General features: G+C 42.4%; 2 protein-coding genes across 2 annotated transcripts; one reads left to right on the plus strand and one right to left on the minus strand.

The window, feature by feature from the left end:
* Positions 1-1,210: 1,210 nt before the first annotated feature.
* glra4a (glycine receptor, alpha 4a) lies at positions 1,211-80,711 on the minus strand (the record flags this gene model as incomplete). Its single annotated transcript, XM_080745453.1, has 9 exons — positions 1,211-1,504; positions 6,609-6,758; positions 12,255-12,469; positions 14,206-14,343; positions 21,970-22,052; positions 25,263-25,486; positions 28,159-28,226; positions 30,182-30,312; positions 80,638-80,711. The coding sequence occupies 9 exons, from the start codon at positions 80,709-80,711 to the stop codon at positions 1,211-1,213; spliced, it is 1,377 nt and encodes a 458-aa protein (XP_080601579.1).
* A 27,224-nt stretch (positions 80,712-107,935) lies between these two features.
* On the plus strand, positions 107,936-108,376 carry LOC308302516 (optic atrophy 3 protein homolog; the record flags this gene model as incomplete). The annotated part of the gene is made up of 1 exon (XM_080746772.1): positions 107,936-108,376. The coding sequence occupies one exon, from the start codon at positions 107,936-107,938 to the stop codon at positions 108,374-108,376; it is 441 nt and encodes a 146-aa protein (XP_080602898.1).
* Positions 108,377-130,835: the final 22,459 nt, after the last annotated feature.

Here is a 130,835-nt window from a genome sequence, read left to right on the forward strand (position 1 = left end):
CCTCCCTCGCTGGTGATGCCCTCTCCCTCTCTCGGCGTCTCCACACCTTCACAGCTACTCAGGGGGGACTGGAAAACAAATGGGGTCTTTTGTCCAATTTTCTCAGGGACTTGGCTGGTGATTCCTCTGAAGAGCTGTCGCCTCAATTTGTGTCCCCTAAATTTACACTCGCAGCTCTTTAAGAAAAAGACCAAGAAAAGAGGAAGAACTGCTGATGTGAGCTGAGTACCTATTTAGCATTCGCTGGGATTCAAACATTACACAATTTGAAATGCAGCTTTCATTTAATGTTTTCCTCCATCCCTAATGGGATCTGGAGATGACAGGGTCTAATAGAGAACGGCAATATAAATGCAATTGTGTACATGATGCTGTAAATCTGTGTGTGGAGAATAATAAGTTCTCTGCAGAATCCCTCTCCTCCTCTAAGCATGCCCTGTAGTCTTCTCCCAAGGGAGGCCATTAATAAATATCATGGAGAAGGTTTTAGGTAAAGATGACCAAAAGCAGCTGTCATTTCCTGGCAGAATAACAATTTATTTAAATTTAGACAAAAGGAAATACATTTTTGTGCTCTGTGCAATCAATGAACAGCTTTATGTACAGTTTATACACTGTTTTATATATAATCTCTTGTCATAAGTAGTTAAAATGAATTATCACCACCCATTAAATACTCATAAATATCAAAGACTCTGTGCCCCCCACCCCAACATCCCCATTTGTTTGGCAATCTAAAGGTGTAAAAAAGCCATTATCTTCAATTTTCAAAAACATTCATTCAAAGATGCGCAGTGTCAAAATTCAAGTTACTATGTTTTATCCAGGCCAGGGCCAACATGGGCGTCTCTCCACTATTAGCCATCATCTCATAACAAATGTCATGAGCTCAAAAGGACCGGACGTGTTTTTGTCTTTGTTGTAATCCAGGCAAATCAAAACAAAGATAGATACACGAAATGCAATCACAAACGGCGATTCCAGCCTGAATCCACGCAGTTTCACTTTATTGACTTAAACACTCTCTTTTGAGATCCTGAGGACGCACCTGAGTTTATAGCATCGACAGCAACGGCTTGCGGAGCAGGTATGCCTCTGACACGCTCCAATCTTCATTCCTAATGTAGATCTGACAGGCAGTTTTCGGTCCGGAGAAAAAGAATTAAAAGAGAAACTGAAATGTAGCGATTATCAGGTGGAGGCAGAGCTATTACAAGTTTGCATGGATGTCCTCGTGGCGCAGCACTTTGTAGGTAATCCAGTAGAAGATGTTGAATATGAGGAAGCTGAGGGGAAAGACGGCTCTGGATATGGTGTCGATGCGTTTGGCCTGGTCCACGAAGCGCTTGCGTAGAGCCTCACTGTCGTAGATGGTCACCGGGGGCGGGGGGGTGAAGACGGTGCTGGACCCCTCCACGGCCGTGCCGTCCTTGTTCTGGAGGCAGTGACCTAGTCCGTAACCCCGGAAGTAGAACCCGCGGCTCTCCCTGACCAGTTCCTCTTCCTGTGGATCGAAGCACAAGGGGAAAAAAAAGATTGGACTCTCACTGTCATCTGGCATTAGCTCATTCTTGTCATGACATTTCCTCTCGGTGGCTGTTTACCAAATTCGTTTTTTTGGATCTAGAACCAAAGGGTGACAACGTCCAAACTATCCACAAAAACATGAACTAAACTTCAGGGACAGAGCTATTTTTAAACTCAATAACTTTGTGAGTGATGGCATTTAATCTAGCCAGTAGCCTCAGATCTAATTTACTTAATCTCATTGAGGTTTCCAAGACACAGACAGGGCAGCTATGCGGACATCTCCATCACAACAAAATGGGACATTCTAATTATGAAAGCTGGTCAAAAAATTAACCTTCATTTCTCTTTTGTAGTTTATTAAGGACACATGCTCTTTTGTCTCCCATCATCTTGCATAACAGACCTGTCATTGTGTCTCAACACAAAAACTTGCAGTAGGCATTACCCTTTGATGGATGGCAGGGCAGCTTTTTTCCACGGTGAGTGAGACCCTATTCTCTCCTCTCCCTCTGAAGAGAATATTAATAGACATGTGGCTTAAGTCTGACAGTCCACTGACACTTTGAGAGATTCGCTTTGGCAGGGGAAAGATCTAAATTGGGTGATTAGTAGTCGGTGTGAGGTGCCCTGGGTGCATTGACCCCCATATCCCAGCCCCTCTCCCTCCCTGACCCTGGAAGTTGTCTGGGCGCTGCCTATCTTTGCATAACAGCGCTGTGCAGACTTGGCAGGGGATCGCTACAGTTTCCAGTCAAAGACACATTGTTTCGACTGTTGTGAGCAGCGGGTAGGCGTGCATGACAAGTATGTACATACCGTAGGTAGTGTTTAGAGTGCTCAATGGGCCTGTAAATTCAAACAAAACAACTCAACCGGACCGAATGAGCTGAAGCCCAAGATTATTACAATACTGAGCCCAAGACCGAGCAAACTAAAAAACAAAAACAATTTGCTTATTGCCAAATAAAAGGCGCAATTTACGCAGGCAGCATTTCAAATCTGTAGTTTCAGAATCAGAATCCAGCCCTACTCTCTAGCTGAAACTCTTGAGAACTGTAATGCACTGCTTGTCTCACCTTCTGTAATGCTCACGACAATGTCTTGACTTAAACTGTAGTGTTCGTGTCTTTTCATGTATTTATTTTTTGAAAAGTAAGTGATCTGCTTCCCATCTTTAATTACCTACATGTCTTCTTTATGTCTCTTTTTCTTGAGGAAGGTCAGCTCTGAGTGGAACTTTGTGGCGACTAATCGTTTATCTGTTGCTCCGATGACAAATGGTGCCATACCACAGGGGTATGAGGAGCAGTAGCTCTTCCAGCACAGCCTAATTATCCCCTACACTCCTACCTAAACGATACAGTACATCATGTGCTAAAGTCTAATGATGCGTTTCTCTAAAGATAATAGGCACTCATCGTCTCCTGTCCCTTCCTCGTGGTTCATGTGAGGTATCCGTGCTACCAGGGCACTTTGGGATTTGTTGGGGGGAAGTTCCGCTTCTGCGGTACCTCTGTAATCATCATCATCACAGTGTGCTCTGGCACACAGAGGAAATGATTTAGCTCTCACTGAGAGATCAGTGGTTATCTGTGGGTTATGGCAGGCTATGACAAACATAGCCATATTTAGTAGAGTATTGCTGAGAAGATTTAAAAAATACAAGACAGGTGTAATAAAAAGCTTGACGAATGCTGCTTTGTGCTTGGCACGTAGGCCAGCATTTCCTCTGACAGAATTATTTATTTTATTTCATTATTTTATTCTTTGACAAAACCTTTTAAAAACACATTTGATCAGAAAGGAATGACGGTTGAAAACGCAACACTGGAGTTGTCTACTGAAGATGTGGCGTACGACGTGGATTTCTATACAGAGGACAAAAGTCTGTCAACGCAAATTGCTGCGTTCTAGTTCAGGAGAGGAAGGAGAGAAGTTGGCAATTTCTCCTGAATGCTGCTTTCGGTATATGGCATGGAAAGGGGGGGGGGGGGGGGGGGGGGGGGGGCGTTTGCATTTCTTTCGCCATGGCAAATGCTGCATTCATGGTCTGAAGAGGGCAGTTATTTACTGATGGATAAAAGGGCACGTATGTGTGCACATGCCTGGTCAGGAGGGCTGGTGAAGATGTGGTTGCGGGTTCAAGAGGTGTCGTGGATACATTCAAGGTTGAGGGGAAACTGGGGAGAGCCACATGACACAATCATTTTTGGGGGGTCGGAGGCAAAGGAAAATTGGGTTTGAAGGTCAGGGTTGACACACGGTATGAGTTTTACCCTGGCACACGCACTGCACTGCTGATTCAGGCTCCCATAGGCTGAGTTGTTACCGGGGATATCATTCACTTTCCGCAGTGTCACGACGCTCCCAGGCTGACTGGCAAAGACCTCCGTCAGAAAAGAGGGTAGACAAATTTAAATGACAGTTACTGCTTTTTTTCTCTCTCTCTCTCTTTCTCTCTCTCTCCCCGTTTCGTCGTCCGGTTGTACAGCAACAACAAAAGTCTGACGTGATGGCTCCTGTAAGAGAGGCTTGTTAGTGTTTAATTGGATTAGTCTTGGACATCTGCCTCCTGCTTCTTTTTTGCTGAGAGCAAGAAGTCCCCTCGGCCTCGCTTCATTCTAATTCAGCAAACTACCTGGTCCAGGCCAAAGATAAGATGATTAAAGATGCAGGCAAATTCATAAGAAACATGTCAGGGTGCAGAACTTTCCAGAAAAGACAAGTCATATGCCACCGAATCATGCTTCAGAGTTAATGAGACACTTGAGGAAAACGTTGTGAGAGTGAGGTGTAAAATTCTGTAGTTCTGAAAGCATCGTGGACAGAATGTTAGTGGTCTGGGATTGTATGCATAAGTTCTCTAGTGAAGCTGGGAATTTGTATTGATTCATTAAACACTTAACCACTTAAACCCCAGCATCTGCATTGTGGAGAAAGATAGCAGAAGATAGCAGATCGACAATCTTCTGCTATTTTCAGCTAAAGCTTTCCCCACAATAACGATAAATACAGCACGTACTGTAATTGACTGGGATCTGCCAGGGATCCATTCTAGGTGCGCTCCTTTTTATCCTCAACACACCAAATCTCTTCACCGAAAAAAGCAACATTGCGACCGCTTTGTGAGCTTGTAGATCAGCTTTCTGTATTCGCCGAATGTTTTCCCCCAGAATATATTGGGGACGTTAGGGGCTGCGCCTGCGAGTGATCGAACCTGGACAGACGTGGTAGATTCCATCAGACTCTCCACATGTTTCTTGTCCAACACATCAAGGCATGCGTCAGTACCTCTCAGATGGATTGTTGGCAGGCCAAATTCCTCAATGGGAGTAATGGACAACGGGAGTCCTTCCCTCTCCAGACCATCATTTTCACTCTGCTTATTGATTCGGCCCCAGCTCAGACAGTCCAGTAACTGCTGTATTCATCTGCTTGGATGGTGGGCATTTTGCCACAAGCCAGGGGAGGATGCCCAGGGATACTTTAATGGCATAGACAGTTGTCTTTCCTCGTCTTTAAGAGTAAATACTTCTTCCACAATGAATGCTTTTGCATGTAACAGCTACAGGCAGTTTGGCTGGATAATGGTACAACAAATTGCTTCCCAATAGTTTAGTTTAGTTTAGTTCGGTCCTTTTTAGACAAACATTACATACAGTAGTCGGTAAGCACTTAAAATATTGTCCAAAAAAGTGTAGGTTGAAGCCGAAGCTTATATTGCCTACCCCATTTAAATAATATCAAATATCAGAACGGATCAATCAGACCAGTGCTTTTTTATAAATCAGAAATGACAACAGAAGGTACAGGTACGACATGGTAGCGGCTTGGTCCGAGGAACAACTTCAATTATGTGCAGAGGAATGAGTGCTTTTGCTTCTTGAGGTGCCCACGTCAATCTAAGCACGACCGTTCTCTGAACATGGAAACTTTCTCAAGCACTGCGTGCCCTCGGATCTTTTATTACTCTTGGCGAGTCCGCTGGATGCTGCGATCAGGGGCGTCACAAGGGGGGGAAAAGTGGGACTGAGTTACTAGGGCCCAAGGTGGAAGGGCCTTAATTATTTTATACTTTAGCTATTGAGAAATAGCAGATATACAAGCTCACAGTGCAGCACAGAGTGCCGCGCTGCGAGCTTGTAGATCTGCTATTTTTTAAAAGTCTTAAATCAACATTTGTAACTAAAATTTTGCTTCTGGGGGTCCCTGGAACTAAATATTTTCAGATGGGGGTCTGTGGCCAAATACTTATCTTTTTGGGGGTCCTTCACATGAAAAAGTTTGAGCACCACTGACATAGAAACATCTTTTTTTCAAAAAACCTTAGAAGGATTTGAAATATTCAAAGAAAAAAAAGCACAAAATAATGCGTAATAATGCGTTCCCAGTCTAAATGGGTTAAACCCCCTCCCTCTATGAAGAACATTCATAGAGGGCCCGCAGTGAATCCTTGTACCCGGGGCCCAGAATTCGGTGCGACGCCCCTGGCCGCGATGCAGGGGGAGGATCACGCAGCGGGCTCCGCACAGGTCAGTGCTCACCATGGAAACGAGCTGAACTGGAGTGAGTGGATGTCTGGCTCATGCAATGTGACAGCCAGCTGTAGCGTGCACGCAAATGTCGTCGGTCGCTCCTGAATGTACAGCGGGCCGCAATAACAAGAGGCGTACATCAACGTTTATAGGGACTGACAATGCCTTGTGTGTGAGCGCCTGTGTGTGTGTGCACGCTCTTTACATCTTAGAATGTCTGCTTCGGTGTGTGCCTCTATGGTTCTGAATTGGTGCACATATCGTCTCTCTGTCGGCAGCAAATCCACAAGCTCAAAACACGTCGCTTCGTTTCTGCGCTTCCAGTTTGCGAATCTGCTACTTTTGATGCTTTCGTGTGACTAGTATGATCAAGGGTGGTATTTATTTTAAGAATTTTAAGTATTTAAGAAAAAACACAAAAAGTTAGAGTATAAACGGTCTCTGCACAACAGCAACAATATAGAGTATGCATGTGTCAAGTGTGTGTGTGTGTGTGTGTGTGTACTTGTGTAAATATGTGAGTGTGTGCGCACGTACACTCACTATTCTCTGCCGTCGCTGCTTCTTCCGCAGACGGATGAACTCCTTGTGTTGCCTGGAGACAAAGTTGACGGCGGCGTACTCCAGCAGCGCTGCGAACACAAACAGCAGACACACCGCCATCCAGATGTCAATGGCCTTGACGTAGGACACCTGGGGATGCAGGAGAGACAGGCAACACAACACGGTCACTGTTGTTTCTCCATCCATAGGCGATCAATGTAGCCCAGGGGTCCCCTAAAGTACTTTCAGGTCGAGGCCCAAAAGAGAGATTAGACGTTTGCCCGGGACCCAAACGAGGGAAAATAGCAGATCTACAAGCGCGCAAAGCAGATTACGTGTCGGGTGCAAATATTTCCAAAACTGCCCACTTTTCATGATTCAAATTCAAAAATGGAAAAGGAAGCAAATCCACAAGCTCAAAACTGAACTTTCTTTTTACATTAACCACTTGAACCCTTGAATTGAGGGTTTTAAGTGGTTAACTGTCCGATAATACATATTTAACATGAATCCAACACAACGCTACACGTTGACACAGTGCTGTCAAAACAAGTCTATGGAATTATCTTTGAAATCTATGAAAAGGTTTAATTTGCAATTTTATACAACGTGTATGAGGGGAGGTCCAGCGCTCTCAGCTAAAGGGTCCTTGACCTGAAAACACATTGAAAACTACCCCTGATGGTGAATATTAATGCGAGGGGTGTTGTTGCTCATCCTCCGCCTGCTTGCTTCAGCGCCTATAGCATGTGACCATGATGACCCATATCGGTTGGGGAGAGAGGCCTGGCATTCACATGAGTCCAGTGGTGGAAAGTAACTAAGTAGGCCTAGCACTCAAGTACTGTACTTAACCACTTAAAGGAGTAGTTCACTAATTACTTATTTTCTATCAATTACACATCATGAAGGTTTGAATTCACAGAGATTAATTCACGGAAATCTTTCTGTTTTTGCCGCATTACTGAGCCAATAATTTTCATCGGTCAGTAGGAGACTCAGGAGACTCAAAGAATCTCTGCCAAACCCTATATGTTTGACTGGCGTCCCTCAGGGCTCCATGCTAGTGTATTTTCTGTTTTCTGTCGCGGGGAAAGCTTTCACTGAAAACAGCAGATCGACAAGCTCCCAACACGTCGCAGCTGTGTAGATCTACATTTGTCATGTATCAAAAATGTGAGTCCTTTTACTTTGGTAATTGGTAGGTACTGGATATTGTCATGGTATTGATACTTTTACTTGGGTAAAAAACAGAACAAACGGAGTAATCCACCGCTGAATGAGTCAGTGGGATGCGGGCGGTTGACACATAGCCCAGAGAGAGGTCACAGCAAGAGGTCACAGAGTCCGGACCCAGGGAGCGCCCTCTGCTGGAGCTTCATGGAGAGGAGACGGTCACAGCATATCGTCACTGTCGGGCATAAACCTTGTATCTCCAAGTTTCAAATTTATAATCTTTTTCGCAAAGTAAAGCCCTGCTTCACCATACAAGGCCGTTGCACAAATGTAGTGAAAACAGCAGATCTACAAGCACTACAAGTGAACGGTTTTGGACATAAAAGGTTTCCACCCGACAACGACAATGTTGTGTTGCTGTCGGACCGAAAAACGTCCTATCTTTAGCTTTTTGTGTTTTCTCATAAATTAATCCCCTATACATGCTACAGCGTCACACAAACGTATCAAAAATAGCAAATGTACAAGCTCGAAACGTGGTGCTTGTCTGCTATTTTTGATACGTTAGAATTGAGTGCATCTCTCCATTCCGACATGTCTCCTTTCCGACATGTCTCCTTTCTGACACTAACCCTATTTCTTACCCTAACCCTAACCTCTATGGAAGTGTTGCCACTCGGACAATAAGAAGTCACTGTCGAAGTGACGACATGTCGGAATGGAGAGCGCCCCCCGTTAGAATTGTAATCCTGAAAAGCAACAGTTTTGGACATTATGAGGTTTCCACCCGACAGTGAAAAGCCTGCGGAGTGAGCAACGCGTGGCAGCTGCACAATATAGTGGTTTGCTGACGGCTACAGATGCAGAGAAGAGAAGGACAAAGCGGGGGGAGCTTTCACAGTACAAATGGTGTCTATTCAAAGTATACTACAGCATCACACTAAAGTATCAAAAATAGCAGATCCACAAGCTCGAAACGCGGCCCAAAGCAACACGTTTTGAGGTTGTAGATCTGCTACTTTTGCTGCTTTTGAAAAAGTTTCTGTGACGAATCGCGTGAGCTTGTAGATGGGTATTTCCAGTACGCGACACAACACCGACAAACAATCGGGATTCAAATGGTTTTGTCTCATGGCGGACCTTTGGTCTGAACTAGGCTTAAAGCAAATGTGAACATCTATTTGTGTTAACCTTTGATGATGTCTCTGTTGGCAGTAAGCATAATGTATAATGCATGAAGGTATGGCTGATAGCATATCTAGTTCTTTCATAAGCTAGGCCCTCATCTTGCATTTATTATTTAAGACGTATGAAGTATAGATTATGAATACACTAGTATACTACCAACTAACCCTTTTGGTTGTCCATTGGAATATTGACCATGTGCTGGTGGAAGACATAATTAATGTATGGATTTCACAGGCCAACAAAGCACACTAAATGTAATTGGGTTTAATTGTGTGGAATAACTACAGTACATCCTTGCTTGCACACTGCATGTGGAGCAGTATATCGGTGGTCATCAACCTTTTCAGGGAGCCACCCCCCAAAATAATCACCCCCCCACCCTGACAAGCACTTGGAATTGTAGTTTGACTCAGTTCCACAGATAAATATTGCCTCACACCAGCTATGTTCACAATTTTTTCTTTCTTCTATTATTTGACAATTTGGCCTATGTTTGAACCCTTATTGTAGGATAGAGAGCAAGCGCATTTTCCGGCAGCGGAAATTTTCATGTCCTCTTCAGCGTCTAAAAACTAATTCCATGCAAAACTAATGAAAAAAGTGTGGAAGCTTGAGTCAGTACAGCGATACATTATTGATCACGATTATAATATCATATATGACTGCAATAGGCAGTGAACTTTGCCCTCAGGTAGATTCTGGGCACAATGCATATTAAAACACAGAGTAAATTCTGGCTAGTTTGCATGAGCGATGATGATATGCATCACAGCGGCACTGAATCCCAGCACAAATGGCTGAGTAAATCCAGCCTAAAGAGCAGAGTTTCTTAAAGCGCATGCCGTCCAGGGGTGCCGCAGAATACTTAAATCATATTTTGACAAAAGAGTTACCAGGCAGCGTGATTTTAAGGAAAAATGTGTAGGAGTAGTGTCCAAAAATGTGTTTGAAGAAATCGGCCTGATGGTGGCGCTATATGGGACAGATCCATGTTGATGAGATGAGCGTAGACATACTGTGTACCGGTTTGCGTGATTTTAGGGCAAAATGTGTAGGAGCAGTGTCCAAAAATGTGTTTTAAAAAATCGGCCTGGAGGTGGCGCTAAATGGGATAGATCCACGTTGATGACATGAGTGTAGACATGGTGGCCCTCATTTATCAACGTGGTGCAGATCAAAATTTGGGCGTACACCGAAATTTAGGGAAGTCTCGACATTTATCATTTCAACGTGACTTTGACGTTGGTGTAGGGTAGGATGAAATCTCACGTCAGGTTCTGAGGTGGTGTAGGATTGATCTTACATCTCTTATTCCATTGTAGACATGCGAGGCAGCATTATGTCTAACTAGTTGACTCATGTATCCACTCCAAAATGTATAACATACTTATAAATAATCCCTGTGAAAACATAACATTTTATAAAAGCTTATAGCCGGCTCTCACTATCATAGACATGCACAGCGATTTTATTTCCAAGTTACAATGACAAGCAATTAAAATCTAGCGATATGGAAGCAAGTTAGGCCTATACTGTTAAGTGCTTTAACAGTCTAAATCTTAAGATTGCAGATCTGGCTCAGAACAAGCACATATACGAACGCATGCCAGAGCAGTGATCTTATACATTTTCGTGGACCGCGAGGCGAGCCTCCAATTAATACAGCGACGTGAGTCCTTTTAAATATGGATAAATCCCGAAGGTCCAAACCTGGCTGTGCCCAGCCCAGCGCACGCACGCTGCCGATATTTGGGCGTCCACGGCCCGCCGGGGAGAAGACCAGCCCGTGCGGGAACGGTACATGATTGCTAATTTAAGCACTCAAACGCGCATTGCGCTCGTCGCCGAAATTGGGTTAAATTAATATCCAAAACGTAACCGTGGGGTCTCTCAATTTATACAGTAGCTACTGTACACTATGCTGGAGTAAATGATGAAACCCGGCGTGGCGAGAGCGCGTGAGTTCATGGCCATGGGATGCTTGTAACCAAATGAACGCGCTCTGTCTGTGCACGGCAAGGCACGTATAGGCTATGGTTTAAATTAATATTCAAAAGTATTCATGGCAGTGACTTGTAATTGTATGTACTATGTATTCGGGTTGTTCTGGTCGTAAAATCGGGGCGTTTCAAGAATAATTAAGGGCGTGTTATTTAAATTTCAGCCTGCGCATTTATCAACGCTGGGATCAAACAGACACACAGGTGTGTCTGTTTAGGACGTGTTCGTAAATGCCACGCAAACGTTGCCCTACGCAAAATTTGGTGAAAAAAATAGACCGTTTTTTACACTCCATTGATAAATGAGGGCCACTGTGTACCGATTTGCATGATTTTAGGGCAAAAATTGTAGGAGCTGTGTCCAAAAATGTGTTTTGCAAGAATCAGCCTCATGGTGGCGCTAGAAGAGGGTCATATGTGAATTGATGGGTTGTGGTTGGTACTGGATATTTTCATGGTATTGATACTTTTACTTGGGTAAAAAGGTTGTGGTTTGGCAGGCAAGGAGTGTGTACAAAATTTGGCATGGATCGGGGCAACGGTTGCGGAGATATGAGCAGGGCAAAAGTGTGACGTGTGACAGACGGTCGCAATGAATTTCATTCATAATGAGCACTTTTACTTTTAAGTATATTTTAGCATTAAGTATATTTTTGATGCCAACACTTTTGCACTTTTACTCAAGTAAATTTTGCGACTGAATGTCGCAGTTTAGTATGAGAAACGGCACAACATGTCTTCGTACAGACGTCTGTCCGTGTACGCTTTCTTACAGTCTGGGGGTTTGCCGCTCTGACATCACGCTCTGACATCACTTTGATGTCAGGGGAACCACACTAACAGAATCCCTTTTATGCCCATATATGGAGATCCCTGATGTCATCAATATTAAATAAGCCCATATCTAAGAGGACTTCATATGGGAATGCCCATATATGGAGGGCACATTGGCCACATACCACACTAACAGAATCCATATATGGCCAAGACAGCCCATAGCTGTGTGGCTGGTTCTACAGACAGGGATATAATAATATGGGCATAAAAGGGATTGTATGTATGATGTCAGATGTCATAGACGTCATAGGACTTTCACATAACGAATACCTGAGTAAGTACATGGATCTCCATATATGGGTACCAGGGGTCTCCATATAGGGGTAACTGGTCCGATATACATCACTGGCCAGACGGCCAAGACATGACGCGGGTTGAGGTCACTTGTCGCCCTTAGGCGTCTTACTAGTGATACTGATAACATGTGAGTACTTAGCACCCGTACCTTGGGCAGCGAGGCTCTGGAGCCGGAGCTCTGGGTGGTCATGGTGAGCACGGTGGTGATGCCCAGGCCCACGCGGGCCGGCGCTGCGTCCATGTTGATCCAGAAGGACACCCAGGACAGGATGACGATGAGCAGGGAGGGGATGTACATCTGGATCAGGTAGTATCCCATCTGACGCTCCAGGTGGAACTTCACCTCGATGCACGTGAACTTTCCTGATAAACAGCAGTGGTGTGGACAAAGTACTCAAAAACACACCACACAGTTGAGCCAAAGTGTGGATACTCCTGGTCTTAATGTTCACTCACAAGCAGTGGTGTAAAGTAACTGTACTTAAAGGAGCTATAGTCAACTTTTTCTTGAAAAAAGGATGCTAAAATAAAAATGTTTCGAAAATATTTTATAAAAAAAATAAGCTTCATATATGTGTTTCTATTCAAAAATGACCACAAAAAGCATAAAAGAATGATAAAATAATCATTTTGGCCATTGTCAGACCGACACTTTGTTTAAATTCTAGTCTATAGACTAGGATGTAAACAAGTGTCGGCCCTACAATGAAAAAGTTGACTATAGCTCCTTTAAGTACAATTTTGAGGTAGGCTATTTGTACTTGAGTATTTCCAATTTCCAATACTTTTACTCCTACTCCACTACACCTGGGATCCAAATATTGTTCTTTTACTCCACTACATTTATTTGAAAACTTTAGTTACTAGTTATACTCTGCAGATATAAATTACAATATTATAAGACATACATTAACCACTGGTAGCCCAATTTTATATGTAGGAATTTTGAAAATAGCCGCTACAAGCGATGCGACGCGTTGTGGGCTTGTAGATCAACAATTTTCAAACATGTTGTACTTTTAATTCCGTTCTTCTACTTGTAAAAGAATATTTCTACATTGCAGTATTAATACTTTTACTTAAGTAGTACACCACTGGGAGTAAAGTGAAATAAAATTAATCTCACCACTGAAAATGTTTGTATGGCCTAATAAGTCCTAATAAAGTGCGATTTTATGTGGGGTCCGCTCATAATTTCCAACATCCATTATTCCGACCATTAGGTTATGTGAGGATAGGGTTAGGGGTATGGTTAGTTATAATAGGCCCCAGTCGGCACCAATTTGTGAAAACTATGAAAGGAGCATATTTCCAACCAGGTGAATACATCACAGACTGAGGCTTCAACCTTTGCTTTCATGTGAAATACCCAGGACTATTAAGATTTCATGGAAGATGTTTCTGAACATATTGTTTGGCCACTTCAAATGCTCTAATTTTAAAATAATCTATCTACAAGCTGTCAATGCGCTTGTAGAGCTTGTAGATCGGCTATTTTCACTGCACAATGGAATCCAAATGAAGTGAAAGCTGCTCAGAAAAATTTGCGCTCGAGTTAAACATACTGGAGTACTGTGAGCGCATTGTGAGCTTGTAGATATGCTATTTTTAAACGACTTTTATACATTTTAAATCTTGGAAAAGTTGTGAAATGTGACACCCTGCTTAGTGAGTACTTTTTGTACTTTAAGTACATTTTGCTACCAATACTTTTGTACTTTTACTTTTACATTTTGAATTCTGGACTTTTACTTGTATTTCTACACTGCTGTATTGCTACTTTTACTTAAAGGCCCGCTGACACGCCCCGAAATTATGATACAGTAGGTCACGTGGTCTCTCTGAAAACGGTCTGAAATGGTCTGAAACTCATGTCACAGTGTAATCTTCCCCTCGCCCCCAGTACAGCTGACCAGTACAGTAAGTAGTCGAAGTACAGTCAATTAATTCGATTGGCTTATAATTGCGCATTCCCACAATGACATCATAAAAATATTAACTCATATTTTAAGATGACTTTTGAAAGTGACAGTGCCCCTTTATGTGACAGTACCCCTTTAAGTAAAACAACTTTTCCCACGCCTGGACGTACACGGTACCTGTGTTGTAGTACTTGGTGCAGTAGCCCTGGTCCATCTCATCCTTCAGCACAAACTGGGGGAGCGTGAGGTCATCGGCCACCTGGACAGGGTTCTCGGACAGCCACTCAAAGATCAAGTCATTCATGGTGTATCCAACTGTGAGGAGAGACAGAGGACGATGGAAATTAGATGGAGGGAGTGAAGGGGCTATTATAAAACGACAGGAAGGGAAAGTGTTTCAGATAGAGACGGGGGGGGGGGGGAGGTGGTATGTGGATGGGGGGGAGAAGAATAGATGTACAGGGAGTTGAATACAGAGATATGTAGGTGATGTACTGTAAGAGATCTATATATCTCTTACAAGGAATATAATTGCCGGAAACCTTGAATCTCCATTTGTCTAAATTAAAATGAATGTCCTGTTTTATACTACTAAATTATCCTTTTTTTAATCATGTTTTAATACATTTAGAGCTATTTTTGATTAAAGATTGTTGAAATTCGTTACAATTTAGGCATTTAGCAGACTCTTATCCAAGGACGACTTACAAATGCGTGAGTGGAATAAGCATGAACTCACGTCAAACAACACTGCAAGTGGAGTTTCATGAATATTCAACCAAAGAAAAGTGTTAACAAGAGCTTGTTGCGACCGTAGGTCGCATTTACTATCAAAAGCTCCACCGGCTGTCCGTGCGTCAGTCACACGTCACACTTTTGCCCTGCTCATATCTCCGCAACCGTTGCCCCGATCCATGCCAGATTTTGCACACACACTCCTCCTTGCCTGCCAAACTACAACCTCCAAGGACCCCCGGAGCTCCAGGGACCCCCAGGTCCCTGGGGGACCCCCAGGTGTAAAAAATGACCAAATGTGCAAAAATGACCAAATGACCACCCCAACGGGGCTGCTCACGGGGAATTCCCGGGGACCACCGACTCCTGGTGCTCCAGAACGGATGCAAAAGTGGTGGCGCCCCCAGTGGAGGACCCCCTGCCACTGCAGCGCACATAAAATGCCGTAACTTGGGCTAGGAGCGACCGGGAGAGCCGGGGCCGGTACCTATTCGTCCGCCTCGGCGGCGCGGAGACCCCACCCCTCATTTCTCACATGGCCCTCTTCTAGCGCCACCATGAGGCCGATTCTTGCAAAACACATTTTTGGACACTGCTCCTACAATTTTGCCCCTAAAATCACTCAAATCGGTACACAGTATGCCTACACTCATGTCATCAACATGGATCTGTCCCATATAGCGCCACCTTCAGGCCAATTTTTGAAAGCACATTTTTGGACACTGCTCCTCCAATTTCTCCCCTATTATCACGAAACTCGCTACACAGTATGTCTACACTCATGTCATCAACATGGATCCCTCCACATTTTTTGGGGACACTGCTCCCTACTCTTTGTGTATACATGTGACCTACGGTCGCTTATCTCCCGATTAGGGAGTCTTACTGGTTATTAGTCATAAGCTCTTGGATCTAGCCTCGCGTCACACTAAACGTTTAGTAAACGGGTCGTTTGATCCGGTCTAGACCGGATGGCATCCTAGACTGGATGGCAGAAGCGGCTTCACTTTGTTTTGGTTCCTCGTTTGTTTCCCCAATCCCCATTTAAATGCTAGAGGACTGTAGTCTTGCCAGTCGCTGCGAGTTGGACTAAAAGATGGATATACCAAACAAACTTTTCAAAAAATAAGCAAAACTACGCCACGTCAAGGGTTTTATTGGGTAGGAATTAAAATTATGTCATTGAGCGCGGGGAATTGTTTTGGGTTAAAACTGATTCCGATTTGGTATTTCCGGCCAAAGTGTAGTCCGTTTTGACTACAAAAAGACGTAGGAGGCCATCCGACCGGATCAAAAGCCTGAAATTGGAAGCCATCCCAGGCTACATTTGATCCAATAGAACAGCTTTACACCTGATATAGGCCTACAAATGAAAATTCTAAGTAGCCTACTGTAGCACATAATGCTAAAACATAGACAATGTTAAAAACTGGAGGAACAACTGTCAATTTGTGGGCTGGTTTGAAGGTCTTTAGCATAAAATCAGTGTAAAAAATCTAAATGAAATGGGGGTGGGGGGGTGGGGGGGGGGTGGACAACAATAGTGATGTAATGTCCGTCTGTCCACCTGCCACCTCCCTGGCCGTCTGTCCCAATAAAAGGTCACCCACGCCACAAGCTTCAGAAGTGGCGTTGCGGTAAGCTGAAGGTTGTATGATAAGGGCACACGTGATGAGCATGTATCCGTGCCCATGACAGCGGGAGCGGAATGTTTGCGCCCACGTTGTGACGGTGACTTATTGGATAGGAGTTTGCCCTTGCGCGCCGCACTGCCTCTCACGTGTCTGCACCGCTAGAGACAGCGCAAACATTGTTGTCTGGGCAAGGTTGCGTACAAACAGTCAACAGCTCAGTCAAGCGGACGGACACTAGTGCTTAGGAGGAGGCTGTTAATTACCTACCGCGCTCTCACACACACAGCCACACGAGCCACAGAGTCCCTATTGAGGGATCTACAAGCTCACAACATGCCACGTTGTGACGCGTCGTTGTGAACTTGTCGATCAGCTATTTTTGGTGAAGATATTTTTGGTGTAGAGGGGAAAAGGGGCAGAGCTAGTATATAGCCGTACAAATGGAAGCAAATGGACACTTATGGGTCTATTTGGTTCCATGTGTATACTCTCAGAGTTATGGGGGTCTCCTTAATGATACCGTATCCAGTCTCCTCGTTCATTCGCCGCACCACTCCAAACCCCCGTCTTTGATTCTAACTCGCTTTTCTGTTCCCCCGTCTATTCCAGTTCCCTTTTACCAGCCGCCTGATTACAGGTGCATTAAAAATGCATCCATATGCAATAAGAATGCAGAATTCTTGACACATCTGAATAATGCTGATGTCGGCCGGGGGCCCCTTGGGGCCAGAATTACAACGCCCATCAATTATTCAAGATATTATCCTCTTTCCTCTTACTACCCTCCCGCCTGAAAGATGACACCACTGAAACACACTTATCTCGCTCCTGAGGAGAGCTCCGCCCGCCGACGTCCATGCATCCTTCTCTAACAAGTGAGGGGAATACCAATGTTTTTTTTTTACTAAACTAATGAAACGGTCCCAAATCGCCTTCCGTCCTGCCACAGCTTGGAGGAGTAAAAAAACATAATCCACACAATGCTAGGGTTGAGATCCAGAACCGGAGGAACCGGATCCAGCATTGAGGAACCAGGAATCGGTTCCATCGCATTTGGAACCGTTTCTGGAACCAGGTTTTATCACACTGTCAGAGCTGGCACGTGGACTTCACGTCTGCTATATAATTACAATATATACTGGTGGTTCGCACACTTTTACATTTCAAAGACCACCATAACTCTGAGAGTGTACAAATGGAATCAGACCGTTAAGAGGGAATCGTTAAGGAACTGGAATCATAAATCCTCAAGGATCCCAACCCTACGCAGTACTCGTGGTATACAATTTATAATAATTTGGCTCGATTAGGACAATGACTTGAAGTGGTTTTGAATGCCTTTTTGTGTGTTTAAAAGCTGTTCACAAGATGAATGTTATACCATCTGAAACATGGCCGTATAGTTGTCGCACTTGCCGTCTTCTTTCTAGTGTATATTCACTTATTATAAAGTCAAGTTATAAAGCGGGATTTGGGTCAAGCGAACACTGATGGCTCAAAGTCAACGTGAAGTGGGATAAACTGCACTATACAGTTGCTTTGATGTGTCACAATGATGCAAAAATCCGCTGGTTAGGTCTATTTATATCCATATAAGCCCATGGCATAATAGGCTGGAAAAGAACATTGTCCTTGACTCTTGCAGACCCCAAAGACCTCAGCCCCCCAACCCTCTGTAGCCATCCTCTCTCTGCTTTTCCTCACATTGAGTGGACAGTGTTGTTGGCACTGATACAGCATTAGCTGTAAAATCTATAAAGTGCTCGTAATGTCCACACACACACACACACACACACACACACAGCCAAGGTGATCCCACCCTTGGGTGGTGTTGCTAACCCTCGTCAAAACGGGGTCAGGTAGCTCCACTGCACTGGTCCTTTAATCGGAAATGATTGGGTTTACTTTTAATAGCGGTGTCAGATAGTAAACTAATCCCTTCCTCTTCGCTACCTTTATAAGCACACCTCTGGTTGCCACGTGTCTCCTCTTCCTCTCATAACCATTAACCACGTGAACCCTACGACGTGAACCCTACAGCATCACTATTCTAGGCGAACGTTTGGCGAGAAATAGGTGAACGTTCGGGTAAAGTAGCCGGGCTTTAAGCTCAAAGTAAGGCTCTTTGCGATGTGAGCTTGTAAATTGGCTGTTTTCAGAGATGTGGTGTAGAGCAGGGGTTCCCAAAGATTTTGTCTCTGGGAACCCCATAAATATTGTTTTAGTCCGAGGCACCCCTACATTATAATTTTCACTCCCAGCACCTTATATTTATAGCATATCGTCGTTGTCGGGTGGAAACCTTGTATGTCCAAAATCGTTCGTTTTGTATTTTTCATCTATAAAATGTACTAAACTAGTGAAAACAGCAGATCTACAAGCACACAACGCCTCGCATCGCGAGGTCTTGTGTGCTTGTAGATCGTCTGTTTTCACTAGTTTTGTGCGACAGTTTTGTATGATGAAGCAGGGCTTTGCTTTTCCAAAAGACGTACACATTTGAAACAATATTTTAGTGATTATGTTGCGTGGAAAACGTTGAGATAATAGCCATTTTGGTTAGAACTGACTGAAAATAACTTTGTACTTCAAGTTTAAAATGATACAAAATAATATTTTTTCAAGTGTCCAAATAAATTCCAAATATTATCAAATGATCTCGCAGCACCCCTGGACTGCTGTTGCGGCACCCCATGGTGCCCCGTCACCCACTTTGAAAACCCCTGGTGTAGAGGGAAAAAGGAGGGGACCAAGTACTGACCCCTTGGGGTATACAGTAGGGTAATTAGTAACATTTCCGACTGTGAGGAAGTGCATAAGATTTGCTAGACCAAAGTGCCATACAGTGTGTCATGTGTTTCTGTAGTGGCATAAGTATATCGCCACTATCCGTCGGAAACCTTGTATGTTCAAAACTGTTACTTTTCAGGAAAAAAGCATTAGGCGACCTGTATTCCAATCCAACCAATGTAGTTATTATTTAGTCCAACAAGCTAACACTTTTCATTGTTATACAGGCCTATATACATAGCATTCATTGTTATTTATAAAACCCATAGACAGACTTAAGCACTTTCAACCTTTGCGACCCTATTATGGGACATGTCATTATGGGTGAGCACTATTCAAAACTATTCAAAGCTTTTCTAGATTTCTCAAAAAGAGAAAACGGCAGACTTACAAGCCCACAACACATTGTGTTGCACAGTGCTGCAAGTTTAAAGATCTGTTGTTTTCACTATTTTTGCATATAGACAAAGTGATTTATAATATAGGGAATGCAAACCATTTCTGCCCGTTCTGCTATCAACATGTCACTGTGACAATTTACAAAAAAGAAAATGTGTTTCCAAACTTCAGAGATGGCTCTACAGTACACAATGCTTCCTGTTATGAAAACAGACAATGCTGCCGGTATTATGTTCTCTAATAGAGCAGGGGTCTCCAACAGGGGGGGTCCCGGATCTTTGTGTGATAGGATCTTTCCTTTTTTATATTAACCTCTTGAACCCTAGCACCCCTATTCTGAGGTTTGGTGTGTAGAGGGGAAAATAGAGCAGACCAAGTACAGTCATGTTTACTTATCAAGGTTTGAGTTTTTAAAATGTCTGAAAATACACATTAACATTAATATTACACACATATTAATAAAAAAAAACATAAATTTAGACACCGCCGATGATAGTGCTGTCCAACAAGTCTATGAAGCTATCTATGAAATCTATAAAAAAGTTGAATCTGCAACATCCTTGTTTCATCTCTCTCTCAGCTAATATAAAGGGTCCTTGGTCTGGAAAAAACGTTGGAAGACCCCTGCCATAGAGTGAATGCTCCATCAGGTTCCCCCGTTTGCTACGCTTGAAGTTCTTTTGTATCCATGAGGTGAAATGAAGTCACCTTAAGGCTCCACGGAGCGGGTCACATAATAAAAGGGACACAAAATGAAAGTTTTAATATTTATGTCCTGGAAATTGGATCCATGAGGGCAGTTGTTATCCACGCTAAAGGCAAGGGGGTTGAATGGACTCCTTAAAATGTTTTTTTTCCCCTCTCCCATAACATTTTATTGATGTAATAAGCAAGAACGTGTTAGGAAGGCTTCAGAGTGCAGAACTTTGTGTCTCCATCCATAGAGTACCGAAGTCCTGACGTCACTCGTCCAACTCCAGGGTCACCGAAGTATCATATAAGAATGTGGTCCAAAAATAAACAAATTGTCAGGGATTGTGGTGCTGTATCGTTTACAATAGTCAGTCACTCATATCAGCAGAAGGATATAGCTGACCTGTTCTGACATCACAATGATGTTTCAAATGAATTATGTCCTGACATCATAGACCTATGATGTCTGACATCATACCATCCCTTTTATGCCCATATATGGAGATCCCTGATATATGTCCCATATGTGGACATATTGTGTCAGTCTCATGTGGTCTATGATGTCAAACATCTACGTATGATGTCAGACGTCAGTCATCTCCATATTTGGAAAAATATGGACACATTTTGGCCACCTTAAACAACCAACCAAGTATGAGCAATTTTGTGTGCACACGCCCATGTGCGTAACCTAGGTCGCTTCTCGTCGTTCTTAGGGCGTCTTACTGGTATTGTATTAATTCAATGGGGTAACATTAGCGTTTGTCCCCGTTACAATGCGCTAGCCCCCTGGGAGATGGATTGCTGCCTGAGGTGGAGCGCCACACCTACCATCAGCTCCCAATACTTGCCGCACAACTTGCCGCACCCAAGCCGTGCTACTCATACGCTGAGTTTGCAGTACCCAGAATCGAACCCATGACCTTGTGGTCCAAAGGTGAGAGCTCTACCGACTGAGCTACCTGGACACCAAACATTAGTGCTGGTACTTATGTGGGCTACTGGCAGTGTACATAAGAAATGTGTCACTGATCGGTCCAGTGGTTTGCTAGATTAGCTCCAGACAAACAAACATAGCAATAGCCGATCTAAAAGCTCACTAAGTCTATGTTCCTCCCAGAATAGGGATGCGAGCGTGGTTATTGTAAAAATAAACAAGGTGACCGCAAAGCAGCCAAAAGGCACGCACATCTAAAGCCACAGTTGGTGGGTGCTAGACTAAAGCAGTGCATACAGGTAGAACAATAAAAGTCTGCACACCAATTTATGCTCGCATAAACTTAAAGTTTACTTGTGGTTACTTTTCTATTGTAAAAATAATAACATAAGTCCCTATCACACAAAGATTTGGCGGCCCCCCTGCAGTATCTCTGATGGAGACTCCTGGATTAGACACACAAGACAGTCAGACACACAGACAAGACGGAACCTCTTATGGTGTAGACTAGACAGCTAGACTCCAGCAGAGCCACGGCGTAAAAATAGAAAACCTCTTATGTTTCTAATTATAAACCCAACCGTGTCACAACTTCATGGCAGTTCAACTTCACGTAGCTCTAGGAATGAATTATGGCAGAGTTAGCAAATATGGACCCTAGAGAGAGAAAGGAGGATGGGGGGGGGGGGATGAAAGGAGATGAAAATAAGATCAAGAGACAGGTGGGAAGGAAAAAGAAGAAAAAGGACTCACAGCTTTCAAGCTGCATTGTACAGGTCTGAATGTCCATGGGGAAATTCTTCAAGTCCATAGGGCAGGACAGGATGAGAGTCAGCCTGAGGTAGACAGAATGAAAGACAGAAGGGCAGCCATAGGTGAAGGGAGAAAAAGGCCACAAGGCAGGTTGAGGTAAGCAACGAAACACGGGGGGAAATTAAAATAGAGGCCAACGGGACACAGATGGAATTAACAACAACAGAGGGAATTTGCAGAGCAGAGATGTCCTTTTGTGACGTGCTTTAAAGGAGCTGTAAGTGTAAAATAAAAAGCAAGTTCTATGTTCTGCTATAATAAAGTGTTTGTTCAGTAACAGGGGTCTCCCCATATCTCCAGCTCTACATCATAAACAGAATTATACGTGATATTAATTTTATCCACTTAACCAGGAGAGAGATTTCCATAAAGACAATATCAGATTCAATTTTAAAGTGTTCCACTTTTAGAAGTCGGCCGATGCACACCTCAAAGGTTGGTGATGGTGCAAATGTTCAGAAGGGGATCTCTGAAGAAAGAAAAAGGTTTAGCTCTTTATTAAGCCGACGTTTTGGTTGTTAGACATTCATTCCTGACGACACTACAAAGTGTTCCACTTCCAGTTTTGTCTGCTCTTTATAATTCTTTTGTTTCATCGTGTCTAATTTCAGTTGAGTTGAGATCTTTCTCCTGCCTGGATAGAATTGGTGTCCTCTTGACCTGAAAATGGATTTTCTGTAGTTTACTAAAGAGCTGGAAAGAGACAAAGACCCCCTGACCACCAAACAAACAAAAAGAGTTATTTAACACTTATTTTAGGAAACAAATATCACTTACACCCCTTTTTAATATATTCAATTTCACATTGTACAGTGCAATAAAGTTGGAAAAGCGTCAAGCGGGGATTGAGTTATCCTCTTTTATATTAACTCATTGAATGCCCTTTTCAAGATGGCCGCCAAGTACCAGGATGCCACGTTCCTAAATTTCTAGTGCACGGATCAATTTTTAGTGCACGGATCGTGCACGCCCATGCCTAGATCATGCACCATATGTGTAGTACTTTTTAACAGCTTTCAAACAAAAAAATCCGCTTGGAAATCCGTTCAGGCATTCATGAGATACAAGCCTTCAAAGTCAGACAAAACAGCCATTTTTGACATTTTGAAAGATGTGTTTGTTATGGGGCTAAACATGCAATTTCGCAATTGCGATCATGCCTAATACATTTGAGGCATTTTTAGAAATTTTTTTATAAAAAAAAAATTTGATTTTTTTTTTTTTTTCAAAATGGCTTCCAACTCGGGAAACTCGGGCTGTGGCAGCCTGGGAGTACTGTAATAACTCGTGAAACTCGTGCCTTGGCAGTCAATGAGTTAAAAAAAAAGAAAACGAGCACAGGTCTCCACCAGGCCACACAAATCGGCCTGTTATAGCGCCACCATGAGGCTGATTTAAAAAATGTGGGGCAGAGGTTCTGAATTAGCATCCAGGGAGTGTGTGTGCTCAGTTTGGCAGCGATCGGGCCAACGGCGCCGGAGATTAGCTGGTAACAAGCAGGCCACACAAATCGGCCTGTTATAGCGCCACCATGAGGCTGATTTGAAAAATGTGGGGCAAAGGTTCTAGATTGGCATCCAGGGAGTGTGTGTGCTCAGTTTGGCAGCGATCGGGCCAACGGTGACTGAGATTAGCTGTTCACAAACTGCGAGGACGCACGGACGCACGCACGGACGGACACACGGACGCACGGACGGACGGACGGACGGACGGAGGGGAAAACATACTCTCCCTCAGCCTTCGGCTGGTGGAGACAATAAATATAAATAGAAAAGAAATATAAGATTGGGAGGTATACAGAGAGTTATATATGTGCCATTTTGGTTACACAGCTCCACGGTAATGGCAAACTAATTGGTGGAGACATCCCTCCTTTTATTTATTGCAGGGCCAACGCATTAAGCCTTCAAGCGGCCTCGGGGAAGAGAGGCAGCTATTACGCAGTTTGGGTAGAAGAAAGCTACGTAATTACCTGCTGTAATGCATCACCCACAGGCGACGCAAGAGCCATCAGTGCTATACTCTATAGTGGTGTAAAGTAAATGTACTCAAGTGGTGTAAAATAACATAAATTACAGTACATACTGTAAGTACTTAAGTACAATTGTTTAAGTATTTTTTTCCCGACTTTTACTCCACTACATCTCAGAGGAAAATATTTTACTTTTACTCCAGACTACAAGCTTGTCGATCTGCTATTTTCTGCGAAAGCTTTTAATATGTGGTTAATTCCCTATTTTATACGTCATCGTATATCGTGTTGATCAAAACTATAGCGAAAACAACAACAATCTACAAGCTCACAAAAACATATAATTTTGGGGGTCCTTCACTTTAAAAAGTTTTAGAAAACCACTGCTGAACAGAAAATGCATTTTCAGGTTGGGATACCAATTTTATCCAATCAGGAGACGGAACTCATACACGATACAGGATAAACAAGTGGAATTGGAAATTATGAACGAGCAGACACAATTGGAACTTTGGACACTACAATTGAAGCGCATGCTTCCTTCTATGTATGCTTCTGCTTCTTTTACTTTTGATACTTTATGTACATTTTGATGCCACTACTTTTGTACTTTTATTCAAGTCAATTTAGAATTCCGGATTTTTAGTATTGATACTTTTACTTTTGAGTACTTTTTCCACCACTGCAAATACACCAGTGAATAAATCACAAGAAATGACTAAAGTGCTCCAATGTGTAACACAGGATTACATAGACCTATACTGTATACATACAGTATGAGCCCACGTAAGATCATAGTTACAACAGGGAAAGACGAGGGGAAAAAATGCTTTGTTGCAGATTATGTCATCGCTTTGATCAAAGCAGAACTTGAAACGCGTGCCCCCTGTACTCATGCACCCCTAAAGCCCTTAGAGCTGCAACATCTCTGACGTGCATGAACATCAGTCTTGTCTTCATCCCTTACCGGCAAGAATCCTCTCATCGCTATCTTCATTATTACTTCACCATTTCGTACCTAAGTGGTTCCCAAACGTTTTAGCCCAAGACCCAAAAGTGAAATGAAACGTTTTCCCCGGGACCAAAAGTAGTCAAAATGGCAAATCTACAAAGTTATTTTTATTTATGAAAAACTTTTGAAAATGTTCAGATTATTACTATTTTTTAACCTATAAAAATATCGTCTGTGAAGATGGGTCCCGATGACCCACTGTTTTGGGGAAACAGCGCACTATGTACTGTATATATACAGTATATATACCTGATGCTGTACAGGACGCTGCCATCTTGGAAGATTCGTAGCAGCTTGTTGTCGGTGGTGACTTCGTGGAAGTTGGCGCCTTTCTCGTTGGCGAAGAACAGATCGGGTTTCCAGATGGAGTCCAACATGGAGGGATCCAGGTCCAGAGAGTCGTCCGGGTATTCGCTGTACGCTAGGCGGGGGTCGTTCCAGTTTTGCCGTAGAAACACATTGAGCCTGTAGTCCTGCGTGAATTAAAATGGAAAGAATCAGTGGTGGTAAAAGTATACTCACGTTTCCTACTTACATGAAAGTATCAAATCAATACTCCAATGTAGAAATAATACTCTGTTACAACAAGTAAAATAAGCCAAACCTGATCCACCCCTACACCCCCACCCGTTCACTTAGATCAGCCAACACAGGGATGCTGACAGAACCCTCGCTAAAAGCCCCAGGACAAAAATCCACTCGACCGAGACAGTTTGCCCTCCTGGCCCCCAAGCTGTGGAATAATCTCCCTGTCGCACTTATAACAACGGACTCACTCGCTAGCTTTCGCCGTGGACTGAAGACTCACCTTTTCAGACTCCACCTAAACCCATAGCACTACTGAAACACTCAATGACCGTACATGAAGCTAGTTAGCGTTTGTTTTTAGGTTTTTTAGAATCCTTTTTTCTTTACTGATTATATTGGTTCTTTAGATTGATATTCATATGCATTTGTTATATTGTTGTTGATGTTCTGACATGTTATCTTGTTTATTATAGTGATGTATTATCTGCTTATTGTAAGTCGCTTTGGATTAAAAGCGTCTGCTAAATGCCTAAACTGTAAACTGTAAATCCGGAATTTAGCATTTACTTGAGTAAAAGTACAAAAGTAAATAGAAAGTACTCTTTAAGCAGAATGTCCCATTTCAAGTTTTCAAACGTATAAAGATCTTTTGAAAATAGACGATTTACAAGCTCACAATGCGTTGTAGACTGGATATTTTGCCCAAAATGTATACAGGGCTGAACCAGTGTCAGATGATGGAAGCATGCGCTGTAGCGTCCTAAATGCGGAAGTCTTGCAATGCCAGATTTGGCCACCAGACTTCTATGGCTTCAATAAGCCTCTGCGGTTCTGAATAGTTTTGCTAATTAAAAGTCCACACGGTTATAGTGAGCTGCTTTCTCTCTATTTATTTTATTTATTCTTAGCTTTCATAGTGTTGTTTTTCTCTTGTATGCTTCTAAACAACAACAACTCAGAGGTGGTATACACTGGTCTCATCATTGTAAATGTAACTAAACAAGGTTATGAATATCAACGATGACAATACCACTCCATTGCATGCCATGCATTTTGCTCCAGTTATAAATGAGTCACAATGAGTCATTTTTGGAGTCGTTATAGTTAAGGGTGCGTGACTTGAATCCCTCGGGGCTTGTCCACCACATTTATCACAATAAAAAGCATGGTTCATTAGTGTCACCTGAGTCCAGGCTGATCTGACCGGAGGTCCGGCCCTGCGGGTCTCGTCACCACAACCTTTAGCTGCTCTCTGCGGCGGTGTGCTGACCCGGCAGCAACAACCCCCAAAAGCCACACTTCACACACGGCAGCCATTTTCACCCCTCTCCCCGACCCGCCCCATCCACTCTTTGCCTCCCTGCCTTCTCTCATTTCATTCATTTTCTCATGGTCTTCATTTTAATTGCAGAGTGGACAGTTCATTATGAGCACGTCAGTGACCCGTTGGGTCTCCGAAGGTTGTTCTAATACGCTCCAGACAGAGGAAAGAAACCGCTTCATTACTGAACCGAGGGAATTAACAAGGAAGTGGGCAGGAGAGGTGATGCCGGGGGTGTCTGGGAACCTTCATTTATAAGTAATGTGAAAAATGTGGGGGGGGGGGGGGGGGGGGGGGGGATCTATAATGATGTACTGTCAGGAAAAGAAAGTATCATCTTAAAAGCAAGTGCACTCGGGTGGCGCAGTGCTAAGAACCCTCCCTGCCCAACACCAGGGGGGTTGTGCGTATAGCCTTTATCATAGTCCAAGGTGAAGCTAGCTTTCACCTCACTGCGGTGTAGTTTTCTAAAAATGTATAACAAAGCCTAGGTGATAGCTACACCACGGTGAGGTGATAGCTCTTCACCTTGGACTATGACAGAGGCTTTAGAATCCACCGTGGTGGCCTGGACCGCTAGCGCAGCGGTTCGGGAACCTAGGCTCAGTGCAGCCTGACTCGAGTCCCGATCCCGACGGCCTTTGCTGCATGTCACTCCCCATCAGGGGTGTCGCACCAAATTTCTGGGCCCTGGCCCTGGGTACTTTAGCTATTGAAAAATAGCAGATATACAAGCTCACACCACGCCGTGACCTGCTATTTTTTTTTAATCGTGAACATTTTTGCAAGGTTTTTTGAAAATCCTACGTTTCTATGTCAGTGGTGCTCAAACCTTTTCATGTGAAGGACCCCCAAAATGATATGTATTTGGCCACAGACCCCCATCTAAAAACATGTAGGCCTAGTTCCAGGGACCCCCCAGAAGCAAAATTTTAGTTACAAATTGTTCGCTTAAAAAATACATATATTCAAAGATTTGCACACATTTTCACTACTTTTCAAAAAATAGCAGATCTACAGGCTCACATCGCGGCACTCTGTGCTGTTTGGTGGGCGTCCTTGCGAACACAATTGGCCCTTGTTCGGGGGAGGGAAGCCGGGCGGGGAGGGTCATATTGGTCATTGCATGTAATCCTATGGGTTGGGCGGCACCTGTTAGCAGGGAGTGCTGGGCGGGAGGAGTCGGATTGAAGGCTCTACTTCCTCCCAGTGGGGGCTCCTCACTGGCAGACGAGTAAGTAGGATACAACATCAGTAACACACATTCTATCAGAATTTCCAGGCAGTTCTTCTTACCATGGTTGTTTCTGTGATAGATCCAAAGCTGTTGATGAAGATGTTGCAAGTGACATTCACAGGTGGACCTGTTGGGTTGAACAAACAGTCAATGAAAAGGACACACACTACCCATCACTTAAAGATGGACATACATATGTAGGATGTTCTTTGGAATTGCACTGATTCTTAGTAGTAGAAAAGTGCTACAGGAAGTAAAGTGCTCTTTACATTCAGTTAACACATCATAAGCAAGAGCATTATTTATATAGACGTGTGTATATGTTACAGTTTGTTTGAGGTACCCGTAAGATTGGGACCGAAGTGCTTGTTTTACTTCACTTTATGGGCAGTCCCTGGAAGAAGCCGATGTCATTGGGGAGCTAATCTCTCAAGACAGCCTCAGAGTCAAAGGAAGAGAGACAGGCCGAGTGGGCGTCGCCCTTTCTTTGATGATGTGGTTCCCAGATTGTTGGGGAGCTGCTCAGTGGTAGAGCATTTGACTGCATTGTTCCTCCATTGTTCCCATTAATCCTAAACCTAACCCTAATCCTAACCTCAGTAAAACTATGCCTAAATTTAACCCTAATCCTAACCCTAACCTCAGTAAAACTATGCCTAAACCTAAACTGGTGAATGCTAACCAGGTGCATGTTAACCTGGTGAATGATAACCCTAACGTCAGTAAAACTATTACTAAATCTATAACCCTGTAGGACTACTTATGGGTAGTTCCCCGAAGGAGGCACCGCTTGCTCTACCTTGTGCCCAAAAACGAGCGCTCCTGGTCTCAATCTTACTGAATCTCAAAAAGACTGTGACATATATATATATATATATATATATACACACACACACACACACACACACACACACACACACACACACAGGGAATTTCTGTTTCGAAGGGAGGGAGAGAGAGAGAGAGCCTATTTCACCGATGCAATAACCCGGGCAGTGTGCTGGGTACCGGAACCTGAACGTGCTGCGAAGCAACTTGTCAATGCAATAATACCTGCAATGCCAGTTAAGCTGATAATGTGGCCTTTCGCACTGCATTTTCTGCTTGTACAGTATATACATATATTGGATGTCTTGAGAAAGGCCTTTGGGATCTAAACATAAGCCGTTTTTAATAAATCAACAGAGGTGCATGTGTGGCTTAATGGGAATTGACTTGTTTTCTTTTGGATCTTTGGGAATTTGATTCCCTGCTCCACAGAAGAGACAAAACAAGGTGTGTGTGTGTGTGTGTGTGTGTGTGTGTGTGTGTGTGTGTGTGTGTGTGTGTGTGTGTGTGTGTGTGTGTGTGTGTGTGTGTGTGTGTGTGTGTGTGTGTGTGTGTGTGTGTGTGTGTGTGTGTGTGTGTGTGTGTGTGTGTGTGTGTGTGTGTGTGTGTGTGTGTGTGTGTGTGTGTGTTTCTACTTCTCAAAGAAGTTGTTTATCCAAATCTCTGACAAAATAACTGCCTCAAACTCTTACGTTTTAAGAGCTTCACCCAAGACGTTTTATTTAGCCTTTTTTGGATCCAAGTACTTGTACAAAACAGACAGCACTGAGAAGCCAGACAGGATGAAAACAAAGCAAACTAGAAGCAGTGCTCTTCCGAGCACAGGTCTCCACCAGGCCACACAAATCGGCCTGTTATAGCGCCACCATGAGGCTGATTTGAAAAATGTGGGGCAGAGGTTCTAGATTGGCATCCAGGGAGTGTGTGTGCTCAGTTTGGCAGCGATCGGGCCAACGGTGACTGAGATTAGCTGTTCACAAACTGCACGCACGGACGCACGGACGCACGGACGCACGGACGGACGGACGGAGGGGAAAACATACTCTCCCTCAGCCTTCGGCTGGTGGAGACAATGAAAACACTTGTAGAAATGTGATGGGTTGCGTGCATTCATACACAATAGATTCCTCAGTATGGGTCGGTTTTTGCTTAAATTTTCTACTCTGAGCCCAATCGAGAGGATTTTTATTTGTGTGTGTATCAAAAGCACTCAATGTGATTTTCTACAGGCCTTCTCCTTGATGGATAGCATACCTTTGAAGTTGGGTCTGATTCGAGCATCATATCCAGACGTTCTTCCCATGAGCTTGTCCAGGAAATCAGAAGGAGACAGCTGTGGGCCAGCCCTACCGGGGGGCTTTACCTCCTCTTTACAGGAGCTCAGTCTGAGAGACAGAGACAAACAGAGAGACAGAGAAGGAGAGAGGGAGAGAGTGAAATACATAAAATGTATATAGAGCTTTTCTAGATCAGGGTTTCTCAAAGCAGCTGCCATGATGCAAGTCCAGGGGCGCCGAAAGGAAACTTTGATAATATTTTGAGTTTATCAATATCACTTTGGTTTAACCACCTGCCAACACCAACCTTATTAATTGCACTGTACTTGGTGTGTTCTTTTTCAATCTACACCAAATCTCTTCGCCCCAAAATAGCCGAACTACAAGCTCAGAACGTGTCGAAACGTTCCTCCCAGAATAGGGATGCTGGCGGGTTCAAGTGGTTAAACGTCAAGTATAGTCAGTGAACAAATCTAAGCCGGGCCGGTAGGCAGAACACATGAACGGGCCCAACCGAAATATTTACATTATTTACGTACTGTAATATGGCATAAACGTAAGGCAGAACACATGAACGGGCCCAACCGAAATATTTACATTTACGTACTGTAATATGGCATAAATGTAAGGTGCTGTAAAGTAACAACGTAATTCAGGGGTGCCATGGATGAAAATGTTATTTACAGGGGTGCCCTGAGCCAACAATCTTTGAGAACCTCTGTTCTAGATACTCAAAGTTTCTTTACAGAAAACAATATAAAGGGAAAGGGAGAAAGGATTGAAGAAAACAGCAGAAGATTGTACACTAGATTAGTGACGGAGATGGAGAGCGTATGGGTGAGAGAGATAGAGAGATCTTTTTGCCTCAGCTGGCAACTAAAAGCTCATCTATTCCCCATCACGCCATGAGAGACATATTGTGCTTGTTACAGGGCTCCGGCTTCAGAGTACGTGGCAGGCACGGGAGGCAAAGGTACTGTATGTATCTGTCCCTTTCCTTCCTCCGTCTGTCCCGCCCACTGGCTGCTGCTAGCTGGCTTAGTGGGGAGAAAAGCTTGACAGATTGATGGCTCAATTGAAATGCTATGAATGTCACACCAGAGAGAAAGAGAGAGAGACAGAGAGAGGGAGAGGGAGAGGGAGAGAGGAAGGGAGGGTGTTGTTGAGACCGGCTTGGGAAGACATTGACAGGCATGACCAGCAGGCCATGGAGAGAGACAGAGAGAGAGAGACACTGACAGAGAGCGATAGCGGAGTGCGTGCGTGTGTGCGTGCGAGAGAACCGAGAACAGAGAGAGAGAGAGAAAAAGGGAGAGAGAGACAGTCTGAAAGAATATGAAAGTAATGCATGGATTCCATGCAGCCTGGCTTGGTTGTGCCTGCATGGTGATTGATCTCCTCTCTGACTGGCCCCCACAGTGGCACAGCCGGATTGCGCCGCATGCTTTTCCACGCGACTGTTAATGGCTTGCGATCCGTCATGACCCAGAACTCTGTGAAGTGCAGACGAGACACCCCGGGTCCAATCCTCTCGCCCCGGGGCAAAGCAGCTACTGAAGCCCATGCGTTCTCCTATAAGCCTTGAGACACAGATATGCGCCCATCATTGGAGAGGGTCTCTGAGATTTATCTTAGCCGGAGGACGATTCTACAAAATGCCTACTAAATCGATGGTTCGCACTTTCAAGATTTATTTTTATTTTTATTTTTTTTCGAAAGTAGCAGATGTACAAGCTCACAGCACAGCATGAAGTGACGTGCCGTGCCGTGAGCTTGTATATCTATGTTTTTTTTATAGCCAACGCACAAATATAAAGCTTTTTAGATGCTTTGTATGATGAAACGGGGCTTTGCGAAAAAATGTATACATTTGTAACTTGGAGATACAAGGTTTCTGCCCGACAGTGACGATTTACTTTGTTGGCCGCCCAGCCCCCAAAATGGAACGAAGGCCGACATTTTATTTTTAATTTTTTCCTAGTGGCCGGCCTGGACCGGCCGGGAATGAACCAGCCTTTCGGGAGTTGTCCCGCTTTTCCCAATGGCCAGCATGTCCCTGGACGCTGGTGACCCTCCCGTAGTCAAAGTAATAACACCTAGAAATTGCGAGATTTCACCGGGCAAAAGTGCAAAAGTATTGCTATCCAAATGTACTGAAAGTATCAAAAGTAGAAAGTACTAATTATGCAGAATGTCCCATTTCACAAGTTAAAAATGTATAAAATGCATAACAAGTTAAAATGTAATACAAAATGTATCTAGGGCTGAAGTGGTCAATGCATATTTTGTAATAATCTTTTGTAATAATAATCTAAAAGCACAATATTTGCCATGAAGATGTACACTAGTGCAGTAGAAGTAAAGGATTGAAAATTTGAAATACTCCAGTAAAGTATAAAAGATCTCAAAATTAAGTTTAGTTACTTTACACTGCCTCGCACTCACTAGAAGTTTTATGGTGTCAGTGACACCTCCTAAAGATGTTCTTTCCAACATTCTCTGCTTTAACAGTGGGTAGAGAGACAGAAAAGGCAGAGGAGAGAGAGGGACATGACATGCTGCAACGGGCCTCTGGTCAGAAGTGGAAAAAGTAGCTACTTGTATTTTTAGCTTAAGTAAAAGTATCAATACTGCAATATAGAAATACTCTGTTAGGGTACAGTGACTGTCACACCAAGGTATGATTGCCAGCTGATAAGCAGATTCTGCCAATGCATTTCAATAGGAATGGAGCGGATTTGGAGAAATCCGCAAATTGCTGATTTCTCAAAAAACCCACTCCATTCTTATAACTAGTTACTAAAGTTTTCAAATTATTGTAGAGGAGCAAAAGTACAATATTTGCCTCTGAGATGTAGTGGAGTAGAAGTAAAAGTATAGAAAAATTGGAAATACTGAAGAGAAAATTGGCTACCTAAAAATGACACTGACAGTACTTAGTACAGTACTTGAGTAGCCTATACTGTACTTGGTTACTTTCCACCACTGCTGGATGGTCAACCCTTGCCAGCTGTTTGACAGACTTACAGTATATCTGATTCATTCTTTGTTGCAACTTGCACACCATGTCACAATCCAGAAAATAGCAGATCAACAAGCTCACAGTGCATCCCAGCACGACACAATGTGAGCTTGTATTTTTGGTGTGCGACACACCCATGTGCAACTAAGTAAGTGCTATACAGTAGGTCGGAGGAGAGGCTTATTGTCGGTATCAGACGACAGTAAGCCAACTAAGTACAAATCAGGACTTAGCCTTCATGCCCCGTGGCCATGCTTCCAGGCTAAAATAACTTTCATGAATTTTCACTTCCCGTTCGATTATGCATGGCAGGATATACTGTAGCAACCATGCCATGTGAGCACATGAATGTTTTCAACTTTCCTGTTGGATATCCTGGTGTCCTCTCCAGGGACGAATCCCAAAGCACTGTACTGTAACAACTGAAGGACTGGAAGATGCAATATTTCCCTTTTCTGGGTTGAACATGAACAATATTCAACTCATGCAATATTTAAGTGCGTGTGTGTGCGTGTGCGTGTGTGTCGCCTCCTAAAGACATAGGAAATACTTTTTTTTTTTTACGGTTACATCACCATCGTGTCAGGATGACGTCCAGGCAAACCCCAGAAATAAGTGTTGACCCATAGGCTAGCGAACAGCGCCATCGGAAAAAAACATAGCTTGGGAAACTCTGGTTTGACGGTGTGGAACATTCGTCAGACAATGAGTTTTTGAGCGGTGGTCACACCGTCTCCTATACGTGGCCGTGTGTGTGTCCGGCCGTCCGGCCGGCCGTCCGTCCGTGTCTGTATGTAGCCTCAAGGCTGCAGTACCTTTTCTGACCACACATGTTAAGGGAGGGGCGCTGTTGTTCTCTCTCACACACACACACACACACACACACACACACACACACACACACACACACACACACACACACACACACACACACACACACACACACACACACACAGGGGGGAAGGGTGGGTCAGCATGTGTGGTCAAGTATTATTATTATTAACAAACTGAATGTTTTAGGGTCAAATAAATTAGAGTGTGTGAAGAAACTACAGCATTGTAAAGCACACTAACCCCGCTGCACCCACCCAGTAGTGCTGTTGCACAGCCTCCACGACCACCGCTCAGTTCACACGGGTGTGATTTTTAAGTTAAGTCTGATGAAGGTCTATAACCGAAAAATAATGAGATTTTGCATAGTTTTGAGTGACTGAGGCTGATGGTGTTCAGTAAAACGTAAAACACTATATTATTCATGACCAATATCAGAAGAAAAAAATCTGAGCAGTCCTACTAGTACTGTAACCCTGCTGTAAAGAGTATATGAGTGTCTGAGGAACACCCATAAAGTGTCAACTAAATGGGTTGAAGAAGGTAGCTTGAGATTGGGTCAAAGCATGTAAATAAACTACAGATTCCCAAAACTGCAGATTTTACACTGGGACTCCATTCATTAATGTAGATTTGAAAGGTTTGCAATCAAGTCAGAAAAAGACTCCACCAAAGAGGAATGTCATATTTGGGTTACAGTGATGTCATTGCGACAGTGGTGGAAAGTAACTAAGTACATTTACTCAAGTACTGTTGTACAGTTTTGAGGTATTTATACTTTACTGGAGTATTTCCAATTTCTGTACATTTGCTTCTACTCCACTACATCTCAGAGGCAACTATTGTACTAGTTACTTAGATTTAGATTATTACAAAACATGCTTTACCCACTTCAGCCCTATATACAGTACATTTCGGCCATTCGAAAATACCAGATCTACAAGCTCACAATGTGTCGTGCTATGACGCATTGTTAGCTTGTAGATCTGCTCATTTCAAAAGATTTGTATACATTTTTTATACATTTGAAAAGTTGAAATGGGACATTCTGCAGAATGAGTTCTTCAACTTTTGGTACTTAGTACATTTTGATAACAATACATTTTTTTTAAATCCCGGACTTTTACTTTATTTCTATATCGCAGTATTGATACTTTTACTTAAGTAAAACATTTGAGTACTTTTCCCACAAATGACCCATTTTGAATGCAGTACATGGGACAGCTACTAAACAATACATGGGCAACTGGTGGCCCGGAGGCCACATGCGGCCCCCACATTCACTTAATCCGGCCTGCAGGTTGGAATTCTGAAATATTATTGATTTCAGCTGTTCCAATTCCAAACTGCAAACATTACCCGCTTGAATTACTTCAGTCTATATTAGTAGTTTAATGACTGATATTAAAATTATATCGTATTTTTTATGTCCAAAATATTTGCACTAAAGTTCATGAAGTTAACATACTGTAAGTAAAACTAAATGCATTAGCCGGTCTACAGTTTTTTTTTCTTTTTTTCTTTTTCTCGCTTGTAGTCCGGCTATTTATTGGGTTTTCTTTTTGCTAGACAGTATAATGATGGATTGGAACATTCCTTTACGAAATAAGTTACATTAAGATATGGAGATAAAGGTATGGCAACATGACTGGTGTCTTGCACGGGGCACAAAAAGATTAATCCAATGACGCTGCCAATGGCCATACCCAATTGTGTGTGCCAGCGGCTACGTCATTGTAGTCCTTAGCGGCCATTTCTTGGGTCAAAACACAGGTGTTTCAATTGTTTGATTGCATAGAACTAATGCTATAGTCTATTCATAACACCTGTGTAAGGCTGTGTTTACCCAAGAAATGGCCGCTCTTAGAACTACATTTGGCACACCCTATAGACGCCTCTGGTCGTTGCTGGTTGATATTGATGAAAGAATTGCTACGTGTATCAGGGGCTTAAGAGGCTTCTGTCAACAGCAACAATATGCAATGTGGCCCCCTGGAGTGAATGTGGAAATACAGTGGCTCTCTCCATCATTAAAGTTGCCCACTCCTGTACTAAACATAAACAAAGGGACTAAGATCCTAGATCCTACTGTACATAACAATCCCCAGAACCTCTGTGAGCCAAGTCTGCAACTTGAGAGCTGCTGGAACAATTTATTCACTAAACCACAGGGGAATCTTTTTATCCCTGGAGTTCACTCATACTGTATAGATGGCCCAATCTGGCCGCGCTCCAGCACTGAACAGATCTAAATTACATCCAATTAAGACGGTGCACATTATTCTACAAACATATCGTCTCTGTCGGGTGGAAAAACAGTTACTCTTCAGGATTCAAATGTAAAAAGTAGCAGATCTACAAGCTCAAAGCACTTTGCGCCGCGCTTCGAGTTTGTGGATTTGCTACTTTTCATGGTTTTGTGTGACACAGTGGTAAGATCAAGTAGGGCAGTAATTCACGAAAAAACACAAAAATGTTTAATATGGAGATAGGTTAGGTTTCTACCCGACAGCAACGATACGCAGCAGTTAATTTTCTTTCATTAAGGAGCTGGTGAACAAAAGAACATAATCAGCTGGGAATGTGTCTATTCCTCTGATGCCTACATGGGCGCAGGAGGAAATCGTAGCCATCAGACATGAAAATCCCAGTTTCTGTTGGTCCATCAACATTAGATGGAGGCCAGTGTTAATTCCGTTGACTAATACTATGGCACAAAATGTTCATCAGCTATCTTTTTTCACTGACAAAAACTAAATTAAAACTAAGCTATGGTGACTAAGACTAAATATTTTGACGATTTTGTCATCGAATAAAAACAAGACATTTTAGGGAGGGATTATTGGAGAAGAGATCCAGTGGAACTAAAAGACAAGTAATTTAATGCTCGGTTGCATGCTGAAAATAGCACTACGCATTGTGAGCTGTAGATTGGCTATTTTCTGCATGTGACCAAGTCTAAAATCTGTAAAACGCCAACACAGCCCGCCAAAATATATTTTTGACAACAAAATCATCTCTATATTATTTTAGTCGACTAAAACTAGACTAAAACTATCACATTTCAGATGACTAAAATATTACCAAAACGAAATGAAATTTTATTCAAAAGACCATGACTGAAACTAAATCAAGAAGAGACTGAATGAAAGTATGTGTGTGTTTCCCCCCATTTTCTGCCAGTTGAAACACACCACTCTAATTTCACACCAGTAAAATTGTCCTCTCTCGGGGAAGGATCTCTGAAGTTGAACACTGCTGTTGACATCATTTTCCATCAGTGACCAACCAACCAGCCCACACAAATTGAACCATTACACTGACTGCCTTTCTGTTTTAATCAAAGTACATCCATCCTCAATGAGTTATATGGAAATGCACTGACATGCCATTTTTTTGTTGGCTTAAATGACCTGTGTTGACCTCATCTTCATTCTACTGTACAGTAGGCTATATGAAGGCCTATGGCAGTCTCCTTTTTGATCAATAGCATCATGGGGGAATGGGATTTGGAGCACAATGCAATTTACCCGTGTACATTTGTCTTCAGTGATGTGACCACTGCCACTCCTGTATACATTGGTGGAAAAAGTACTAAAATGTTTTACTTAAGTAGAAGAACCAATACTGCACTGTATAAATACTCTGTTACAAGTAAAAGTCTGGAATTCAACGTTTACTCGAGTAAAAGACCAAAAGTAAAAAAAGAAAAAGTAAGCGACAGACGGACAGGGGGAAAAACATCGGCCTGGCGGAGACAAAAAAGACAGAAATGGAAAAACAAAAACAAAACAATACACCAGACAAAATAGTAAAGCCCTGCTTCATCAGACAAGGCCGTCGCCTCGCGGTGCGAGGCGTTGTGTGCTTGTAGATCGGCTGTTTTCACTAGTTTAGTTCATTTTTTTAAATGATAAAAACAAACGGTTTTGGACATACAAGGTTTCCACCTTACAACGACGATATGTGATACGCGTTAGTCCAATATATTATACATAGAGAAAATACACAGAGAATGCTTATCCCAGACTGTTCCCAAGCACTTGAGGGGCCACCTCTAACACAAGCTCTGTCACAGGACTCAGGAGACCGACCACCTATCCAACGGCTGCCATATTTTCAGGAAGACGTGATCTTTTTTGTTGACTGCATGCCAAATTCTCTCCATGTGTAGCACATTGCCAAGCCACTGCAGGAACTAGAGGGCTAGGTTCTGATTCCCATTTTTGCAAGATTAAACGTTTGGCCAGCAGTGTGCACGAGCAATTGCCATGGCTCTTCACACGCACACTTCAAGACACACCACACCGTCTTAATGCTCTCAAACAGGGATTTGCAGAGAATGTTAGAGAGGCAGGAGCTGAAACTTCTAAAAGGGCCTTTTGGTGATAATATCGAAAATAGCAGACCTCCAAGCTTACAACGTTGTGAGCTTGGAGGTCAGCTATTTTCGGTGCTTGATACAACACTGGTGTACGGCATGGATTCCTACACCGAGAGGGCAATTCTTTCAACATAAAATGCTGCATTCAAGTTCAGAGAGTTTGGACAAGGCAGTTCTCTTGAATGCTTGCTTCAGGTATGGCATGGAAAGGAGGCATTTGCATTTCTTTCACCATAGTAAGAAGAACTGCATTCATGGTCTTCAGAGGGCACTTTTTACAGACGGATAAAAGGGCAGGGGCTCAAGTCCCCTTTGATGTCTATGTGTGCACGTGTCTGCTCCCAAAATATTTATTCATTTAATGCTCCCAAAATGTGTTTCGTTTAAGCTGTAAAAATAAAAAATAAAAAATTAATAGCTGGGGCCTTCACACTGCCCTCTCTCACCTGGTTGGGGTGTGAATAACAACACACGGTGTATGTGTGTTGCTGTTCACCACATCAGTGGTGGAAAAAGTACTTGTTTTACTTAGGTAAAAGTATCAATACTCTGGGTGCCCGCTGGCCTACCGGTCCGGGCGCATCCAACTTAGGCTCTGATGCCTGACAGCGTGTCGCGAGTTTGAGTCCCGATCCCGATGACCTTTGCTTCATGTCACTCCCCATCTCTCTCCCCATTTCCTGTCAGTCTACTGTCCTATCAATAAAGGCATAAAAGCCCCAAAAACAAATCTTAAAAAAAAGAAAAGAAAAGAAAGTATCAATATTCTAATGTAGAAATACTCACAAGTAGAAGTCCGGAATTCTAAATTTACTTGAGTAAAAGTACAAAAGTAATGGAATCAAAATGTACTTAAAGTACCAAAAGTACTCATTATGCAGAATGTCCCATTTCAGGTTTTCAAATGCGTGCATTGTTAGCTGTATACTGTATATACAGGGCTGAAGTGGTTAATGTATGTTTTGTAATGATAATCAAACTCTATTAAATAGTAACACAAGCTTTAAAATAATTGTGTTGGAGTAAAAGTACAATATTTGCTATAGGCTATAATATTTGAGATGTAGTGGAGTAGAAGTAAAAGTACTGAGAATTGGAAGTACTCCAGTGAAGTAAAAATACCTCCGAAATTGTACTGACAGTAAGTACTGTACTTGAGTACTTTACACCACTGCACCAGCTGTTGCCTCATCCCTTATGTACTGTATCTATCATGCACCTTATCTATTTCATTCACAGGGAATCCTAGAGTGCTACATAGTTATAACCTATTTAACGCCATGATTATATCTGATCTGTTTTTCTGTTTCTTTCGTTCTCTATCTTGTCCACGTTTCTTGCAAATGCAACGATGGAGCTTGTACGATAAAGCATTTCACTCACTTCTCTACACCTGTAAACCTGTGATGACATGACGACGAGGTGAAGTTGAACCCAAAGCAGAAAGGCCAGAACAGGAGTGTTTCGTGCAATCAGTGAATTGGTATTATTGATACATTATAACCACAAACCGCTTTGGATAGATTGGATTATATGGATGACAGCTTAATAGAATTCTACCCACTTTTGTTGGAATTTGCTGTTGTTTATTGGCTTGCTTTCCATTTACCCCTTCGGTGCCTGAACTATTCCCTTCAGTGTTTAGCTGTAATACTTTTTTCCTTTCTTTTTTTTGTAAAGAATAATTAGCTTAGCCACAAGCCCAACGCTAATGGCGGAATGTGCTTCATGGGAATGTACATTTAGCTGTCAGATTGCGAGCCCTGGGGTTTAATGATTTAGACTAATCCATGCTAACGCACAAAGTCAATTGCCGCTTCCAACTCCGCGCAGCTGCTCATGCGTTCTAATTTGTAATGCAATCTTTAATCTTGTGGGAGTGAGGCTTGACATCTCTAGAGGACCCGGCAGAAATGATGTTACCACGCTACCATGCCAGCTCTGCTGACAGGAGCACAATGGGCGCTCCACTCTGATGGCACATTTACTACGTTCACCATGGCCCCATTTCTACCAACTCCCAGTCCTACTGTACCAGCACTAGGGTGGGGATCCTTTAACAGGGGGTCCGGGCCCCTATAGGGGGTCCTCAGAGCCCCTAGAGCTCACAGCCAAATCTTTGTGTGATAGGGTTAGGGTTACTAGGGTTAGAAACCTAGTATCCCTATTCTGAGTGGAACAAAAACATAGCAGATCTACAAGAAAAAGAAAAATAGCAGATCTACAAGCTTACAACGCCTCGCGCTGCGAGGCGTTGTAAGCTTGTAGATCGGCTATTTTTGGCAGAGGTTTGTAGAGGGAAAAGAAGAGCAGACTAAGTATTTGACGGTTCAAGTGGTTAAATGTCTGAAAATACACATTACTCCAACACGAAAGCCTTCGCTAACATAGGCTGATTTTGGTCTAGAGGGGGCGGATTCACCGCCTGGATTCACCGCCTGAAAACTATTGAGTAGTAGGGGCGTTAATTTACAAAAAATAAATAAAAAAAGTTGCGTATTGTGTGTGTTTTTTTTTTTTTTTTATCTCAGCCCACACCACCACCACCTTCTTCTTCGTCACCCCCACAGGGGCATCGTCGAGGCATCAATAACAGGTTTCTTGGTCCTGGGTAGCACAGTGTGCCTGCCTGTCACCACCAGTTATTTTATTCCCTGACAACCTGGGGATCATCACTGTGCTGTCTGCACCAGGTGTGTTCTCTGTGTGCAAGCAGCATAGGGACGTGTCCTGAAATCTTCCTGAGTACATGCAGTACATCAGTCTTGATTTCGCCGACTAAAACTATGACGAGAAATGTTCGTCGACTACCTTTTCTCACTGGCGAAAACTAAATAAAAAGAACTAAACTAAAAGACGAGTCATTTTACGTTTGGTTGCGCTCGGGTGTTGAGCTCTGCGAATAGTAGATCTACTAGCTCACAACGCGTGGTGAGCTTGTAGATCGGCTATTTTCAGCATGCAACCAAGTGTAAAATCAGCCAATACGATGCCATCAAGGCCTTAAATCTTAGATTTAGTCGACTAAAACTAAAACATTTCAGATGACTAACACATGACTTAAACAAAATGACATATTTGTATTCAAAAGAAGACTAGACTAAATCAAAATTTGCTGCCAAAAATGTACACTGCACTACATGCCCATGAAGTGCAAAACATGTTTGATTTACACAATCAGAGCAAAATGTTACTTATCGTCATTGTCGGGCAGAAACCTCCTATGGTCTCCGTATTTTAAACTTTGTGTTTTTTCATGAATGAAAATGTACAGTTTTGGACATACAGTATGAGGTTTTCACCCGACAGAGGCTTTATATACAGTATGGTAAAGCTCTTGATTTAATTGTGAAATCATCGCCATTGGGCAGACATCTCCATATTCCATCTCTGAATGTATTTATTTTATTTTTTATTAAATGAATGCCCTATTTTACAGTCAGTTCTATGACCGTGTCACACAAAAGTAGCAAAATATAACCAATCTACAAGTAATCTGCAAGCTCAGAATGCTTGGCCTACTTGGCAACCAACCCTAAAATATTAGGACTTCATGTTGTGTGTCAACACACACACACGCACGCACGCACGCACGCACACGCACACACCTCTGAATACATTTTGAATTAATACAAGAATGCAACTGGGTGTGCATCAGTGTATGTGAATTGTGACAGTGGAACTCTCAGTTATAAACCAGTGGAATTGAGCCCCCCCCCCCTCCTATAGGAACATGAATCCATATGGATCACAGTCAGCGTGGACTACCCATCCTCCTGGGCACTACCGTCTCCTATAGCCTCTCTGTATTCAGCCCCCTATCCCCGATGTGTCGGATCTGATATCAGCACGGATTGCCTCCTGTCAGTCTCTGTGAAACACGGCTATAGCAGGAATATCTGATAGCGAGAGGGATTGCACTGGCAGTGAACTGTGGCATTGATGTGTCTGTTAAGGGCTTGACAGACTGCAGCGTCACTGAGGAGGACACTCCCTCACGTACAGAGTATATTATACAGTAGGCCTCCAGCAGTGATCTTTTAAATCACTGCCTTGTGTTCTGATGGATTACAGTCATGGTGAAATGCAATGAGAGTTGCGCAAATACACAACACAATCTTGTGAGTTTATGAAGCTACAGCCCATCACAACAGGCATATGTACCAGTGTTGATTTCGTTGACTGAAACTATGACGAAGACATTTCGTCGGCTACCGTTTTTCACTGACGAAGACTAAAAAACTAGGCTGGCTAAGACTAAATGTACTGACAATTCCTACAGCAAATAAAAACAAGACTAAAGTGTTAGGGAGGGACTAGTGGAGAAGAGATCCAGTAGAACTAAAAGAAAAGTAATTTTATGTTTGGTTGCGCTTGGGTGTTGTGCTCTGAAAATAGATATACCTGTACAAGCTGTTGTGAGCTTGTAGATTGACTATTTACAGCATGCAACCAAACGTAAAATCAGGCATTACGGGGTGCCCGCTGGCCTACTGGTCCAGGCGCATACCACTTAGACATTGACACACAGGCATGGATGCCTGGCGGCGGCGGCGGTTCGATTCCCGATCCGGACAACCTTTGCCGCGTGTCACTCCCCATCTCTCCACCAATTTCCTGTTGGTCTGTAACTGTCCTATCAATAAAGGCATAAAAAGCCCCCCCAAAAAAACAAGGTCTGCCAAAATACGTTATAGTCGACAAAATCGACTATAGATATTATTTTTAGTTTTTTAGTTTTAAATTAGTCAGATGACTAAAATATGACTAAAACTAAATTAGATTTGATTCAAAAGACAATGACTAAAAACAAATAAATATTTGCTGTCAAAATGAACACACAAATGAACACTCACGACATGTGGGAGTGCTCTTCACTGACCTTGCTGTAAGCTGCTAAAGGATTGTGTTCAGAGTGGGGACATAAACTCCATGATCAAGGCAGGGTGTTTTTTCGTCTCATCTTCTCCTCCAAATCGTCAAGGTAATGAAATGCAACGATTAGGAGATTGGATTTTGTCTGAGACTGAGCTGGAATGGTAATTGTGTGACATAATGAAGCGCTCATTGAAACAGGGAATTTATCCAGTGGTGGAAAAAAACACTGGTACTGTTTTAAGTAAACGTCTGTAGAAAATACTCATTATGCAGAATGTCCCCTTTCACCAGTTTTCAAATGTATAAAAGAATATATATGATAATCACAATGAGTTGCGATGCGAGTGCGATGCATTTTGGGCTTGTAGATCGGCTATTTTCAAATGGACGAAATGCGTAGGCCTATGTGTTCAGCTATATTATGGCTGAAGTGGTTTTATGTATGTTTGGTAATAATAATCTAAATCTACAAAGTAGCTAGTAATCAAAGTTTTCAAATAATTATAGTGGATTAAAAGTACAATGTTTGCCTCTGAGATATAGTGGAGTAGATGTAAAAGTACAGAGAATAAGAAATACTCCGGAGCAATTAAGAGCTCTGGCCGAGCTCCCCCTGACAAAAATGTCCCTCCACTGTTTCTGTTGACATTTAACACATTGACCGCCATTTTAACATACCTCCGTACTCCCACCTGCCATTCGTCTCCATAGACTTCCATGTAATTGGGTGTGCACGGATCATGCACACCCATGCCTAGATAATGCACCACGTGTGTCCACATTGCTCACAGCTTTCAAACAAAAAAATCCGAATGGAAATCCGTTCAGGCATTCATGAGATAACAGCCACTATGTTTAACAAAGATGGCTGCCAAAATGGCTGCCATGCTTGAAAGATGGGGTTGCTATGGGGGTTAAACATGCAATTTCGCGATTGCTATCATGCCTACTCCATTTTTTGGGGTCCAACATTTTTTTGGAATTTTTTTTTTTTTTTTTTTTTTTTTAATTCTCGGGACTATCGGGCCTGGCGGGGAAAGACATTGGAATAATCTCGGGACTATCGGGCCTGGCAGGGAATGAGTTAATGTCAACATAAAGAGTGGAACAGAACAGAAATACAGACGGGATGTGACACCCCAGCACAATAATATAGTTACTGGTGAAGGGAAATGACTGCTAAAAATGTATATAAATATACATTTTTAATAGTCTTAAAGTTACATATAATTCCTTTAAGTACAGTACTTGAGTAAATGTACTTAGTTGCTTTACACCAGTGAGTTTATCAGCTGTGGGCTGCTCCACATCATCAGCTCCACCCTCCACCTCCCCCACATCCTTATCCCTTTTCAAAGCCATAGGGGAATCTCTGCCACCGACACAGACATAGACACGATAGTACAGTGTATCCACAGTAAACTCATAATTAGAAGCTTCTACAGCAGGGGTCTTCAACGTTTTCAGGCCGAGGACCCCTTAGTTGAGAGAGAGATGAAGCAGGGACCTTTTCATAGATTCCATATACTGTAGTTTCATCGTTCATATAGTTTCAGCAAATCATGTCAATTTGTGTTTTCAGATATTCAACCACTTGAACCGTCGATACTTAATAAACTTGACCTTTCACTCTGTACTTAGTCTGCTCTTTCCCCCCTCTACACCAAAGCTCTTTGCCGAAAATAGCCGATCTACAAGCTCACTGCTATTTTTGGCTAAAGTTCTCCCAATATGGATGCTAGGGTTAATATAAAAAAGGAGAAAAAAATAGTTTCTGTCACACAAAGATTTGGAGGACCCCCTATAGTAACTCTGAGGACCCCCTAGGGGTCCCGGATCCCCTGTTGAAAACCCCTGTCCTAGAGTATAAAGTCTGCACGAGTGATGAATGTGTTCCATTTGCATGCCTGCACTGTACCTGTATGAATATGGATCCAAGTGTCGCTCTGAGCATAAATCACATGGTCTGATGATGGCGTCATCGTTTTGGTTCTTTTGTGGCCCTTTGACTTTTTGCTATAGCTCAGGGTGGCCATATATTCAGCCCCCTCAAAACAGGACCCTTAAATCAATGTGCACATCCATTGTGCATGTGTGCACCCCTTCACAGGGACGTGCAGAGAATATTAGATAGGCAGGGGCTGACATTTCTGAAAGGGCCTTTTGGTGAAAACATCAAAAATAGCAGACTTCCAAGCTCACAACGTGTCACACTGCAACGTGTTGTGAGATTGGAGGTCGGCTATTTTTGATAGCCTATATTCACCAAAAGGCCCTTTTAGACTCACTGAACTAAGCATAATCAATTGATTTGTATTTCTTTCACCACAGTAAAAACTACATTCATGGCTCAAGGCCCCTTTGATGTCTGTGTGCGCACGTGCCTGCCCCTTCATGCACGTTACATATGCATACGCACCATTGCCTGTTTCATACAGGCAACGACTAGTTCACTAAAGTCCACCTCGGCGTTGGATTCAGACAAGCAATGCATTTGTTCGTGTTTTCTGGTTGGCTAGGTGAGCATGTTCACACGAAAAGAACACGATAAAACGCCTATGCAGCCACAGAAAACTATTATTATTTTAATTCTGGCGAAACCCTACGCTCTATAGCTGCACTTCGCCTTTTACTGTACTTCCCACCTGCTGCTTTCCTTTTGACAGATGCTCGTAGCCCTTAGTTGGTCTTTTGCAGCTGAAGCTTTTCTCCTTTTGATTATTCCCCCTGTTCAGTCACATGGTTGTTATAGGCCCTGAGGATTGCTGCTTGAAGGCCCCAGAGCAGGGACGTGCTGGACCCTGATTCAGACCGGGAAAAAGAGTTGGAGAGGCCCTCATTGCGCGCTATAGAGAGAGATCTCTCTATAGCGCTGCTGCTACTCAAAGATTTGCCATTTCAGATCATGACAAGTGACACTGACAAGCCAGTGGGCCAATTACTGTACAACTGTCGTTGTCGGATGGAAACCTTGAATGTCCAAAACATACAACATTGTATGTTTGTATTTATCATTTTAAAAATGATTTAAACTTGTGAAAACAGCCGATCTACAAGCACACAACGCCTCGCACCGCGAGGCGTTGTGTGCTTGTAGATCTGCTGTTTTCACTACTTTTGTGCAACGGCCTTGTATGATGAAGCAGGGCTTTGCTTTGCGAAAAAATGTATAAATTTGAAACTTGGAGATACTGCCCGACAGTGACGATTTACTTTGTTGGCCGCCCAGCCCTCAAAATGGAACGAAGGCCGACATTTTATTTTTATTTTTTTCCTAATGGCCGGCCTGGACCGGCCGGGAATGAACCGGCCGTTCGGGAGTTGTCCCGCTTTTCCCAATGGCCAGCACGTCCCTGCCCCAGAGGTCTGGTGGTGGCCCTCTCATTGTGCTCCAGGGCTCCACAGCAGCAGAACTATACGTATGGCACTGTAAAGAGGGACATGAGAAAGCCGACCGCCAGCGGGTGACTTAGCCTGTGCTTGGCCCCAATTACGGTCCACCTGTGCCTGAAATTGAAGAGTGTACAAGCAGTTTGCCTGCCACTCTCTGGGGACCAGAGGCTTCAGTCCACGCAAGCCAACGTGAACAAGAGAGATGCGCGTGCAGTCGCACGCATACGCACAGGCACAGGCACAGGCACACAGTGGTGGAAAAACTACTCACATTTAAAAGTATCAGTAACGCAATGAAGAAAGGCTCTGTTACAAGTAAAATTCCGGAATTCAAAATGTACTTGAGTAAAAGTACACAAGTATTTTAGTATCAAAATGTGCTTAAAAGTACCAAAAGTAGAAAGTACTCAATATGCATCCGCATTTCACTAGTTTTCAAATATAAAATGCATAAAAATCATAGCCGAAATGTATATACTGTATATGGGCTGATGTGGTTAATGTATGTTTTGTATTAGGCTAATAATAATCACAATCTATAAAGTAACTAGTAGCTTAAGTTTTCAAATAATTGTAGTTGAGTAAAAGTACAATATTTGCCTCTAAGATGTAGTGGAATAGAAGTAAAAGTGCTGACATACTCCAGGAAAGTAAAAGTAACTCAAAAGTACAGTATTTGAGTAAATGTTCTTAGTTCCTTTACACACACACGCACACGCACACACACACACACACACACACACACACACACACACACACACACACACACACACACACACACACACACACACACACACACACACACACACACACAGAGAGAGAGAGAGAGAAATGCACTCTGTTTGACCCATATTTGGCCATGACGGTGAGAGTTAAAGAAAGCTATAGGCATGATGGCCTCTGGGCTTGTTTCACTAAATCAGAGTGCTGGCTGGAACCAAAGGAGTCAAGTAAAAGCCACCATGAAGCTGATTTTTACTGGGAAATTTCTCAGTTGCAGCCATGAAGGAGAGCTGCCTTTTCATCCTCATTTGACTGATGCAATTAATAAACAGAATTTCACCATCTAAAGCAGGGGTTCTCAGTGGTCCTTGAGTGGGTTCCAGTTGGTCCCCAGCTTGAGAGTTGGTAACCAAATGGACCCTTATAGATCTTTAACTCTTGGGAGTCATTTTACACTCTCAAGAGTTAAATTATTGTATCTCCTGCATGGCTTAATTAGTTAATTTACAAGTCTGCATAGAATTGTTATTTAGGTCAACTTTTGCCTGTTATCTCTCCTATGGTATACCAACATCAATACAGCATGGAATTGTGGCCAAATTCGTACCCAATGACAACAACATATTCAAAGTTTTGCGTCTGAGAGGCAAAATCTCACTAAATGGTGGTCCGTGGCTCAAATGCTGTTTAAATAATGGACCTTGATATGAAAAGGGTTGAAAACCACTGATCTAAAGAGTCTGCATGTGTCCGCCCTCTATAGATACTTGAAACATGATCTGGAGGAGGAGGTTCATGCAGAGGGCAGGAAGCGTTTTTGGAATTTTGATAGTTAAATTAATCGTTAAAAATCGTTTTTGAAAAGAATCCTTTCAAATCAAAAGAGCAGATCACTTGCCCACTTTTAGACACTGCCAAGTAGCCTTACAGACCAAGAATAATGTCATCAGCATCAGAGTAATGTTTGTTGTTCTTCACTCTATAGAGAATGTTTCCTGTTCCTCCCTGTGAAAGTGCTGAATGTGCATTTTTGAAAGATCGTTTTACATTTCTAATTAATGCTATTAATTATTGAGGTCCAGATCTAATAAAGTCACACGTCTGTGTCTATACTTGGCTTGCTGACTAAACTTAAACAAGGAAGAATCCACTGACTCATTTAAACATATTAAATATTACATTTTGAGGTCTTCGTATTAGAAATTGCTATTACACAAGGATCAAATCTAGTGAGATACCCAGTTATGATGCAACTGATCAAAGTAAATCAGACTTAATTCACTTGCTAAATCATAATGAACCCCTTTTTATGTTTAATGTCAATTGTGATAGCCATCATTTGAAAAACTTCAGCTTCTCTGACAAAATGGGCACTGACTTGAATGGAAAACCCGTTACTGAACGTTATTTAAGTTAGATATACCAGTAAGACTCCCTAATCGGGAGATAAGCGACCGTCAGGTCGCAGCGTGATTTTAGGGCAAAATGTGTAGGAGCAGTGTCCAAAAATGTGGTTGAAAAAGATCGGCCTGATGGTGGTGCTGAGTGTAGACATAGTGTGTACCGATTTGTGTGATTTTAGGGCAAAATCTGTAGGAGCAGTGTCCAAAAATGTGTTTTAAAAAGTCGGCCTGAAGGTGGCGCTATATGGGACAGATCCATGTTGATGACATGAGTGTAGACATACTGTGTACCGATTTGAGTGATTTTAGGGCAGAAATTGTAGGAGCAGTGTCCAAAAATGTGTTTTGCAAGAATCCGCCACATGGTGATGCTAGAAGAGGGCCATGTGAGAAATGCGGGGTGGGGTCTCCGCGCCGCCGAGGCGGACAAATAGGTACCGGCCCCGGCTCTCCCGGTCGCCCCTAGCCCGAGTTACGGCATTTTATGTGCGCTGCAGTGGCAGGGGGTCCTCCACTGGGGGCGCCACCACTTTTGCATCCGTTCTGGAGCACCAGGAGTCGGTGGTCCCCGGGAATTCCCCGTGAGCAGCCCCGTTGGGGTGGTCATTTGGTCATTTTTGCACATTTGGTCATTTTCTACATCTGGGGGTCCCCCAGGGACCTGGGGGTCCCTGGACCTCCGGGGGTCCTTGGAGGTTGTAGTTTGGCAGGCAAGGAGTGTGTGTGCAAAATCTGGCATGGATCGGGGCAACGGTTGCGGAGATATGAGCAGGGCAAAAGTGTGACATGTGACGTGTGACAGACTGACTGACGGACGGACGGACGGACGGACGGACGGACGGACGGACGGACGGACGGACGGACGGACGGACTGACTGACTGACTGACTGACTGACGGACTCACAGTTTGTGCAGGTTTTGATAGTAACTGCGACCTGACGGTCGCAATTATCGAAACTATGTCTTTTCGGAGTCATGAATCAACAGGAATATTTTCCATTGCGTTTTTGAATGAACTTTCCAAAATTTGAACCCTAGCGACTGTATCCCGATATGACATTGTATTAAAGCTGCACTACTGTAAGTAGCTTTCTTCTTCTACCCCAGATTTGAAACTGGTTTCCTGCGCAAGAGAAGAATTATTTACTATTGTGCTAATGCCCTGCTTGCTCAGGGGATAAACTGAATCTCGACCATCAGGTCAAAATTCGTGTCAGATCCTGAGTCTAGGTGAGACCTGACCTTTGACACAATCTGAATCTCTCAATAGAAGAGCAGGGAGACAAAATACAACCACTCCAATTGTATACGTTATATTGTATGCATACAGATTCACGTTGTATTAGTAGTTCATGCAGACAGGGCCTGTAAAATATAGTTGGCAAATCATTTATTACCAGTAAGGCTCCCTAATCGGGAGATAAGCGACCGTAGGTCACTTATCTCCACAAATAGGGCAAAAATGTGTTTTGCCAAAATCTTCCTGGTCCATGTTGATGACATGAGTGTAGACATACTGTGTAGTGATTTTCGTGATTTTAGGGCAAAATCTGTAGGAGCAGTGTCCAAAAATGTGTTTTGCAAGAATCGGCCTCATGGTGGCGCTATATGGGACAGATTCATGTTGATGGGATGAGTGTAGACATACTGTGTACCGATTTGCGTGATTTTAGGGCGAAAATTGTAGGAGCAGTGTCCAAAAATGTGTTTTGCAAGAATCGGCCTCATGGTGGCGCTAGAAGAGGGCCATGTGAGAAATGAGGGGTGGGGTCTCCGCGCCGGCAAGGCGGACGAATAGGTACCGGCCCCGGCTGTCCCGGTCGCTCCTAGCCGGAGTTACGGCATTTTATGTGAGCTGCAGTGTAGGGGGTCCTCCACTGGGGGCGCCACCACTTTTGCATCCGTTCTGGAGCACCAGGAGTCGGTGGTCCCCGGGAATTCCCCGGGAATTCCCTGTGAGCAGCCCCGTTGGGGTGGTCATTTGGTCATGTTTGCGCATTTGGTCATTTTTTACATCTGCGGGTCCCCCAGGGACTCCTGGAGCTCCGGGGGTCCTTGGAGGTTGTAGTTTGGCAGCCAAGGAACGTGTGTGCAAAATTTGGCATGGATCGGGGCAACGGTTGCGGAGATATAAGCAGGGAAAAAGTGTGACGTGTGAGGTGTGACAGACAGACAGACTGACGGACGGACTGACGGACTCACTCACAGTTTGTGCAGGTTTTGATAGTAAATGCGACCTACGGTCGCAATAATTCTGATTACAGGGAATGAATGAAATGGGACAGGGCCGTGACACCAAACCATGCTTATATAGGCTATCTATGCTCAGTTATGCCCAATACAAATATATTCTAAATTTAATCCAAGAGTTGTCTGACTGAACTGATTTTAGAAGGCTTATTTGTAGAATCGGCCTCATGAGTGCAATATTTCTTCCCCTTTGGGGAAACTTAACGTTTCCCATTTATTAAAAGCACAAGTTTATCTCAAACATAAGAGCCCCTGTCTGCAAGCGGCCTGAGGTTGCTATACCTAACCTCACACCAGGCACATGCACACATAGACATCAAAGGGGGCTTGAGCCCCTGCCCTTTTATCAGGCTGTAAAAAAGTGCCCTCTCCAGGCCATGAATGCAGTTTTTACTATGGTGAAAGAAACATTAAAGAGAATTGCCTTGTCCAAACTCTCCTGAACTTGAATGCAGCCTCTTATGTTGAAAGAATTGTCCTCTCTGTGGATTATTTAGTTCAGTTCAGTATCACCCACCGAAATAGACGACCTCCAAGCTCACAACGCGTTGCAGCGCAACGCGTTGTGAGCTTGGAGGTCTGCTATTTTCAACATTTTCACCAACATTTTAGATAGTTCAGCCCCTGCCTCTCAAACATTCTCTGCACGTCCCTGTCTCACACTGATATTTCTAGACACGTGGTTCTCAGCACGCCCCGCCGCCTACAGACAGCTCTTGCAAACCCACCCACTAATTGGAGTATCCGCCAATGCAACGCTTGCAACAAAACGCTAGGGGGGATTTAAGTAACTGCAGTCTTAGTGATAACAAAATCTGTTATTTTGGTTTCTTGTTTAGGAGATTTCACTCCACATACGGCAGATTGTGTATTGATGATGTAAAATGGAAGTAATCTGGTTCTGCTGAAGTAAGTGTGCCTTTCCTGAAAACTCATGTGAGCCAAGTATTGAAACTGTCCATGGCATATTCTCTACAAGAGTGATTCTCAAAGTGAGGTTCAAGTGGTCCCCAGCAAAATGAACAGTTTAATGTCACTATTACTAGAGACAATGTATAAGAAACATACAAGTCATATACTGATATGTTTCATTCTCTCCACTTTAACCTCCTCATAAAGACAGTAATTCTGCACAAAATCTAATCTAACAATAAAACTCTTTTATGGATAAAAAAAAGGTCCGCTTCCTAATACGTATTTGAGGTTCCTTGAAATGCGATGAGAACTAGAAGATGCAATTCTGGGAAATTGGAAGTGTGGTTGCCGTGACGTGAGTCACGAGGAATCCGCTGGGGAATGAATTCCGTATCGTCACTGTCAGGCAGAAACCTCCTATCTCCAAGTTTCAAATTTGTATGTTTTTTTCGTAAAGTAAAGCCCTGCTTCACCATTGAAGACTGCTGCACAAAAGTAGTGAAAATAGCTGATCTACAAGCACACGTTGTGTGCTTGTAGATCTGCTATTTTCACTATTTTAAATCATTTTTAAAATGATGAATACAAAAAAACGATTTTGGACATACAAGGTTTCCACCCGACAACGCCGATATATTGTGATATCAAGTGAAGCATGAACAAACGCTTCACGTTTCTGTTGTGCAGGCGCCGCCCAACCCGAACACAGGTTCACTTTGCTGGGAAAATAAATCTCGGTCAGAATACAATAGCAACCACACTAACAACTGCTCTAGAACAGAGGTCTTCAACGTTTTTCAACCCAAGGACCCCTTAGCTGAGAGAGAGATGAAGCAGGGACCCCCACTACATATTGTATATTAAAACTGTGTTGCAGATTGAACCGTTTTATATATTTCATAGATAGTTGGATTCATGCTAATGTGTATCTTCAGAGTTAACCTTTTAACCCCTCGATTCAACTTGACCATTATCTCTGTACTAGGTCTGCTCTTTTTTCCCCCTACACCAACTATCCAAAAATAGCCTTTTTCTTTGGTAATGTTCCCCATCACACAAAGACACAAAGATTTGGCGGACCCCCTGTAGTAACTCTGAGGACCCTCTAGAAGACCTCTGCTCTAGAAAACAACTGCCTCATTGGCTTTGTGTCTAGAGACTCTTTTCCTCGAGTGATGTCTTATTCAGTGTGCTGGACACACAGCATTGCAGTGCACGGCAAGCGGTTTGTGAAGAGAACAAAGGCATTCAGAAAAAGGCTAATCCTTTAGCCCCGTTGAAGAAAAACCAACTTCACACTGACTAGGAACTTAATCCTGTTTGACACAAATGGTTTTGCCTTCCCCATGACCTGTTGTCAGGTGGGCGTAAAGCACCCATGGGAGTCAATCGACTTGCATGACTATAAAGGCCAATTCATATTCCAGACGTATACTGTACTAAATAGAATACATGGCCCGTAATCCACTGGGGTCCCCATGAGTGGTGGAAGAAGTACTCAGATGTTTTATTTAAGTAAAAGTAGCAATACCACAATATAAAAATACTCTGTTAGGGTGCCCTCAGACCAAAATACCTATGAGAGTGGAATCCGCGTTCCGCCAATGCATTTCAATGAGAAGGGGGCGGTTTCATGTCAGTGGAGGATATCTGCGCTCCGCGCAGACCTTGCGTTTATGCTGCAGCAAAGAAATTCTCCACGCAGATTCTGGTTTCCCCAATCGGGTGAGTCGAAGGCGTAACATTCTGAGAATCAGGAAGGGACTGGGAGATGTTTTGTTTTGAAGAGTCTCATGTACCCAAACTCTTCTCTTTTTAGCTTGTTGCATCTCCCCTTCCAATAAAGCAAGGGCGTGTACCCTTCGCCTGTCCATTATAGAGTTGACACATAAAAGATGATGATAATAAAGCCTATTAAATTGATAACCTGGCAAGTCGCAACGTAACCTGGCTAACTTACCTCTGCAGACAAAGGATTGCTACGCTAGTCTACAGGCTACAGGGAGGGAGGGCGGTACGGGAAGTGAGTGACAGGCGCGTCACTGGCTTTGGGACGGAATACGCTCTCTGCGTTTTTAGCCAGCTGCGCACCAGAAGAGTTTATCCACTGCTGACCATATTTTGGTCTGAGGGCACCCTTACAAGTAAAAGGCCCATGTCCAAAATGTTACTTGAGTAAAAGTACAAAAGTATTTGCATCAAAATATCGTTGAAGTACCAAAAGTAAAAGTAAAAAAAAATGTACTACGATCTACAAGCTAACGAGCTTGTAGATCGGCTTTTTTCAAATAGCCTAAATAGGGCTAAAGTGGTTAATGTATGTTCTATACTATAACAATTTGTCTGCAAAGTAAATACTACAGTAAAGTAAAAGTACCTAAAATTACAAAATTGACTTAAGTACAGTAAGTAAATGTTCTCATTTAAGCTAAATTGTTGTGGACGCCAGTGTTGCCATGTCTGCTTATGACAAGCGACTTTTGGGCTTGTTTTTCTGTGAAGTCACTTGTAAATATTGGTAGATTAATTATTCTTTAAACCAGTGGTTCTCAGATATTTTCATGTCAAGGACCCCCAAATGAATGTGTATTTGTCCCTCAATGTTCTGTTGCCAGGGAGCCCCGTATGAGATTTGAGGTGTTAAAATGTTTAAAAAAATAATATGTATATATATATATATATATATATATATATATATATAATTTATTTTAGATCTGTTATTTTCAAATAGCCGATGTGTATGTATATAGGTTTAAAGTGCTCTAGTTGCTGCTTTTGGGCATAGGCCCGCGGTTGCTTATTTCTCTTGGTTCCCAATTTTCTTTGGCTCATTTCACCCCTGTAAATAACCTTTTCATCCACAGCACCCCTGAATGACATTCTTACTTTACAGTATCTTACATTTATGTCAAATGTGTACATCTTTCCCCCTAAGATACAGTATGTCACAAGGAAAACCATTTTCCATTAGGACAGATTGAAAATAACTTTTATACTTGGTGTTTAACCACGTAAACCCCAGCATCCATATTCTAGGGAAAACCCTCAAAAATAGCCGATCTACAAGTTCACAATGTGATGCGTTGTGAGGTTGTAGATATCTTTGGTGAAGAGACTTGGTATACTGTAGGGCAGGCTGAAAAAGACAGATGCAACTCAGGTCCGTTTTACTAAGTAGGCTACCCATTCCCTGCGAACTTAAAATATGGATGTGCGCTAAAACTGCCGGGAAATAGCTATATTTTATCAACATGATAGGGTATAATTTCATTGTTTTCAAAGCCATGATGATAACCCACCACAAAAAGACCACTAGAGTGCGCCATCGTAACACTAAAACCTTCAGAAGAAACCATGTTTAAATCATGTTTCAAGGATGGGAAAGTGACGTCGCTCCATTGATTCAAAATGGGAGATCAGCGGCCCGCCATCTGTGCTCAATCCTGTTCAATTCGTGCTTGATCGTCTAAAACCACCATCGGTCTGGGCATCGGATCGTATACAGACGCCACACACAAAATTTCCGAATCAAAATCCGACCTAGTGAAGCTGCGTAAGGGTCGGATGGTTTGCATTGAGCCTAACGGCTAGCAGATGCTATTGTAAACAGGAAGGCTTGGTTTAGCGGTGACATCATAATCGTATCCTTTTTTTTCACGGTCTCGTGTTATTACCAGCTGAAGGTAAGGAAACCGATTTGCGCCGTCTATTAACCCAAATAAAAGCTTAAACAATGCTTTTATATAAAAGTCGATTAAAGTCGATCGGCAGGGACGTCCATAATAACATAGTCGATGATAGGTATTTTGTTATGGTTCATATCATCTTTTTATCAATACATATTGATGACCACCTGAAGTTGAAGGCACAGTGACTGTGTCATAAAATGTCATGTACAGTACAACACAAGGTCTCCGTCTGGTTGGAATCAGACCTTATCAACTGCCTGGAGCCTGTACCGAAAACAATGAGAATTGTTTTGGTTTATAAGGCTCAGTCATCCAGACACGAGCAAGGACATCTCTCCTCCCAGGAACCCTGTATATGGACTCTTTGTCTTGTGTTGAAACGTCATCCATTGACTGATGAAATGACCATACTTATACTCATGTCAAAACATAATTTGTCAGAGAGAGCACGAACCATTGATTATTCTGTTGTACCTGTCTTGAATACTCTCTCTCCATAGTAAACATACCATTCTCACTCTGATCACTCTCCTGTCTTATTTCTGTGTGATGGATTATTGTATCTCATATGGGAATAAGAAGGTGTTGTTGTTTAATAATAATATATCGATCAAAATGGTCCTACGTCGCCGCATACAGATGTAATCTTGGCCGACCGATGGATGGACAAGTGACCGTGGGTGCACTTTCTCTCCCCCGGTGGGTCGGTTTTACAACACGTATAAAAGAACCAGCTGTGAGTTTGGAAGTTTACTGTGTTTTCAGACAAGGTTATTATTTTGACAACAGTACAATTTATTTTATAACATTCCCTGCTTGGACATCCGCCACTGGACCGCTGGACACATGGTTTTCTGATTGCATGCTCCACGGTCCGAGGACGGATCTTTATGCACCACTGGTGACCGGAATAATATCTTAAGATAAGTATACTGTTTTCTTCAGTTATCTGTGCGCGATGAGTCGCTTCTCAGTTTGAATTATTGTTTTGATTTTTGATATTTCAGGGAGTCGGACAAGGCTAAATAATGTTTTAGTATCGCTCAGTCTATTTTACCTTCACTTGTTTTAACACATAAATTGCTCGGACACATCCTATCATAGGCTATTGTCTGTGCCAGCCCAACATAGGGGAAATACAGTAGGACCAGATTTATAACATTCTTTTAAATTATAACATTTACGTGTCGTGTCTTTGAATTTTGAATTAATAATGAATTATTGTTCTCCCCGTCGGAGTCAGATAACTCCTAATTATGTTTTGGTTTGACACGCGTCGTAAATTAACCCTTATCTGCGTTTGGATAACAGTAGATGGTCATTTTATCGGTCGTTATTTCTGTGATTTTCAAACATTATTATTTTATTTTTTTCGGTACCTTTTTGTTGCACATTGTTTACCAGAATCAGAGGGTTTGCCTGGTTCTGAAGAATTTGGACATAGCCGCCGGTGGTCACGGTCCACAGAATCAGATGTTGTTCCTGTTTCTAAAAAAAAAGGGTAAAAGACAGAGGTTTTTCCTGTCTTTGGAGGATTCCCAGTACAGAGGTTTTGCCTGTATCGGATGGAAATCTTTTGACCGGTGGACTTATTTTGACCCAGACAGAGGTTTTTCCTGTCTTTGGAGGATTCCCAGTACAGAGGTTTTGCCTGTATCGGATGGAAATCTTTTGACCGGTGTTATTTAAACCAACAACGGCTGATTCCAGCAACTTAATCATGAGAAAAGTTGTGGTTATTTTATCAATAATGTCCAGTATTATTTTGTTATCTGTCTGTTTTGGTACCGAATTCGCTCCGTTTACTCTGCGCCTCTCACCCCCTCGCATGCCGTCGCGAAGCAGAGTGAGGCAGTCAGAAGCTATATGTTATTTTTTAGACCGTATTTTGACCATTTCTGTTCTGGTAAAATAACTGGCATGAAGGCCTCTAATAATATTCAAATGTTTATAATCTGACAAGTAAAGTTAAGACAGAACTAAAATGTCTCCTTCTCCACTTTCTCAAGGAGTGGACCGATTGGACGATTGGACCTGCTGTCGGTGGAACCCCCAGGATTTTTTTTTCTCCCCACCATGGAGCTCACTGTTTTATCATACATGTCACTCAAATTGGCAAAGGGGCAAGCCGACAGCAGAGCCAACAAGAGTCACCACCCAGGTACCCTAATACAACTCACACACTGCTCAGAGACAAAAACTTGTATAAATGTTGAATTTATACAATTCAACATTTATACTCTTCTCTTTCTCTAATATGCTCTCTGTCTCTCAATTAACCTAAAATAAATCAATATTGTTACTTCCTGTCTTTCTCTATCTCCCTCTCTCTCGCCATGTGAAAGAAAATAGCAGCTCTACAAGCTCATATAATGTAGTCTCAAAGTCTAATAATTTAGTGGAAATAACAGCCGGTGAACTATACTAGATTATTATACATTATTGATTATCACAATAATAAAGACACTAAATCAATTTACAAGGAACCCCAATTCACACACTTTGTCTAGAATATTTTCAAAATAATCCAACTTGCTACAGAACAGATTGCCTTGAGTAGCCTGAATCTATCTCTTATCAGTCTCTCTGCTCTCACTACTACTACAGGCCTTTGTCCACTAAAGAAAACCTGTATGTCTCTCATTACACTCATAACCCTTCCTTCGATAGTTATGAGACAAAAACTTGCTTAAGTTGTTATAAATCGTATTTTTTATCCATGATTTAACCTTGTCCATGAGGCCCCTGTGTCCTAAATAATGTGTTCCAAATTCCGTTGTTTCGTCGTTCCGGTTTGCCTTACAAATTACTTTTTATCTGCGGCCCTGTTAAAAACAGACATTAAATCGGTCGCGTTATTCTTCTTAAGTCTTTGAAGTTGGTTTTGTACACCTTAACTTTCTAAATCTATTTCTCAGTTTTCATTGTAGGCTATTCATGCCTTTTTGGACTGTAAATCACAGAGGTGTCCAGTGCTTAAAGATTTTTACCTGCTGTCTTAACACAGCTGCGTTTTTAATGTTTAATGTTTTGTAGTCTATTGTTTTATCGCTTTTCGTTGCACGTTTGAGTAACAGAATAGGGACTGCGGTTTCCTGTTCTGAGGACATAGCAGACTGTTGGTCACAGATTCATGCTTGTCCATATTATTAGTTGGTGTTATTTAGCACGAGACTCCAGTTTAGTGTTGCCAGGACGAAAGTTATTTCTGTCCTGAAGGAAATCTTTACAAGATTTCGTTTAGTGTACCCAGAACAAAAGCAATTGTTCTGAAGGGAGAATCTCTTGGCCAGTGCATAACCCAGCCACTTAATCACATAACAAATCGCGTGGTTATTTTATTAATAATAGCTGTTTCCAGCTACTTAATCACATAAGAAATAGCGTGGTTATTTTAATTGGTAGATTTCCTTTATGTTCCAGAACAGAACGTTCTGACGGAAATCTTCATGCTTTATGCTTACATGTCTTTGTTTTAGTCTTATTATTATTTTTAATTCCATCTCAGGCCAGCTGAGGTGTTGAGAACTAAGAAGCCCCCTTCTGAATGATGACCTCTAAACTGACTGACCCATGTGTGTAAATGTATGAGAAATTGTCTACATGGATACATGTACTGTATGTATGTGTGTTTTAATCCTATTTTTCTCCCCTGGTGATAACCTTGTGAAAGAAAAGGGAAAAATCAAACCCAGTATGAACATGAGCAGTGGTGCATGTGTGTTTGTCCGGCCGTGCAGTACTGTACGGTATGTGTGAGTCGCTGGCTCGCATTTAGGCTTGCTGCTTAACGCTTGCTGCTTGCGCTAGCTCTGCCTATGTTTTATTTTATTTGGAGAAACTGTGGGGATCGTTATAAACTTCAAGTGACTTGTTACATACTGTTTCTCTCAAAATGGGTCTTATTGTGTGAATCTGTTTCTATGTGTTTCTCCTAAAAGGGATGTTTGCCACTCTATGTTCCTTAATAACACATCCTGGTATTCTAACATTGTGATTCCGACAGCCTTGACACTGCAACAAGTGTCTGATATTTCACTGGTAAACCATATTTCAGTAAACAATCTTTATCCTCATGGGGTGACGGCAAGAGCTGTCAACAACAAGATTCACCATCATGTCAACAACTCAGTTGTGTTCTGTCCACTGATTAAGGTCAACCCAGCCCATGAGGTGACCACTTGACATGATATTACATCATGTCTTACAGTAACTATATAAATTCATGTCAACTGTTCATTTAATTTTGTTTTGTTTTTCCAGGTTTATGACAGGTTTATTTATTTTGGTTGGACTGGACGGATTTGACCTCATGTTTTATTTACATTTGATTTTGTCCGTTTTTCTCTGTCCTCCTGTCTTGTTGAGAAAGGGGCACCATGTCCGGTGGAGCCGTTCATTTTGTTTTTTGCTTCCCTAGGGGCTGGTGTCCATTTAATTATATTTTATTTATTTTGTTATTATTATCTTTTATTTGTATTTAAACCTTCTGTCTGTGTTCTGATGTCAAAGGGGCCCTGTTCATACAGTGCCTATGTTACAGAAGAGGCTCGGACACTTTACTCCCTCTCTGCCTCTGCGTGCGTGAGCGTGCGTGTGACTGTGTGCCATGGCCATGGCGGGTATGTGTGAGAAAGTGTTAGATATGTTTTGTCTTCCTTTCTACTGATTTCATCAACATTCTGATTGTGGAACTTCCTGTTCCCAGGTCCTCTTTGGGTGACTTACTGGTAGGCCTATTAAGAAACATTTGACACTGATTTAACTATTTTATGATTTTAAGTCATTTTTAATTTGTTTTGAAAGTTTTGAATAATTGAAGAACTGTGAACAGATTATAAATCTGTGGTCTGAAAATGTATTTTTATTTTTATTATTTTAACCATTTAGCCCCAAACATCAACAACATCATTTTTGCCACACCTTGTGTCAAGAGGGGGGAGTATGGCTTGATTGTTTGGATTAGGCTTTGATTTTCATTGTTTAACGTTTAATTTTGATTTTGAAACTTTTGATTTTAAAACTTACGTTTAATTTTGATTTTGAAACTTTTGATTTTAAAACTTTGTATGTTTTGAGTATGTTTGTGTTGTGTGCATTAATCCTTCTGCCCAACACAAACAGACTATCAGAACGGCTTACAGCCACTCAACACCTATAAGGGCTAACCATGACAACACCACAGCGGAGGAAAAAATACAGAGGGCGGAGAGTGAAAAGGGGCACCACCAACAGACGATGGGTCACCAGTGCACGAGCCAATCAACCGCAGGACCAGAGCTATGCTCTGGTTGTCGGTGGGTAACGGAAATGCACTGTGAAGAAAAACATTTAGGTGGAGAAATTATGATTGTAAATTGTTGAAATACAAGTGATCTGCCGCCAAGCACTGTCATCCTCTAGGCCCGATGGACGCCAGGCGGTGCCAAGGAACCACCAGAGGCCAGAGGGCAGTGCGAACGCGCCATCATCACAGCGGGGGGCTATTGCAGCCTCCCGGGCCTGTGAGTATTCTGAAATCGCACTGTCGAAGAATTAAGCCGCTATAATTATGACTGAAGAATCCATTGTATCGATATTAGTGAACTGCCGCAAGCTTCTGTCCATAGGAGCTGTCTGAAACCCACCTAAAGAACCCTCTTCCACTCTTCGACCCGTCTCCGCCCATCTCCGACCCGTCTCCGCCCTTCTACAACCCATCTCCGACCCGTCTCCGCCCATCTACAACCCATCTCCAACAAAACCTCAACTCGATCCCTGGACTTTGCTCTGTCTCTAGCCCTCATCATATCGAGGACTTATGGACTTATGGACCCCTTTTTATTTTTATTCTGTCCTGACAGGTTGCAGGGGAAGACTGATCAACTAATCTTGACGTATCAATCTGATTACAAGGGGTTATTTCATTTATGTGTAAACATGATAACATTTTTGTCATTAATGTCATGTCAACTCTAACCCTAACGATAATTACAGTCCTTTTACTATTGAAGAAATGTTTTAACCCTAACCCTAACCCTAACCATTTTTCATCCCACTGTGTGCCTATTTTGTTTTCTTTTGTTGATCTATTTGATAAAAAGATCAATATTAACCAGCCGGTGGAATTGATAGGTATTTTGTTATGGTTCATATCATCTTTTTATCAATACATATTGATGACCACCTGAAGTTGAAGGCACAGTGACTGTGTCATAAAATGTCATGTACAGTACAACACAAGGTCTCCGTCTGGTTGGAATCAGACCTTATCAACTGCCTGGAGCCTGTACCGAAAACAATGAGAATTGTTTTGGTTTATAAGGCTCAGTCATCCAGACAAGAGCAAGGACATCTCTCCTCCCAGGAACCCTGTATATGGACTCTTTGTCTTGTGTTGAAACGTCATCCATTGACTGATGAAATGACCATACTTATACTCATGTCAAAACATAATTTGTCAGAGAGAGCACGAACCATTGATTATTCTGTTGTACCTGTCTTGAATACTCTCTCTCCATAGTAAACATACCATTCTCACTCTGATCACTCTCCTGTCTTATTTCTGTGTGATGGATTATTGTATCTCATATGGGAATAAGAAGGTGTTGTTGTTTAATAATAATATATCGATCAGTCGATCTAGGAGTCGACCGGCGCTAAGTGAGTTAACGTCACTGTCGGGCAGAAACCTCGTTACTCCAAGTTTAATATTTGTCAATTTTTTCGCAAAGTAAAGCACTGCTTCATCACACAAGGCCGTTGCACAAAAGTAGTGAAAACAGCTGATCTACAAGCACACAATGCCTCGCACCGATCGGCTGTTTTCACTAGTTTAAATCATTTTAAAATGATAAATACAAAACAAACGGTTTTGGACATACAAGGTTTCCACCCGACAACGACGATAAGTGGTTAAATAATTGATATTGATAAATTCTTTCGTCATGGCACCCACTTTGAGAAACCCTGACCTTAGCTGGTGTTCACGTTCCAGGCTTATGGGCTCCACTGCTATGAGGGCTGCTGGGGAAACTGGACAACAGGGGCATTTCTGCCTAATAGACCCCATGGACAGTCATTTGGGATCAATACAAGGAGGAAAATGAGCCTAGGTGTTATTTAGTGCGGAGTTGTCCTTTAAGTCTCTGTATTAGACATTGCTATTGCACGAGAATCAAATTGATTGAGTCAACCAGTCATGTGACTGACATATTCACTTGTTAAATATCACAAATAATAGGCCTATCATTCATCATTAATTACAGTTCTCACATTTTACATTTCTTTTCAATTGTGACAACAGTCATTTGAAAGACGCGTCAGCTTCTCTGACAAGATTGATGCTAACGTGAATGGAAAGCTCTAGTGAATGGTATTTAAGTTAAATATATTGAGCCCATATTTAAACTGGATCTTTTCAGAACTAACTGTCCGCAAAGAAATAACAAAAAACTGTAATATTTTAGGGTGAAATAGCTCCATTCAATAAAAGCTTCCAATTTGCAATATAATTTATCCCCTTTAGCGATACTTCCCATTTCTGAAAGAACTACTGTATCTCAACCAACATACTGTCTGGCATTACTCAATGCATTTGTCAACAATCTATGGAAAATAGTGGTTTTACAAATGGCCAAAGGAAACCGATGGAGACCGTGTTGAAACATCCATACGACTGGACGACTACAGCTTGTGTCCATCCCTGGTCCATCTGCAAAGTACAGCAGTGTTTCCCAAGCACCCAATTGTGGGGTAAATATCTCGCGAGTAAATATCTTATTTCAAAAGAATTTAAAAAAAAAAGTTTAAACAAAGAAATCACAACTTTCCATCAATTAAAAATAATTCCAACATTTCTCAAAAGTATATTTCATGTTTGTGATGCCCCACATAGTATAGTCTGGGTGAGCAAGGTGGGGCCTCATTGGCTGTTGGTCTGATGGGCTCCTGGAGAGCACCTGGGCCCGGTGCCTCCAGGAGGCTATAAAAGCCTCCCGCTCTCCAGTCTACAGTTGTCACCCAGAGGAAGCAGACCTGTTGGGACCAGCTCTGTCCTGCTCACCATGCCCTTTCTGTTTAGTTATGTTCAGTTTTACTTTCCATGCAACACCTTGCACCACGCCATGTTCCACTCATCCACAATACTGATTACTGACTCCACATCTCATAGGATCCTGATTCCTCCTTATACAGTACATTATGATTAGTTGAGCTGTTTTCAAAGTATTCTTTAGTCATCGTCCCAGGCCTTTCGTTTGTCATGGCCTGAGCCAGCCGTGACACAAATAAAATCGGAACATTTTCGAATAATGACAGCCATATGAATCCATGCACATTGAAGATGTGTGGATTTGTTATGAGGTGCCTGTAAACAAATGGAGGGAGTCTTAAAGGGATATTACACTTTCAAAAAACATTTTGTCATTGTATGGTCTAATCAGGCTTGTATGAACACCCTGAACAGTTTTTAATTTTCTTCATTCAGTATTTAGATATTTGATGTAAAAGTTATCTGGCCCTCCAGGCCCAGGGCCTCTCCCCACACACACTCATTGTAACTTCAAACTCCATTTTAACCATGATAGATTCATTAAAAATACCCATTATTTTTTCTGGTGACTCAAACTACCCTCCTAATACGTGAGCAGGCCGTGTTTTTTCCATAACGTTTTTCATGTATTTTTAATAATTCTTTGTGAAAATGGAAAAAATTAAATACAATAAAAATATATAAAAAAGACATGAAAAACGTTATGGAAAAAACACGGCCTGCTCACGTACTAGGAGGGTATTATGAGTCACCAGAAAAAATAATGGGTATTTTTAATGAATCTATCATGGTTAAAATGGAGTTTGAAGTTACAATGAGTGTGTGTGGGGAGAGGCATGGGCGTGTCGGGCCTGGTAACTTTTACATCAAATATCTAAATACTGAATCAAGCTAATTGAAAACTGTTCAGGGTGTTCATACAAGCCTGATTAGACCATACAATGACAAAAAGTGTTTTTGAAAGTGGAATATCCCTTTAAGTGGTCAGGCATCAAGGTGAGAGAAGACAAGGACAAAGAGTAGCTATAGACCCAAACGCTGTCTGTTCAGGCTGATAAAGAGATGTGTAGCAGCCATGTTATGGATGAGGAGGAAGCTCTGGCTCTAGTGTGTGGGCTGAGATAAACGTGCACACAGCATGGACAAGCATGCCTAATGGAGTCTGAGGACCCAAAGAGAACATGTAGAATAGATGCCGTCTTTTGCTGTCTGTCCTTTACAGGTCAGGATCCAACTGATTTACATAGCAGTGCACTGTATGCCTCACTACACTGTTACAGGGGGCGATATTTCTTTGTTAAAATAAGTGTTAAATACAGTAGATCTATATTCTGATATTTTCTATAAATATATCAGTGGGGACAAAATCTTGTCTCCCAGTGATCATGCATCACAATTCAAGCGGTGGTGTACTTGTCCTTGAGAGAGTCTCTTCCCCCCATATAAAACATTATCACCTGTAGGTATGTTCTTAATGGCCAGAATCCACCAACATCACAACGCCTTGGAGAATAGACATCCAACAACCACCAGCCAATCAATATAACTCCCATCGCTATGGAGACCGATTATTATTGGAGCCTTGATTTGCTCCCTTGCTGTATATAGAGGATGGGGCAGAATGTCAATACGGTAAACCTTTAATAGTGCAGCTAGCCACACTGCCTTTCAGTAGCTGCGTGGCCCATGGAGGTCAGTCAGTGCACAAGTCAGGTCTTTCTTTCTACTTAGTAGTGGTGAATCTAGTATTTAGTGCTATTGGATTTAATTTGCCGCCTCCTCTCCTGTAGTGGGCGTGAGTCAAGGCAAGGGGTTGCCCCTGGCACCAGACCAAGCCCCAAAGGAATCTCCATTGGAATTGAAGCTCACTTCAGTGTTCTCTTTCAGCCTGATGTTCCTATCAATGGCCCAGCAGATGTCGCTGTTTCACCTTCTACCAGTCGCAATACATTATAAACTCAATACAAGTCTTTTGGGGAGTAGAACTTTACACTTGATGTTATTACCGTGGTAAGCCTTTTCATAAACGCTTTGTTTTCCGTCGCTAGTTTGAAGTCTTTTTTTAAATCATCATCATATGCGTATAAAAGGAATGAAAAAGTAAGTTTTGTTTCTAGGCTTTCTACTGGTTCTACAGAGTCCCGCCCTCGCTGTGGTTTGCAGCCAATAGCATTCATCACCGGTAGCACTTTCGGAATTAGAAAGATGGGCGGAATTGGAATCGCTGAAAAAATAGGCTTCAAAACGGATCTGTAGAAATCAATGGCGTCACTTTGTCCATTCTTTTTTTACGGTCTATGCACCACACAGACACTAATTTATTCAGCACGTGGAGGAGGAATGAACACAGGCGCCCGCGTCGCTCGTATCCCAGCATGGCTTGCTCTCATTTCACGCTGTCGGAGAGGCAGCGGCGCTGCCATTGTGTTATCTGACGAGCGCAGTTGTAATCCCCTCTCGACGATCCTCCCCGCACCTTTCCTCCTTAAGAAATTCTGCTTTGCCGGTCATGCATGACATAGGCTGGAATAGGTGCTGATGAGAGAGGACAACGGCAAGGGAGGAGAGAGAGAAAGTGTTTGTTGAGTTGGCTCTTTACCTACAGTAACAGTATTAGGCTTGCAGCTAGACCCTGGTGCCCTGATGTGAGTGACCTTCACATGGTGTGTGCCATCCCTGATAGCGCCACATAAACATGAGCCACAGCCAGGCAACTACACCATATGGCTCTTCTGTTTCAGTGCAGGGTTCATGTTGCCAAACACAGTCGGTATAATCGCCTCCAGTAACCATTTTAGGACCCATTTTATACTTTTGTTTTAACTTTGTCAAATACTATTATGCATTGAGTATTCAGAGAGGTCAGACAGTTCCAATTGCTTTTTCCTAACCCTAACAACAATCTTTTAAATAAGGATAACATGCCCACATAACCCCTCTTTTTTTGTTTCGGTCCATTTTGTTTTGTGTTTTTGTTCAGACCAAGGGTGTTTTAGGCACGGACATCAAACAAAAAAGCCTCTTTATTTTATTTTTATTTTTTATTTTATGTATTTCTATTGTGTTGTTAAGTAGGTGGTGGGTTTTTGCATGTAAATTTATAGAAAAAAAAAAGAAAAAAAAATAATTGCAACTATGGATATAAAATGTGAAATATGAAATGTAAAATTGAAATCTTTGCAATAAAAAGTATTAAAAAAAAATGATAACCAACAACTGATTCTGTGTTGAGGCCAAAGTCAGTCTCACCACTCCTGTCTACAGTAGCTGCCATTTAAGTTCTCTCTCACGGCTTGCATCAATATTTGTCATCAAATGCTTATTCCAAATATGATTAATTTTGCTGTGACAAATCAATAACAAGTAATTTGTAACCTAGCAGCAGTGGCAAAATTACAAATCGATCCTGCACATTCAGTGTTAAATTAACACCCCGGATTTTACTGTTGCAGTAATCTAAACCGTAATCAAAGCTTATGAGGTAGGCTTGGGGTGGAGGTTTTCAGTTAATTATGTATTTATAGTATGCTGTATTATTGCCAGAATTGGTGTGCCATATTTTGCTGATTAATTACAATTTAATTAATTCGAGAATAGCGTCAGTCTAAATTTTGATTCACTTACAAAAGAAGACACGGTAAGACTGTAAGCTAAGGCATTATAAGCACATTTATAATGCATAATGCATTATAATGCAGATTTATAATGAGGTTATAATTAGGTTTATGAAGTATTTTATGAAGTGCTGCTGGTCATATATGCATTATATACGTTCAGCAGAATAGCACATTATAAATGAAGCATAGCATTAGTTTATGCAGGACACGTGAGTCTCGCCCGCCTCAGCTGTAATCAGCTGTCAGTCAGACCCTTTCCTCATTCACAGATCTGCTGATCATTACATCACACTGTCATAATCCAATCAGCGAGCTCACACCCAGTAAGGGAGGCTCCTTCAAATACGGCTTGCATTCATCATAGCTCTGCTTGTCTTTGATCTGAAGCCTTGGATCCGCTGCTGCTTAGCTGCCTCCTCCACCCCAGCCTCCACCTTTTGATCAGAGTTTGGCATAGGCTCAAATACTTCTGATTGTGTCTGCTGATTCAAGCTAATATGTCAATGTATTGCTATTGTACTACTATTGTATCCCTATGGGGGGTGTTCCCTGATTTTGCTTAGCAGGCATGCATGTACAAAATTCAGGGAACATCTCTGGACGCAGAGCCCTTAAACGCCACTGTATTCCATTTGTTGCAATAAATGGTTGAATTTAGTCAGTTATAAATTGTCTTTGTTATAAGTTGTATAACAATTATAAATGTATAACAAGTGCAATATAATGCATTATAAATGCGATCATAAACCTACCTTAAAGTTAAGTGTAACCTGGTATTTATAATGTGCTGTTCTGCTGAGCTTGTAATGCATTATGACCAACACTTCATGCAACTTTTTATAATGCATTAAAATCCACTATAAATGGTCTTAGAATGCGTTATAGACCCGATCTTAATATCGTCCAAACTGTTACAGTAAAAAGCAAGCTCAAAACGCGTCATTACTTTTGATACTTTTGTGCGACGCAGTAATATGATCAAGTAGGGCGTTAATTTACGAAAAGAAGACAAAAGGTTTAAATGTGAGAGATAAGAGGTTTCTGCCCGACAGCAACGATATACCCTGTATACAGTCGTACCGATGACCCCGAAGTTTGACTCCACCGCATTTGCTAATGTCAACTATTTTGAGCCTTGGGTTTTTTTCCTTTCCGCCAACGTGACGTGTAATGGGCATGAGCAGTGTGGTCAGAACTAATGACGTGAAGCACTTTATAATGGCTCTCACTTCATGTTTCTAATTGCAGAGAACATAATGACCTCGCATGATGAACCCCAGGGCTTAAAGTGCAGTTCCACTCAGTCAATAAGTGGCCATTTTAATCTGCCAGGAACGGAGAGAGAGGGAGACAGCAGGAAATTCACTCAAGCTGGTTAAACCTGACATTTGGTGACACATAGGGTCAGTCTCCCGATACTGGACAGCACATTTAAGTTGCTGCGTCTGAAATGAATGGGCTTCAAGGGATATTTCATTTTGTAATTTTAACGTACTACTCATGCTTTTGTGAGTACCTCAGACAGTTTTCAAGTTACTTGATTTGGTATTTACGTGGATGTTTTGTGTTGGCAGTCTCATCACACGAGTGCATTTGAAATGGTCTCTCGTTAATATTACATTGCTCACCTTTCTCAGTGAATACATGTCTTTTCATTAGCACAGAATGATGTCACTCTATCCCTCTCCTTGCCTCACCTGCTCTCTAGTTGCGCAGCATCCCATGGACACACAGATCAATGTTTTACCGGCATGTGGTAAATATAAATTAGATTAGATGTTCTCAGGGATATGCCCCACACTCACTCTCCACTTAAACACTTAAACCCTATTATACTTTGTTGACCAGGGTCCCCCAGGGGTCTTTCCTTCTTTACCTTAGTCTACACCAGGGGTCTTCAACGTTTTTCAGTCCAAGAACCCCTTACTTGAGAGAGGTGAAGCAGGGAAGAACCCCCTCACTGTACATTGAAGTTGAAGACCCCTGCTTTACACCAAATATTTTCCCCCAAAAGCCTGTTCATAATTTGTTGTTCATTACGTACATGATACATGGGGTATGTGATGTGCAACAACTTATCAACAGGAGCCTTATTTTGTCACAAGAGCATGACAGCCGTGGTGTTTGACATGTTGAGTTCCTACATCCTTTCACAGCGAGGTTGCTCGCGGTGACAGTTCACCTCACAGTATGACACTTCATGCTCGCGCTATTGCCATTATATCAGCCCTAGAGCTGATATCAGTTATCAACCTCCTGTCATTCCCCTCAATCTGGGGCGAATAAAGGTTTTATGCAAACAGCCTCTGGAGAATGCATGGATCAAATACTTCTCAGTCGCCACAACTGATTTCAGTCACTTGGATTCCATAGAGGCCAGCACGTCTTGTTGCGCACCGAAAATAGCAGATCTAGAACTTGTAGACCTAAACATCATCATTAAACTTTCAGTCATGAGCTTTTAATTTTTGCTTTAATCCATGAGAATAAAAAAACAAAGCACACACCGCGAGGCGTTGTGTGCTTGTAGATCGGCTGTTTTCACTACTTTGGTGCGACAGCCTTGTATGATGAAGCAGGGCTTTACTTGGTGAAAGAACATACAAACTTGAAACTTGGAGATACGGTTTCTGCCCGACAGTGACGATATGCATGCTCCCTGCACGGCCTTCCTTGGCCAGTGGACCATATTCACTGCGGATGAGTTTCAAGCGGTGCATTGCCTGCCTAGTTACAACAACAGGCTGTCTTGGTTACTACGGCACGCTCCTGGCTACTACTACAACACGCTGTTTTGGTTACTATACAGCACGGTGCCATGGTTAGTACAGCAAGGCTGGCACAATTTACAACTTTACACTGAGCTCATCCGCAACGGTTACACTCAGTGGCGTCAGTTCAGAAAAAGCTAAGGTATGGCAACATGACTGGTGTTTGTTGCCATACCTTAGTTAGCAACAGGCATGATACATTTATTTTAAGAAGTACATAAACATTTTTTCCCCCGTTTCTACGGTTTCTTGTGCTGGATGGCAGCCGGAACGGTTGTTCAAGTGCAGCTAAACTTGGCATAGGGTGGAAAACTTGTATAGTAAACGTGCCACAATTAACAATAATGAATTGCTCCTGTACCATTTTGTCAAGATGGGGAGAATACAAGGGTGGAGAATGTCATTATAATACCTTGTTAAAGTGACCATTTTGTAAAATGTTGCATTTGTAGTTATTTTACTGTAATTTAACAACATAATAACCAGAACAGATAGACAAAGAGACATTCATGGATTTATATTTAAAAGTAACTTTTATGTTCCCCCCCTGGACCCAGAGTATGGCAGCTGCATACCCCTGCCATACCCAATTGACGCCCCTGGTTACACTGCCTGATGCTCTTATTATTCAGTGGCTTTGGGTTTTGAGTATTTTCCGCTGGCTGCCATGCGTGCATGCGCGCCCACAGAGCAACTTCTATTCCAAGTATTAGAAGAATGGAAGAGTGTAACCTAGTTGTAGAAGACCCATCCTCTCAGGAGGAGAAGGCATAGATAATTGGCATATTTCATGAAATATCTTTCCTTATCCATACTTATTATTATTCTCTGGATGGATCGCAATAAAAATTACCCTGCTTCTTTGTGATTGACAAAAGATGTTGTTGTGCATATTTTGTTCTTGTGGAGGATGGGGAAAGATCATGCATGGTGTTGGGTGAAATGCAGTGGTGGAAAGCAACTAAGTGCATTTAATCAAGTACTGTACTTAAGTACAACTTTCAGGTACTTTTACTTAATATTTCCAATTTTCTATACTTCTACTCCACTAGATCCGTGTTTTTTCGACAACTTTTTTCATTTATTTAATAACCTTTTATTCTATTTAATTCTTTCCATTTTCCCAAAGAATTATTAGAAATCAATGAAAAACGTTATTGAAAAAACACGGCCTGCTCACGTATTAGGAGGGTAGTACAAATCACCAGAAAAAATAATGGGTGTTTTTAAATCTATCATGGTTAAAATGGAGTTTGAAGTTACAATGGGTGTGTATGGGGAGGGGCCCTGGACGGGGAGGGCCTCATAACATTTACATCAAATATCTAAATATCGAATCAAGCAAATTAAAAACTGTTCAGGGTGTTCATAAAAGCCTGATGGAATATCCCTTTAAGCCCGATTAAAAGTTAAAACTATTTTCAAACTTTATTTAATACATTTGGGGACGTTCTGCATAATGAGTACTTTTACTTTTGGCACTTTAAGTATATTTTGATGCTAATACTTTTGGACTTTTACTTGTAACAGTATTTCTACATTGCAGTATTGATGCTTTTACTAAAGTACAAACTTTGAGTACTTTTTCCACCAAATGTCTTTCCCTGCTTGAGGTGGTCAGCAGAGCCGTAAGGACACTGTCCCTCCTCGGCTAGAGAGACCATCACTAAGCAGCAGGCACGTGCACACATAGACATCAAAGGGGGCTTGAGCCCCTGTCCTTTTATCCTTCTGTAAAAAAAGTGCCCTCTCCAGACCATGAATGCAGTTTTTACTATGGTGAAAGAAATGCAAATGTCCTCTTTTCATGCCATGCTGAAGGCAGCTGAAGGCAGCATTCAAGAGAATTCCCTTGCTTCCCAAACTCTCCTGAACTTGAACTCAGCATCTTATGTTGAAAGAATTGTCTTCTCTGCATAGCTGACCTCCAAGCTGCTATTTTCGATATTATCACCAAAAGGGCCCTTTTAGAAATGTCAGCCCCTGCCTCTCTAACATTCTCTGCACGTCCCTGCTAAGCAGTCATCTCCATTCCCATACATCAAAACACATCTAATGCCCGCAGAAGCACAGCAAGACACACGCATAGAACCCACATTACAATACTCAAATTTCTGCCTCCTCACAATTCCATGGCGGTGTTCCGGTGAAATTGTTGACCTGCCGAAAATATGTGACAGTCTTGTGGACTTCACATAACTTACATGGAGGTCTTTAAATACGTGGCCTAAATACCGCTATAGGTTGAACTCTGCTAATAAACAAACGGCAATGATTTACGTTTGGATACTGACTGTTATGTGATCCCTCACAGTGCGGCACTGCACTGTGTAATTGAAAAGTGTTGAATAATTTAGATGTTTTAACACAAATCCTCTCTTCAGATGGAAGTCCGCAGCCAATTACATATCAATTTGGTGGTCCTTGGCACAAAACAATTTTGAGAGCTACTCATTTAGAAAGCATTTAGAATTGACCCTTTGGTTGCTGTGTCTTGGTTGGACACAAATCCTTTCTCTCCATCGACTACCATTTTCAGTTGCTTCCTATTGTTATTCTGTGTATTCAATTCTCATTTTAAACTTGGTTTTGGCAAAAAGGAACATCTCAGTATACATCTAGTATAGACTATACGACTGGGCATGTTTTTAAAAATCACACCCGTGTGAACTGAGCGGTGGTCGTGGAGGCTGCGCAACAGCAAAACAAATATATAATAATAATAATTATAATAAAAAATATTAAAAAAATATATATATATATATATAATATGGGGGGGGGGGGGGCTTGCTTGCGTGTGAGAGAGAGAGCCATCCATCCATCCATGTCACTCAGGCCACCACTGGTATTGCAGTTGATGCTCAGGGCAGACTAGACTCAATAGCACCTCTCTGGTCACCAGGGGTACTTAGGCTACATACGGACCCACATACATAGATACACACACGGCCACGCTATGGAGACGGTGTGACCACCGCTCAAAAACGATGTTTTAGCAAATTCAACATAAACAAGGCGGAACCAGGGGGGAAGAAGGCAGATAGAGCCTGCTGGTTGGTCAGTCAGGAACCAACCAGAAGGCTGAAAAAGCTTGAATTGGCCTCACGTCTTATTGGGTTAAGGTGCAGTTCACTAGACCAGTTCGTGTAGGAGGACATAAGAGAAAGTATTCCAGTGCGGCAGGCCAGCCTAGCTACCAGCAGAGTTCAGGGCTGAAAAAAGTCTTGCCAGATACACATTTTGTCCGTGGTGTTGGTGTATGGACATATTGATGATCCCCGGTAACTGAGTAGAAACTGAAGTCTGTGTGCACGTTCCCCTAGTTTTATTGATCGCTGCTCAGGTGCTGTACGTGCATGGCCAGTATTGACTGAGAGGAGGTGAGCTTGGTTTGTTTTTTTGTACAATATAGGCGTGGTAGAGTGAGTTTGCCTTTTGGTCAGGATCCATATTGGGCCATTGGATTGAGAAAAACCAATGGTTAAGGCTAATCCAAGGGCACTGGGGAAAAGCAGTGTACTTTTTTATTTATTTTTTTAACCATTTGAACCCTAGCGTTCTGGGGGAACATTCACAGAAATCGATCTACAAGCTCAGGCAAACCCATTGTGAGCTTGAGGATCAGCTATTTTTGTAGCCCATGGGAATACAGTGAACTAAGTATAGGACCCATGGGAATATATTGCTGACTAAATATAGGGTTAAAGTGGTTAGCCAAGCTGAATTCACACACCGTTAAAATATTCCGCTTTGCAGGCTTTAAAAGTTGATGACTGGAGAACTTTATTTCATCATTAGTTAATCCATTTGTATCCATCGTCTGTATATTGTGCCTGTATTTGTCTCTTACGAAGGCACTGTCTGTGGAAGGCAAACCGTCTGTTCCACTCTAGTCTCCAACTTGGCCCTCATTTTTTAGTCATTAACTCACGTGAACATCCCATCTGTCCTCCGTTCACGCTTCCTTATCCGTCGGCACGCTCTCTACTCTTCGTATCAGACAACTGTGTGAGGATTTCCTTGGCTTTTGGGAAGGGTGAGTGTGGTTGGGGAGGGTTACGGCCTCTCAAAGTGGTTGTGACAAACTAATTCCAGGCGAAAATTTTCCCTTTGCTCCACTCAATTGAATACATTTATTGCGGATGGTGTGAATAACGGCACTTATGCAGCATATTGAATAGTCGACATAGCTTGTGATTCGTTTGGAAACGGAAGGTGCACAAGCCTGTCGCTACCCCCTCCCTTCACTTGTTTACCAGCCTCCGGACAAAATGGTGCAGTTGAGGAGGCTTTCATACGAGCCAGAACTGCCATCAGAATTTAATTAAAAACTATCACAGAAAGATTGTGTTCTTTCCCGAGAGCTATTTGAAGCATTTGAAGTCTTAGTTGGATCATTTGGTGTTTACCTCTTTCCAGAATGTTTTCTGTAAGGAAGGTTTTTCATTTCCTAAAGTAAAACAGAAGTTTTACGTCTGAGTTCAGAGACTTTAGACGTAAATCACAACCATTTGACACCAGTAATTAAAACGTGTAGTACAACATATTGGCCTACAGTCTGAGGCTTCTTTGTTTTTACAGCTTTTTCTTTACTTTACCTGGCATAACTCAACTGAATAATAGATTCTTACATCATAGGTGGGACACCGTGGTTTTTAAACAATATGAAAACTAAGAACTATAATAATTAGGCAATAATTAGTTCATAACCGAACAACCAATTAATGAAAGGTACAGCAGCAATGCAATAAAACGTGTGTCTATGTGAAAATTGAGAAGCGTAATCTATAATCTATATCAGTGGCTCTCAAAGTGTGGTCTGGGGACCCCCAGGGGTCCTTGAAAGGGTTCTAGTGGGTCTCCAGCTAAATGAGTTAATATAGCATAAAAAAAAATCTGTCTAACCCCATATACATTTTCAAAACATCTTGAAACAGCTGTGAAAAGTTTTGAATATTGTTGAAACATTTTAACAATGCAAATCTTGTATGGGGGTCCCTGGCACGAAACATTTTCAGATGGGGGTTCCGCAGCAATGATATATTAATATTTGTATATTAATACTTGACATGAAAACTGATCTGTATTTAACCCATTTAGGCCTAGAATTATTGAATGCTTTAACCAGTGAAAAATAGCAGATATACAAGCTGCCGCGCTGCGAGCTTGTAGATCTGCTATTTTTGAAGAAAATCGTGAAAATATGTGCAAATCTTTATGTATTTTCAAAGCGTTTCTAACTCAAATTTTGCTCCTAGGTGGTCCCTGGAACTAGATATTTTGAGATGGGGTTCCGTGGCCAAATAAATATCAGTTTGGGGGTCCTTCACTTCACATGAAAAGGTTTGAGAACCACTGACATAGTAGTCTCTCAAGAACAGACTAACTGAGCTCCAGTTAAGTGAAAAGGACCTTTTCTTTGACGATGGCTGGCCAGATTGCTGACATAGAAACATAGGTTTTTCAAAAAACCTTAGAAGGATTCAAAAGACACTTATAGAATCGGGTAAAAATTCTAATTTTCACGATTTTTCAAAAATAGCAGATCTACAAGCTCGCAGCGCGGCACTTGGTGCCGCGCTGTGAGCTTGTATATCTGCTGTGAGCTGTGTGAAATGGATTAATATAAAATCTATGCACTGTCAAAATAAGTTGCATAGATAAATGTTATTGTTCAATTTTCACACGTCCTCCTCACAACAGAACGAGAGGATTGAGGTTATAATAGAACAATAGGATTCATGTTGAAAACGGGTAAACAAACTGCACTCACCGCAGACTCAGATACCCATAGGGTTTTGTTTATGTATGTCATATTCATGCATGGCATCATTCTGTAATTCAACCAGTGACCCACTTTGAGACGGTGTCCTCTGGACTTGATATACTGCATGAGTTGAGTCATCATCGCCCACTTGAATCACCATATTTCCCACTGGGAGTTTACAGTACAGAATAATATTTAATGAGTTTCCCCTCCCATGCATCCATTCTTTTCACTCAATTAAGCATTTGATCCACATGTTGATCTGTCTTGCTCCGGTCTAAACCATTCGAATTATGAGGAGGGAACCTCCGATCTGTTCGTCATCTGTGACTCATCCCTGAGGCACCTCTTGACCCGAGGCATGCCTCTGCCCTTAACCTCAATACAACTTGATGTGCATGCGTGAGTCACAGATTAGCCACAGAGCTTGCAGATACATTAGCCACATTCACCCCCCAAAATAGCCGATCTACAAGCTCACAACACGCCATGTTGAGATGCATTGTGAGCTTGCATTGAGAGGGGGGGAAAAGTGAACCAAGTACAGAGGCAGCCAACTCGGGTCAGGTCTACCTAAGACAGGGGTCTTCAACAGGGGGTCCGGGACCCCTAGGGGGTCCACAGAGTTACTACAGGGGGTCCGCCAAATCTTTGTGTGATCATGTTTGATCACTTGAACCCTAGCATCCCTATTCTCATTGGAACATTTGCCAAAAAATAGCAGGTCTACAAGCTCACAACGCCTTGCAGTGCGAGGCGTTGTGAGCTTGTAGATCGGCTATTTTTTGGCCCAGAGGTTTGGTGTAGAGGGAAAAGAAGAGCAGACTATAAAGTAGGTATTGACAGTTCAAGTGGTTAAATAGATGAAAATAAACATTAAGCCAACCTACACAGATGATAGTGCTGTCAAGTCCAAACTGTATAAGAAATAATCCATGTACATTTTTAATCTGCAAAACAATGTTATACGATATGTAGTCTGGATCCCTGCTTCATCTCTCTCAGAGCTAAGGGGTCCTTGGACTGAAAACGTTGAAGACCCCTGACCTAAGAATAGAGGGGTGGTTAGATTAGACCAGTTTGAGAACCACTGGATTAGACTAGTCGACATGCACACACACCTGCACATCAACACTATACTACCCGCTTGCTGCTGGTGATGGCACTGGGTTTTGTGAGATTTGGTGACACTACACCAGCACATCATCTCATTACGGAGTGAGCCAAAGTGAGCCTATTATGAGGGAGTTAAGCTCAGTCATGGGAGAAAAGTTGACTTCAACTTAAAACCTTGGAATAATTGAATACAAGTACAAGCTCTGGTCTGAAAGGGAAAACGGCTCTGCCTCAAACGGCCCCCCTGCTGGGAAAACTTGCTTAAGTCTAGCTGCAGGCAAGACGTGAGGCTAGTGGATTGATTTTGAGGGGATTTTCTTCTTGACTTGACAACCCAACCAGCGTACATACAGGCCATGATTCGGAATCGTGTCATTTCTAAACGTCCCGTGATTCTGTCACGCTTGTCCCTCCGCACATCTTGTCCAGCCTGTCTCCCTCATTACCTAGTTTCCTCTGTACGTTCACTCTGCCCCCCTCCCCCCCTTTTCATACAGTCTATCTCATCATGCCACCTACCTCATCTGACAATCAACTTTGCCATTTCTTTTCATTCCCACTCCCTCACTCCCATTTCCACTTGTCAAACCCAGACGGAGACGCGCGTTCGCAGCCCGTCATAATGATCCAGCCGTCTCCTATACAGTGCCTTTACTTTATCGCTATCTCCCGTTTGAATCTCTTAACAATCCTTCATCCGACTCACACAGCCGTCGTTTTCCTCTCCATCGGCTCTCTTCCCCTTTTCTATTTCTCTGCTGCACCATTTCTTCTACCCCCCCCCCCCCCCAACCCCCCCACCACACCACCCTCCAACCCTCCCCTACCTCTTTCTAGTCCTCCTCGCTCCCAGTTTGTTAATCTCTCTGCTCCCTCTGGCTAAATGAATCACCCCCTCAATTTCTCTTACACGTTTTTCTTTGCCTAAAGCTCTTTCATTCTCTCTCTTCCACTTTGCTCCTTTGCCCCCCCCCCCCCCCCCTCCCCATCCCCCCAATTCCATAAGCACAGCTCTCTCTCTCCTCATTATGTATCAGGGTTGGGTTTTTTTTTTTTTTTTGGGGGGGGGGGGGGGCACCTTCTCTGTCCACCTTCTCTCTTATTCTGTCCAGCTGTCCTCCTCTTCCTCCTGGTCCTATTCCTCCCTATTATGGCCGCTAAGAGAACATCTATTCCTCCGAACATCTATTAAGCGGAGGTGCTGTCAGTCGAGCGGTCTGCCTTTAACCCCTGGGTTCACCGAGTCACAGCTGCAGGATTATGCAGATCTTAATCCCCCCCCACCCCCCCCCGGCCCCCCACTCACACCTGGGGTTGACGGGGCATGAAATAGGGAAAAGTGTTCCCGGCAAAAGTTTTTGCTACAAGCACCCAAAGAGAGAGGGAGGGAGAAACGCACGCACGCACGCACGTCACACGCACACAGGGGTGTCGCACCAAATTCTGGGCCCCGGGTACAAGGATTCACTGTGGGGCCCCTGTGCTTTAACTATTGAAAAATAGCAGATATAGCAGCACCGAGTGCCGCGCTGCGAGCTTGTAGATCTGCTATTTTTTGAAAAATCATGAAAATCTTTGAATATTTCAAATCCTTCTAAGGTTTTTTGAAAAATCTATGTTTCGAGAGCTCAAACCTTTTCATGTGAAGGACCCCCAAAATGGTATGTATTTGGCCACGGACCCGCATCTCAAAATATTTAGTTCCAGGGACCCCCCAGAAGCAAAATTTGAGTTACAAATGTTCGCTTAAAGAATACATATATTCAAAGATTTGCACACATTTTCACGACTTTTCAAAAATAGCAGATCTACAAGCTCGCAGCGCGGCACTCGGTGCCGCGCTGTGAGCTTGTATATCTGCTATTTTTCAATAGCTAAAGTATAAAATAATTAAGGCCCCGCCACCACCTTGGGCCCTAGTAACTCAGTCCCACTTTCCTGCCCCTTGTGACGCCCCTGCACGCACACACGCACGCACGCACGCACGCACACACGCACACACAGTGACACAGAGAGACACAGAGTGAATATGGGGGTAGGGTTGGCACATAAGAGATGGCAAAGATAGAATGTGTGTGTGTGGCAAAGATAGAATATGAGAGCGAGAGAGAGAAGAGAGAGAGATGGGAATGAGGGAATGAGTTCAGGAGAATGGAAAGGGAGATGGCAGGCAAACTGTCAGATGGAGAGGGAAAGGGAGAGGTGTTTTTGTCGTCTGCAACTGGAGCCTGGTACTCATTTCATTCAATAATTAATAATACGCACGTGCTACGCATTTGTTTGTTGTTTTGCTTTTTTGAAGACATTTTTAGATACTGTACGTCAAACTCTTCAATGTAGCAATAATAAGCCATGCACATTACTTTTTATGTGTTATTTTTCGATGTATCATATCAGTAGGCTAAATTGTGCCTCAGTGACAAACAGCGTTTAAAATAGGAAGTCCACAGCGTTCTGAAACAAAGCTTTTGAAGTTTGATATTATGACTATTCTATTACATACTGCTGTATAATACAATGCCTCAGCTAGAGGTGGAGCTACAGCCTACCCAGCTGCAACATGGAAGATGTGCAGTCAGAACAAACATAGGAGACCTGTCAGTATTCAGCTGCTTTTCATCATCTTTTATCCTTATGTTTTTGTTTTGCACGAACGCACGCGTGCACACACACACACACGCACACGCACACGCACACACACACACACACACACACACACACACACACACACACACACTAACAGACCAAAAGGGTTTGGTTTGCTAAAGGTGAAACAAAAAGAAAATCCATAGCAAAGTAGAAATCATAGGCATCATAGTTGCTCGCCAGCTACTATAGGCTTAAAATTTAACATGCCTGATAACCCAATAGTCAACTGTAATGGTAAAAAAAAAAAAGTATAAATTATAGCTTATAGCCTAGATACTCAGTGGTGTAAGTACATTTACTCAAGTATAATTTTGAGGTATTTTTATTTGAAGTATTTCCAATTTCCAATAGGCCTACTTATACCTCCACTACATCTCGGATCCAAATATTGTACTTTTACAATTTTTATAATTATTAGAAAACTTTAGTTATAGTTACTTTAATACATTATTATATTCCAAAACACACATTAAGCACTTTAGCTCTATTTTTATATCTAGGTTATTTGAAAATAGCCAATCTACAAGCTTGTAGATCTGCTATTTCTTTTCCTTTTCCTTTTTTTTTTTTTTTTTCAATTGTTTTTGGGCTTTTATGCCTTTATAGACTGGCAGGAAATGGGGGAGAGATGGGGAGTGACACGCAGCAAAGGATCGGGAATCGAACCGGCGACGCCGCCATGCATCCATGCCTATGTGGCAATGCCTAAGTGGGATGCACCACCAGTCCCCAGATCTGCTATTTTCAAACATTTTGTACTTTTACTTTTGGTGCTTTAAGTACATTTTGATACCAATACTTTTGTACTTTTTACTCATGTACATTTTTAATTCCAGACTTTTACTTGTAACAAGAGTATTTCTATATTGCAGTATTGATACTTTTAGTATTTGAGTACTTTTTCCACCACTGCCTAAACTGACAATCAATGGTGCGCGCACGCATAGATAACAGCACAATTTACAGCCAATATATCAACAATAGGTTCCTTACCTGATGAAGCCTCCGTGAAAGATGCAGAAGGAAGACAAGACATATAATAGAATCCTAGTGACTTGTGGGAGCATTCTCTGACTCAGTCTCTCGCTAGTTCCCCAAGAACAACTTGCACAAATAACGTTTTTTTTTCTTTTTCTTTTTTTGGAGAATCACCAAATCCAGTGATGATGATGACGAGCGTCTTGTAGTGACAGTATGGAACCAGAGACACAGAAGGACGGCATGGTCTCGCTGACTGATCCGAGGAGGAGCGAGTCTTTAGGGGAAACTTCTCCCCCTCCCACTTATAATAAGAATAAGTCAAATTAATCCACCTTTATTGTCTGGAGGAGGACGCTGTTTAGTAAGCATGCATGTGAATGAACGAATGCAAGTGTTGGTGAGTGTACTGTAGACCTATTTGTGTGCGCGCGTTTTAAAACAGATCTATATTTATGTATTTGAAGGCAGTGTTGTGCGCTTTTCTCGCTCTTTCTGAGCAGCCGCTCCGCACGCTCCGTGCGTTTATAACGGAGGAGCGACGGTTCTTAAAGGGACAGCAGCATTGTTCTACTTTGACGGCTGGCAGATAATTCTAATTAGCTGCAATTGGGGAGGGAGAGGGAGGGGCGGAGAGGGTGTGCTAATTGTGTCTGTCTGTCATCATGATGATGATAGACTATACCAGTGGTTCCCAAACAGTGGGTCGGGACCGTTTGTGGGTCACGGGTTCAAAAGATGGAAAATCTTATGAAATCATTTTATTTTTTAGAAAAAACAAACACGTTTCATTCCATAAATAAAATATTATTAAAAAGTGGTGAAAAAACAATCTGCTGTTTTCACAATTTTGGGTTTTGGGCAAACATATTACGGGGTGGGGGGGACCACTGGCCTACACAAAGTCCTCTCCATTCAATTATTTGAAGATAAAACAGGTGGAAAGAGTCTGGGAGGGAGGGACTATTAGTGGAGAAGAGATCCAGTAACTAAAACATGATCAAGTCAGTTCATGTTTGGTTGTGCTTGGGTGTTGCGCTCTGAAAATAACAGATCCAACGAGCTTGTAGATCTGCTATTTTCAGCGTGCAACCAAGTGTAAAATCAGCCATTACAACGGCATCAAGGCCCGCCAATTTTTTTTTTGATGACTGTAGATTTAGTCGACTAAAATCTTATATTTAGTCGACTAAAACTAGACATTTCAGATGACCCTAACCCTTATATAAATTTTATTCAAAAGACTGACTAAATTAAATCAAAAGGGAAGTACTGTAGCCTATGTACTGGCAGCAATACATGAAATAATTTCTGTCCTAATTGCAAAATACTGAAACGCTTCATCACCATTGTTGAGTAAAAACTTTTCATTACCTCGGAGAAAGTCACTGCAGGGGCTTTCACTATTATTTTTGGTATTCTGCTTCATGATTTTGTGGAAAATTCTCTCCTTTAATCCCCCATTAAATAACAAATGTAATTCCCTATCACATTATCCCTGGTGGTGTCCCCATTTTGGGGACTGGCAGACACGACCATGTCACCATGATACAGCCATAACCATATAAGGAGTTCCCATAAAGGCAGCTATGCCCAAATATGGATTGTGTGGACTAACCTCAGTGTGTCGTCATGGCATTGGAAAACACATCAGTCAGCTCCATATATCAAGGCCATTAAAGGGACAAGGACAAGGAGTCACAGATACAGAGATCTCCATATATGGGTATATACCCGTCAGAACGGTGGTGCAACTTAGACCGCGTAGCAGCCCCAATAGTCAGAGAGTTTCGGGCGAAAATCGTGCACTTTATGAAAGAAGCATGAAATTTGGCACATAGTTAGAACATGCCATATACAGTGAAGTTACTAGGTTTTCAATGTAATGGGTCAGGTGGTCATTCAAATGGGTCCCAGAAAAGTTTTATGAGTTCACAATACTATGTTTTCGAGCGCTGTTAGCTTGTAGATCGGCTATTTTCAAAATGTTTGCCTATTTCTTATATTTATTTTACAATTTGGCTAATGTTTGAACTTAGAACTACTAAAACTACTAAAACATGTGCCCCTAATGAATTCGGGCGCGCAAAATGGCGTCAGACGTCGGTGGAATCAAAACATTGACGTTTCTATCGCCTGTTTAAGACTTTCTACGTGGATTTTATTTGTGTTAACGTAGGGTAAAGTAGGATGCTTTCACCCATGAACAATGGTGGTGTCTATGGAATTTTAAAATGTTTTTCTTTTACCGCAACCCGGTAAATTATTTTAACATGGACTCCAATGGAGGCGCATCCCCGGGACCCCAGGACCATGACATGAATGAGTCCCTGGGCGACTTGAATGAGTTTTTGATGCGGGATGCGCACGTATGACATCACTGCATATATATGGAACATTTTTGGCTATAGGGCCATCGCAGATTTGTCTTGGGAAACTTGTGGTAGCATGTGAGGTGTCAAACTAGGTGTTTTTCGGGATTCTGAATTCTATGCAAGTATTTGTTTTGCACGAAAAACATTCCTTTCCAAGAAATGGACCCCACAAAACTGTGAAAAGTGCCACTAAACCATGGTTTTATGGGGGCCGTTTTTAGCCCAAGCAATATTTTTCATGCAAAACAAATGCTTGCATTGGATTCAGAATCCCAAAAAACACCTAGTTTGACCCCTCACATGCTACTTAAAGCATATTTATTTTTTGTATTATTTTACTGTATAGTAAAGTCTATGAGAGCCCAACTTTGATTGGCTCCCACAAGTTTCCCAAGACAAATCTGCGATGGCCCTATAGCCAAAAATGTTCCATATGGCATGTTCTAATTGTGTGCCAAATGTCATGCTTCTTTCATAAAGTGCACGATTCCATCAAAATACTGCCCGAAACGCCTGGACTATACAACTCTAGATATAACGAAACTCTAGTATCCTCTTTCTTTTTCTTCTTTCTTCCTTTCTTCTGTTTCTGTAAGAGCATAAGATTAGTTAAAGGTGAATTTGTAGATTTTAGCTATACTGAGACATGCTTTGATCTAGTAGATCTGCTATTTCCACTACTTTTAAAAATGTTTAAAAATATATGAACATGGATGATGCAAAAAAAAAGGGATTATCTCAAATGATAGCGATTAGGTGATTATGTCATATAATTGTGTCAGTCCCTATATACACATTCAAGACCCATTATAATGGCTGTGTAAATTTGAGATCACAGACCATGCATGGCAACATGACACATCACTCACGGCGGGGTCTGGCCGTCAAATTGCCTCGGTTCCAGTCGTTCCATCTCTCCTCCAGATTCCGCCACGCTCGCCCAATGCTCTCAGAGTAGATAAACGCTTTCACCCTTTTCCCAGTCTATTTCAGGGGAAAACATGAGAGATTAACCTTAACCTTTCACAATTATCTCACTGTCCCCCTCTGCCTGGTTATTAAAGATGCATTAGATTTCCCCCATTCCTGACGGAGTGACTGGAAAATGTCAGCTCAGCCCCCCCCCCCACCCCTTTCACATACGTAGCTGTCTCGACCTTTCTGAATACAGGCTCATTCATGAATGAATTTGCTGTTGTTGTTTTAACGTTGTTTATTCTATTATATATTATATTGATGGTATTCATTAATCAGTTTCATCTGCTCTGCCAGGGTTTTTCAGTGTTTTTACCTTATTTTCGCCAGCAACTGGATCATAGATGTAAACAAGAAGCACATGGCCAGGCAGAGCATCGTCTTTTCTTTCACCCGGAAAATAAAAATTATAACTGCAATCATCCAGTCTTTAGTTAGGGTCCGTTGGATAAAGCTTGTTTTGACAAAAACAAAAATGCATCTGGGAAAATAATCTGGGAGATAAATAGATTTTTCTAAATCTGATAACTGGAAGTGAGTAGACCATATTCACCCGGTTTTTCAATGTTCTTGTAAAATACGTCCAGGCGGAATCACCGCAGCACCAAAATAGTACCGCCTCTTGAATGGTTTGGATCACTGCTGCCATGTAGCTCTCTAGAAGTGAGTGACATTTTGATGCCAATACGTACGTTTGTACTTTTACTCAATTAATTGTTGAATTCCAGACTTTTAGTTGTAACTAGGGCATTCACGAATAGTGATTTTTAGTATTCGAATTATTCGACCTCAAAGTATTCGAATAGTCGAATATTCGACAGGACTGGCCAAACTGTCAAATATTAAGTAAGCAAGAGGCGAAGCATGTAGATCTGCTATTTTCACAATATTTATCTGCGGAACCGAGTCACATTAAATGTAATACTTACAATTCCAAGTGCTTGTCAGGGTGGGGGTTCCCAGTTCAAATATGTTTATTTTGGCGTCCACGGCCTAAAAAGGTTTGAGAACGCCTGGTATAGAGCATTAACAAATTCATCCACCAGGGGCATTGACAACTCATTCTTATGACTTACTATCTAGCCAATCTTTATAAATTATATATTTTTATAGAGAAAACTATAAAAAAAATAGAATATTCGACTTCGGTGAACAACGTCGAATAGTGACTTTGATATTCGAATATTCGAATATTTGATGAATGCCCTAATTTATACATTGCAGTATTGATACTTTTACTTACAGTAAGTAAAACATATGAGTACTTTTCCCACCACTGGACTAGCAGCACGTATCCAACGTGGAGCTGACAGCATCATTATTCCCCCGTGCGCTGCTGGGTGCTCTGGGCTGAGGCATGCAGCTTGCTCACCTAGGCTGCTGGCTGGCAGGGGAGGCCCAACAAGAGCGCTGACATCTGGGGCCTTGGAGACATCTGTCAACTCGACAGCAGTAAACAGTGCGCGCCAAATATAGGCGAATAGTAATGCCACATGGCATCTGCGCCCCCATTGGCTTGTTGAGGTCCGGACACAAATAAGCCATGACTTTATTTCCCCCACGAGCTCGAAGGTTCACACATGTGTTATCGTGTAATTCATGGTCTTGTCTTATGATGATTAATTGCAGAGTGACGGTAATTAATTCACTTATAGGTTGTGGAAAACACCATTCCAATTAAATCGAGTGAGCTGTCGCGTGCATTGAGCGGATTGATTTATTGGCGGTCGATCTAGATTTTCCTTTTTTGTTCTCAATTTCTTTTTCTTTTTTTAAAGATTTTGTTTTTGGGCTTTTTTATGCCTTTATTGATAGGACAGTAGACTGACAGGAAATGGGGGGAGAGACGGGGAGTGACATGCGGCAAAGGTCGTCCGGATCGGGAATGGAACCGGCGACGCCGCCAGGCATCCATGCCTATGTGGCAATGCCTAAGTGGTATATGCGCCCGAACCAGTAAGCCAGCGGGCGCCCCTTGTTCTCAATTTCTTAACAGTGATCTAAACGACATATTTGACACCATACACATTCTAAAAGGTAAACCCTTATAACCAGGGTCCCATAGGGGTCCATACTTGGTCCCCTCCCTTTTTCTCTTCAACACCAGATCTTTTTGCTGAAAATAATTCATACATGCTCACAACGCAGCGTGATGTGAGGCGTTGTTTTGCATATTGATATATGTCCATATGGAACTCATCACTGCTACATGTTCCGTACAACTTGCTCAAATAGCTGCGGGCTAAATAAAGAAGGCAATTACATTGGTTTCACTTCATATTTACTTTAGTTGCACTTCATGCCCAGATGAAGGATATTGATAATGTGTTAATGTGGTCAAGACAGCTTTTGCCAAGTCTATATTATATGTATAGTTGTAGCCTTACTCAACAACCCATGCTTCTGTAGAGTAATACCTTTGAAAGGTCATCTTCCAGCTGGGACAGTCACTCTGATCGTGTGACTCTCGCCCCCCCTGTACTGTAGCCTGTAATGGAATGTATTTTCCTCACCCCAGTCCTGGTAAAACAGTATACTGTACGCTGTCGCTGTGTTGCTAATTTCATCCTGTAAACATACCAATCTCCACTTCCAACATAGCATTCTGTCATAGGAGACACACCATTCAAGTGCAGACTGCTCTGTATCTCACGTTATGTTACATAATGACATGTAGTTGTGAATTTAGTAGACCCTCCATGTTGTCCTCAGGAGGTTTCCTCTAATTAAGGGTGCTGAGTGATTATTTTGAGTGGCAAGTTCGGAGAGCAAGATGACACCAGGCAGTATACTGTATAACACAACAAGTCCTGAAGTATTTTAAACAAGTAAAAGAAGTAACAGAGGGCTATATAGAAACAATTAAATGTACTTCAAGAGTTGAATCCCATAACATTGGGCACATCGGCAGACAGACATAAAGCAGTGGCCAAGCTGTCAAGCATGGCTATGGTTACACAGTACTGGTAAACAGACAAAGGTCAAGCCACACGAAACACATAAAGGTCAAGTCAAAAACTTATTGCAACAGAGACCATTTCTAAAGGGCCATCCACACTTATATGAACGTATAACTATATCTTGGACTTTGGCTAGATCTAGAGCTTACCTTTAAACCTCATAGAATTCACTATTAAAATCACACCCAGTGTGAAGTGAGCGGTGCCTTTGGTGCCCACTTGTCCATGTGCCCTGTTGTCCAGTTACCCACATGTCCCTAATGCCCAGTTATTCAGGTGCCCACTCGAGTTGCCGAGTTATCTTCACCCCTATAAGTGCCCAGTTATCCAGGTGCCCACTACATACATACATACATACATACATACATACATACATACATACATACATACATACATACATACATACATACATACATACATACATACATACATACAGACAGTCAGACAGGCAGACAGGCAGACAGACATACACACTCGGTCAAATGTTGGAGGGATTTGGCACAGCTCATAGGCAGCATATGGTTGCCTTGGTTCACTCCACCATTCAATCAACTGTTTGTCATATTTGAAACAGTATTTGGTTGCATCTACTTCATCATATCCACTTAGACTCCTGCAATTACTTTGTTTAATCTTTAAAGAAGGGACAATAGTCATTCTGCTGCAAAGCTCCATCTGATTGGAATGACTTTCCTCTATCTCTTAGATCCATTACATCCTTCTGTCGCTTCAGGACTTCCCTATATTCACATCTTCATACAACTTGTTTATGCTTCTAATTGACTGTACTGGTAGGGATATAAACACAGAATTATTTGTACCATTCTTTTGCTTCTGTTGTTTAACAGCTGATAGTGTGGTGGTTGGTGGGGTGTGTGGGGAAAGGGTGAGCAAGCTAAATCTGTGTATGAATGTAAACGTATACTTGTATCGTATTGTATCTATGTCTGTAGCTCTTGTTTTTTATGGGACCACCCTCGAAAATTAGATGCTGCATCTCAAGGGGGCGGGGCAGCTATCCCTTAAAAAGATCTGAGAGAGAAAAAAAGATCTGAAATCTGATGTACACTGATCGTTATGTTTGGGTTGTGTACTTTGCACTTTCCATTTAAGTCCGCCATCGACTTTGTTACAAACAATATATGTATACTTATACGTACGCTATTGTTAATTTTCTTTTTAGAAAATAGCAGATCTACAAGCGCATAATGCGTAGATAATGTATTTCACTATTATAGTATAAAGTATATAGGCTTTAGTGGTTAAGAAAGCTATCCATTATGATGTCATTGAGTCTAAACTTCTTATGTTTGCTGTGAGAGCCGTAAGCCTCCCTAGTCCCCCAGAAATGGCTCCTCGCCCCGGCACACAAATCCCAATCCAAAGCCCTCTCTGTTGGGATGGATCGACCTGTGGCTGGAACCGACCACATGGGTGCCTAACCTCTTCCTTATCCACGGCAGCAGACAAAATAACATTCTGCATGGCTGTTGGTTTGGCTGAATATGAAAGGCTTTGTGCAGTGAGCCGTGCTTACGGCCTAAAGTGGCGATTCTACTCAAATCTGTCTCTGTGTAAGTTTACTTTCATTGTGTGTGGCTTGGCTCTGTGGAGCTGAAGGGAGTCCAATAACACTGCTCTTGTCCTTCCATCATATACATCACCACCATCGGTACACAGTATCTCTATTGTTATTAAAGGAAGCAGGTCTTATATTTTTCATATTCCATCTTTGATTGGCTTCCCAAGTTTGCAGGAGTGCTCCATTTTGAACAAAATGCTTCAAATCATGAACACAGCATCACATTTTGCATGCACATTCCCACTAGGCAGAGGAAGAAATGGCACTTGATTTTTTTTATCAGCCTAGTAGACTCTCAAGAACAGCCTAACTGAGCTCGAGTTACAACTGTGAAAAGGATCAACCTTTTCTTTGACGATGGCTAGCCAGATTGGCCTCATGGTGATGCTATTCGGGTTTTTGCCTATAACTGCACTGATCTGTGTAAAACTGTATGTGCACTCCCTAGATGCCATGGAAAAAACTTTGCCCAGCATTTTTCACATCTGCCTTTATGGCTCCACCAGGAGGCCGTAAAAAGAATCCTTGGCTGCCAAACCACAACCTCCACCCCTCATTTCTTACATGGCCGTCCTCTAGCGCCAACATCAGGCCGATTTTTGCAAAACACTTTTTTGAACACTGCTCCTACAGATGTTGGCCTAAAATCACGCAAAGCGGTACACAGTATCTCTAGAGTCATCAACATGCATCTGTCCCATTTAGTGCCACCATCAGGCCAATTTTTGCAAAACACATTTTTGAACACTGCTCCTACTCATTTTGGCCTAAAATCATGCAAATTGATTAGCAAATCACAACCTCCGCCCCTGATTTCTCACATGCCTCTCTTCTAGCACCATCATCAGGCAGATTTTTAGCAAAACACATTTTTGATCACTGCTCCGACAGATTTTGGCCTAAAATCACACAAAGCGGTACCCAGTATCTCTAAAGTCACGTCATCAACATGGATCTATGTCCTATTTCCCATATTCCCTCCTGGTTGGCTACGATTGCCTTCTAAAGGTTGTGTATGCGACCTGACGGTCGCTTATCTCCCGATTAGGGAGTCCTACTGGTTTATAGTGTAATCCTTGCTAACGTAGCGAGCTATCACTGCCTGGTAACATAGCCCCAATGGTACACTGATGTGATTGTTTTAATTTAGCCTATTTAAATCACGGTACCTCACAATTCATTCTGTGTTTGTCTTGTCACAGCCCAGTCCCGCCCACTCGCTCTCACCATTGGCTACGTGTTGAAAGGTCAGCAGCAGAAGGGGTCGAAGATCCATTTCATGGTTGAACTTTTGAGCGGCGTGGCAGACAGTGGAAACCCACTGTGCTCACCACGACACCACAAGACCGCACCACTCGGCGCATTCTGTGTGTTCGCCAGAGTTGGTGATGGAGTGTGTGCCTTCTGAAGGGCCAGAGGTATGTCAGCGTCAATCTAAAGCCTAAGTTTTGCTCCATCCATCGTACATTGGTGTCACATTCTGAAAATAGCAGAGCTACACGTTGCGAGCTTGTAGATCATCTATTTTTGGCGTCAAAACAGTTTTGTCTCGTTACAAATCTTTGGTCTGACTTACAGTAGGGTAACGTGCCACCTCTTCTCCGTTTGCTGTGTGTGTGTGTGTGTGTGTGTGTGTGTGTGTGTGTGTGTGTGTGTGTGTGTGTGTGTGTGTGTGTGTGTGTGTGTGTGTGTGTGTGTGTGTGGTGAAGACAGGTGTGCTGAACAGAGCCTCACTCTTTCGCTCCTCCCTAGTTCTACTAGAATGATATAGTGCCTACATACAGTAGAATACTCTAGAACTGTTTTAGAGTATGCTACTGTATGTAGGGAGACTAGGGACCATATTGTTGCTGTCAGCCAGAAACCTACTATCACATTTCAACTTTCTATGTTTTTAACGCCCTTTGGCCCACTTCGTCACAGAAGAGCGTCGCACTCAAGTATGTAGTGAAAATGGCAGATCTACGAGCTCACAATGCGCTGTGATCCAACATGGTTTGAGCTTGTAGATTTGTGGGCAACTATTTTCACTATTTTTATTTCAATTAAAAAACAAATAAATAAAGGAACTGGGCATACTGTACACGGTTTCCACCTGACAGCAACATACATTGAACTCATTGGCAAAATGTTAAATAACATTTCATGGCCCAGATAAACGTCCACATTTTTCTTTCCGCACAATGCACGATGGTAGGCCTATGTAGAGTTTGCGATAGTGACCATCAGACTACTTTTCACATTGTATTGTGGGAATATCCCACAATAACCTAACTAACCCTAACCCATATCACACTGGGATAAGATGTGTATAGGTTAGGGCATTAACGAAAAAGTCGACAAGTCGACTCAGTCGACTTCATTACACAAGTCGACTCCCACCAGGGAAAGTCGAAGTTGAAAAAAAAAAAAACGTTCTATTTTGAAAATAGCAGATCTACATGCTCACAACGCCTCGGAACGAGCATGTAGATCGTCTATTTTCACAATTTCTGCCTCTATATATTTGACAATTTGGACAATGTTTAATTTGTCATTTTAGAGGTATTAAAAAGTCCTTAAATTGGCACTTGTGCAGATACCCTCTATACACTTAAACTTTATGTTGGTTTGTTTACAGTTGAGTAATCATCTGGGGACCCCCCAAAATAATTGGGGGGTCGTGTGTGATGTGATGACGTCATCAAACGATAAAGTCGACTTCAACTCAACTTTTTACTGAGTCGAGTCGACTTGCAAAAATCACAAGTCGTTAATGCCCTACTACAAAATGGTGTAATTTGCTTTCTTTGAAGTGAGTAGGGATTGATTTCAGGCTCAGTTTTTGCTCGTACTGTCTACTCAACATATTCTGTCAAAGTAATAGTCGCTACTCGCTAACCTTAATTTGTGTGGAATATTGGCCTGTCAAAAACAGAGCTGGGCGATGAGATAATTTAAAACTAGAGAAGGGCAGAGTAGGTGACAGTTTAATCAATGCAAGGTCTAAAATAAAGGAGAAGGAGCCCACAGAGTCTTCATCTACTGATTTGTTGTAATTATCACAGTATGTGATAGGAAAACCATCTGTCTGTCTGGGCGACATGGTGTTTTGCATCGAATGTACACATCGAGCCTTACAAATGGAACAAAGTTAAACAAGTTGCTAATTAGGTCTGTATCACTATCCAGACATCAAACATTAATTGATGAAAAGTTGGAACGTTGCTTCTAATTTATAAATGAGACCTCTATTGATCCTGTATGGAAAATGTATTCGCCAAAAGCGACTAAATAAGGCGTTAAGAAGATACAGTTGCAGGGAAAGAAAAAGTACTCAGCAGGATAAATCAATAATTATAAAAGTGCAGATCTGTGTTAAAAAAAACGAGCAGGTTGCCTACCCAGAGCCTGCGAACCTTGGAAGGCAATTACAGACGATTGACACTGTCAGCCTTCTGAATGGTCCCTGACCGACCAACCAGCAGGTTCCTTCCGCCTTGTTACACCCTGGTTCTGCCTCCTTCTGGTTATTTATGCTGAGTTTTCTTTTTTCCTTTTTTTTTTTAAAGATCCAGCTTGGTGGAAAATACACTTTATGCCCAGTAACTATACTATACCCGAGATGTTCCTTTTACGAGGCCAAGTTTAATTAAAATAATAATTAAATACATTAAATATCAACCCCAAATACTATTTGTACGATCTATGGTTCAAGAGTTATAGGCCAAAGTGTGAATAGCACTCACTATGAGGTCAATTTGAAAACAAATGGGGGCAGACCTAATCGATCCAACAGTGTCGGAGATGAATTAATCACAGACATGGACAGACACACACACAAGGACAGACAGGAGCGAAAACATAGTCTCCAAGACTTTATATGACCATGGTGTCTGTTTATTTTGTTTGTTTTCTGTCTGCACAGGAAGGGCCCTCCTTAAAACTAGAACATGAATTAGGGTGTCAAATCAAATACAACTAACCTTTGGGAAACATGACCTACACACAAGATCTAAAAGAACCTCTGGGAAAACGCATGCAGAGAAACCTTTTCAGGGAAATGCCCGCCTATTCAGTGCAGGGAACGTGCTTGGTCATATCTAAGTAGTACCTCATACATAAATATTGAGCTCAAACCATTTCATCCCATAATCCACATGGCCTTTTGATTTAAAAAAGACTTCTCCAGCTCCAAAAACTTGACTTCAGGTAACTTTTTGTCCCCTCAAAAGTAAAACGGCTTTATAAATGTGTGTTTTTATCACTTGATCACACGGGTGAGGTACACAGTGGGAAATTCTCCCCTACTAGGCACACTGTAAATGGGTAAAGATAATGCCTGCTAGCTTCCCCCCATGTAGAGGCATTATCAACAGGGACAGACTCCACTGAGAGACTGCAATTCCGTTTTAACAGGCATCCTGTAAAAAACCACCCATCCCAAAGAAGGCCAAATGGGGAGAGAACAACTACAATGAAAATAACAAAGCATGTTCAGATTTTACTGAATCAGGGAGACAAATTATTGGACACAATACTTATCCAATTATGCTTACCACTTACATGAACCCTAGCGTCCCTATTCCATGGCAAGCATTCAGTAAAATAGCAGAGAAGGAGCTCACAAGCTCTCTTGTAAATCGGCTATTTTCGGTAAAGAGACCGAAAGTATGTACAAGTAAGAGAATGTTCCTCTTCTCCTCTTGCCTGGCAGCTCCATCTTCAGCATTCTTTCTCCCAATGTACCCCTCATCCCTCCTCTGCAAATGTCGAAACCAAACTCAACCTCGCCTCTCTTGCTTTATCCCCAAACCTTCTAACCCGGGCTGATCCTCATTTCTTTTTTATGTATTTTTATTTAGAGTAGCCAATCATTTTTTACCGCCTTTTTCTCCCCAATTTAGTCGTTATTCCAATTAATTCCTCCCCACACACATTTCTGATATAGTTGACCCCAGATATTTAAACTCCTTCACCTTCACCACCTCTCTACTCCTTGCACACTCACTGTTCCTCTGTCCTCCATCTCATTCACACACACATATTCTGTCTAAAGCCCTTTGCACACAGGCGCGTTTAACCGCACGGATAAAACGGACAATATATTTTTTTGAAAAGAAAACAATGATTCTCTATGACCTCATGCACACCGGCTCCGAATTAGCCGTGCGACGAGTGGCTGCCGCCGTGCGTTTTTTTCTCGATCGAACCCAGTTCGATTCGTGCGTCTTGTCGCATGCGGTGAAAAACTCATCACTCCTTTTATGACTCCTTTTGGGATCCGCAGCGCCGATTCCGCACAGCATTGCACACCAAATCCAATGCGTTTTATTCATACAGCAAACGGAAGAAACGCAACTGTCCTGTGTGCAAAGGGCTTTACTCCTGCTGACTTTCATTCCTCCTCTCTCCAGTGCATACCTCCACCTTTCCGGACTCACTTATATCTGTTCCCTCCTCATTACTGGTGTGTCCGGGGACTGCCCCATGGTTCGAACTCCCGTTGGTCCGAACACCGTTGGCAGGTTAGCTACTCACCAGCGTCGAAAGGTTAGCTACTCACCAGCGTCGGCAGGTTAGCTACTCACCAGCGTCGGCAGGTTAGCTTCAAGGTTCAAGGTTGTACTTTATTGTAACGTCTTTTGTACAGGTACATAAAAGTAAAACGTATAATTTTTCGGCTTCCTTACAGACTAGAGCTACTCACCAGCGTTAGTTTTACTGAGGTTAGTGTTAGGGTTAAGGTAGGGTAGGTTTAGGCATAGTTTTACTGAGGTTAGGGTTAAGGTTAGGTTTAGGTGGTCGGACCAAAAGGGAGTTTCGAACCAAGGACATGTTACCGCGTGTCCCTCTTCTGGGCAAATTGTATCTTTTGGAAATTCAAATTCCAAAATGTTTCAATTTGTTAAAAAAAATATTTAAAAGCTCTCAATACATCATGATGTCACATGTCGTGAATTTGAAGATCGGACATTTTCATTATTAGTCATAATGAAGTGGTTAATGCAGTCTCTTGCCTTCAGAATCTTTCTGCATCAAAGTTATTGTGGGAAACAAACATACCCAAAAGGCTTGTTTGTCACCACCACTGCTACTTTGGTCTAGAATAGTATTTCAAACCACATAATTATGTCTTGTGGCACACGGATGAAAATAATACTTGGCCAGAAACACACAGCTGAACATCAAGCTATTAAGGTATTCGTTTTGAGATTGAGATTTCCTGCATAACATCAAAGTGACTTTTTTTTTTATTATCTGAATTTAGATTATTTTTATTATTGCACTCCCCAAGGCTGTGTAGTGTTGTATTCTCTCCTCCTTTAGCACATAACATAGATAATAATGAGCTTTGTTGGTCTCATACTGTGTAGTGAACATTGGAGAGGAACTGTTTTAATTGCATCCTTTCCACACTGTGGTAGGCTAATGAGGCAATGGTGTGTATTATAGTAGAGCCTATGTGGTAACATAGAACAGGGTTTTTTAAGGCTTTTTCATGTCATGGACATCCAACATTACTTTAAACTCTGCACTTTATAAACCATTGTCCTAGAGTATACGTTTGTTCTTAAAACATATTTTACCGGCTTTGACTGGATCTTCCAATGAACTGCATTTTTCTTATGTATTCCAGTTGTAACTATACAACTTGTGCAGGGATGGGATGGGACGATATGAAAATTTCATATCACGATTATTGTGACAAAAGACATTTACGATATTATCGCGATAATCAAAATCTATTATCCTGGGGCAGAACATTTGCCAAAAAATTGCCGATCTACAAGCTCTACAAGCCAATTTTTTGGCGAAGACATTAATATAGAGTGGGAAAAAAGGCTGTATCAAGTATGTATATTATAAGTACCTTTTACCTGGTACCGGATATGCAGCTTGGCAAATAAAATATGAATTTATCCTGTGCATGACGGAGGACGATATCACGATAAATTAAATCTCCACAATACGATTATCGTGAGTGTTTTTTTAACACGATAAACGATAATATCGTGTATCGTCCCATCCCTACAATGTATGTGCAGTTACTTGATGACACATCATTACAAGTATCTGTGCGATCTCAGCAGGACTACTGTATTTTCACTGCATCAACTCGGCTCAGATCAGAGTTGAAATGTTGCTGGAGGGTTGCGTGAAGCATCACGCGACCATGGCTTTGCCTGGACTTTCTCTCTGACCCGTCTGACCTCCGACTCCTGTCACAGGGGCATGACCCATCGTGATGCACAGCAGCAGCTCTACGGAGGCTCAGGGGCGTCACAAGGGGTAGGAAAGTGGGACTGAGTTACTGGGGCCCAAGGTGGAGGGGCCCTGGTAACTTTAGCTATTGAAAAATAGCAGATATACAAGCTCACAGCGCGGCACCGAGTGCCGCGCTGTGAGCTTGTAGATCTGCTATTTTTGAAAAGTCGTGAAAATGTGTGCAAATCTTTGAATATGTATTTTTTTAAAGCGAAAATTTGTAACTCAAATTTTGCTTCCGGGGGTGGTCCCTCCCTGGAACTAAATATTTTGAGATGGGGGTCCGTGGCCAAATTCATATCATTTTGGGGGTCCTTCACATGAAAAAGTTTGAGTATCACTGACATAGAAACATAGGTTTCTTGCACACATTTTCACAATTTTTCAAAAATAGCAGATCTACAAGCTTGCAGCGCGGCACTCGGTGCCGCGCTGTGAGCTTGTATATCTGCTATTTTTCAATAGTTAACATTCATGGGGGGCCCGCAGTGAATCCTTGTACCCAGGGCCCAGAATTTGGTGTGACGCCCCTGCGGAGGCTACTATTGCCCGTGCAGAGGTTTGCTCAGAGTGACCACCCCTAGCATAAATAGCGAGGCAGGATAAATTGGAGGAAAAGGTCAGACTTTAATGACAGATCTGGATATGGCTACTCAGGTTAGGTAGGTCGCCGAGAGAAAGGTCATTAATTATGTTTCAGAGGGTCTGTCATTGGGTTGTATCTCTTCTTATGCTTTCACTTCTTCTTGCTACACTGTGGTCAGCGGAATGCTAATGATCTTTTGCCTATATGTGACTTAAACTTGCGTACTTGAGTGATCTGACAATACTACAACATACAGAGCATGCTTTGTAGACATCAAAACGGTTATTTGGCTGCTAAAGTGAGTACCTTCCTCATCATCAGATAAGGGCTTCAGATCCAAAGAAGGGCGTTCAGACCCAATGCAGCCCCCCACCTTTTTTACGCTCTTCCTAGGCTTATTTCCAGCCGCAGTAAAGTGTCTCAGACTGATAACACAGATAACGATAAGCCACTATGGGTGCGAGACTAAATGACATTTCCATACCCCATCCTAACCCCTTATACACCTGTATTTGCATTCCTTCCAACCCTCCGGCAATGCTGAGTTTCCTCTCGTTCTTGAGGACTAGGTAAGAAGGGACCCTTTAGTTATAACAGAGAATCATTTGTCCCCATTTCTCAAGCCACACTGGCCAGAAACCTATTAAAATGAAGCAGTCCATTCATTACACACATGCATACACATGGACAGGCAATTACACGAGCACATACTGTAACTGCGTCCATAAATGCTCATCCGATATGTGTAGAAAAGCGTGGGCTCCGTACCACAACAACAACAACAAAGCATGCACTTACACATGCAGGCAGAAACCACCTGCCATTCTCCACAGATCTAACGTTCATGATTTGCACACTGAGCATGCCGCTTCATTAATCCAGAATGGTCGCACAACACGCGACGCTGCATGTTTGCACTGCCATACAGACAGTAAGTGCTTAATTGCAGAGGCGTTTTTTATGGCCCACTAGCCGCCCGTATCAAAGAGTTGTAAAACCATGAAATAGAAGTCCAATTGTGTCGACATGAGTGTATGTGCTGTTTTTATAGCACAAGTATGCATCAGCAGCCGTAAATAAGATGCCTATACTCTTTGTGCGCTGCTTGGTGTTGCCGTTGATGGTTATCCTAGCCTGCTCTCCTTTTCACCAGATGGCATCAATATATCAGTTCTCTTGTTCTTGTTTCCTAATGAGGGGCTCACTCAAAAGAAAACGTATACAGTATAGTTCCACGGCCAAGCCCTACTGTTAAGGAACCACTGGTGTAGAAAACCTTGCATCTCTGCCTATCAGGGGCCATCGCCATGTTAGCAGTGGACATTTTTGTCAAAATAATTATTTTGCCACGGACATACCAAATGAGTAGACAACAACATTACCAGAAACACATAAAGAGCATAACAGGTCTGTTTTGAGCGCCACTCGCGACAGACCTGAAAGTGTAGTCGATGCATCAGGCTTTAATTCTGTCTCTGATGGGGTATGAACCACCCTACTGCAGTGCAAAGGTTTTCTCATTAGAAAGTCACCTCAAAGGCTGGAAGAGCCCAAAAATATATTTTTCTGCAGCTTGTATGCCTCCATTTATAGTGTATATAGTATGTAGACAGAAAACAGGGAGAGAGAGATGGGGAGAGACATGTAGTAAAGATTGTCGGGAACGGTACACAAACCCGATGCACTGTCAGGCTAGACTATAGGAGCCTAGGTGCTGGACCGCTAGGTCAGTGGTTCGGGCCAAGGGCTGGAAAAGAAAACTGCTCTGTCTGCCATAATATATCGCATAACGGCAGCCTATGTTGCTTCTTACATCTCAGGGAATGTTTCATTACATATTCAATTAAAGATGCTAGTTTTGGGGTAGGAATTAAATAACATAAGTAAAATACGGTATATAAACCATGTAAAAACGGAAAAAAAGATACTGTAGAGTGTTTATGCCAAAGGCCGTCCATGCCCGACTGACCTGGCTTCACGACCAACCTGTAGGAGTCACTAGTGTAGCGACAGAGATTGTCCTCCGCTCCTGGCTTGCCACCACGAACACGGTCAAACTGTGTTCATTGGAGCGCCCGGCTAAGCCGGATAGGCACCGCAGAGGAATCGAACCACAGCCTCCACGGTGGTGGGCCGGAACTTTGGCTCACACTAATATATATTTGTACAGATGGCACTTTAGATTTACACAACGGCTGTGTGACTCACTTTGGTCGCTGAGGATTCTGAATGAATGTTCAATGGCTGTCCTATTTTCTTTGCTTATGCCAGTAACGCTTGCAGCGTTGACGGTGAGAGACAACAATACTGTGCCCTGTGGCCTCTTGTCAGGGACGTGCTGGGCCCCTGATTCAGCCCGGGAAAAAGAGTTGGAGAGGCCCTCATTTTCTTTTCTTTTTTATATTTCATTGTTGTCGGGTGGAAACCTTATATGTCCAAAACCGTTTGTTTTGTATTTATCATTTTAAAAATGATTTAAACTAGTGAAAACAGCCGATCTACAAGCACACAACGCCTCGCGGTGCGAGAGGCATTGCATGCTTGTAGATCTGCTGTTTTCACTACTTTTGTGCAACGGCCTTGTATGATGAAGCAGGGCTTTGCTTTGCGAAAAAAATTATAAATTTGAAACTTGGAGATACAAGGTTTCTGCCCGACAGTGACGATTTACTTTGTTGGCCGCACAGCCCCCAAAATGGAACGATGGCCAACAGTTTTTTATTTTTATTTTCCTAATGGCCGGCCTGGACTGGCCGGGAATGAACCGGCCGTTCGTGAGTTGTCCCGCTTTTCCCAATGGCCAGCCCGTCCCTGCTTGCAGCGTTGACGGTGAGAGACAACAATACTGTGCCCTGTGGCCTCTTGTAGTGTGTTGCTCCCCTGAGTATCTACAGTATGTGATGGAAATGAACGGAATGCAAAGCAGTGTGTTAAACTATTAAAGTTTAATTGGCTAACCGAAGCAGTGAAGAGTTAAGAAATCTGCCCTGTGGTTATAGTTTAAATTCTATTCAGCTATGAATATTGTCTTTTGGGAATTTTCCACCATATTCCTATGTTCCTGTGCGTATTCTTTCGAGTTGTGTTGAAGCTGCATTTGTTGTTTTTTTCTCAGATATTTTCAATATTTAATGCTGATGCCTTGAACTTTGACGCGTAGTCTCCAAGGTTAGAGTCACATGGGTCCGTGGAACAGCGTTTGCATCTCAAATATGCATCTCCTTCTTGAAGATGCATGTGCGGTTCAGAAGCAACGCATTGGTAATATGCAGTATAAGATATACTGGTAAAAAAGATTTACTGGGAAAACGGTGCTACAATCTCAGCCATAAATTACATCTTTCCACTTCACTGCATTTTGCAAGCACACAAGACATTGCAGACGTGATTGAGGTTCTTCCCTCAGATCTCAAAAGCATAAAGAATACCTTGTGAAAAAAAATAAGATAAAGAAAAACATTTTAAATTTAGATGCAGCCAGGTTGTCTCCAAGGTCAAAATGGCATTCTTCAGCCCAGCCTTGTGACTGTTTTTGAATTTCCTTTAATGTTCAAGTTTTATGTTGTTGTATATCAACAATATAATCCGGGCACAGTCTGATGGCGGGGCTGTCCTGGCTGGGAGGGGGCCCTGTCATGTTTGAACATGAATAATGGTCCCATGTTTACATGGCCATGTAAACCTGCACAGATAAGCCCCATCTGATGTTTGAGCAAATGCACCTGAAATTGGTTTAGCTCCATATACTCAGCCCTCGGTCTGGGCCATAAAGATGGATGGGGTACTCGCCAGTGGTGGCAAGTAACAAAGTACATTTTTTGTAATCAAGTACTGCACTTCAGTAGTATTTGAGGTACTTGTTGTTAAACAGGGGAGGGAAGGAGATTGGGATGTCAGATACATTAAAACAGCGATGCTTCTATGAGACGAAGTGAATAGCTCTAAATGTGGAGTTACGATCCACAACACTGAACAGGAGGGCTTGCAGCTCTTCTAGGGCTGGGTGATCTGGACAATCTATGTTTTTTTTTTTTACCAATTTGTTTTAAATGATTAGATAGCATTTATAGTTTGTATATAAAGTTATTTTTACTGATTAGGTGCTTGGTGTACCTATGTTATTTTGTCTAGATTGATATTTCTAAAAGACAACACTGCCATATCACAATATCACTATCCAAGATCACGATATTGATATAATATCAACAATATACTGCCCAGTGCCCACTAAACTCTTCCACTAAAGCTGTCAAGAAGATGAGAAGGAAGCTGCATAATAATGCAGGGTCTGACATGTACTGTATGCCACTAACCCACAGATGATGAAACCAAGAGCAACTTCAGGGCTAAGTATTAGGAAAGCAAAACCTTGTGGTCTTATGTAGGATATTCAATGTGTTAGTGATGTTTAGAACAGTGGAAATCAAACATTTTCATGTGAAGGACGCACAAATTGATATTTGTGCTCCCATTTTTCTGGGGACCCCCTGGAACCCAATCAAGGACCCCTCTGTGTTTTCGGACCTCACCATGATTACACTCCACTGTATAATGCAGCGGTTCTCACACACTTTTGCCTCAGGGCACCCCTGCAAATAACCTTTTTCATCCACGGCACCCCTGAATTACACTGTTACTTTACAGTACCTTATTTATGTCAAATATGTAAATGGAGAATATAATATAATATTCCATGAGGACAAATCCAAGCACAAATTAACAACCCAGCATCACTATTCTGGGGGGGGGGGGGGAACATTCACTAAAATAGCAGATCTCCAAGCTCACTCACAACACATCATGTTCTGACGCGTTGTGAGCTTGTAGATCGGCATTTTTTCGTGAAGAGACTTGGTGTACTGTAGTGATATTGATAAATTCCAGATATTATCAAAGTATTCAGCCCTGGAATTGCGTCACGGCACCCACTTTAAGAAACCCTGGTATAATGTATGTACTCTGTCTGTTTTTACGGACCATGAACCGCAAACTGATGTTACCAATTTCAGATGAGTCAGAGGTATTTACACAGCAGTTCTTCTAGCACAAGGGTGATTCATTCTGCACCATACAGGAATGCAGCTTACACGGTGCCAGACGATCAACTGGGTCTTCACCGAAGGTTATAGTTGTCATGGGGCAAAAGGTTTGCCATTCCTGTGTATGATTCGCTTTTTTGTGTGTGTGTGAGGGCAAAGTTGGGGTGAGCATCTCCATTTCACCTCTAGAATTCTACAGGAGTTGTAGCATATCGTCGATGTCGAGCGGAAACCTCGTAACTCCACGTTTCAAATGTATACGTTCTTTCGTAAAGTAAAGCCCTGCTTCATCATACAAGGTGGTCGCACAAAAGTAGTGAAAACAGCAGATCTACAAGCACACAACGCCTCGCAGTGCGAGGCGTTGTGTGCTTGTAGATCGGCTGTTTTCACTAGTTTAAATCATTTTTGAAATAGTAAATGCAAAACGAACGGTTTTGGACATACAGGGTTTTCACCCGACAACGACGATATGCATCTTCTGCAACATACAAGCCATAATAATGCACCCAAAGTTCAGTTTGTGGCACCCTGAGGTATTGTCTTTTGGAAAAGCCACTCGCCTCTCCCTCCCCTGCATGGTGCCCTTTGCCCTGGTGTTGTTTTTTTGTCCTCTACTCAGACGGTGTGCGGTAAGAGAAGAAATTAAATTTCCTCCTGCAGTCATCCTTGAAGAAGCCTCCTCGTTATTCATTTGTCCTGTATCAGGCCTTTAGTACTTACGCAGGCACTGTCTGTCTCTCCTGGTAAAGGAGGGAACAGGCACATTATTAGAACTCAAGACCTGTACCGTCTGGTGCCTTAGAAAGAGAACAGAATTTGAATCTTCTTTACGGTTTATTGTGAGGCAGAGTAAACCTGTCAAATAATTTACTAAAAAAGGATTGGGGGTTGGCCATAATGGACAATGGCTAATGCATGATTTTCATCCACAGCACCCCTGAATTACACTATTACTTTACTGTACCTTATATTTATCTCAAACATAAATTTTCCCCCACTAAGATAGAGTATGTCACAAGGAAAACCTAAGAGAATATCTGTTTCCATGAAGACAAATCAAAAGTAACTTTTATACATGTTTAACCAACCACCCAGCATCCCTATTCTGGGGGGAATATTCACCAAAATTAGCCGATCTACAAGCTCAAAGTGTGTCACAACGTGAATTTTCAGGCCAGTTTTGAAAGATAGATGTTTCAAAGACTCTGACCTTTAATGACATTCCTAGGGTAGGGTTCATTGTGCTGTTTTTTCTTTGTGAGCACTTTCACTGACCAAATGCAAATGGACACATTATTTGTTTCATGACAATGAGACACTCATGAAGTGACTGTAATGGACACATAATTAGTGTTTGTCCGTTTGCCTTTGTTCTCGTTTAGTTTTTTATTTTGCCTGGCTTGTATTGCAGTACACAACAGTACTTTTTTCCCCTTTTTCTTACTCTTTACCTGTAACTTTGTAACCTTAACTTAGGGCTGTCACGATATGACATTTTACATGACGATTAATTGTCACTCAAATAATTGGCGATTAACGATTTAATTGTGTTTTTGTCGTTGATAATTACATTTCTGTTTGGCTTTTAGGCTTTGAAGTTGTACATGGTAGATATGACACATAACCTAAATATACAAAGAAATTACTGACATATTTGACAACTTACTACTTAAAACATTACTTTGATAGTGGAAATAGCCGATCTACAAGCTCACAACGCGTCGCGATGCGACGCGTTGTGAGCTTGTAGATCTGCTATTTCCACAATTTTTGACCTTTTTTTAAATATATGAAAATTTTTCAACATGGAAACGATTATGACGATTATGAAAAATAATCACGATTATGTTAAAAAAATCACGATTAGACGATTATGTAATAATTGTGACAGCCCTACCTTAACTGCTGTGCAGCCTCTGGGCAACGGTCTGTCTGTCTGTCTGTCAGTGCTGGAGTGAGAGGTCAAGAGAGAGCCCAGATAAAAGCCCAGAGCAAAGTCTCTAGAACCTGTCTGGAACACAGACTCCTAGAGGATGCTATTACTGCTGGTTATTATGAAGACCTGTGCTGTTTGAATTCTAATCCAGGTGAGCGTCTCTACATTTGCTGGGTTCTAAAGTAAATACAATAAAAAATGAATGAAAAGAAATCTGACCATGAATTATTCACTTGACCCTTGGCAAGAGAGAAATCATTATTTTTTTGCCTTGTTGAACATCAATTTTTGTCTCATGAAACATTCCTCGACTGACCTAAACCCTTCTCCGCTGTGATAGCTGTTCTCAAGCTTGAATCCAATAAATCCATAGCTTATTTCTTTTGTTTATCGATAATAAAAATTTATACGACCACACACTGACGAACTGCTCAGTACAGGAGCACATTTATTTAAAGAAGAAACAACGTTTTGGTCACTGATACGTAACAGGAAGCATACATTTTTCTTTTTATTTCATTTTTTGGAAGGGGCTTGCAAAAAAGCACTTCGTCTATGGAGAGATTTGATCACAGCATGGTGCAGTCAGACGGGCCGAGATTCCTCACAGATGATCGCACACACATAAGGATTTATTTTTTCACATTCTATGAGAGCGCGCGACAGAGAATATTCTGCCATTTAGAAGAAAACAACATAATTTTGGGGCATTGAATGTGTTAATAAACAGAAAATATGTTTTGAGGTCTGTATACCAATTCTTTCCTTTTCAATCAGTAGAGAGACCTCATACAGGGTGAAGGATAAACAAGCTGGAAATTGGAATTGAAAACTAAAAAAAGCACAACATAATTGGAACACTAAAGTCACTCTCCTGATTGGATAACATTGGTATCTCTGACATGAAAATATATTTTCTGTTCAAACAAGCAATGACTAATACAGGAATATGCAATTCACCTTTTTAGTGAATCAAACATCTTGACCAATTTATATGGTAGAGCTGTGGTCGGGTAGGACCACTACTAGTAGACAAGAGGTATCACACACTACTAGTAGACAAGAGGTATCACACACTACTAGTAGACAAGAGGTATCACACAAATCCCTTTGAGTATTTTGTCCTTTTGCAAATCTCAAGAACATCGCCTTTACATTTCCTGTGTGTATTGCTGATGCCGCAGGGGAGTGCAGTATTAAGTAAGGATGTCACGATTCGGCATCGCAATATAGAAAATGTCATTGCGACCGTCAGGTCGCAGTTTAGTTGCGACCGTCAGGTCGCAGTTTAGTATCAAAACCTCCACCGGCCGTCCGTCGGTCGGTCGGTCGGTCACACGTCACACGTCACACCTTTGCCCTGCTCATATCTCCGCATCAGTATGACATCACACTGCTGACATCAGTATGAGATCACACCGTACACAAATGACCCTTATATAAGACCGGCATTATCTACCGACAGATTAGTAACAATATGTCAAAATCGTCTAGGAAGGATGGTGTGAGTCATGCTGGCAGTGATGACCTGCCTCGGACCCTGCTTGCATCTAATCTGTCGGTAGATAATGCCAGTCTTATATAAGGGCCGTCCGTCGGTCACACGTCACACCTTTGCCCTGCTCATATCTCCGCATCAGTATGACATCACACTGCTGACATCAATATGATCAGTATGACATCACACTGCTGACATCAGTATGACATCACACCGTACACAAATGACCCTTATATAAGACCGGCATTATCTACCGACAGATTAGTAACAAGATGTCAAAATCGTTGAAGGTTGAATCTCCAGATATGGAGATAACCAACACATCCCTCCATATATGGAGATAACCGACGCAGTGGTGTCCGGTAAGAACTTAACCGAGATGCCTTGAATCGTATGGAAGGCTCTGAAGTCTTGTTGGGAGAACTAGCCGAGTATTGGAGATGGTTGGATGTGATGATAAGCTATAAGCCAACCCTGGCGATAAGGTCTGAGTCGAAGAAATGCTTCTTTCCTGGCAAGAATTGCCCCTTTATACTGTAGGGCTCGTTTGTGTATTGTATGACATCACGCCACATCATCGGCTGAGGACTGTGTGATGTCATCATATCTCCATATATGGAGACATAAGTTGCTCATGCCCAAATATGGGCTGGTGAGGTCAGACTTAGTGTGATGCGTAGGTTATCTCCATATATGGAGATTCAACTTCAATGAGTAACCATGGCAAACTGTCAACTGCCCGTATGTCTTGAGCGCAATTGAGAGCCTTCGTTACACCCCTAAAAACCAGTACTTGGGATTTGTTGATGTAAATGTTCACATAGAGTGTAATAATTGGTAAAACAAACTTTTGGCCTATTTGTGGAGATAAGTGACCAACGGTCGCTTATCTCCCGATTAGGGAGTCTTACTGGTATCAAAACCTCCACCGGCCGTCCGTCGGTCGGTCGGTCGGTCGGTCACACGTCACACGTCTCACCTTTGCCCTGCTCATATCTCCGCATCAGTATGACATCACACTGCTGACATCAGTATGACATCTCACTAAGTCTGACCTCACAAGCCCCATATTTGGACACGAACAACATATAACTCCATATGTTAAACAGTTGGTTGCTAGGGTAAAAAACATGGTTGCTATGGTAAACAGTTGGTTGCTAAGGTAAAAAAAAACATGGTTGCTATGGTAAACAGTTGGTTGCTAGGGTAAAATAATGGTTGCTATGGTAAACAGTTGGTTGCTAGGGTAAAAAAAACATGGTTGCTATGGTAAACAGTTGGTTGCTAGGGTAAACAGTTGGTTGCTAGGGTAAAACCATGGTTGCTAAGGTGGTTGCTAACGTACACTAACAGACCAGCAACAACAGACTGTTGCCACACCAACGTACACAAAGGTTTGTATACACATGTGGACACGATGGAGGTTTTGAAGTTATATGTTGTTCGTGTCCAAATATGGGGCTTGTGAGGTCAGACTTAGTGAGATTCGTCGGTTATCTCCATATATGGAGGGAGAACCAGCTTATGAGCCGATGAGTTGTGTCAGAGTCGAGATCCTGCTTGCATCTAATCTGTCGGTAGATAATGCCGGTCTTATATAAGGGTCATTTGTGTACGGTGTGATGTCATACTGATGTCAGCAGTGTGATGTCATACTGATGTCAGCAGCTATGTCTATATATGGAGTTATATGTTGTTCGTGTCCAAATATGGGGCTTGTGAGGTCAGACTTAGTGAGATTCGTCTGTTATCTCCATATATGGAGTGATGTGTTGGTTATCTCCATATCTGGAGATTCAACCTTCAACGATTTTGACATCTTCTTACTAATCTGTCGGTAGATAATGCCGGTCTTATATAAGGGTCATTTGTGTACGGTGTGATGTCATACTGATGTCAGCAGTGTGACAGGAGATAAGCGACCAACGGTCGCTTATCTCCCGATTAGGGAGTCTTACTGGTGATATTATAGTGGGCGTGCGATGGTATGGTATTATTCTTCTTTATTTAATATTTTCGTTTTGACCAGCTTTGCAAAGATCATGGGTGTTTTGTGCAGATTTGTGCAGACGCTAAAGATGCAAAACGACCAAAAATAGGCCTCACCAGCAAATTACACAAAAGGACGAGAATTCTGGGCATCATGCAGATGTCATAGACTGGTGTGCACTCCATATTTGGGCATGGCTGACACAGAACTCCATACAGTATAATGTATGGGCATAAAAGTGCAGACAGGTAGCTACAACGGGTACTCTGACAACGGGTAAATGGGGAATGTATTTCCAACTGCATTGTTCCCAACTTGCATCCTTCCCGAGTAGGCAAAACAGTAGAATATTTTGAATTCATATTTGAGCGGTGCTAACCGCAGCTACGTCTGGCTTTGTATGCATGAGCAGCACGGATTAATGTGTATGAGCACGGATCTCCATGTATGGAGATAACTGACATCACGGACAGAACGGCCCATACAAGGAGATATGCAGGTGTGTTGTGTTTGATACCATGCGAAGTGAGACATGCGATTTTTGCAATAATTAATAGCTGCAGTGTTTTGAGACATTTTAGCCTGTTAATATGTTTTTTACTATGAACTTTGAACTTGATGATATGTCTTTGCAAGTCCTTGAGTGGCTTCTAAAGGCCACTCTGGTGCTGTTGTTTTCCACAATGCTGTTAAAGAATAGTTATTGTTACTGCTACGCAATAAATAAATAAATATATTATTATATATCACCCTCCCATATGATCGGTTATCGGATAATCTGGCTTCCGGTGATTGACACATCGCCGTTAGCAATGGGCAAATTGCATGGTCGTAAAATGCGCAATCCATGGTTGTAGGCATGGATGGCAACTGTTAGTATTGTGTGTGATGTCAGCTCTTTTCTGCCCTACATAAGGTGTTGTATGCCATTAGAGGTGTCCTTTCTTCCGGGCATGACGTAAGACACATCCACCTCCAGAAAAAGACAAAGAGGTGATAAGATCAGGGTAACAACTTACTTGAGGGTACAAATTAATTAAAGTGTTGTGACGTCATCAGCCGTCACGTGAGTGTTGGCCCCCTTCATTGATTCACAGACAGTGCGTAGTGTTCCCACTACAATGGTGGTCGGTGGCGCCTTCCCCATCACTAAGCTGCTCTACCTGGGCTTGCAACAGATGAGCAAGGTGGTGGTCAACAAGATGCAGGCCGGAGCCAAACACAGTAACTTCTTCAAGACGTATATCTCTCTCCCTCCCGCGCATGCTTACCACTGGATGGAGACACGGCTCATGGGTTCTCAGGGCGCTGCCGTCAAGCCGCTGAATGAGGAGGAAGCGGCCAAGCTCGGGGCAGAGCTGCTGGGAGAGGTCATCGTCTACCTTGTGGGAGGAGGCTGCGTTGTGCTGCAGTGCTGCAGACTGGCCGCCAAATCGCGCCACAAGGAGAAGGAGGAGCTAAACCAGAGGTTAGGCGAGCTGGTTACAACCACAGAGGTCACCAGCCTACTAGATGCTCAACTCAGAGAGGTTAACAAGCTATTGCAGTCCAGTCTTGTCTAAGTGGTGTGATGGGACGTATACATCCAGGAATCTCTGCATGCGCGTGTATGTCCCTTTTATGCCTATTTATGGAGATCCCTGAACAGACCGGAATGTCCTACCCGTGTAGGTGGAGAGCTCGTGTTTTTTTTACCCTTGAGTGCGCAGATAATCTCCACCGGACTGATACCGGTATGTGTCAAATAGGGATGCACGATTAAACGGCAGTGCCAACTGCAACTGATGAATGAATAATTCAGCTGTAAGCCTCCCCCACACTTGGGGGAAGGAGGGTAGCGTTTTGGTAAGGTGTTTGGAAGAGAGAGAGAGAGAGAGAGAGAGAGAGAGAGAGAGAGAGAGAGAGAGCGGGAGAGGAAGCAAAAGAACGATCAGCATAGTTATTAGCTCTTGTCAGCTTGTCTAACATTTATCATGGTTAATTGGGTGTGTGACGTGCTACGGCACAACATCCTGTGTTGATATGGAGAGGCAAGTCAAGTGGACGGCTGTAAATGAACACTGGCGCTCTGACCCACAAAAATATCTCTGCGATGCAATTCTCATTCTTTTTAGACCCTTGTGGCGCTGCCTCCAAGTAACTCTGTTTACTTCCTCCCTTATGCAATGTGTGTATTGTACTGTCTGGGGAAAAAACAGAAAAGAAAAAAAAAATGACATGGTCCCACAGAAATAAACTATTATTCTTGAGTGTGAATCATCCTGTAACCACAAGTCAGTGCCTGAACATTTAGGTCATAACTTCTTTGGTTATAAGACTGCTTATGATGCTTTGGTGGGACTCTTTTGTATGACGCAACACCGACTCAATTGGGACCACAAAAGAAAGTAGAACGTTCTCCCTGCGTGCCTGTTTTTCTTTAGTGTCTGTGGTCTAATACGATTCAGAAAAGTTCATTGTTTGCCTCGCAAATGTCTTCAAAAGTGAACGCCAACTCTGCTTGCCTGCCAGCCTGGCACACCCTCCAGCTCTGCCACTGTTTCATCGCAGACTGCATCACAATTATCTTCCTCATCGCGCTCAAATCCCTGGACAGTGCTTTTTATACCTCAAACAACCCTTTGTGGTTTTGTAATCGCATAAATGACAGCAACCCTCTGGAACCCATATATCATCTCATCCTTTCTTACTTGTGTCTTTCTGTTCTCTGCTAACTCTGTACTCTGTACTAATGATAGAATGAAAAAAAAGTTTTTCAGATTCCTTTCACCCATGAGCTTCTAGCTCTGCCTCCCTCTGGTCTAGTGTTGTGTCTAGTGTTAATGTGGGCACAGGTCTGCCAGTTTGTGCCGGGGTGGTCTTCAGAGACCTACTTCAAACTGTGCCCTGTTGAGATACCTGCGGGATCTTCTCCTCAGTGAAGCTGACATGCTGCCTCTCCTCTCAGGCCCCCGGCTGGCTCTCTGAGGATGAGAGAGGAGAAAGGAGATGCAACATTGCGTGGATCCTGACTAAAGCAGCTGCCAGCCTCCCTGCTGAGATACGCTGATAAGACCAAGGAGCAGGCTGACAGCGCTCTTTCAAACAGGGGGAAAAGGGTTGTGTAAAAGAAAGACATGGCGTTTTTAAAGGTCTCAGTTATAGAACCTAAGCTTCGTCGGTACACTGTACAAACAAACAAACCACATCCAAATGACAATTATAATTCATTCTTTGTTGAATTTACTACAAAGGACCTCAATGGAAACAAGCCATAGGCTTTCTTGGGTTTAAAATCCTCTTAGCAGACCTTGTATTGAACTTTTATTAGCAAACTGCTAATAAAGTATTCAATCAATCAATCAATCACAACACTCAAGGTACTGTCTGTCAGTTAACAGGAATTTGCCTAGGGAAAAAACAAACAAACATTTGACTTGAGGTATCAGATGGGCATGTGTGGTACTGGGTATACTGGACATTATGATGCGTATAACCTCCATGCGGAAATAACAAACTTAATTTCGGATAACTGTTAATAGTTGTTTCACTCTATCTGCATTGTGTCAATGAAGTAACCCCCATGCACCCATGTAGTACTTCAAAATGACTATTGTGACTGTCAGGCAGAAACCTTGTATCTCCATAATTTCTTCTTTCAAAACGGGGATGCCAGGATGAAAGTGAATTAAGTCTGTCTGTAGGTTTTATAAACATTTAACCAATGACAGATATTAACAAGAGCCAGTGTTGGACGCACAAGCTTTCCACCCTACAGCAACAGAGGGGAATGGAGCTCTGGGTACATTTAGATGATAATGTGAGTACAGTGGATACTATCCAGTCTATTGCGTAGGCAGGGATACTTGACCTCTGCATGGTATATTGTTTAGGATGTCCAGTGACTTTCCCTGTCCCCTTCCATAATGAATACAAACTGCAGCGGAAAATTGAATAAAACGGAAACAACACTAAACGAAAATCCAATAAGCAGAAATAAATGGGGCTTTTCTACGAGGTCAGGCAAGTGTATCTAATCCCTTAATTAGACAGAATGTCCACATAGTTTTCTTTCTGTGTCGTCCATAAAGATGTAGGACGCCTTCGATGGCTGGACTCTTTGAGTGTGTGTGGTGCTGCTTTTGTGCTCTTGGGGCAGATTGATAAAGTGAGATTGACAGAGATGCTTCAGATTAGACAGATTGAGGCCTCCTTCGTCAGACGGGAAACAGTGGAAATGGAAAACGTCTACCTGCAGCTAGACGCGTAATTAAAAAAAGAAAGAAGTGGTAGACAAATCCGGCGGGAAATGTCCTTGGCACCCACTGTGATTATGGAGGGAATGAAGGTGATGTTTGCAGAGCTTCTCAGGGTTTTCCACGAAAAGGCCACGGCCTCACTCAACTGTTACACGATGTTCTCTCTGAGTTGTTACTCTGTGCACAACTGCTGCAACACCACCACTGCCGAAACCATCCTGAATACACTGACTGCACAGTAGTCAGTAGATTAATCTGTCGCAGACACAAAAGTGTGGTTGCAACAACGTTCACACTTGGTTGTTGCTGTTCACTTTTTACATCCAATATTCACATTATGCGCACAACATGGACACTAATGACATGCCAGCTATAACCTCACCTCGGGACATTATCTGGCACCGCCTGTCTGGCGCAAGAGGAATTGCGTCAATAAAATGGCATCTCCTCGTGGACGAGTAAGACTTTTGATAATAAAAGGACGTAACGACATCAAGCCATGAGGGGGCTCGACAACAGCAGTGAAAGGAGTTAATGCCGGAGATGCGCGGAGGTCATTTGTAACATGTGCCTCTTCCAACCTGGTTGTGTGACAAGAGGAGGCGGCGAGAAAGGAACATATTGGAACAATAACTACACAAACACGGCTGATGTCTCCCTCAGTGCCTCGCTCCAAACATAATTCTCTTACCTTCTTGTCTCTATGGCAACCGTTGGCTTTCGAGGAGCCCACCCTCCACATCACCACCACCACCTCCACCACCACACTACCACCCTTCGCAACACACACACACACACACACACACACACACACACTCTCTCTCTCACACACACCCCGCCCATCACCACGTTCAAACCCTTATTGAATTTCCATCTGGCACTGACACAGCTGCTTTTCACAGTTAGGGGGAAAAGAGTAAATTGGTGTTGTTCTTAAGCTTTGGATAGGAAGAAAAGGGAAAAAATAAGTCCCTTTTTTTTCAGAGCAGGCACCTGATACATTTAAAGACTATTGTGTAAAGCACTTGACAGCTGCCTCCTCTGGAGTCTTGCCTCTACGCTTGCATGCCGTATACTGCTGTTTCAGGGGAATCCATCGACGAGAGAGGATATGTGTGTTGTAACGAACCCTTTCCTGACAGGCCGCCGCTGTATCTTCTGCCTCTCAAGCCTGCGCACAAATAACTGGAAGACGTAGGGGGGCTATATTTGTGTAGCTGGATGGCGTTGCGTTGCGTGGAGTCCCAAATGGCAGCTTGTCTTTGGATTTATGTGAGTGGGAAATACCATGGGCTTCAAGACCATTGTTTCACATCATCATGGTGTATGTGAGTGTGTGTTTGTGTGTGTGTGTGTGTGTGTGTGGGGGGGGGGGGGGGGGGGCATAATGCTTAACATATGCTCCCTCGTACGACGGCGTCGCGTGCCGGAAATAGCAGACGTTGTGAGCTTGCATGTCTGCTATTTCCGGCTAGTCGTGGTGCCACCATGTCAGAAAGTATAAATCGGGCTTGACATGTAATCATGTGTAATAATTCTACTCCCACTCGTCCGCTCTCCGCTCCGGGAAATCACAATGGAGACATCATCTTGGACGCTCAATAAAGCTCCAGTCCTGGATGCTCATGCTCTAGATGAAATGAGTCCCACGGAGACACTTCCATCCTTCCGGCACCCTCCCCTGTCCAGTCCAGCCATGAAGGTAGTAGCATGGATGAGGGACGCTGGCCCATGGAACCCATAAGATCATGTTTAATTCCATTTGTACACTCAGAGTTATGGTCGTCCTTGAAATCAAAATGTTTGAGAACCACTGTGCTACACCAAATGGAACAGAGCCTTTATTAGAATCATTGGTAACACCTGTAAAGGAAGTAAGGAAGATGCTCAATTTCTTTCCAATATGGCTGCTGTGCATAGAACCTATTAAAAGACAATTGGTTCACCCAATAAAGCGCAGAAGAGCATGAGTTGTGACAGACAGACGGACGGACGGACATGAGCTGCAGGTTTTCATACTAAATAGCAACCTACGGTCGCAATAACTTCCCATTTTCAAATTGCATTACTGAGGCGGAAAACAGGAAAGATTGAAGGCATTGTGTTTAGCATTCATCTTTCCCCCCATATTATTTTTCAATCCATTTTGGGCTGCATGCTCAGGTAATCATCAGTGCTTCGGTGCATATAGAAATGCCATGTATTTCAGGTTGCAGTGATTAGAGGTATCAAGCAAGAGAAAAACACTATTCAATATTGTCTTCAGAGCATGAGCGGTCAGGTTGTGCTGCTATTTACTCAGCCTCGACTCCATTTGCAGCCGTGTGTTTATCTACATTAGCTCTTTTAGTCTCGCGCTGTAAATCTGCAATGATTCACGGACCCTGCAATTCCCCCGTAACCACTCTACTATCCTTTCAATGCTCAATAAAACCCAGTACAAGGTTTCAGATGTCGCATGTTATAGTGGCATATATAGAGGTGTGGTTGCTAAGTACATTTACTCAAAATGTACTTTACTGGAGTATTTCTGATTTTCAGTGCTCTTACTCCACTACACACCGCTACAATTATTTGAAAACTTTAGTTACTTTTAATTACTTTGTAGATTTTGTTTATTATCACAAAACATACATTAACCAAAGCCCTACACTTCGGCCATTTTAAAATAGACAATCTACAAGTTCACAATGTGTCGTGATGCGATGTCGTTGTGTGACCTTGTAAGCCTACATTTTATACATTTGAAATGTTGTGAAATTGGACATTCTGCCTAATGAGTACTTTCTACTTTTGGTACATTAACCCTAGAACACTAACACTATTATTTGTTACACCATCACTAACGCTGGGTATATTTTACCCAATATAATATATTCCATAAAAAATACTTCTCATCAAAATACGGTATATTAAAGTACAACAAAACCTGTCAAACCTGAGGTACTCTTTTTTCATATTTCAACATGAAATTTCACAAAAAAATAAGAAAAACTGATATCATGGAGGGGCAAAATCTGTGGAAAAAGATGGGTATTGTTTTAAAAAATATTCCTAAAAAAGATAAAGGAGCAGGGAACTTCTCCTTTGGTACGGCCATTCCTGGGACATGTGAGAATGGTCCAGTGAAGGCACAATGAACTGCCAATTGTGGGAGAATGTTTTTCTTTATTTTTACCCTCAATCACTAATGCTAGGTGAAATACATCCGGACACCTGCCTGTAGAAAAAATCGAACCTCTGTTCGAAGTGGAGCTGTGTGTGTGTGTGTGTGTGTGTGTGTGTGTGTGTGTGTGTGTGTGTGTGTGTGTGTGTGTGTGTGTGTGTGTGTGTGTGTGTGTGTGTGTGTGTGTGTGTGTGTATTGCAGTTGATGCTCAGGGCAGGCTAGACTCAACAGCACCTCTCTGGTCACCCAGGGTACTACATACAGGCTACATACAGACCCACCCACCCACAAACATACCTACAAACATACCTACACACACGGCCACGTATAGGGAGCTTGTGTTCCACACAGCTCCAAAAACAAAACAGGGATGGGACAGGGAAACACACCTACCTTCTATGATGTCACTGGGCATCCTGAAGGGACCCACCCAGCTCAGACATCAGCAACATTATGACAATCCCATGAACATAATTGTCCGGGTGAAAATCATCCAGTGTTGGTGTTCTAGGGTTAAGTACATTTTTATACCAATACTTTTGTATTTTTACTCAAGTAAATGTTGCATTCCGGACTTTTACTTGTAAGAGAGTATTTCTACTTTGCAGTATTGATACTTGTACTTTTCCACCGGTGCACAAAAGGCATGCATGGCCCATTCATCACTGCAGACATGTCATTCATAGGCTCGTAAAAAAGAAAATCTATATCTGTTTGAACACGGGCAAAAAATGGACTTCTATGAGCCCTTGTGATTGGAGAAAGATGGAGTTTGATTAAAGGTTGTGTGTGTGTGTGTGTGTGTGTGTGTGTGTGTGTGTGTGTGTGTGTGTGTGTGTGTGTGTGTGTGTGTGTGTGTGTGTGTGTGTGTGTGTGTGTGTGTGTGTGTGTGTGTGTGTGTGTGTGTGTGTGTGTGTGTGTGTGTGCGTTCCATATGAATGTTGGAAATATAGCGACCATATTGCGACCATATGTCGCATTTTTAGTTTAACTCCTGCTTCTTAACTGTGCCGTATTAAGAAGCTCTGATGTTTCAGCCCTTAGGGCTTCTTACTGGTAATAATAATTGTCCTATGGATACTATGGAAATGTTTGTTCGTTCATCACACAGTGACTGCCTTTGTGCTGTTGCCTGTTACTACATCTAATCACTGATTTATGTATTTTAGTGTAACTAACGCTATTTTCAGTTTGTTGGCCTGTATTAAGCTATGTTATGTTATAGCTATCACGTCAATCACCAAGCAGCTAGTCGCGACTGGCTTTGCCCGAAGACATAAACTTGGAGAAAAAAGAGCAAGCTGTTAACATTATATTATGTTAATCTATCAGTGGTAACATTAACCTACAGCATGTGTTCATTTCTTTATCCGCGCTAAAGGGGTTAGTCTACAGCCTGAGCCTGAAGAAGTAATGTTAATGACAGCCTATTGATTGATAGCTTTGTTCATGTTTTGTTTGGTCTGACTTTAGCGAGCCAGGGACACTTACAGTACAGTGGCAGCCATGTACAGTATGTAGATTGGGTACCTTGACACGAATGTGCGAATACATTCCAATGCACTTTCTGGTACTAACACAAGTGTTATGTGGGACTATATCAATGAAATGTCATTTAGTTGACATTATTGCAGTGCTTAGGAGGGCCGCTAGCTTGAAGAAGTTTCAAATACTTTTGGCAATATTCCTGTGGGCTTTATTGGGGAATATGGTTAGGAGATCAATGAAAATGTCAGTTAATTAAGAGGGTCATTGTATCATTGGTTGGGGACACACATGTTTGTCCTTTGTTTTATGTCTCTGCTAGCGACAGTCTAGGCTGGAGGAATTACATTTACAGGTCCGTCCATGCGTCTGACCGTCTGTCCGTCTGTCCGTCTGTCCGTCCGTCCGTCCTAACATTGTGAACGTGATATCTTAGAAACGCCTTGAGGAAATGCCACATTTGGCACAAATGTCCACTTGGAATGAACTGATTAGAAGTTAGGTCAAGGTGACTGTGAGTTAGGTCAAGGTACTGTATGTCCCATTGTCCCAACCTTAATGAACATGATATCTCGGGAACGCCTCGAGGGAATTTCATGATATTTGCCACAAACATCCATAGGGCTCAAGAATGAGGTGATTAGAAGTAGGTGGTAAAAGGTCAAGGTCACTGACCTCACTGACCTCATTAAATTCCTTCGAAGTCTTCGTTCACTGCTATACGAATCTGGACAAACACGGATATAAAGGCAACTGCTTGTAACTGCCTGCAAAATTTGAAAGTCAGGTTAAGAAATTACATCAAGAAAGGCCTGGTCGTATATTTCAGTCAAAAAATGGTCTGGTAAATAAAAAAAGACACACCTGGGCTTGTATCACGGAACTTCAGTGTGCCTCTGCACCCATTTGGGAACCACTGCTCTATACAGTACTATGACTATTTACAATGTAGGCATTTAGCAGACATTCTCATCCATATACGTATATATGTTGTAATGCTGGTGACCTTAGATTAGAAAGTATATTCCTTCTGCATTATATGGTATGTGAAACGGCACATACTGACTCCGTCCGTCGGGATGTGTACACTTTTTTATGGACTAGAGGTTTGCCGCTCTGACATCATGCTCTGACATCACTGTGATGTCAGGGGAACCACTCTAACAGAATGGGTTTGCTGCAAGACAGATGGCCAAGACAGCCCATATCTGTGTGGCTGGTTCTATAGGATGTCTTCATGTATGGGCATAAAAGGGTATGATGTCAGATGTCATAGACATCATAGGACTTTCACATAACGAATAACTGAGTAAGCATGTTTGGGCGCTTACAGCATATCTCCATAAACAGTACATGGATCTCCATATATAGGTATCAGGGGACTCCATATATGTGTAACTGGTCCGAGATACATCACTGGCCAGATGGCCAAGACATGGCGTGACCTCGCCCTTGGTCGCTTGACGCCCTGGCCGTGTAAAGAGCATCAGCTTAAATACAGTTTGGGAGTTGGAGAGGATTTAATATAACAGGATGGTTTCTGAAGGTTGAATGGTTACTCCCTCATCAATGGGCTCTTTTCTGGCTCAAGATAAAACGTCAAATATATAAAACCTAGTAACTGCAGTATTGTAAATTTTTCTTACTTATTTCGGGGCATTGTTGAAAGTGTTGAATAACAAATCAAGCGAACAGGCATGTTAACCCACCCCTTGTGCCATAGCTACTGTATATGATTATTACGTTGAGCTTTATTGCATGTTTATTCATTTATTTTTCAACCTCCAAACCCCCTCTCGATATAGTCAAGGGTATCCCAAGGTAAACAGTAATGGCACAGTTAATCTATCATAGTTAAATAATATGCAATTAAATGAAAGCAGCTTTTAGCCAAATTGCCATTAGGGCGCGTGCACATCACCACTCCACTATCAACAACACAGGACTAAGGCATACTGTATACATAATATAGTGTACTGTTTCGTCTCTGTCAAAAGGGTTAGCAGATTTACAAGCTTGTGGATCTACTTTTGATGCTTTTGTGTTACACTGTAGTATGATCAAGTATAGGTCATTCATTTACGATAAAACACACAACTTGTTAAAATATGGAGTCAAGAGGTTTTAATATATTATATCATGTGTGTGTATATTGATATGCAGCCTACAGTTTCTGTTAGCTGGGGTCTTTGGGTTCTTGTTAATGTCCTCGACGTCAGGCAGTTTGGGTCTATGAATAAATATCCCGCAATTAGTTATTTTTTGCTTAATTCCAATTCATTTGGAATCTCATCGGTTCCTAATTGGCTCCCGATTAATGTCCTATAGTGTTGATGAGATGAAAATGATATTCAACGAAAGGCAGTCTAACGCAGACTGTATGAATGACGGAGGCGTCCAATTAAAATTGATCATAATCTCCAAGGCCTATGCTCTTACCTCCGCACATACATTACAGAGATTGACATGCCTCGAGATCTAATTTACCCATAGACTGAGACATTGACTAGAGACTTGCCTTAATCGCCAGCTGAGCCCTAACCTTGAACATCTATGAAGTAATGTAGGCTAGATACTCCCTCCTTCATGGAAATGCATGCGAATGGTCTTAACACACCAGAAAAGTTTTCGTCGTTGTCGGGTGGAAACCTTGTATGTCCAAAACCGTTCGTTTTGCATTTATCATTTTAAAAATGATTTAAACTAGTGAAAGCAGCCGATCTACAAGCACACAACGCCTCGCGGGATCTGCTGTTTTCACTACTTTTGTGCGACGGCCTTGTATGATGAAGCAGGGCTTTACTTTGTGAAAGAAGGTACAAATTTGAAACTTGGAGATACAAGGTTTCCACCCGACAACAAAGTTTTGATTCTTGTGACTGCATCTATTTGCATCTTGACATCGGTGCCATTTATCTGCTCAAAAAGTCGATGCAGCAGCAACTATTGTTTGAATAAGAGACCAAAAAAACAACACACAATAGATAACAATGGAAACTAATTGAAAGTTTAAAAAACGGATATCGCAACGGGAGAGCACGGTTTCTTCTCCAAAAGAACAATCTATTGAAGTAAGACACATTTGGCCCAGGAGATCAATAGATGGAGCACATCTTTGAAGGAACAAAGCAACGAATATCGCTTTAATCTAACAAATACAATAAGCTTTGTCCTCAACAGGTCGTTCAGTAGTCACAGCACACCGTACTTATCCGAGGCAGGAGTGGAACATTACTCAGTTCAAGATATTCTACATTTCCTTTTCGTATCTCCGTGATGTCTTCATTAAATCATAGTTCCGTTCCATTTTTGAAGAACACCCCACACACTGACACAACAGCTTTCTTCTGGGACACGTTCTGAAGTTGCTACGCGGTCCTGCGGTTAACCACTTCTAGGCCAGTCAATCTAAGCTAAAAAGGGGCCCAAAAGAAATTGCAATAGTAATCATTCAGGGTTTTTTATGATCCTTAGGGTCATCCAAAACACATGTTAAAAATCTTCCAAAATATTCTTAGTGGATCAAGGTAAATTCAGGGGATTCAAGTTTGGGTCCCTTCACTTACTATACAGGAAAAAAAGACCCCCCAAAAAATCTTCTTTAAGTAGCATGTGAGGGGTCTAACTAGGGGGTTTTCATAATTCTGAATCCATTGCAAGCATTTGTTTTGCATGAAAAACATTCCTCGGGCCAAAAATTGACCCACAACATGATGGTATAGTGATGGTTTAGTGATGAGTGATCACTTTTCACACTTTGTGGGGTCCATCTTTTGCCAGAGGAATGTTTTTCGTGCAAAACAAACGCTTGCAATGGATTCAGAATCATGAAAACCCCCTAGTTAGACCCCTCACATGCTACTTAAAGAAGATTTTTTGGGGAGTCTTTTTTTCCTTTATAGTAAGTGAAGGGACCCAAACTTGAACCAACTGAATTTACCTTGATCCACTAAGAATATTTTGGAAGATTTTTAACATGTGTTTTGGATGACCCTAAGGATCATAAAAAACCTTGAACCGTTACTATTGCAATTTCTTTTGGGTCAAACCTCAGATTGACTGGGCTATTCCCCCATATGGTGGAGTCCCTCAGGGCTCTACTGTATACCAGTGTCTCTTCTGTGTTCTGTTATAGCCGATCGACAATCTTGTCGATCGGCTATTTTCTGCTAAAGCTTTCCCTGTAAGACGGCTGCTGGGGTTTAAGTGGTTAAATGGCAGGGGATAGCGCAGACTGGGCTGACTGGGGGAGGGGGGGGGGGGAGAGGGGCTGGGCTGGGGGGTGGTCAGTGATGGATGGGGAGTGTCTGGAAGCTGTCGGCTGGAGGGCAACCGTCCGCCATCGTCTGACTGCCGTCCCGCCGCCCTCCGAGGAGCGTGAGGCGGTGGAATGATGGCGGGTGGGCGCCTCCATAACTCCATGGCACATTTTAGAGAAGAGGCTAATGGGACATGCAGAGGAGGGCTGGTCAGCGCTGATAAAAGCCCACCACGTCCTTGAGGGGTGAGCATGAGGAGTAAATGGCTAGAGGTAATCCTCACCTCCATGCGTGCGATGTGCACTTCAGCTCTCTCGTGCGCATGCGTGCGTGCGTGCGTGCGTGCAAGTGTGTGTGTGTGTGTGTGTGTGTGTGACTAATAGGGCTGATAGAGTGTATGCCTTGTCTAATCAATATAGCATTCGGGTTCTTACCGGCAGATGTGATTCAGGGATTTGGTTCGGTCCTCCTGACCAAACTCTGATCCCAATGTGACACGATGACTTTTCCGATGTTTGCGATGTCTGTACATGGATGATGTCCTGTCAGCCGTCATGCATACATGTGCTCCTTGAAACCATCGGTGCACTACTGTGTGTACTTCACCTTTCTGTCATACGTTTTGGACCGTGCAGAAAGGTATTTTCTTTTTAAAGGAGCTATAGTCAACTTTTTCTTGAAAAACGGATGCTAAAATAAAAATAATGTTTCGAAAATATTTTATAAAAAAATAAGCTTCATATATGTGTTTCAATTAAAAAATGACCACAAAAAGCGTAAAATAATGATAAAATAATCATTTTAGCCCTTTGTTTACATTTACAGGGCCCGTACTTTGTTTACATCCTAGTCTGTAGACTAGGATGTACACCTACAATGAAAAAGTTGACTATAGCTCCTTTAAAGTTCAGATCCTTGAATTTAGCAGATAGTGACCTAATGAACTTCTGAATGGAATGTATGACAAATAATGGAGATAGAAAAAAGTGACACTTTCTTAATCTGAACAAAATAGCGATGCCAGGGTTAATGTGGTTAAAGTAACATTTTAGTGATATTTTTAAATTGTGATATTATCCAACAAATAATATGAAACTGAAATGAAATGCATGTATTTAACCAGAAGGGGATATCAAAATCAGATTTTCTCCCGCAAATCTATAACCCTGCTTGGTATCCTGGTAGACCTAATTGTCCAACAAATGTTTCTTCAATTTGTGCTCATACCTTTCCAGAACATTTGCATCCTGTTCTCCTCATTATACCAACCCACTGTTTGTCTGTCAGGGGTGTCGCACCAAATTCTGGGCCCTGGGTAGGGTACAAGGATTCACTCACATTTTGTGCTTTAACTGTTGAAAAATAGGCCTTAATGCTCCAGCTGACTGTACCACTTTCTCCTCTGTCTCTTTATGGTCAATATGTAGACAGTAGACAGCGGTGTCTCTTTCTTGTCATATAGACACCAGTGTTTTTTTGCTGAGATTCCGAAATCTTAACTCCCCTGAATCCCCATCTTTAAACCAATCCAGTGTCTTTGATTGGTGCAGGGCTGAGCATATTAGGTTATCATCCCTAACCCTTAAATTCAACAAATTCTTTCAATGAACTAAAATCTTGCCCTGACATTTGGTCTTTGTGCCCCCAAAGAATTTACAACACCAAAGGCCAAGTGGCCTTGCCCCTAAAATGACGAAATTCCAGGCCTGAATGGCAGTGCTGTTTGTCAATGGTCTGGACGGTCGAGGAAGAAACATGTTCTAGAGCAGCAGTCCAAACCCAAAAGAGAGATTAGACATTTCCCCCGGGACCCAAACCATAGTGAAAAATAGCAGATCTACAAGCGCACAACTGAATACAAATTGGTCCGTGACCCACAAATAGGTCCCGACCCACTGTTTGGGAAACATGTCCTAGAGGACAGGTGGTCTGTCTGGCGGATGACACAAATGATGTGAATGAACTGGATGAACTGCCAGTGCCAGCAGGGCGTCTATAGTACACTATTCGCCTGCTTATTTTCCTCAAACAACGTACAGCAGACATCTCTCTCAGAGCTACAGGGGGTCATCTCCACAACACCAATTGCAGGGGGCAAGAGAGTTTTCCTGTCATCTTATCAAATCCCGCAGGCCACTCAGTGGCTGAGCCACTGAGCCATTTTTGAAAAATCGTGAAAATGTGTGCAAGTCTTTGGATATTTCAAATCCTTCTTAGGTTTTTTGAAAAACCTATGTTTCTATGTCAGAGGTGCTCAAACTCTTTGACGTGAAGGACCCCCAAAATGATATGTATTTAGCCACGGACCCCCATCTCAAAATATTTAGTTCCAGGGACCCACCAGAAACAAAATTTTAGTTACAAATGTTTGCTTAAAAAATACATATATTCAAAGATTTGCACACATTTTCACGACTTTTCAAAAATAGCAGATCTACAAGCTTGTAGATCTGCTATTTTTCAATAGCTAAAGTATTAATTAATGAAGGCCCTTCCACCTTGGGCCCAAGTAACTCAGTCCCACTCCCCCCGCCCTTGTGACGCCCTTGCTGTCTGTCTGTGTGTCTCTCTTTCTCTCTCTCTCTCTCTCCTCACTCACTTGATGAACGACTCCCCACAGCTGTCAGCGTGGCACATTTAGTGTCTCTGGTAATTACTTTGACATGTCTGCAAGAAGTGAACACAGACCTCTCCATGCTCGTCTGCCGCGGTTATGATGAGAAACTGCACAAACAAACACCCATCGCTCGGCTCAGCCACTGAGTGGCCTGCGGGATTTGATAAGATGACAGGAAAACTCTCCTCGCCCCCTGCAACTGGTGTTGTGGAGATGACCCCCTGTTGTCATTTCAGGCCTAGGCCTTTGGTGTTGTACATTTTTTGGGGGCACAAAGACCAAATGTCAGGGCAAGATTTTAGTTCATTGAACGAATTTGTTGAATTTAAGGGTTAGGGTTAGGGATGATAACCTAATATGCTCAGCCCTGCACCAATCAAAGACACTGGATTGGTTTAAAGATGGGGATTCAGGACAGTTAAGATTTCAGAATCTCAACAAAAAAACACTGGTGTCTATATGACAAGAAAGAGACACCGCTGTCTACTGTCTATACATATTGACCATAAAGAGACAGAGGAGAAAGTGGTACAGTCAGCTGGGGCATTAAGGCCACAGCACTTGAGGAATTAAATTTCGCTTCCACAGATAAATATTGTGAAAATAGCAGTTCTACAAGCTGCCTACAACTACAAGCTCACGACGCCTTGCAACGCAAAGCTTGTAGTTCGGCGATTTAAAAGAAAACTCCATATTATTTGACAATTTGGCTAATTCTGTTTTCAGTATTTGCTATTAACTCTCCTACTGCCAGATCATTTATTTATTTATTGGGTCTGGCGCCATCAAAAAGCGGCTTACCTTTGCGACGTTATAGTAGATAGACAGACAGACATTTATTTATTTATTTTTATTTTTTTTGGTTGTGCAATAGTGCACTTTGGTCTGCCAGGCAGCAGAGGGCGGCGTCATGCGAGAATGAATGTGAATTTGCCTGTTATGTGTTGAAGAAGAAGAAGACCAGTCACTGGCCCCAGAGCCTTACAGCCAGAGGAAATCAACAAGGAAGTGAATTGTTCTCCGTTGATCTAACGCATAATGGATTTTTTACACCATCACCGCGGAAAATGTGTTTACAGTAGACGGCCGCGCGACCCCTCATCAGCTTACAGTCATCAGACGAACGAACCGAACGAGCGCCGTATTGGCGGTAAGGTCTTGCGCAATCGGGCGAACGTGAACGTTCAAAGCGTGGGAAGAGTTAAAAAGGTCCTTACATTTTCACTTCACTGTCATCTGAGTTCCCACCCAAAATCATGTGGGGAACCACAAGATGAAACATGGATATACAAGGTTTCTGCTACATGTGATATTAGTAAAGTAACTAAGTATATTTACTCAAGTACTGAACACTCTTTTGAAAATGGGACGTTCTGCATAATGAGTACTTTCTACTTTTGGTACTTTAAGTACATTTTGATGCCAATACTTTCGTTCTTTTACTCAAGCAAATTTTGGAATTCCGTTATTTTACTTGTAAGAGAGTATTTCTACGTTGCAGTATTATTACTTTTACAAACAGTATACATTTTCCACCACTGATACAAGGTTATGCTTTCTGTGAAACAGAAACCCCCATCTGATGAAGCATCATCTTTCTATGCCAGAAAACAAAATCAATGTGTGCCTCGCAGAATGTGATGAAATCCTGACAGCACATATAGATCTCTCTGATGCCTCCGGGCTTTCTGCGTATACACACGGCACGGCTAATAAAATTATTTTTCATCTCATCGCTGTTCTATTGCCACATGTTGTTTTTGCCCTTCAGGCATGTCTTTGCAGTTAGCGTTCATATCTGGTAATATATCTCAACACTTCGTAGTTCATGCCATCACAGTCAGTTTAGAGACAGTTTGTCTTTTTCTGTTATTATTCAGGGGAGCTCATCGCAAATCCGTTCAAGCTGATAGAGAGATGTACTCGTCTCCGCACTATGGATCTAACATTCATCTTCGATTATCCTATTTACCCAAAGCTTTGAGATTCTTAGTTGATTTGCAGACCACGTCTTACTGATTAATCTTTTAGAAAGTGAGATTAATTAGATATCATTGAATGTCCTTTAAAACTCAGTGAAACTTTTTCCACCTCCACGTCTTCTCTGGCCTTACCTCACATAAGCACTGAAACCCTATACGTTGTTGACCGGGGGGGTCCCCCAGTGGTCTGCACTTGACCCCCTCCTTTTTTCCCATGCACTCCCCCAGAGTTAGTGTCGAAGTGTCCTTGAGCAAGCCACTGAACCCCTAATTGCTCCCGATGAGCAAGTTGGTGCCTTGCATGGTTTCCTCCATCAGTGTGTGTGTGAGTGTGTGTGTGTGTGTATATGGGTGAATGTAATGCACAAGCATTGTAAAGCACTTTGGATAAAGGCGCTATATAAATGCACCATTTACCAAGTATTTACTGTACCATTTAAACCAAATGTCTTTGCCAAACATATGCCCAGAACAGGGATGGCACAGTAGGGTGCATGTGGTTGATTTACAGGGCCATAAATCATAATAAAAACACATGTTCCACTGTCAGTGATATCCTGAGCTATAACGTGAAATGCACCATATTGAGACATAGCTGCCCGGCCGCCGGTGTTCAGGTTTTACCCACTTGTGATGGATTGAGCCGAGCCAGCTGTCTGGGGGATGTTGTGTGGTACCACTGCATCGCCCCCACAGTGATCGGCTCATTGCTCTGTGGAGTTCTGGATCTGGAGTGATGTGCGTGTGGAGCGGAGCGGGAGGGGCGCCATATGAGGCCAACAGCCCTTGGGGGGGACAGATATGGGGGCATGTGGGACTCTGTTCGGTGTACATCTGGGCTGGCTGCTGGGCCCTGTTTGGTGGCACAAGTGCCAGTCTCAGCTAAAAAGTCCAGCTGTCCATTGCAGACACAAAATGCCCACTCAGAGTATCAAGCATTCTAGTTCTAGTTATGATGAATGTCGAAAATGTATTTTGAAAATAGTAGATCTACAAGCTCACAACACGTCGCGTTGCATCACCGCGCATAGTGAGCAAAGTAACTAGTAACCAAAATTTTCAAATAATTATAGTGAGGTAAAAGTACAATATTTGCCTCTGAGATGTGGAGTAGAAGTAAAAGTAAAGAACAATGGACATAACGTAAAGTAAAAAATACCTCAAATTTGTAATTAAGTACAGTACTTGAGTAAACGTACTTAGTTACTTTACACCACTGCTCTCTCTGCCATGTATATAAAACGTACGTATAGCAGCATTAAGTCGCTGTCTCTGTGTTCTTTGAGGTAGAGTAGCTGTTATAAGAGCTGCTTCCAGGAGCTGTCTGTCAAGTGCAGCACACATTTTGTGTCACAGAGAGGGACAAAAGAAAGTGTCTGGAGGCTACTAGGTCAGAGACTGAGGAAATTGAGTTCTCTATTAGAGGAAGTGCAGGTGCAGCGAGAGGAGAATTTCTTTCTGTGAATAGGGCTGTCATGATTATGACATTTTACATGACGATTATTAATTGTCACTGAAATAATTGCGATTAACGATTTAATAGCCGATCTACAAGCTCAAGATTTAACTCTTTTACCGCTTCGGACGTTCCCGTTCGCCCCAATTTTGAACCCAGCTCATTGCCAATTCACTTCCTGGCTGTTCTCTGTGAACCTGATCTAGATTATGCATTTCTATGCTCTGAACGACGGCAAGCGGAGCGGCCCAATTCACATCTATTCTTTGCATAAGGCTGCCCTCTGCCGCCAGCTTGGCTAAAGTACACATGTAATAAATAAAAATAAATAAAAATCGTTTGGAAATAATGAATAGATCTTTTTCTATAACATCGCAAAGGTAAGCTGTTTTTTGCTGGCACCAGCCCCAATAAATAAATAATACATCTGGCAGTAGAACTGTTAATAGTTCACAACACGTCGCATCGCGATGCGATGCGTAGTGGCTATTTCCACTACATTTTGAAAGTGTTTGTAACTATATTAACATTTCTCAACATGGAAACGATTATGACGATTATGCAAAATAATTGCGATTACCTCAAATAATTGCGATTAGATGATTATGTAATAATTGTGACAGCCCTACTTGTGAAACATCTAATGGTAGATGTTTCGCAGCAAACAATGGGAAAGGGTATGCTTTACATGTGTACATTTATTTACACACATGTTCCTCTGGAAATAAATACCGCCAGAAATAGATTTGGAATAACATGTTTGATTGTTTGATGATAGATTCTTCAAGCTGTGTGGAACAAACAAGCCCATGGCACCAACAACATCACATTATTGTTTCCTGTGCCTTCCTTTTGACAGCCATTTCAAACAAGCTGGCACGTATTTGCAAAACAAGCATGAATGCCTTTGTCTTCCTCCCAGCTAAAAAAACAAAGAAAAAAACAATCTTTTATGTTCATGTATGATGGGTTCCGCGCCTTTGTTGAGGATCAGCAACAAATACAGTATCTGAGAGGATAACGATAATGCTTTGTCTGTTTAATCCTTGAAATCCAAGCGCAAGTAAAACGTCAAACATTATAATTCCCTTGCTTTGCATGGTCCTCTCTTACTATTTTTGCAATTCATATAGTGCCATATGCTAGATCTTTAAATCTGTCTTGCTGGTATACTGTTCTCTGTTCTAGGCTGTTCAGATCTGTCCTTAAATGTTATTATTATTTTGTATTTTTTTAAAGATTTTTCTTGGGGGCTTTTATACAGTAGACAGACGACAGTAGAGAGAGATGGGGAGTGACATGCAGCAAAGGTTGTCGGGACCGGGATTCGAACTCGCGACACGCTGCTTAGGATGCCCAGTTCACCTGTGTTCTTCCCTGAAGAAGACCAGGCTTACCAGGTTGAGATGTTGTATTCCTTCAATAAATCCTGCATTGTGTGCAGCCTTTTCTTTACTTCTAGACAGTAGAAATCCTTCACATGATCATCCTAACGTGTGCTTCCATGCATCAGGTTCTGTTTTCATGACGATTCCCCTTACAATTTACCACAGCTGATAATTAAAGCCTCTTTGCCCACTGAAGAGGAGCTTACGTGGTTTCAGGCCTGACATTCGCGCTGAAAGTTTTGCCGTTAACTTTCACCGATCTCTTCCCGAGGCTCCCTGGAAGCTTTGATGCAATCACTGCACCTCAGGACTAGAATTCCAATTAATAAACCCCATGCTTCCTTCTATCCTTCCCATGAGGGAATAGGGGTGTGGGGGGTGGGAGGGGGTGAAAGGGCTTGCACAAAGAGATATGAACCTCTGACCTGTTCTGATCTATATACATGTGACAGGATAATGCTACCTTCCCTCCGGGGACGCAAATGCAAATGCTGATGATAGTACACCACCTTATTCTCTTCCCCCTCCCCCTGTTTCGAGCTCTATGCACCTTATTCCCTCCTCCTCCCCTGTTCCTGGCTCCATGCCATACATGGGAAACTGGCGGCCCGGGGGCCACACATGCCCACCCCTGCTCTACGCGGCTGTGTGCATCGCATCGTGCCGCACATGCTTATTACTCTCACGAAGTCTGGCAACAGCTGGTGGCAAGGGAACGGATCACCTTGCGAAACTGGATCCGCTGTAGGGTCAGAAATATGCTGCCAGCGAACGCTCACTGTCACAATTACAGGACAGGACAGACTTTGCAATAATGGCCTCTTCCCTAGGGGCTTAAAGGACCCCTCGCACATAGAACCTGGAAAATTGAAAGTCTTATTTTAGGAATCCATGCACAAGGATAATGCAAGAACCAGTAATATGTCTCTGTGGGCAAGCAATGACAGCACCAACCCAGTCAATCACCTTTAACCACTTAAGTCCTAAATATACTTATAGCAAAAATAGCCAATCTACAAGCTTGTAGGTCTGCTATTTTGGCAGACTTGTCACTCCACCACCTATCTGATCAAACTGCGAACAAAATGCAGACAATGAGAAATGCAATCGTGTGATTGGGTTGTTCACTGAGATGTCCAGATACAGATTGCATTTTAATGCAAGGATGCGTTGTAAACACAACACGTTTTCTTTCTTCTTTTTCTTTTTCTAATTTAGCCTTTGCTTACAAAGCAGTTGCATGCTAATACGGGCACGAGGTTCTTGTATTTACCCATGGAGAAAACAAACAAGCAACCCCAGTAACTTAAGTATGCAAATGAGCTGGTTAATTGGAATCACTGTATCATGCTAACAATCTACTTCATGTCACATGGGGTGGGGGTAACAGTGTACTTTATATCGTGGGGTGGGGGTAACAATGTACTTTATATCATGGGGTGGGGTAACAGTGTACTTTATATCATGGGGTGGGGGTAACAATGTACTTTATATCATGGGGTGGGGTTAACAATGTACTTTATATCATGGGGTGGGGTAACAATGTACTTTATATCATGGGGTGGGGTTAACAATGTACTTTATATCGTGGGGTGGGGTAACAATGTACTTTATATCATGGGGTGGGGGTAACAGTATACTTTATATCATGGGCTGGGGGTAACAATGTATTTCATATCATGGGGTGGGGTAACAATGTACTTTATATCATGGGGTGGGGGTAACAGTGTACTTTATATCATGGGGTGGGGGTAACAGTGTACTTTATATCATGGGGTGGGGGTAACAATGTACTTTATATCATGGGGTGGGGGTAACAGTGTACTTTATATCATGGGGTGGGGGTAACAATGTACTTTATATCATGGGGTGGGGGTAACAGTGTACTTTATACTTTATATTGTGGGGTGGGGTAACAATGTACTTTATATCATGGGGTGGGGTAACAATGTACTTTAGGCATGGGGTGGGGTAACAATGTACTTAAGGCATGAGGTGGGGTAACAATGTACTTTAGGCATGGGGTGGGGTAACGATGTACTTAAGGCATGGGCCGGGGTACCGGTAATAATCACTTCATGGTGGGGGGGGGGGGGGGGGGGGCATCTTTGCTTGGGGTGGTGGTGGGGGTGGGGGGGGGGGGGGGGGGGGGGTTTGAGGAAATCAATATTGGGCCATTTCAGGGCTCCTCTGGCTTTTTTTTAGAAACTCCAATGCACAGGTGTTAATTACAGAGTCAATTGTGTCATTAATCAAGTGAGAAGTCCCAGAAGGTGCGGACAGGTATTAGATCTCTCCCTCTCTCTATCTGTCTCTCCATTTTCCAGTCTCCTCCGGAAGAGCAGATTACTATCCCTAAAGAGTGAGCAGATAGGGGTGACTGTGTTCAAGCAGAGCCTAATCGCACAAGAAGGCTGTCAGGCTGAGTTCTAATACTGACATTCCCCTGTCCTTCTCTGCTCCTTTTCGTTTCCTCGCCGTCGACTGTTCGCGGCTGACGGGGCCAGTCGTGTTTTGACAGTCACTATCACTTTCTAACGACTGCTGAAATATCATTTAATTCAATGGAGGGTGGATGAGGAGGCAGAGGCTGGTGGTACATGACAGAGACTTTTAGATCTGTGTTGAGGCTCTCCCGTTATCATCTTGCATCGGGCTGAATCCCCAAACTCTCAGCGTACGTAGAAATGTAGCAGTGACCTCATTTAACCACACCCCCCCCCCCCCCCCCCCCCCTGGTGTCCCTATTTTGGGAATGCCATTGTTGTCATTGCATGTTCAAAACATTATGTAAATGTTCATAGATTTAAACAATCTTTCGTGACCTTTTCAAGCAAAAATCATACTAAACAATAGAGACAAACCACATTTTGTTAAAGAATATCTGCCATATGGCGTGGGCCTGTGGTGAAGAAATGCATGGCTGGGATATTCTACATTTTGATGGCAATGGGACCTTGGTCAGCACTGCTCGTAGAGCCTTGATAAATGGGTCTCACTGTCTTTCACTAAATGATTAAACCAGAGCCCAGCGGCACTGGATTGAAAACAGCCTGAATTTGTAAAACCTCTCAGGCAATAGTTCTGGTTCACTTCTAGCAGAGAGCTCACCAGGATGTGTCGACCAGGGACGTGCTGGGCCCCTGATTCAGCCTGGGAAAAAGAGTTGGAGAGGCCCTCTTTGCGTGCTATAGAGAGAGATCTCTCTCTATAGCGCTGCTGCTACTCAAAGATTTGCCATTTCAGATCATGACAAGTGACAAGCCAGCGGGCCAATTACATGAGTTATATTTGTCGTTGTCGGGTGGAAACCTTGTACGTCCAAAATCGTTTGTTTTGTATTTATCATTTAAAAAATGATTTAAACTAGTGAAAACAAGTTTGATCTACAAGCACACAACGCCTCGCACCGCGAGGCGTTGTGTGCTT

This window comes from Nannobrachium achirus (assembly GCF_963921795.1).
Source record: "Nannobrachium achirus genome assembly, chromosome: 17".
In the NCBI taxonomy this organism is placed as follows: domain Eukaryota; kingdom Metazoa; phylum Chordata; class Actinopteri; order Myctophiformes; family Myctophidae; genus Nannobrachium; species Nannobrachium achirus.